Below are 132374 nucleotides of genomic sequence, written 5' to 3'. Positions count from 1 at the left end.
TCTGGGAGAGTCGGAACAGGTCATGTATGTCTCCTTTAAGAGCCAGGGCTCCCTGTCTCCAGGGCTGAGGGAAGGAGCCACTTAATCACCAGCTCCTCTTCCTGCAGCACCTGGGGCTCCCCTCCCTCCATCCCCCACTGCCTCCCCTTGGGCTTCCCAGGCCAATTACTGCCAGGCAACAGCCCTCAGCTCAGGAAGCTGACAGGTCAGAGACTGGCCTGGCAGGGCCGCAGGGAGTAGAGCTGACCCAGCTTGGAGACAGCCCGGGGCAGGGGGTCCCCAAGGGTGGCGACTGCGTTCAGTTGATCTATTCATCCTCTCTCTAAGTGTCTGGGTCACAGTAGGCTGGAAAACCTGGCGGCCACTGGGTGTGAGTTGCAGCTTAGGAAGGAGATAGAGTGGGAGGGTTGCTCAGAGAGGTCTCCAAACCCCTCCAGGCTCAGCCCAGACCTCGGAGGCCTTTGCACCTTGTTTAGCAATGGGAGCTGACTCCTTCAGACGGGGGCCTGCAGGGAACCCCAGGAAGGAGGCGGAGTTTCCAGGAGGGAGGTGCACCACTGACCCGGGAACCCCCTTCCCCTGGGGAGATCCCTTCTGAAGAGCACTCCTTGGAGAACTAACTCGGACTAAGTCTGTTGAGGCGCAGATATATCCAGAAATCCTCCAGGAACCTTGGGTCCAGGCCCTGCCACCCCCAGTCCAAACAGAGGTCTGGGCAGGACCAAGAGAAGATCTCTGCTTTGTTCCCCATCATCAGGGGAACACGAGCCCAAGACAAACAGGGACAAGAGCCTGCAAGGGCCAGGCGAGCTGTTAGATAGGCTGGATCCAGGGCGAGCATCCCTAGGGAGACTTGGCATTCACTGACTTAGAAAAACAAAAGACTGTAGACCCTTTAAAATGGAATGAAATTCCGCATGAATGCACGCCGAGACGCCCACATTCCCTAAGGAATAGTCTCCAAGGCACTGAACCACTAATCCAAGAGGAAAGGTTTCGGATTCCCTCCTGCTCTGTCCTCTGTATGAGACCTGAAATCCTCTCCCTCCAGCGGTCCTGTCCCGAGCACAGGCTCTGATCTGTCCATGGCTCTGATTGATAATGGATTCCACTTGGGGGCAAGGACTAGAGTTTCCCATTCATTTTTTTTTTTTAAATATCTTTAGCTGTAGATGGACACAATACCTTTATTTTATTTATTTTTACATGGTGCTGAGGACCGAACCCAGTGCCTCACCTTGCTAAGCAAGTGTCCTACCACTGAGCCACAACCCCAGCCTCTCCCGTTCATTCTTAACAATTAACATTTATTGAGCACTTACTGTGTGCCAGGGACTGTGACATACTCCTGACATGCAGCCCCTTTTACTTATGTACATCAGACACAGCAGAAAAGAGCACAGATCATCAATGTATAACTCAAGGAATTTCAAACGGTGAATACTTTCACGTGACCACCACAAAGACTAAGAAGCAGAACGTTGTCAGCACCCTCAGTGCCCCCTGTACCTTATCAGAGACGGTCAGCCGTGACCCATCTTGACACCACAGATTAGTCTTTGTTTTTTATTTTGGGTTCTATACAAATGGATCATGCAAGCCATCTCCTCTTTTGTGTCTGACTTCTACAGTCCAACATCATATTTGTGAGGTTGGTTCCTGTTGTTCCAAACCGTTCAGTTGTTTGTCTGCTTGCTTTTGGTACTGGGGAATGAGTGAGGGCCCTCTACCACAGAGCCATATGCCTGACCCTTTTTATTTTTCATTTTGACACAGGGTCTCACTAAGTTGCTGAGACTGGTCCTCCTTTCTCTTTCTCCTCATTGACCGAGTTCTGGGCTCCTTTCTATTTCTCAAACACACCTAGTTTTTTTCCAACTCCGGGGTATTTGCACATGCTGTGTTCTCTGTCTGGGATGTTCTTACCCTACGTCTTTGCATGACTGGCACCCTCTGATCATTCAGTTTTAACCCTGCATGATACCTCTCCAGAGGTCCCTTCTCTTAATTCTCTGGAAAAGCAGCCCCCTCTCCCAGTCAATCCCTGTCAACTTTCCTGCCTTTATGTTCTGATAGCATTCTCTGGATTTCTGTGTGTGTGTGTGTGTGTGTGTGTGTGTGTTGCTGGGAATGGAACTCAGTACCTCAAATGCTTAGCAATGCCACTTCCCAGTCCTCTCCAGGTTTTTTATTTGTGGTTTATTATCTGTCTTTACTGGTTTGGTTTTTAGAACCTGAAGAACAGGAATATTGACAGTCTTGTTCACACTGTGTCCCAGCACCTGCGAGCGCTTGGTATTCCCTAGGTGTTCAGGAGGTATTCATGGCTCTGGAGGTCAGAAGTATGAAATCAAGGGGTTGGCAGGGGTAGGCCACCGCCAAAGGCCCTGAGGAAGAAGGCTTCCTTACCTCTTCAGCCTCCGGTGGCTCGAGGTGTTCCTTGTCTTGGGGCTGCAGCTCTGATCTCTGCCTCCATCTTTGTGTGGTCCTCTCCTCCTCTTATGGCTGACACCCCCTCTTATTGAATGTTGGATTTAGGGTCCACCAGGTATCCAGGATGATTTCTTGACATCCTTAGTTTGAGCTGCAAAGATCCTTTTTCCAAATAAGATCACATTCTTAGGTACATATCTTTTTAGGAGCCACCATCAAACCCATCACTGAGGTAAATGCCAGAAAAAGAATTCGCTTAGTTTCAATCGGGTTTCAACTTTAGTCCTCAATGAGCGACTGCTTTTCAAGGCATAAAGATCCACTTCTGGGAATGCAGTCATGTGTCACTTAAAGATGGGGACACATTCTGAAGAACGCATTGTTAATGCAATCTTGTCACTGTGTGAAACTCAGTATTTACACACACTAAGACGGTCATGATGTTACCAGGTGGTGTGATCTTAGGGGACCACCACCAGGTCTGTCACCATCATTGACTGAACTGTCAAACTTGTAGAAGCAGAGATTACCATAGCTACTGGCAGGGGCCTGGGGGAGGGGAAATGGGAAGTTCAATGGGTATAAAGTCCCAGTTACGCAAGATGAGTAAGATCTAGAGATCTGTTGTACAATACAGCTCCCATAATTAACCACAGGATTGAAGAGTGTAGATCTCATGTAAAGTGTCCCTACCACCCCATGAAAGGACACAGGACGTGCTGGGAGATGTTGGATATGTCTGTACCCTGATCGTGGTTATGGTGTCACAGTTTCATATGTCCAAAGTCATCAGATTGAGCACATTAAATATGTGCAGTTCTTTTTTTTTTTTTTTTTTTTTTTTTTCGGTACTGGAGATTGAACCCAGGGGTGCTTAACCACTGAGCCACATCCCCAGCCCTTTCTTTATGAATTTTTTTTAGATGTTGATAGACCTTTATTTCATTCATTTATTTATATGTGAGAATTGAACCGAACCCAGTGCCCACACATGGTAGGCAAGCCTCTACCACTGAGCTGCAACCCCAGCCCCCCAGCCCTTTTTATATTTTATTTAGAGATAAGATCTCACTGAGGACTTAGGGCCTAGCTACGTTGCTGAGGCTGGCTCTGAACTTTTGATCCTCCTGTCTGAGCCTCCTGAGCCACTGGGATTACAGATGCACACCACCGCATCCAGCTAACGTGCAGTTTTTTTATATGTCAATTATTCCTCAATAAAGACTCGTGGAGCCAGGAGCAGTAACACAAGCCTGTAATCTCAGTGACTCAGGCAGCTGAGGCAGGAGGATTGCAAGCTCAAGGCCAGCCTGAGAAACTTAGTTAGGCCCTGTCTCAAAATAGAATAAAAAGGGCTGAGGGGTATAGCTCAGTGACAGAGTGACCCTGGGTCCAATCCCCAGAATCACAGTAAATAAACAGATAGATAACTACCCTCAGCCTGCAAGTACTTAAAATTCCGGTGCCTGTCCAGTATCACTTCGAAGGGCGTCTGAGGAAGGAGCACCAACACCGTCCTTGCTGCCAAGCCATCTCCTCTTTTGTGTCTGACTTCTACAGTCCAACATCATGTTTGTGAGGTTGGTTCCTGTTGTTCCAAACCGTTCAGTTGTTTGTCTGCTTGCTTTTGGTACTGGGGAATGAGTGAGGGCCCTCTACCACAGAGCCATATGCCTGACCCTTTTTATTTTTCATTTTGACACAGAGTCTGTCTCCAGCTCCGTGCTGGGCTGTGGCCTAAAACCCCACAGGTCTCTTCTGCTCACTGCTGGGGTCTTGGCACCATTGTAAAAGGATCCAAACTGTCACCTTCTGAAAAATGACCTCTCCAAAGAAAGTCATCAACTTTTGCTGGTGATGGAAGGAAAAAGTAGGGATCCAAGAGAGGGCTGCTGCTTCCCCAGTGGAACGTCAGCTTCCAGGACCCCTCGCTGAGGCTGACTCCAGTTTTTATACCCTCCCTGGTGGCCTGTACCTGAGACTGATAGAATATGGCAAAAATGACAGATGGTCTTTGGGGTTTTTTGTTGTCGTTGTTTTTTTTTTGGTACTGGAGATTGAACCCCACCTTTTTTAATATTTTATTTGGAGACAGATTCTCACTGAGTTGCTTAGGGTCTTGCTAAGTTGCTGAGGCTGGCTCTGAACTCTCAATCCTCTGCCTCAGCCTCCTGAGCCCCTGGGATTACAGGCATGCGCCACCCACCCCGGCTCAAGGATGACCTTTCTGAAACTGCAGGAAGACCATCCTTGGGCTGGGAATGCAGCTAAGGATAGGGCACCTGCAAGCACCAGTGCTAAAATAACATTAATTAATTAAGAAGACTGTGCCTTCCATATTCCCCCTGTTGCTCATCTTTTCTCGCTCTCTCACTTGCTTCTCTGAGGGAAAGCAGCTGCCAGGTCGAGGTGTCCTACGAAGACGCCAGCATAGTGAGGTACTGATTTCTCCAACCAACAACCTGTAGCCATCAATGAATGACAAGCCTGGAGGTGGGCTGCTAGCCAGCTGTCTTGCTGCTGTGACTAAAAGACCTGAGCTGAACAACTGTAACGGAGGAGAGGTTTATGTGGGGGCTCACGGTTTCAGAGGTATCGGTCCTTAAGAGGCTGGCTCCATTCCTCTGGGCTCAAGGCGAGGCAGGACATCATGGCGGAAGAATGTCACAAGGGAAGCAGCTCACATGAGGATCAGGCAGCAAAGAGGGCTCCACTTGCCAAATACAAATATCCACCCAGAGCAATGCCCCATGCCCCGCCTCCTCCAGTACCCCTCACCCGCCTCCAGTTGCCACTCAGTTAATCCCATCAGGGTTGACTCCACTGGTTGGGTTAAGGTCCTCACAACCCAATCATCTCTCCTCCGAACTTTCTCGCATCACCTGATGAGCTTCTGGGGGACACCTCACACCCAAACCACGACGCAGGCCTTCCAGGGTCTGCAGAACCCCCCGGGCAGCTCAGAAGCAGACCGTTCCCACGTGGAGCCTCGAGGTAACTGTTGAAGCCCCTGGGGAGACCCTGAGCCAGTAGCACAGGCTGTGCCATGCGCGGACTCCCGACCCACGGAAACTGCCAAAATGAAGGCTGATTACTCCACCAGGTTTGGGAGTGATTTGTTATGCAGCAACCCATCACCAGCACACCCCCCACAGAGTTGTAGGGCATAGCCTCGCCGCTTCTGTGCTCCTGCGCTCCTTCGCTCCTGCACTCTGTGTTTACAGATTTGGGAATTCACAGATACAGCACTTATCGCTCTCAAAAGTCTACAACATCTCCTCCCACTCCTTTTATTCTGTTTGTGTTTGGGAGTGAGCATAACATCAAACTATAGTGACAGTTCCATTCCTGTATTCCATTTTTCCTGCGTAATATGTTGCATTTGCTTATCTCAAATAATCTTTTGAGGATTCTTTATTCTGGGCAGCTCTGCGTGGTCCCCTGATGAGCGTACTAACATTAGTTAAGGCACTCCCCTCTTCTGTTTTGAGTTACAGTTGGGTTTTGCCCCCCTGGACCACACCCTTGAGCATGTGCTGGCCCCTCTGTTGAGGATCTGCAACAAAGTACACGGAAGACCCAACGTGGTGGTGCATGCCTGTAATCCCAGCGACTCGGGAGGCTGAGGCAGGAGGATCGCAAGTTCAAAGTCAGCCTCAGCAACATAGGGAGGCCCTAAGCAACTTAGTGAGACCCCGTCTCTAAATAAAAAGTAAAAAGGACTGGAATGTGGCTCAGTGGTTAAGCATCCCTGGGTTCAATCCCTGGTACGAAAAAAAAAAAAAAAAAAAAAAAAAAAGAAGGAAGGTCAAAGGCAAGATCTCCTGAGGCTAACTGCTCCTGATCATTGAGCCAAATCATACCATTTCCTAGCTGTGTGTTCTTGGTCTTGTTACTTAACTCTCCTGAGCCTCGGTTTACCTTTCTGAACTGCAGAGACGTTAGCCACATTTTCTTCACAGAGTAATTAAAGGCACCATGAGTTAGCACAAGTAAAACACAGCACACTGCCTGACACATTTCAGGGTGTTTAGACACCAGCCAGGCCACCGAACCCTCACCCCATCAAGCCCTGGTCCACAGTGCCTAATTGCCTAATGCTCCAATCAACAGCATCTTGGCTTCCCTCCTGCCCATTTGTCCTCCCTGAACCTGCTCTGCTAACCCCAGCTCAGCTCCCTCCACCACCCTACCACCCACCTTTGCTACATGACCCTGGTGTGATAATTTTGTATCATCTTGGTTGGGCCACGGTGCCCAGAAATGTGCTCAAATATTATTCTATGCATTTCTATTGAGTGTGTGTTTGGATGAGATTGACATTATTTTCAGTAAAGCAGATTACCTGCTTGATGTGGATGGGCCTCAATCAGTCAAAGACCTGAATAGAACAAAATGACTGTCCAAACGAGTGAATTCTGCAGCATATGACCCTTGAACTTGAACCACAACACCAGCTCTTTCTTGTGTCTCCAGCCTGTCAGCCCACCCTGCAGATTTGAATACCCCCCCACACACATGTACATGCTCAGCCTGTCTGTCTGTTCTGCTCCAAAACACCAATAGGCTTGAGCAAGTCCATCTCATCTCTGGGCTTGTGCTTCCTCGCCTGCAGTATGAGAGTGAGGTCAGAGCCCGTGGTTCACGAGGGATTTCCCACCTCTAAGACTCTAGACCATTCCCTCTGCTTCCAAAGACCCTTTAACCTCGACAGTGTAGACCACGAGAGCCTTAAACAACCAGCCCAAGTGAAAAGGAGTGGACAACACTTTATTTGCCATCATATGTGCCACGACTGGTGCCCAGCACCGGAGTGTGAGTCTGACAGGTGTCTCAGCTGCATGCGAGAGTGTCTGCGTGAAGAGCGCCTTGGGGCGCTCGCCCTGGAGCGTGGATGGCGCCATCACCTGATCTAACCTCCCCTCTGAGGGCAGACACGCCCCCGAGCCCCGCTGGGTCCCAGGCCCTGTTCTTCGGCCCCACCAGCCCCTGCCCGAGAGCCAGGAGGGAGCTGCTTCAGGGGCTCTGAGGTAATGGGGGCCTGGGGATGTGCAGGGTGCTGGTGCTGCCAGAGAGGACGCTGGCACCGGTACCTCCCTCAGTCTCTCCTCCTGCCTTTGGTGTGTGGGATGAATGGATCGCCGAGGTCCACCGGCCAGGCCTTGAGGAAGGGGAGGTGGAAGCTACCTGGGACTAGCCGGGAGGGCTGATCCTGCAGAATCTGCCCCAGGCCTTGGAATGGTTATGGGTACCAGCCTCGAAGTCCAAGAGGGGCCTGCCCCAGGCCTCCTTGACTCCGATTCAGTGGTTTCTCGGCACTGGACACACTACTGGGAAAAAGCAAGTCTTCTCCTGGGCTTCTGCCTGACTTCTCACCCAGTATGAATTTTGGATTGTCCCCAGCCAGGGCAGTATTTCTGGGACAGCCAGACTCTTGCCCTGGGAATCGGAAAACAGAGGGGAGAGCCCTCTCTGCTCCCAGCAGTAAACCCTCCTTATACCAGGCCTGTTTTGAGGACTTCAGACCCTCGGCCCAGGGCCCTGGGCCAGGAGTTCACTAGGACAGCAGATGCTAGTATTTCAAGTCCCAAGAAAGGCTGTGTAAAAAACTAAAAAAAAAAAAAAAAAAAAATTAAGGCTGTGTGATATTCAACATGTCACTTGATTTCTCTGAGTCTCTGTTTCCTTATTTGAAAAAGTGGAATGGTAAATTCTGATTCATAGGGTGACTGTGGGGTTGGAGTAAGACATTGGTGGTGACGGGCTGCCACAATGGTGGGCACTCAGCAATGGCTTCCTTTTCCCCAGGGAAATCCTGGCCCGACTGGTCAACTGACAAGGACAGCCTCCAGCAGCAGCAGAGGAGGAACTGAGGCTGCTTCCTGAGCCCAAGGAAGGGGCAGCTGTGCTCCGGGAGCAGGTTAGAAGTGGACTTGAGCAGAGGAGAGCAGTGGGAAGGCCAGGAGAGGGTGAGGGCTGGGCTCCACAGCGGGCGCCGGCCAGTCTGCTGCCCAGCGAACAGGCTTCTGCTCCCTCCTCTGCAGAAACGCAGGCCCTGGAGCAGCTGAAGCGTGGTGGGAAGAGGACCCCAGGTCCCCCCTGGTGGGGTGCTCCAGCCCAAGGGGCTGTGGAGGGGCAGGTTGGGCTGGAGGGCTGGGCAGGATGGCACTGAGCTTGGAGAAAGTCTCCAGCAGGCCAGAGCCAGTGGGCGAGGCAGAGAGGTCAGGCCTAGGGGACGGCTGGGCAGGAGGTACGGTCACCACAGCAGGGCCAAGGGGCAGCACAGGCAGAAGGGGTGGGAGAAGGCCCGGGGAATCCTGAGGGTGTGGACCTGGATCGAGCGTGTGAGCTGGAGGAGAGGCGGCGGGGCTCTGGAGCAGGCCCTGCTGCTTCCGGCAGCCATGTTGTCCACGGGCCGCAGGCTGTCCGGGGGGCTGCTCGGCTTGGCCCCAGCAGCCAGCAGGCCCCGGCGCTGGGTGGGAGGCACAGTCCAGGCGGCACAGGCGCTGGTGCAGCTGCAGGGTCCGAGTCCACCGCTCTAACTCAGCCTGCAGGGCCTGGATCTCCTTCTGCAGGGTGCGGTTGTGTTTCTCCAGGGACTCGTGCTGCTGGGGGAGAAGCAGGTGGGCCGGGAGGGGATGTCAGCCCGGTCCCCCTCCAGGCTCCTCATGCCAAAGGAGGCTACCATGTCTGCACACCAGGCTGGAGCCAGCCCTCCACGGCCACCCACCAAGCCCCCGTGCTACGCCCTGCTCTCTGCCCACTGCGAGTCCCCTGAGCAGGTGCCCTCTTACCTGGCCCTCCACTGGCTTCCTAATTGGTGTGCCCCCCAAACCACCCAATTCCCTTAGCCCCAAGGAGGCCCTGTCATTAACTAGGCCGAAACCCTCCGCAGGCCCGAGACTCCCAGGATCCAAACGCCGGTGCTGGGCCTAGACACCAGCATGGCAGCCCCAGCTCAGACCGCCAGCTCCGTCTGCCCTGCCTTCTCTCCTGCTCCTTCTCCTCCTGCCCGTCCAGTGGAATTTACTTCCTCAACATGTTTCCTGCCTCCTCCGCATGGACGCACCTCGGCACCCCACCCTGTGCGAGTCCTGATGTGGCCTTCAGGTGGCACCTTCCCTGTCGTTGTGTCCTAGGCAGCTCAGGTGACTTGGTCTGCGGGGCTCATATCTGCACTCCAGAGTGTGGACTGCACAGGAGACACACAGTAGGTGTCTCCACAAGTAACACAAGAGGCGCGCATCTTGCATGCAGCATCCTGTGCACGGTGCTCACAGGTGCTGCAGGGGGCCTCGCCCCACCCTGGCCAGCACTGCTGTATCTGCCCCTGGCACGTACTCCACTGGGAAGCTCCTATGGACCCTCAGGTCCGGCTCACTCTTCATCTCCTTGTTACACCCCATGTGCTGTGGACTGAACGGCATCCCTCCAAAATTAGGATGAGGTCAAAACACCAAGTGTGACTGTAGTTAGAGAGGGCTTTTAGGTGGCACACACCTGTAATCCCAGCAGCTTGGGGGCTGAGGCAGGAGGATGGAAAGTTCAAAGCCAGCCTCAGCAACTTAGCAGAGTGAGACCCTGTCTCGGTGACACCCTGTCTCTAAATAAAATACAAAAAAGGGCTGGGGATGTGGCTCAGTGTTTTAGCAACCCTGGGTTCAATCCCTGGTACCCACTAAAAAAAAAAGAGATAGGGCTTTTTGGAGGTAATTTAGATTAAGTGAGGTCATAAGGGAGCTTGCAGGATTGGTGGCCTTATAAGAAGAGGAAGAAGGGCTGGGGATATGGCCCAGTGGTAGAGTGTTCCCCTGGCATGCGAGAGGCTCGGGGTGTGAACCCCAGCACCACCAAAAAAAAAAAAAAAAGAGGAAGGGAGAGCGATAACTCCTCTCACACCCATGGACGAAAGGCCACAAGCACCCAGGAAGAGAGCCCTCAGCAGAGAGCAACTCAACATGCACCTTGGTCTTGGACTTGGATATAAATCTCTGCTGTTCTCTGGCAGGCCCGCAGATGGAGAAGTCGCCCTACCCATGCGTCCCCATCATTTGCTGTGGTGACCTGAACCCAGGGCCTCTCACCCGCTAGGCAGGTTCTCTACCAGCTGAGCTGTGTCCTGTTCTAGGTGATGGGAAGGGGCGCTGAGGACGGGGACAAGTCCCGCGGTGGGGATGTGGAGCAGAGGCCACTGCAAGGTGGAGTAATTAATTATCGTGTCATAGGTTATGGTGAGAGCGGTTTTGCTATAAAAGTGAGCTGTCTCACTCTGCTCCATCTTGCTCTGGGATGCCCCCCGCCATGCCATGCTTGACCCAGACGGTAGGCCTTCAACACAAACTGGCGCCATGCTCTTGGGTGCCCCAGTCTCTAGAAGAATGCCTAAACCGACCTCTTCTTTTTTTTTTTTTTTTTTTTTTTTTTTTTTCAGTACTGGGGATTGAACCCAGAGGCACTCTCCCACTGAGCTACATCCCCAGCCTGTCCCTCCCTCCTTCCTTCCTTCCTTCCCTCCTCTTCTCTTGAGACAGGGTTTGGCTGGCTTTAAACTTGCAATTCTCCTGCTGCAGCCTTCCAAACTGCTGGGATTCCTGGTGTGCACCACCATGCACAGCACAAACTTTTTTTTCTTTATAAATGACCCAGTCTGTGGTATTCACTTATAGTAACAAAAAATTGTCTAAGAGGGAGGGTGTCCCCACCTGGTGCAGGGCATCTGCCTTGTCTGTGTGCTTCTGCCGGCTGCGTTGGGCAGCCACCCGGTTTTTCTGTTTCTTCTTCAGCTGCTTCTGACAATCTGGTGGGTCCTGCTGGGAATGAGACAGAGGGCTCAGGGGTTCCAGCAAGGGCTGTGCCCTCTGCCCTGGCCAGCCTTTGTAAGGCCAAGTTGTTTCCTTGGGGACTTGACCTGTTCTCCCAGAAGCCCCTCTTGCTCTCTCGGCACCCATGCATCCTTGCAGGCCCTGCCACCTGCTCACAGAATACATGGGGAGGGCAAGCAGGAGGCCGGGGAGCCTGGGGCTGAAACCCAGACAGAACCAACTTCGAGTGGCGCATTCTCACAAGCCAGGTCTCTCTGGGCTGGTCACTCACTCCTCTGAGCCCAGTCACCTCCTCTGCCCAAGGGAGGCATTTTGGTACCTTCCTCAGAGGCCACTGCAAGGTGTGGAGACAAGCCCACAGAGCAGGCAGCCCAGAGCCAGGCCAGGAGAGGTCAGCCCTGTTTCCTCCACGGGGAAGGTGTCGCCGTTCCCAGGAAGCTCCCCGAGGCCAAGGCCAGGGCTGATTTGGTTCCATTTGTCTGTGTCCTGCTCACACGCAAAGCTGATATCTACTCCACAAATAGTTATCAACTCTCTACTGTGTGCCGGTCACTCAGCTAGGAGGACGCAGTGGTGAACGACACAGGAAACTCCCTGCCATCACGTCCAGCAGAGAGTCGTCTAGAACCAATGAATGGAGAGTCCCTGTGACAGAACGATGGACCCCAGGTTGTCAGCCGTGACCACCTCCAACCCTGGGCACCTTGGAACTTAGATGGAATAGTGAATCCACGTGCCCAGAGCTCTGGCAGGGCAGGGCAAGAGGGGCTGTCGGAGACCCCGCGGCCCAAAGGCCCCCGTCATCTTTGGGGGTGCATTTTGTGGGGAAGGACCTCAGGCGAGACCCTGGACACCTTGGCCGAGGACGAGACAGCCCCGCCCAGACCACAGCCTCCTGTGCCTTCAGGGCCCAGGCTGCGGTCATTCCAGAGCCTAGAGCCAGGCAAGGGCCCAGTGAGAGCAGGGCGAGGCCTCAAGGGAATCCGCGGCTGCAGGGGTCCTGGGAGGGGAGAGGAAGCTTCTGGGGGCAACGGAGATGCAGGTGGGTCCAGAGAGAGCAGGAGTGTGAAGGCCAGGCCTCCCCGAGGCTGGGGATGCAGCACGAGATCTGGGGCGGCCACATTCCAGACGCCCCTGTTCAGGGGAGGAGATTCGGACCCAGAGAGGGGCTGCGAGGAGGCTGCCAGGGTGCCACCGCCCAGGAGCACGGCGCTGGCACTAGGGCAACCCTCATGGCCTGGGCCTGGGACCCTCGTCATCCCAGCCTGGGGCCCTGTACTCACCGGCCCGGTCAGCAGCGCATCTCCCTGGCAGAGGTGCATGGCGTAGGCAGGGAGCAGAGGCTCACAGAGGTCCTGGATGTCCCTCAGCGGCTGTGACCTCCCGGTGCCCTCTGAGGGCCCAAGGAAGTGGCGGCTTTTTAAATCTCTAGTGACCACTCCGCCCCCAGAGAGCCCAGTTTCAGTTTCTCCTAAAGCCACCGGCTGCTCAGAATCCCTGGCTCAGGGCTGCTCACGTGGCTGGAAGTTCCTGACATGAACTGGCCTTCCGGTTGGGCCCCTTTTCTGGGAGGAGGCCTGTGGAGGGTGGAGATGAGGGAGAAGGAAGGCCAGGTGTGGGGAGGGTGTCCTGAGGAGGAAGGGCAGGCTGCCAGGGACAGAGCCAAGGAAGCAGCCAGTGGGGTCCCAGAATCAGGGAGGACCATGAACTGGGAGCAGCTGAGTCACCCTCTCTGAGCCTCAGTTTCCTCATCTGTAAAGGGTGTGGGTGGGATGGTACAAAGTCCTAGACCTGATGTAGGAACTATGGGGGAGTCTGACTCAGCCGAACCCTCTGAGGTGGATGTCTGTAAAATCAAGCGATGGCCCTTACTGTTTCCACAGAACAGAGCAGGCAGAGTGAGAGCCGTCTAGGGCTGAGGAGGCCAGGGTCCCAGCTATGTTGGCAAACCTGTAAAGTGAGGATGACGATTTTGTTGTGAAGATTAAATGAGTTAAGTCAGGTAGGTTGCCTGAACCCACGCGTGGTGCAGACAGGGTAAGGTTACATTTGCATTCATGAGACCCTGGGAGATTCGGAACTGTGTTGACCACCAGACCTAAAATCCAAGGCATCCAGTTCTGGGAAAATAGCAAACCACCACAGGATCAGAACAATGGGATGAAACCGCTATAAGGGTCAATAATACGGATACGTAAACAGGTCACAAAAGTATAAAATAAGCACCAGAATGAGAAACAAAAATCAGAGTGGTGGCAGGGGAGAGGAGAGGGGACAGAAGAGGACAGGGGACTTCAGTTGTCTGAGGTGTTTAATTGCTAGTTTAGTGGGAGCACAGTTGAGGGTGGATTATCATCTATATTTGGGGGAATATTTTAAATGTTTCCTAAGGAAAACCTCTTTGAAAGGCCCAGGCAAACCTGCATGGTGGTGTCTCCCTGAGAGAGCCCACACTTGGGTGGGACATGTGTTAGGGGCACAGAGGAGCCAGGCAACCCCTGTTCAGAACCAGCACACAGCTGTAGGGTTGGATGGTTGGGAAGCTAGCGCATCTTGGGGTTGTGTCTGAGTCATGAGGGCTCCAGGCCGATGATGGGGGACCACCGGGGTGGGAAGCACTGCAGACAGCATCTTCTGAGGGGCGAGGGGGTGTTGGGTGAGAGTCCACAGCTGCTGCGAGCTCATTAGAAGAGAACACTCCCCTTGATTAGCCATGTGCCATGCTCTGATTGATTCGTGATGTCTGTCACCACGGCCATCCTCTGCCCTCCCTGGACCAGGCCTAAAGCTGCCTGGGCTCTGGAGCTGGAGGAACTCAGCCTGGCCCTCTCTGCTCACGGCTTTACTGCCTGGAGCCTCTGTCTTCTCATATATAAGCTTGGGATAGCAAAGAAGTCACACCGAGTCACAGCGTTGTGAAGAGGGAGAGAACGACAGGAAGGCTCTTCGTACTGTAAGGTAGGATCCAGCCAGGACGGATTCCCCTGCTGAGATCTGTGGTGACACATTCTAGATTGTGGCTCATAATTAGGACCTCCTGGGTGGGAGGGCTGGTGCATCACCGCTGGGCCTTGCCTCCTGGCTTCCGAGGGGCCGGAGGCAGAGGCCGAGGTGGGACACCCCCGCACAATGAGGCTGCCGGGTTTCTCAGAATTATTTTTGTTTCCCAGACACTGGGAGAGCTGGGGTTCCTGCCTGAGCGGGCACCTGAGGGGCTCATTAAGCCGGCCCGGGGCTCCGCAGGGAGCGAACTGCAGGAGGCTGTGCGTGATGTAACCCAAAACAGCTGTGGGGGAGGGCTCAGGCCAAGGGCCCCCTCCCCCAAACCTGGACCCCAGGCCCAGGCTTCAGGTAGGAGGGCAGGTGTCCTCAGCCCTGGAGGGGCAGCAAAGCAGGCAGGGTTTATGGCTTCTTCTCCCCAGAAGGTGGCTGGGAGGAAGGGCTGGTTAATATTTAACCTCAAACGGCCTTGTGAGGCTTCTGCCAGAGGTGGACTCCCCTGCTGGCTGGCAGGGCCCTCCAGTCCCAGCCCTCACTCGGGTGGCGTCTGGTCTGCTCTGGATGCCCTAACACCACCATAGGCAGGTGGCTTCAACAGCAGACACTTATTTCTCAGTTCTGGAGTCTGGGAAGGGCAAGATCAAGGTGTGGGCAGATTTGGTTCCTGGCAATGGCCTCTGGCTAGCAGATGGCTGCCTTCTTGCTGTGTCCTCACATGGTAGAAAAAGTTCTCGTCACTCTTTGTCATCTTACAGGGACATGAATCCCACCCTCAGGACCCATCTGGACCTCATCACCTCCTACAGGCCCTGCGCCCTGCCTCCAAACACCGTCACATTGAAGACTGAGGGCTGCACTTGAACATGTGAATTTGGGTGTACAAAAACATTCAGTCCACAAGAGAGTGAGAGGAAACTAAAACTCAGAGAGTCAAGGCCACACCACAGGGCACCAGAGCTGGAGGGAGAACACCTTTGTCTAAGCCCTCAGTTCTCTCCATGTCCTGCTTGGAGAAGCCTGTCCATGAGTCCAGCAGCCCTGGCTGGAGGCCAGGAGGCTTGGAGGCCTCCTGAATACCAGAACTACACAGTGAGCTCCGGGTGGCAGGATCTTTGCCTGCTTTGCTCTCTGAAGTTTCCCCGTGCCTCAAACACTCCCTTCACATAGTAGTTGCTCAGTTAGTGAATAAATGAATTAAAGCCCAGGCAGTTTGTCGTACTGGGACCTCAAAACCTTCCTGAGTAAAGACACCTCTGCTTTACTCATTCCCAGAGGATCTGCCTTGGGTGCCTGGGGGATTCTCCCTAGCCCAGCTCCTCATTTTACCAACAAGGAAACTGAGGCAGGAGGGGACCAATTGGCAGAAGGTACAATACATAGAAGGCCTTGTCCCAAGTCCTTCCCATACCTCCTGGGGTTGGGTAGAAGCTTGGCCAGTCTCCAGCTGCCCAGGGATGCAGACCTCTGTGTGGGTCCTCCCACCCCATGCATCCCTAGTTTTAGGCCTGGCCTTCTCAGAGCACCTGAGGGAGCTACAGATGATGAATAAGAGATAAAGGACTTAGGTAGCTGCTGTTGGGCTGAGGCTGGCACCGACTTTCCATCCAGAACTGTGAATGAGCCTCCTGGGAGGTCTCAGCAGGGTGTGGAACATACCTGGAGGGGAGGTCACTTCCTTTTGAGGAGGTCACTTCCTGTCAGGGGAGCTCAAAGAGTTTCCAGAGGTGTGGCTCTTTGGGAGGGACATTGAAAGATAGGTAGGCTCTATCACAGGGCCTGGAACTTGTTCTGGAGCAAGTGACTTAACCTCTTTGAACTTCCTCTGTATAATGGGGATAATAATACAAGGATTTGATGAAGTAATAAATGTAAGAGGCTTAGAACAATAAGTCACATAAATTTGTGTTGAACTTTTAACGAGGTTAGTCAGTAGATATCTGATGAATTTTTTGTTCACATAGTACAGGCCTGTATTGTGTTTCATTATTAAGAAGAAAAATTGTGGGGTGCAAGAACAGAAATGAGATTAGGTGTCCCAGTGAAATGCTTTAATGGAAGAAAACTCCAAAGTGCCTGGGATCTGGCTACAGCCTCCGGCTGGCTCATGGTGGGATGGCCCCTAAGAGGTCAGCTTAGCTTAACAGGAGAGGGGCATCCCTCCCCTCCCGCCACGCCCCTAGTAGTTCCCACAAAGGTCCCAGGCCTGGCTCTCCTTGGTGTGACTTGGGTCATGTCTATTCTGACACTAGTCCCTGTGGTCACGGGAAGAGAGGAGATCGGCAGAGCTGGGGTCCCAGGCTCCTGCTGCAGTGGGGATGGGGTCAGCCCCATCTAGGCCAGGGGTGAGAAGGGGCACCTTCCTAAGGGCATGGGGTGCCAGGCGGATGCCCCTCGGGCTCAGATTCATGAGGAGCCTAACCCTCGGCAGGACACTCTGCCCTGAGGCCCCTTCCCGGTTGAGATGGGCTCTCATCCCCACGTGACAACAAGCCTGGTCAAGGACTTCAGGCAGGAAAGCACTGACTTGCTCGGGGATGATCCAGAGGACCTGAATGCTGGGCTGGGACCGAGGCGGCCACATCCTGGCGACTCCCCTAGGAACAGCGCAGGCAGAACTGCCTTTCGCTTTCAGCACAGCGCATGGTGGGCGCCCCGTAGAGCCGGAGTCTGCCAAGAGATGGGCCTCCCAGGAACTGGGCCGCTTCGCCTGGGGTTCTCTGAAGTCACCGCCGTCTTCCCCAGCCGAGCGCAAATGGGAGCTGGCACCCACCCCAAGGCTCAGTGCCACCCCTGCCCTGCACGCCCTGAGCCGCCTTCAAAGTGCCGCCTGCCCCTGGCAGCTCTTCAACACGTGCATCTCCCCGGGGAAACATGCCGCTGCTGGAGATGCGCTCTGAAGAGCCAGGGCCACCCTGATTGTGTGCCACGTGGCAGCCGTGACCACAGCTCCTGCAGTTTCCCAGGGAGTCCAGTCCCAGAGAGACCTGGGGTCAACCCCTGTGCCACCTCTGCTAACTGTGTGACCTGGACAAGGCCTTGTTCTCTAGGCCCCAGTTTCCCTGTGCAAACGATAATACCCTTGCTTTTCCAAGGCTGTCATGAACGGAGAGTCACACATGGAAAGTGGTCACTAATGGTCACTAATGAGCTTGCAAAGGGTGAGTCCCCCCTCTTGTTCCAGTGACCTTTAGTGACAGGAGGGCCTCATGCGGAGGCTGGTGTGAGGGAGTGGCCAGGCAGAGTCATGTAGCAAGGACCTGCAGGAGGGCTAAGTTGCAGCAAGGTGAAGAAAGCCCCGCCCAGCGTGGCCAGTGACTCGCAAGACTGGGATGGGACAGCGCTGCTGTTAAGCAGAGTCTTCTCTTTTTTTTCCTCTTGGTTCCAGAATAAAAATTCTTGTTATACTTCCATATGATTATAAAGGTGATAGATGGAGTAAAACAGTAGACTAAAATGATAAAACCTTTTAAATTACTTATTTATATTTCTGAGACAGAGTCTTGCTATGTTGCCTAGGCTGACCTCGACCTCCTGGCCTCGAGTGATCCTCTTGCTTCAGCCTCCTAAGTAGGTGAGACCACAAGTAGAGGCCACTGTGCCCAATAAAATTAAAACTATAAAGCCACATAGTTTACATTGGGTGAATATGCCTCTTCACAGGGCATCTTGAACTCTACCAAGTTTCAATCCACTAGGTCCTAAGAAGTCCTCCCTTCAAAAGCAGGGTTCAAGAGAGGCTGAGGGGGGAGGATCACAATTTCAAGGCTAAACTGGGCAACTTTGAGAGACTCTGTCTCAAAATAAAAAACAGAAAGGATTGGGGGTGTAACTCTGAGGTAGAGCACTTGCCTAGCAGTGCCAGGCCAAGGTTCAATCCCCAGTTGCTGGGATTGTTGGTGGCGGTGGGGTGGGGGGGTGGGGGGGGGTGGCACACCCCTGTAATCCCAGAGACTCAGGAGGCTGAGGCAGGAGGATCTTAAGCCCAAGGCCACTTCAGCAATTTAGCAAGACCCTAAAAATTAAAAATAAAAAAGGTTTGTTACTATAGCTCAGTGGTCAAGGGACCTTGGGTTCCCCAGCATGGGGTTGGGGGGTGTAGGATTTGAGCATTTTAATTTCATGGTCATTCTTGTGGGGAAGATAATTATATTTTTTCTTCCCCCTCCCCAAACTGGCAATCAAGGGAGCCTAAGGGAATCTTGCACTGAGCTACATTCTCATCCTTTGTATTTTAAACTTTGAAATAATCTCACTAAATTGCCCCAGGCTGGCCTCAAACTTGAGATCCGCCTGCCTCAGCCTCCAGCTAAACTGGGATTACAGGTATTTTGGGGTGGTTACATATAACTACAGCTCTACCTCTTCTTCCCAGTTCTCTTCTAAAGGTATTTCCCAGGGGCTTTGAACGCTCTCTTTCTTTCCACAAGGCAAATAAAAATAGCCTGAATAGGCCCCTGCCCTTATCTGAAAGCCCCTCAGCCCTCTCAGTTTCTGGCTCAGGAAATTATCCAAAAGTTAAACACAGTTGCTCCCTGGTCACCTCCTCTTCAAAGATGCGAGGTGGTTTGTTTGGCTGACGTTAATCGAAATCCTACCATTTGGCCCCCGGGAAGTGGGACAGCTCGGAAAGGCAGGACTTGCGAGCATGACATTTAAGTAAGCATTTCAATGCAAGGGCAGTAGGAAAGTAGAACAATCCAGAAGTATTGAAGGTGTAAATTTAAGTTCCCCAGAACGTAGTCCTAGAGTTAAGAGCTGAATTGCAGGGGTTTTTACTACACACATCCAAATGGCTCTCTGCTCTACCCAGCTCTACCCAGCACTACCCCGATGAAGGAGTTTTCTCTTCTGCTCCTTGTGTTTCATTGCTATTAATGCTGCTAGTGTGAACTGTGTGAAACAGATATCTTTGTAGTCAAAATGGTCAGGAATGGCAATTCGAACGATTCAATCCATTCGTGACACTAATTTCATAATCCACTTTACGGGCTGCATCCCTTTCTTTAAAAACAGTTTAACTAAGAATATCCAACAATGGTAATGATATAGAGCAAAGTGGGCACGGACCCTACCCCAACCCTGACCTTACCCGCCTTGCTCCTGTTAGGAATGTAAACCAGGAAAGCATTTTGGACAGTAATTCAGCAGATCTGTCAGTTTTTAATGTGTATTCATTTGACACAGTACTCTCATGTCAAAGAATCTATCCTTCAGATTTATTTGTATGTTTGCAAAGATCTAAGATATTACTAATGCAAAACTCATAGTAATATTACAAAACATATATTTTGTCTTCATCGTCTGAGGTTCTGTCTTCCAAGTGGTCTAGTCTTTTGGTGATGCTTTCCATTGAGTTTTTTATTTGGTTTATTGTTTCCTTCATTTCAAGGATTTCCGTTTTTTTTTTTTTTTTTTTTTTTTTTGAGAATCTCTATCTCTTTGTTGAAATGATATTTTGCTTCCTGCAGTTGCTCTTTCAGCTTATTGGTATTATCATTCATTGCCTGCATTTGCTCTCTTACCTCATCCTTTGCTTCACAAATCACCTTAATCATGTATAATCTGAAGTCCTTTTCTGACATTTCTTCTAACATACTGTCATTGGATTCTATTAGTATAGAATCTAGATATGTTTGGATCATTTTCTTCCCTTGTTTTTTCATGTTGTTCATGTATCTTCCCCTCTATCCGTGCAGATCTGGGGTATTGCAGATTTCCCCCTATAGGCTTATAGTGACCCTATAGGTTTTCAAAACCCTTTCTTTAAGGGGAGATCAATATTAGCAGTGCCCAATTCAGACACTATGCAATCCTAGACCAAATAGCCCCTATAAGGACAATAACAAAATTGTCATAATAAACAGTGAGTTCAAATATTATCTTCAGTAAAACAAACAGATTTGCAATAAGGTCTGCAGTTTCTAATAGAGGACAAAGAGGATGCAGAGGGATGTAGATTGTGGCTGTTAATGGGATAAGAAAAGAATATACAGAAGTTGTAGATAATAGTAAGGGTGAAAGTGTAATCAAAAGAAATTGGATGTTAGCATGCAAAAAAGGGAGAAAGAGACTCTGAGAGAACAGGTAAACAAAAGGAAAAGAGAGCAAGAAAAGTAAAGAAATAAAAACTTAAAATTTTCAATAAGAAGAAAATCTACAGTATAACAGTCATATACTAATGAAACCTCCCAGTCTTCAGTAGCCTGATGCATGATAGGTACCTGACAATGAGCTTCAAGTCTCCAGTAGGCGGCTCAGGATGGGATTTTCCCCACCTAAAGATCGGAGCCAGGGCTTCCAGGATTATCCAAGATGGCTGCTCTAGCTTTGAAATGTGTTGGCAAATGGGGAGCTGCAGCTCAGGGTGTGGACGTGGTCAGCTGGAGGTCCTGGAGGTGGGATGCGGTTGGTCAGGCAGGGGTCCTGGAGGTCGGGTGTGTTTGGTGTGGTTGTGGGATCCTGGAGGCCGGGTGCGATCAGTCAGTCTGGGGTCCCGGTGATAGGGCACAGTCAGTTGGTCTGGGGGTCCTGGTGGCAGGGAGCAGTCAGTCGATGTGAGGGTCCCAGAGGCAGGGAGTGATTGGTCGGGCTGAGGGTTCCTGGAGACGGGGCTCAGTCAGTCCGGCCAGGGGTCCTACTGGGCCTGGCTGTTGTCTCAAAATGGCGGCAGCCATGTGTAATCAAACCTGCAGGTACTGTAACAGTGAACTTGCAGGCAACAGCAGGCAGCTGGTGCTCCACTGGTGGTCGGCAATCAGTTTCCTGATGGTGAACCTTGTGCGTTGGGTGATGGATAGGTGTAAGGCAGGTGATGGACAGGCGAGAGGCAGGCAAACGGCAGATGATAGGTGCCTGACAGTGAGCAATCTGCACTCAAAAAAGGCGTTGATATGCTGGCAGACTGTAGGTGATCACAGTAGACAAATGGGGTAAACACCAGGGGATCGATAAGCAGCAAAAACTGCCTCACCAAGAAACAGATATCCTCTGCTTGAAACCGGAGTTACGGAGCGACAAGGAATGCAGCCTCCCTCTAGTCTGCCATCTTGGATCTCAACAAAACATATATCAGAAAAATTGTTATGTCCATATTATGAAATATGAAGTCCTTAAAAGACTAAGATTTATACATATTTACACAGAAAGATGTCCAAGATAAACAGTATTTATAGTGTACTGAAGAACAAAGAAAAAATTGTTCAGTGGGTATGCTTCCAGGTGTGTTATTTCTAAAATCAACATGGATTGAAGTTCACCTTTTCACTTGTTGTAGCATGGCACCCATCCACACTGGTATTACGGCTCCGCCTCACTCTTCTTAAGGATTTGATGGAATCTATCACAGGCACGCACCCTGGTCTAGTTAACTTGCCCTTACTGAGGGCACTTAGGCTTTTTCCAGTTTCTTTCTTTTTTGGGACAGTGCTTGGGATTGAACCCAGGGCCTCAGCAAGCTAGGCAAACATTCTACCCACTGAGCTTCACCCCCAGCCCTCAAGTTTCTTCTTGTTCCAAACCATAATATAATGAATTTCCAGGACACTGATGTTCACAAACAGGGCTAGAATTTCTGTAGACGATTCCTTGAGGCACTATGGCAGGCTCCTCTGGTCTGGGCATTTCCCATTTTGGTCTTAGTTGTGTGTCAAAGCCTTTGAGTAGGAGTTATGCTCGTTTTCTTCTCTGTGTGTGCTTGACAGAGGGTAACTAGTGTCCACCCGAAGGGCTCATTCAGGCACCCTGTCTGTCCAGCTCTCCCTTCCCACAGCCTCCTTCTGCAAGATGGGAAACTCCAGCTCCTTCTGGTACCTCTTCAGGCAAACTCCGGGGAAGCACCTGGGAAGACTGTTGGCCAGACCTGAGTTTGAATCTTACCCGAGCTCCTTAAACTCTCTAGACTCTACTATCACATCCACAAAAAGCAAAGAAACTTCTCAGGGTCAGAGGGCAATGAAGGAGAACCACCAGAGTGGGTTGTAAATGGTCACCCAGGAATCAGCCATTATCTTCAGCAGCTGCTGACATTCTTTCACAAGCATTAGACAGGGGCTACTCCATATTAACTACTCACATTTACCTCCTCATGGGCTGGGGAAAAGGTTAAAAATAAGACAAGGCTCTCTCACTTCTGAGTTTACAATCTGCTTGGTCCCTAGTCTCAGTTTCCTTACTTTCTCTGAACCTGTTGAGCACTAAGGTAGAGAAGGAAACATTAGGCCCGGCGCTGTGGTGCAAGCCTGTAATCCCAGAGGCTGGGGAAGCTGAGGCAGGAGGATCACAAGTTCAAAGCCAGCCTCTCCAACTTAGAGAGGCCCTACGCAACTTAGTGAGACCCTGTCTCCCCTGTCTCCCGTCTCAAAATAAAATATTGGGGGGGCGGGGAAGGGCTGGGGATGTGGCTCAGTGGTTGAGCATACCTGGGTTTGGTCCCCGGTACAAAGAAAAGAAAAAAGGAAAGGAAAGAAACTCTAAACAAAGCCATTCTTTAAACAACAAATATTTATTGAGCACCTACTACATGCTGGTCACTGTGCTCAGTAGCATATGGGCCTCAGTTTTCTTAACACGAAGCATCTTAGGTGAGACAATTCTTTGTAAGGATCTGTTCCCCGCATTGCGGAGCGCTTACTCCTCTAAACGACAGGAACTCTACGGTCATTGGAACAACTCCAAGATGCCCTTGTACACTTTGAAATGGCCCCTAGGGGGCAGTACAACCCTCGATTGAGAAACCCCGGCCCACTTCCTACAGGAGCCTGAGACAGGGGGAGGCCCATTCTCTACTGGCACTAGCAAATTCAGGATGATGCCAAGGCCCAAGACGAGCAGGATGTGGCCCCCGTATCCGGGGAGCAGGGTCACACACTAGCTCCCGGATGAGCTCGTCATCAGCCTTCCGGCTCTTGGTTCTGACTCCTGGGTCAGGACCTCTTCGCAAGTACTCCCCACCGTGTCAAGATACAACTCAGCAACGTCACGTTCCGTTCCCGGGCGAGTGCTCGAGTCCTGGGGAGAAAGGAATGGGGTTTTGCCCCTGTCCCCAAATGCGCAGTCTTCGGGAGGTGCAGGGTTAATGCAGGGAGCCGCGCAGACGCTTGAGCGCCACTAGAGGGACCACTGCAGCTGCTCAGGCAGGCAACCTCGCGGTCACGTGGTGCGAGGGCCGGACCAAACAAGGGGCCTGGCCAATAGGCGGTGCTGTCGGTGGGCGTGACAGCCAATAGGAACAGGGAGCGGGGTCCCGGACTAGAAGAAACGGCGACTGGGAGGGGGCTAGGGGACCATGGGGCTTCTGACCATTCTGAAGAAGATGAAGCAGAAGGAGCGGGAGCTGCGGCTGCTCATGCTGTATCCTCCCTGACGCCGCGGCCGCGAGGGTAGCGGGGGCCCCGCCGGGTGGGCGCTGCCAGGCGCCCCCTGCCGGGCGCGGGTGCGCGGCCGCCGGCACCAACAGCTGCCCATTGTGCGTCACGCACGTGGGCCCTACCAATCGCCGGCGGCGGGGGCCGGGAGGAGGCCGTACCACCGGCTCGGGCGAGGGGGGGCAGCTCCGTTTCAACGCCGAAGGTGTGGGCCTAGGGGCGCAGCGCAGGGCCGGATGTCCGTATTGTAAGGAGGAGGTGGCGCTTGGAGGTGACTCGGACGTCACCGTCCGTCTCCGGCTGGCCTGAGCGTGGACCCGTCCTCTCCGGCCCTGACCTCCTCCCCCCTGTCCAAGGGTGCCGGGTCCTGGCCCCGCCCCCGAGGCCGGAATCCCGGGGGCGCGTGGGATCCTGGGCTCTGCGCCCGCGGGTGTGGACTCCCTGGACCGCGGTCCAACCGTCACCGCTCCTGCCACGCTGCGCGTCAGTGTCCCCGCGGCCGGCGGCTTGTAGGTCCGAGGGCCCAGCCGGCCTTCCGAGCCCCGTTAGCGGGCGTTTGCACTCTCGGCCCTGCCTGCCGGGCCGTGGGGAATCGGCCGTCCCGAGCTAAGCCCGGCAGGGGAGTACTTTGAGCTTGTAGCTCAGTGAGATTCACGTCGCATTTCATTTAAGGAGCTCTGAGACGGGCACAGGGAACCCACGCATTCAATAAATATTTATTGAGCGCCTACTATGTGCTAGGTACTGGCCTAGGGGCTGGGGTAAAACAACCAAACAAAATCCTGCCCTCACGAAGATTCTGTAACGGGGGAGAGAAATACGAGACAGCCAATAAGTGAAATATGTAGTATGAATGGAGAAGAAAGTAGTTCAGGGAGGCCAAGGAAGGCCACAGCAAAAAAGTGACCGCTGGATAGACATGGAGATGAGGAATGAGCCATATCTCGGGGGAAGCGGCTTAAAGCAGAGGAGCAGCCAGCCAGTGCAAAGCCCTGACACACAACTGATGTGTTCAGGGGATGCTGAGGAGGGTGGCTGGCTGGAGAGGGTGAGGACTTGCAGCACATCACTTAGGATCTTAAGTTCTTGGCTCTGCCTTTAAGTGAGTACCAGACGCGAGGCCATGAACTGAGCCCGGTTAGGCAGCCTTACTAATGCAGGTGATATAGAATGGTGGCTTGGACTAGGATGGAAGTAGTGAGGTCATGGAAGTAAGGGGAAACTGACAGTAGGGCCAGCGAAAATTAAGCCTGACGCCTGCGTTTCTGGACTGAGCCATTAGAAGAGACGAGCCACTGGCTGAAATGGGGAAGACCAGACTAGGGGAGGAGCAGGTTCCCAGGGAGATGATAGCTTTGAGCTCTGTTGGCCACATGTGCCTCTGAGATGCCTTGGAGTGCCAGGTAGGTTGCTGGATACAGGGATTACTAGAGGGCCCTGGGTGGGGGGCATCAGCATAGAGATGGTATTGGAAGCCATGACCCTGGAGGGACTCACCTAGGGAACACGTGTGCACAGAGAACTGAGCTGTATAAATACAGATAAGGGATGAGGGAGGGTAAGCCAAGGAGGAGGAGGAGATGCAGGTGAGCTGGTTGCCAGGTGCTGCAGAAGAGGCCACTATCCACTAGAGAGCAGTGGGAGAGGCCTTGAGGACCACCGACCTTAGCAAGAGCAGGTCTGGGAAGCGGTGGGAGCCACAGCCTGCTGGGTGGTGTTTAAGAAAGAGCAGGGCAACAGAAATAGGCTTGGTGAGAGTGAACAACTGCTTTGAGGAGGCATGCTGTAAAAGGAAAGGTAGGAATGAATCACTGGGCAGGCCAGAGGGATCCAGGGAGTTTTGTTTGCTACATCTGAGGGGGAGAAACAATAGCGTATTTGTCAGCTGGCAGAGATGATGTCAGGGAGAAGATGGATGATAGCATTAGGGGGATGGGGAGAATCTGCAGCCAGTTTTTCGGGGCCAAGGCCTCCTGGAGGTATTCTTGCCCCGGTTTTACAGGTTGAAGTCACTGGTCCAGGTCCTTTAAGCAGAAAGGGGCAGTAAGCCCAGGACTTTCCCCCCAACTCCACCCCAGCTGTAAGTGCCTTGAGTGTTGTTAGAAGAGGCTGGTTCTGTCCCACTGGTGAGCTCACCCATTCTGCTTTCTGTACCAGAGGTTGTGGAACATTCCAGAAACAGAGATAGAGGTTTCTAACTCTAAATATTTGCTCTTCCTTAAACCTTTCAAAAAAGCTGACTCCCTATATTTCAGGCCTCTGCTCAAGATGCTTCTGGGAGCCTTTCCTGGCACAGGAGCTGAAAGGCCTCCTCCGACAGGTGCCCCTCAAGGAGTCTCCCCGGGGCTTGCCACACTCATTTGTTTGCACTTTATCACAGTCTCCCCACTAAGACTGTAAGCTTCATAATGGCAGGGACTTTGTCCCTTAGCACCCAGAGAGGGCCTGGCACATAGTAGGTGTTCAACCAATATTTATTGTATGAATTAAGGAGCTTTTGGTTGGCAGAGATGATAAAATTATACCTTTTTGGTTTTTTTTTTTTTTTTTTTTTTGGTACTGAGAAATGAACCCAGGGTGCTTAACCACCGAGCCACATACCCAGCCCTTTCAACTTTTTATTTTAAGACTAAGTTGCCTAGAGCCTCGCTAAGTTGCAGAGGCTGGCCTCAAAATTGTGATCCTCCTGCCTTTGGAGTCTCTGCGCCTAGCTAAAATCATATCTTGATAGTTCCTTGTTTTTCCCAGGCCAGTGATGGGCCAGGCATGTGCTCAGTTCTTTTTGAGACATGATGGGAAATTGTCAGTCCCTAAGGGAGTCACATCACCCTGGCCGAGCACAGGGCTTCTCCTTAACCTGTGTGCCCCAGCGGCCTGGACAATGCCGGCAAGACAACCATCCTCAAGAAGTTCAACGGGGAAGATGTGGACACCATCTCCCCGACTCTGGGCTTCAACATCAAGACACTGGAACACCGGGGGTGAGCGGGTCCCTGTGGGCCCGTCCTGGGAGGGGTGGGCAGGATGGGGAGGGCCAGCTGACCGCCAGCCGTTGCTCTGTGCCCAGATTCAAGCTGAACGTCTGGGATGTCGGTGGCCAGAAGTCCCTACGCTCCTACTGGCGCAACTACTTTGAAAGCACTGATGGCCTCATCTGGGTGGTGGACAGCGCCGACCGCCAGCGCATGCAGGACTGTCAGCGTGAGCTCCAGAGCCTGCTGGTGGAGGAGGTGGGCTGGGGGGACAGGGCCAGTGTGCTCCCAGGGGGGCACCTCGGGGCCTGCACTGCCACGGGCAGAAAGCATGCTGCGGATGGAGACCGGGGTTTATATAAAATTGGTCTTACTGTGTCACTTGCTGAGCCTCAGGTTCCATACCTTGAAATGGGAATGACAACACTCCCACCACAGGGCCTTCAGGCGTCCTCAAGGTCAGGCTGTGCCTCTGGGAGGCAGGGAAGCCTGGCTCAGGAGTCTGCCTCTGCTGTGTGACTTCAGGAAGGCACTGAACCCCTCGGAGCCTCCCCTTCCACATCCCTAAAATGGGATTACAGTCAGGCTGGTCTTGTAACTTATCATGTGGGCCCAAATACTTCTTTAAGTAAGATCTTAGGTTTATTGAAGAGTTGCAAACAGTACAGAGGTGCCCCCAGCCTTCACCCCACTCCCCAGGGCCAGCCTCTCGTTCAACGGTGGTGCGCCTGCTGAGACCAGGGGACCAGCGCTGGGAGGTCCTGCTGCCTTCACTGTGGGTCTTATGGATCTCACTTTTCCACTCGTGCTTCGTCTGTCCTGGGATTTGATTCGGGTCACCACTCTGCACTTAGAAGCCAGAGCACTCTGGAGAGTGATAGAGAAGGGGTTAATAACTGCAGGAACCGCAGCGACACGTGGTCTTGGGCGTAACAGTAGCCCCTCCTGGGGCTGTCGGGCAGATCTATGAGGTCATGGCTGTCAAATGCTGAGCCCAGGCCTGGCAGGTCGAGGCCCAGAGGGTCTTGTCCACCATCCTACACGGAGGGGCTTCCGGTTTAAACACGTGGAAATGACAGAGGGACAGTGAACCCTTTTGGGAATAGGACAATCAAGGCTACGAACACTTGGAATAGGGAAGGTGGCCACCTGTAGCAGACTCCCCAGGACCCGGATGCTCATGTTCTGTGTGCACACCAGGTCACAGTTGTGAGCAGTCCAGGACTGTGGAGGGCCCAGGGCTGTCTTGATACCCTCTCCTGGCTTGTAAAGGAGGAAACAGGCATGAAGGAGCGAACACCCCTCGGGGTGGTTGACTGGAACCAGAACCCAGCCCCAGCCCAGGGCCCCTCCTCAGTGGCCCTGTCCACTCTGCCCCCTATCCTGGGCCTCTCCTGAAACCCACAGGCCTGGTCTGATCGTCCAGGTTGGTCTCTGACCCTGGCTGCTCTGGCCGGTGGAGGGGGGTCAGGCCATCGTCTGAGCCCCCCACCCTCCCTCTCTCCCCAGCGCCTGGCCGGAGCAACCCTTCTCATCTTCGCCAACAAGCAGGACCTGCCCGGAGCACTGTCCTCCAATGCCATTCGGGAGGTGAGTCCAGGCCCCAGGGCAGTCTCTAGAAGAACAGGGGCACACATTTCTATGTTAATTTACTTAAAAAGCACTTTGGACCCCTGCTGTGGCAGGACCTCCCGGGCACCAGAGGCTCAGTGGTTCATGAGGTTCGATGGTGGCCTGTGGCCTTGGGCAGAACAGATCTACAGGGACGATTCTGCAGCACACAGTAGCCGACACACGGTGGGTGCGTCCACTGCAGTGCTGTGCGTTCTCATAACCACCTCAGCAGGTAGCACTATCACTGTCATTTTGGAGATGGTGATGCAGACTTAGGTCCGAGAGCTCGCCTGGTATCGCACGGCTAGAAGGTGGACAAGCGGGCTTTGCAAGCAGGCCCATGTGACCCTGGTAACTCGGTCTTGACTCTAGTGCTCAAGCACCGGAACGAGAAAGAGCCAGGTGAGCAGGTTGGTCCTGCCACTTACTAGCTGTGTGATCTTAGGCAGGTTACATAGCTGAGCTTTGGCTTCCTCCTTGGAAAATGATAAACAATCCCAGGTTCATGAGGCCTTGGGAGGGGCCAATGCAACGTCCTGTGTAGGGTCCCTGGCACGGTGGCTGGCACAGGGGCTCCTGTTGGTCTTTTCACCATTTCACTTTAGAGAGCCTGCATGCCCGAAGGGGTGACAAACCTTCATAAGGACAGAGGAGGCTGCCCAGACAGGGCCCTGAGGGACATGGCTCTCCCCTGGGCCAGGAGAGGGAGGGGGCCGGGTTCTCTGGCCGCCAACCCACCAGCACCTCCCGCTCGCAGGCCCTGGAGCTGGACTCCATCCGCAGCCACCACTGGTGCATCCAGGGCTGCAGTGCCGTCACTGGGGAGAACCTGCTGCCGGGCATTGACTGGCTCCTGGATGACATCTCCAGTCGCATCTTCACAGCTGACTGAACCACTTGGCTGTCCCCACTCTCAGTCCAGGCCCCCAGCTCTCCCAGACACCACCGTGGGGAGTGGGAGTCAGCCCACCAGACTAACATGCCCGCCCTGCCGTAACCTGCTGCTGCTACTGCTGCCCGCTGCTGCTGTCCCATGGCAGGAGGGCTGTACCTGGCTGTCACCCTGGCTCCTGACCCAGCCTGCAGCTGCCACACCAAGAAGAGGGGGCTGGGCTGGAAGGGGCAGCCTCTGCTGCTCTGGAGGCCCTGGGCCTCATTTTCCACTCAGCTGTGAGAATAAAGCACTCCTGTCCAACTGCTGGCTGAGCCACTTGTGATTCGCCCACTTTAGAGACCACCTGGGGACGTCCAGCAGGGCACGTACAGGAGCAGAGGGTCTTCTTTGTAAGGGATGTGCAGAGTTGCCAAAGCTCAAGTTGGGGCTGCACCTGATTCCATCTGGAAGAGTCCAGGTGAGCTTCTCAGAGGAGGCGGCATTAGAGTTGGGAATGGAGGAGGAGGAAGGGTCCTAGGTAGAGAGAGTGGGCAGTTCACGAGGGCAACTGCATCCCTACTAGGTGGGAATCAGAAGAAGGCACAGCCAAAGACCAGGGCTCACAGCATACAGGTCATTGAATAGAATGTGGGCTGAAAATCGGCTCCCAACTTGCTGTTGCAGCTGGAACCCCTTGTGCAGTGGACATCCTGCACAGCCACACATGGCAGTGCTGCTCAGGCAGACTCAAAGCAGAGGCAGGAAGAGCAAAGGCTCTTGGGAATGGAGAGGGCATGGACTTGGGCACAAGTGGGCATGAGGGAGAGGGGGAGGGAGGGGGCTGCATGGGCCAGGGGTAGTTAGGGACTTCCCTGAAGGCACTTTGAAGCAGGGCCCTAGGACCTCAGTCCAGGCAGCAGGGCTGGCAGATGTCTTCACGGCTCCTGCCAACAGCCACCACTTGCTCCTCAGGGTCAGGGTGCTGTTCTACTCAGGGATGAAGGCAGCTAAAGACAAGCCTAGGGGCACAGACCATCAGTGTCCCCTTTGATACTGGAAGCTGAGCCCCCAGGAGGTGGGGGGAGTCGTGAGCTGACGCTGCACCCTCACCACTACGCCTGCTGCCTCCTGCGAAAGCGCAGGTCTATCTTCACCTCTTTGCTCTAAATTCAAATGCCAAGGGCAATAAATGAGCTCTTGCCCACCTCTTAATGAGGACCTGCTGCCCCCAAGCTCGTGGGTTTGTCCAAGGGAGGAAAGGCGTTTTCATGAGAGTCGGGTGCTACTAGTAAAGGCGAGGAAGAGACCCGGGGTTTCCACTGAACTGGCACTAGGATCCCTTCCCCGAGGGGTAGAGTTCTACCAGTGCCACATCAGGCTACTTTAGGATGGACAGAAGGAAGCAGATTTTGTGTGGCCAATCTTAGAACATCCTCAAAATTAGGAGCCCCTGCCCTGTCCTTCCTGAGGGACAGATGCTGAGGGCTACACGGTCTAAATCCTGTGGCCAGCAAACACTGAGTCCCCACAGCCAAACCCAGCTCTGCCACTTGCTCGTTAATGCTGAGCAAGTTGTTTAACCTATCTGTGCCTCAGTTTCCCCATTTGGGGAAAGATACTGGCACCTACCTCCTGCGGTCGGGATGAGGACCAAACGTGTTGGCGTCTTGTGTGTCATTAGCACCAGGCGTCAGCTACGATTATGAACAGTGTGCACTTAAGCAAATTCAAGCACTATGACTCAGTTTTCCCCATAGGAGTGAGTCATCCCCTGTTCAATCCTCCTGGGGCCCTTGGTAAGCAACACCCTTGATGGAAAAGGTGAATTACATACAGTGAGGGACAAGCAAGAAAATGGCAAAGTTCTGGGCGGAGAGTACCTGCGCTGCCGAGGCAGGAAGGACCTGCAGCCCTGCTGTCTTCAGCCTGAGGAAAGGGCCCAGGGAGTGGGGGGAGGGGGAGGCCAGGAGCCACGCGCTGTCCAGCAAGCTTCAAAGCAGGAGCCTGGTTGTGCTGTGCCAGGGGACAGCACCCCATCCCCAGCCTCCTGAACGCTGCCCGGATGAACTACTCACTTTCAGAGCCTCCAGAGTCCAATTCTGGAGTCAGTTACTTCCTGGAGCCTGCAGTTCAGGGTTCATACCTCTGAGTTCCAATAAGAAAAGTCCCTGTCCTGCCAGCGCTTCACCCACGCCTTGGACTCAAAACTATGGAGCATTTCAAGATTTTGACTTCAGTTGTAACACTGACCAGAGCAGAGGTGAGCACGGTGCCAGGTTTGAGAACACGGTTCTCCACGTGGCCCCCAAGGGCAACAGTACCAATATACATCATCGACTTGACCTCTGGGAAGGGCGACCGGAGAGCCTGTCAGAGCATCAGGCCTTGTGGCTCCTGCGGCACTGCCGCCTTTACTGGTGACTTTTCATCCCTTGAACCAAGGCATGGCAGCCACTGCTTCCTATGGTGGCACCTTTCTGACCTGAAACTTGCACCGATGCTCCAGTGTCGGGGTTGTAGGGTAATTTTCCCAATATAGGCACTGACTTCTGTGAGAGCCCCTCTCGCCTCTGTAGGGTGGCTCAGTGGAAGCCACTGTATTAACACTGACGATCAGTTGTTTCACACCTAGTGCATAAGAGACCAGTTTCAAATTCAATTCCTGCAGCCATAATCGGGAGAGGGCAGTCAGCTTGGGGTCTTAATTTTATATATATATATATATATATATATATATATATATTTATATATATTTATATTTATATATATACATAAATTTAAATTTAAATTTATATATATATATATATATATATATTTAGGGGGGTGCTAGAAACGGAACCCAGTCCCTCCAAATGCTAACCACAAGTTCTACCACTGAGCTACACCCAGGGCCCCACCCCCATGGGGGTTTTTGATAAAGTCTCTGTATTCTGGCCTTTCCATAATGGTCATGAAATATTTGCTGGTCTCAAATTTTCACAGGGGCATATCAACGATACCAGGCTCACACTCAGGTTTCAGTTTCTCCAGGACCCAGGAACACTTGAAGGAGCCTTTTCCCATCTCACCAACCTCCTTCTCAAAGTTTTCCATGATTATTTGTCTCCCAAATTTGTAGAAGGGGTTGCTGGTAGTGGTGGAGTTGCCCAAACCTACATGTTCACTGAGGACAGTAAGTCTTTTCCTTTCCTACTTTGATGTGGTGATGGTTTCCACCATATCTCTTTCTGGCTGCAAACCCATAACCAAAAACAACCTTCATTGCAGCAGATTCTATTCTAAATATCGCCCCCCCCCTTTTTTCTAGATATGAGAAATTGGGTCTCAAGCAGTTAAAAGAAATTCAAACCGTCGGAGTTGTGACTTTAGGTTTAGGGTCCCCAAAGAGCGTCCTGCTTCTCTGGCATTCTTTTTGCTCCCCCCATGCTTAAAGAAAACATGAGCTAGCCAATCCTGCAGAGGGATACAGGAATTTGGCTATGTCTGGCACAATTTGGACACAATGAAAATTGGGTGGATGAGCTGGGCGCAGCGGTGCCTGTAGTCCCATCTCCTTGGAGGCCGAGGCGGGAGTTCAAGATCAGCTTGGGCAACAGAGCGAGATCCCCAACTCAAAACATTAAGATAAAATACAAATAAAAGTTGGGTGGCTGGATGAAAGAAGGGAAGCAGGGAAGACGTCGTTTGGAGGTCTGAGAGGAGGTTTTCCGCCCTGATAGGATGCGCTTGGTTCCCCAGATAAGACCAGAAGAGCCTGGAACCTCCCCAACCAATCCTTACTCTCAAATTACCAAGGTTTGCGCTTTACCAATAACAGGGAACTTTTCAGACGCTCCCTTAGCCGCTCGAAACGGCCAAGAACAGCGTTGTCACTTGCGACCAGCTCCCTGGGCCGGAAGGAGAAGAGCGCAGGCCCGGGCTAGGCGGCAGCAGGCGGAGGCAGAGCGCGAGGGGCGGGGGTGGCGTGGAGGGGGCGCCGGCCGGCGGTCAGCCCCGCTCTAGCCGGGTTGTCATGTCTCGCCAGGCGAAGGATGACTTCCTACGGCACTACACGGTCTCCGACCCCAGGACCCATCCCAAGGGCTACACCGAATACAAAGTGACCGCGCAGGTGAGGTGGGACCCTGCGGGGATGTTTCCCTTTTAAGTAGCCAGGGGGTTGTGTTTTACCTTAAGGGAAGGCGCTGCAGGAAGCTCCCTTTTTAGACGACAGAAATGGATATCCCCTTTAAGGGGAACCTGTGGTAGGCGCCTTCGTTGATTTCTTACACCAGGGGGCGGGGCCATGGGAGGGCGTGGTCCTTTTTAAAAGGGCGTGGACTACAGTTCCCGGACCTGCTAGGTGCGTGTACCCAATACCGACGCGTGCCGTCTGGGCATCAGTCTGTGAAATCCTCAGACCTGAAAACTCGCGTAACCCAAACATTAATTGGTTTCCCAATTTGGAGTAAGTTTTGTTTATTGGCTTTTTGGATACCTAAAAGCCTCCTTGAAGAGTTTATTTTTAAAAAATACAGGTCTGTGGTTTAAAAAATTCACAGTTCAAAAGGACTTGAATATTCACGGTCATCGCAGGAAGTCAATAGGTAAAGGCTATAGTTGATGTTTGAAACAATAATATAAGCACATTTAATTTTTTTTTAAGTTGGCAATAGACCTTCATTTTATTTATATTCGGTGCTGAGAATCGAACCCAGTGCCTAGCATGCTACTGAGCCACAACTCCAGCCCTATAAGCACATTTTATAGAAAGACATGGAGAAAACCCTGAAAAGAATTTAAAACATTGAAAAGGTTGTCTGGGGACAGGGGTTGGGGGGAGGACTTTTTAGTGTCTTTTTATCTTTTTCTTTTTCTTTCTTTGTTTTTTTTTTTTTTTTTTTTTTTTTTTTTTTTTGGTGCTGAGGATTGAACCCAGGGACGCTCTACCACTGAGCTACATCTCCAGCCCTCTTCATTTTTTATTTTGAGAGAGGGCCTTGCTAAATTGCTGAGGCTGGCCTTGAACTTGTGATCCACCTGCCTCAGCCTCCCCAAGAGCTGGGATTACAAGTGCACACCACCACGTCTGGTTTAGTGTACATATTTTATATTTTTTGAATTTGGGGGTAAGCAATAAGCAACTATTGGTGCCATAGTAATTATTAAAGTGAATAAAAAACAAAGTCACATATGAAGTGATCAAAGTACAGAATCCTAGATGCTTTCGAAATGTCTTTTCCCAACTCTTTTATAGTGCCATCCCCATGCCAAAAAATTACAAATAAAAATATTGCCCCTGGGAGATGGGCAGGAGGGTAGGAAGGATGCGGCCTTCTTCTGTAACCTTTTCCTACATGTCTTCCTGCTGACTTTTTAAACCAAGTAGCATCCATTATTTTGGTGATAGATGGGTAGATAGTTATTGTTGTTTGGGGTTTTTTTGTTTTCAAGTTTGTGCTTTGCACTATTGCAGATTGACCCCAGGGCCTTGTGCGTGCTAGGCAAGCCCTCTATCACTGAACTACATCCCCAGCCCTACTTTGACATATTTCTATAAATTATAAAGATAAATTTTGCCCACTTGCCATCCCCATTCCTCTTCTTAGGAACTGTCGCTGCCAGTTTGTTGATCCTTGCAAATAAAGCACATATACAAGCAAATATAGTATCCACTTTGGTATAATTATCTGCACACGGTGACATTGTGCTTATTTTTTTCACTTACTGGTCTTCCTAAGTGAGTTTCAGGGTTTTATTTCACTTTACATTTTTTTTTTTTGATTGAGATACAATTTGTATAAATATGCTCAGGTCTTAAACTTACAGCCTAAGAAAATTTCACATAAAGTATTGTGTGTGCAAACACCACTCAGATCAAGAAAGATATTTTCATCACCTCAAAAAATTTCTTTTCATCTTTCCAATCACTGGTCACCCTCCACCCCAGAGTCTACTACTCCTCGGATTTCGGTCACCATAGATAAATTTGGTTTGTTCTTGAACCTCATAAGAATGAAGCAATACAACAAATACTCTTTTATGTTTGACTTTTTAACTCAATATTTTTGGAATTCGTCCAAGGCTTTGCACATGCTGATCAAGTGCTCTACCAAGCTAAATCCCCAACCCTTTTTTTCTTTTTTGGTACCTGGGGATGAACCCAGGGGCACTTGACCACTGAGCCACATCCCCAGCCCTTTTTATTTTTTTATTTTGAGACATAGCTGGCCTTGAGCTTATGATCCTTCTGCCTCAGCCTCCCGAGTCACTGGAATTACAGGCATATGCCACAACACCTGGCCCCAGCTATTTTTATATTTTATTTTGAGACAGTGTCTCCCAAAATTGCTGAGGCTGACTTCAAATTTTCCTCAGGGTTTTAGTCTCATTACTCCCTTCCTTAGGGTGCCCAGGCCTACCTATCTGTTTGTCTTTTAAATGGCATGTTAATCTGCCTCACTGCCATCTAGGACAAGTGCTGCAAACTGTAGGACATTATTTTTAAATGATTATGAATATAACTTAATGAAAACTGAATCTTTTCAGCTCAGACCCAACTCTGCACTTCCAGGGTTTCCAGCCCCAGAGGGGGCTTCTTCTGTGACCAGGGGTGTTTGAACACAGGGCTTCCTCCCCTAAGGAAGGCCTGGCTTGGCACTCTGGGGATCGAACCCAGGCTCTCATGCTCGCTAGGCAGGCGCTCTTACCACTGACCTACATACCCAGCCCTTTTTAAGATTTTTGTATTTCAGAGGCAGGGTCTCACTAGGTTGCCCAGGCTGGCCTTGAACTTGCGATCTTCCTGTTTCCGCTGCCCCAGTAGCCGGGATTATAGGAACAGGCCACCACACTCAACACAACCTCGTTTCTTCAGAGGTTTGGGGTTCTTTGGTTTCAGGAGATGTAAAGACTTGGCCCTCTGAAGGGACAGTTTAAGAGCTGAACAGAGAACACAGCAGTCTGGAGGGGCCTTTAAGTATCCCCCCATTTGACAGATGAAGAAACTAAGGCATACGGTAGAAAAATTGCTCAGAGTTACACCTGAAACCTTAACTTCAGGATGCCTTGGTGGCTAAAGGGCACCATCCCTGGGAGGGGGACCGAGAGGTCCCTGGGGCTGCCTTGCTGTTAGAGTTGGTGGCATCAGGTGTCTTTCTCTGACCTCACCTGGCTCTTGCCTTTTCTTTCTCAGTTCATCTCCAAGAAGGACCCAGAGGATGTCAAAGAGGTAAGAATTAGGGGTGGCCGGGGGACCATTCCCCAATTCCCCAACTCCAATTCCCCAACTGGAAGCAGCAAGGATGATAGTGGGCCCCTTCCTCCCTGGCCCTCTGGGGTCTTCTCCTCACAGACCCTGGGGCAGACCGGGTGTGGGGAGGGCCGCGCCCACCCTTGCCGGCCCAGATCATCTGGTGCCCCTCGTAGGTGGTGGTCTGGAAGCGGTACAGTGACTTCCGCAAGCTGCACGGGGACCTGGCCTACACCCACCGCAACCTCTTCCGCCGCCTGGAGGAGTTCCCGGCCTTCCCCCGTGCTCAGGTGTTTGGTGAGTGTCCCATCCGAGCTCTCAGGCCCAAGACGGAGGAGAGTGGACAAAGGGGGCCTTTGGCCCTTGGCTGGGCAATGGGCTAGAGAGAGGGGGCCCGGAACCACAGGCAAAGCGATCCTCAGAGATGATGGCCTCACTTGACTCCTGGGGAAACAGGCTCAGGGAGGTGGGAGGCCTATCCTTATTGTGCTTCGGGCCCTTTAACATTCCCATCTTATTTATTTATTTATTTTTTGGTACTGGGTATTAAACCCCAGGGAGCCTTACCATGGAGCCACATCCCCAGCCCTTTGTACTTTTTATTTTGAGACAGAGTCTCTCTAAGTTGCCAAGACTGTCCTCAAATTTGTGATCCTCCTGCCTCAGCCTCCCATATCACTAGGATTGAAGGTGTGTGCCACCATGCCAGCACATTCCCATCCTTATTAGCCCTATTTTCAAGATGAGGAAACTGAGGTTCAGTGAGGCAAAGTGTCTTTGTTTGTTTTCTGTTGCTAATAGACACAATACCACAGATGGGTAAGTTATTAAGAGAAGAGGTTTATGTGTCAGGTGTGGTGGGCAGTGCCTATAATACAGCAACTCAGTAGGCTGAGGCAGGAGGATCACAAGTTCAAGGCAGCCTGGGCAACTCAGGGAGACCCTAAGCAACTTAGCAAGACCCTGTCTCAAAATTAAAAAAAAAAAATTTGAAAGGGCTGGGGATGTAGCTCAGTGGTAAAGCACCCCAGGTTCAATTGCCAGCACAAAAATGGAAGGGAAAAAAGAAAAGAAAAGAAGTTTACTTTGGCTCATGGTTATGGTGTAAGGTTTAGAGGCCACATCCAGTGTTGGACTTCTTGCTGGCAGAGTCCCCAGGAAGCACGGGGCATCACATGGCAAGAGACAGGGATCATTCAGCTACTAGCCAAACTGGCTTTTATAGCAGACCAACTCTTCTGGTTTTTTTTTTTTGTTGTTGTGCTGGGGATTGAACCCAGGGCCTTGTGCTTGCGAGGCAGGCACTCTACCAGCTGAGCTATATCCTCAGCCCACAGACCAACTCTTGAGATGACCATTTACCCATTAGTCCAGGAATCACACGAATCCCTGACTCACGTGAGGTATTCTTTCGCAGCAAGGTGAAGGATGCTGTTACTTGCAGGTTCTGGCAGGCCAGTGCGGAGTACATCAGGCTGTCCCGCCCCCCGTGACATAACACTTAAGGCAGAGTTAGATGAATTTTAATGATATCTGTATCCGCAGCGGAGCTGTGCTTGCTATGTGACCTTGGGCGTATCACTTCTCTCGTCCGAGCCTCGCTTTCCTCTTTATTACATCAAACCCATCTGGAATGACTGTTTCTTGTTGATGTCCTCCCATCTACAATGTCACATCCTTGAGAGCAGAGACCTTTTTTCTCTCATTCATCTCTGAACCCAGCACATAGCAGGTGTTTAGTTAACATCTGGGGCGTGGTGGTGCACACCTGTGATGCCGGCTACTTGGCGCCTGAGGCAGGAGAGATGGCACGTTTGAAGACTCGTTGGTGGTGGTGGACAAGCGCTTTACCACTGAGCTGCATCCCCAGCCCAGGATCGCAAGTTTGTGGCCAACCTGGGCAACTCAGCAAGACCATCTCTCAAAGTGAAATTTTTTTAAAAGGCCTGGGATGGGGCTGGGGTTGAGCTCAGTGGTGAAGCACTTGCCTCGCACGTGCGAGGCACTGGGTTCGATCCTCAGCACCACCTCAGCTCTGTGGGTTCAATTCCTGGTACCAATAATAATTAATAATAATAATAATAAATAAAGAATGAGTAGGGAGATTGATCTCTGCAGGAGGCATCTGGGAAGGTTGGGGAGGAGGCCAGCAGGCTGCCCAGAGCCTCACAGACAGAACCAGGAAAAGGGGGCCTTGGTGCTAGAAGCCCCTGTGGTCACTGCTCTCCCTGCTGCCTTGTCCTGGGGTCTCAGGCCGGTTTGAAGCACCACGTAAAAATAAAGAAATAAAACAAAGGTATCGTGTCCATCTACAACTAAAAATAAATAAGTAAATAAATAAAAAGGGCTGGGATGTAGCTCAGTGGTAGAGCTCCTACCCAGAATGCACAGGTCTCTGGAATAGATCCCCAGTACTGACAGAAAAAAAGAAAGAACGCTTAGGGCTGGGTGTGGTTGCACACGCCTGTAATCCCAGCAGCTCAGGAGGCTGAGGCAGGAGGATCGAGATTCAAAGCCAGCCTCAGCAACTTAGGGAGGCCCTAAGCAACTCAGGGAGACCCTGTCTCTAATAAAATATAAAAACGGTCTGAGGATGTGGCTCTGTGGGTTCAATTCCTGGTACCAATAATAATTAATAATAATAATAATAAATAAAGAATGAGTAGGGAGTTTGATCCCTGTGGGAGGCATCTGGGAAGGTTGGGGAGGAGGCCAGCAGGCTGCCCAGAGCCTCACAGACAGAACCAGGAAAAGGGGGCCTTGGTGCTAGAAGCCCCTGTGGTCACTGCTCTCCCTGCTGCCTTTTCCTGGGGTCTCAGGCCGGTTTGAAGCCTCTGTGATCGAGGAGCGGAGAAAGGGGGCGGAAGACCTGCTTCGATTCACGGTGCACATCCCTGCGCTCAACAACAGCCCCCAGCTCAAGGGGTTCTTCCGGGTATGTGCCCCTGCCTCCTACCACCCCAGCTCCTGGGACGCTTACCTGCCCACCAGGCTGCACTCCCTCTGCTGGTCTTTCTCTCCTGCAGGGTGGGGAGGTGACACGGCCCTCCGAGGTGCCCAGAGATCTGCACATCCTGCCACCCCCTCTGATCCCTACACCACCCCCTGACGAGCCCCGGTTGCCCCAGCCACTTCCTGCAGAAAGGAGGGGCCTAGAGGAGTTGGAGGTGTCAGGTACATGAAGAATGGGGGGAGGAAGCCAGAATTGGGGGGTGCAGGTGGGGAGGCAGGGCTCCACACCCCTCCCCACCCTGTGATCTTAGTGACAAACCTGCCATGTCCCAGGTACCTGCTGAGATCTTTGGATAGGTCATTTCCTGTCTTTGGTTTCAGTTTCTCCATCTGTAAAATGGGCACAAACCCCAACAATAGGCTCATCTATGCCTATTCCTGCAAGGATTTATTGAGCCGATCACTCTGTTTTGAACTCTGGCGAGCGGTTTAAGTGCAGGTGTTAATATCCCCAATGGTCTGTCCTCAGCGGACCCCCTGCCATCCAGCCCTGCCCAGGAGGCCCTGGATCTTCTCTTTAACTGCGACAGCATGGAGGCATCCAGCTCCCCCGCCCAAGGCCCTCTCTCTGAGGCTGAGCTTGCCCTCTTCGACCCCTTCTCCAAGGAAGGTAAGGAACAGGGACAGGCACAGCAGGGGCTGCAGTAGCAGGTCCTTAGGGGTGAAGAAGGAGGCGGGTCCAGCCAGCCTGTTGGCAATCGCGTAAATCTGGGCAGGTTGTCCTTGACCAAGCAGTAGCCTCCGGGAGCATTAGCAGCAGGGGCTGGTGGCTTAGTGAACCAGATGCCCCTGTATAGTGAGTAACCGTGGGGGAAGGAGATGAGCCATCTCCCACCATGGTCTCCTTGAGAAGGAACTCAGGGCAGAGTCACATTTCTCTGGGAGGTTTTGGCTTATCCCACTGGAAGTCCAAGGAGGGGCTTCCTGGCTGGCTCGGGGTCCCCTGCACATCCTGAAAGCTTGAGAAGCCTGTCAGTCTGGGCTCAAAGAGCAGCAGCCAAGGGCAGCTCTTCTGGGTCTGGAGCTGCTGCCGCCTGCAGGCCACCAGAGGCAGATGAGCCCCACAGAGGACAGGGTCCTGAGCACCTTCCTGCTCTGAGACAGGAAACGGTATTCCCCACAGGAGACGCTGGGTTTGCCATTCAGAAATTCTCAAGCTGATGCTATAACTGCAACCTAGGTGTTGAAGTGGTCAGTCTCACTTTGGATGACCAGGAAGCAGTTCCTCTTCTTAAACCTTAAGTGTTTTTAAGTGTTCTTAAGGGTTTTTAAGCCAGTTTCGTTGGCCCTGCTTGTTTGCCCTTTGGTGGCCTCGAGGCCTAGCCCTTCACCTCCTGGTCAGTTTCAGGCGTCTGAGGTGCACCCTCGGAGATGGAGGGCCGAGGCCAGCCTGTGTCCGTCTCCCAGCTGGTCGTCAGCCTCACCTTCACCTGGCTCAGGCCAGCCCACGGCCATGCCAGCGTGGTGACAAGGGTGTGAAGAGCTTCCTTTTACTTTTCTTGTTCTGCTCCCACCCCGCCAAGGTTGGGGAGAGGGAAGAGTGCATCAGAAGGGCAGAAGAGGTGGTGTCGCCAGTGCTGCTGACCAGCCTCTGAGCGGCAGGCACCCAGACACTCTGGCCCAGCTGAGCTCCCTGGGGTCCCCTGGCTAGGACAGCCACTGACAGTTGCTTTATTTATTTATTTATTTATTTATTTTTTGTTACCAGGGATTGAACCAGAGGTGCTTAACCACAGAGCCATCTCCCCAGCCCTTTTTAGTTTTTATTTAGAGACAGGTCTCATGGGTTGCTTAGGGCTTCACTAAGTTGCTGAGGCTGGACTCGAACTTGCTATCCTCTGAGATGCTGGGATTACAGGCCCAGCTTGGCAGTTGCTTTGAAAGGCCCTTCACAGGCAGCACCCGTGAGACATTTACTCTGTCCATAGGAAAACCCCCAAATCTTTGTCCCCCTGCTGCTGACATGCAGTGTGCTCAGGAGCTTCCTTCCCTCCCTGCCTGCCATCCTGGGCAGCTCCTCCAGCCTCCTGTCAGTTCTGCAGGCCAGGAGCCAGCGCCCCTGTCCCTCCCTCGCACACAAAGCTCCTGAGCTCAAGTACCTGCGTGCCCCGCTACCTCTTTCACTCCCCACTTCCTGAGTAACACAGGGAGGGCTTTAGGCCCAGCTGGAAGGGGAGACATCTCCTGCCTTCCTGCAGGAGCCCCCCACCTGTCTCTTCATGGGATCTCCTGGGACTCCCCACTTGGATGGGGCTGGAGAGATGCCCACTCTTTCCCTGTCCAGGACAGGGATGCCATGGTGCTCGCTGCTCCTGCACCTTCTTGTCAAAGGCCTCTTCTCCAAAGACTTGCTGAATCTCTCGCCACCTCATGTGAAAGCTACAGGGAGGACCTCTGACCACCTCTGGGGCTGTAATGAACCCTTCACCCTGGAACACAAAGATGTCTGTTGCCCACTGCCTTCGCATTTGGGGTCCTAGACTGAGATTTCATGATCTTGAGAAAGCCCTGGAGCGTGTAGCTTGCCTAGCATGTGCAACACCCTGGGTTCAATCCCCAGCTCTACAAAAAAAAAAAAAAAAAAGGAAGAAGGAAGGGGGAAGGGGGAGGAAAGCAGCATTTCTACCTTTAGCCTGTGTGGTTGGTCTACCACCTATAATTGAACTTGGTGGAGGAAATTCTTGCATTTCTAGGCCAACTGCAGTCAGGAAGGAAATAGGACCAGTGACCCAGAGCTCAAAAATGAAAATTAGTGCATATCTAAAGAATTAGGAAGGTAAGACTCTTTTTGCTATACTCAGTGGCTTCTAGACTATCCAGGCACTGCACCCCTCACTTAGGACAGACGGGTACCCAGATGGATCAGAGAGGTCAGGGGGTGGTCAAGAGGCCCTGGGAAATGAAGGGCCAGGATGGCTTGAATGCTCTTTGTCTGATTGCAGAAGTTGCCGGCCCCAGCCCCACCCACCTAGGTGAGCTGGCAGCCATGGAAGTAGAGTCCACACGGCTGGACCAGGAGCCCTGGGAGCCGGGAGGGCAGGAGGAAGGAGAGGATGAAGGCGGGCCTCGCCCTGCCTATCTCAGCCAGGCCACAGAGCTCATCACCCAGGCCCTGCGGGACGAGCAGGCAGGCGCCTACCCTGCTGCACTCCAGGGCTACCGAGACGGTGTGCACATCCTGCTCCAGGGGGTGCCCAGTGAGTAGGGGCTGGAGGGTGGAGGGTCGGGCCTGGGTCCCGGAGGGGACAGTAAGGAGGGAAAGTGGAAGGCAAGCCAGCAAGGACCACGAGTCCTTCTCCTCACTGACTGACCATGTCACCCGGGGCACATTCTTTTTCTTCCTCTTATGGCTTCAGTTTTTTTTTTTTTTTTTTTTTTTTTTTTTGTAAACTGGGGAGAAGAGACACTGAGGCCCAGGGAAAGGAGAAGGGCATATGATGCTGCTGTGTGAACCATAAGGGGCTAGACCAGGGGTTCCGAAGGGAGCTGGGCTCAAGTACCTCAGCTGAGCCAGTCTCTCCACAGGTGACCCATCCCCTGCCCGCCGGGAAGGTGTGAAGAAGAAGGCAGCCGAGTACCTAAAGCGGGCTGAAGAGATCCTACACCTGCACCTGCCTCAGCTGCCACCCTGAAAGGGAGTGGACCCTTCCCTAGGACTCCAGCTCCAGCACTGCCAGCCTCCCCCTCCCCCTCTGCCCCGGAACCCCAGGGGCCATTTCTGTATGTAACTGGACCAAGAACAAGGAACACAATGGCTCCCTGCCTGCCTGCCTGCCTTCTTGGAATCAGGACTCTGTAACTGCCAGCATCTATCACTATGCGGCAGCAGAGGTCTCATCATTAAGTTGTCAGTTTACCCTTCTGGAACCAGGGTCTGTACACTGCAGTCTACAGCCAGATCTGGCCTGTCATCTTTTTTTGTAAGACCCATAAGCTCAAATGGTTTCTACATCTTTTTAATGGTTGTGGGGGGAGGAGGGAATCAAATGAGTAAGATTCTGTGACCAATGAAAATTAAATCAGGGCTGGGTTGTAGCTCAGTAGTGGAGCACTTGCCTGGCACGCATGAGGTACTGGGTTGGCTCCTCAGCACCACATAAAAATAAATAAAATAAAGGTATTGTTTCCATCTACAACTAAAAAATTAGGAAGAAAAAAGAAAATTAAATGAAAGTTAAGTGTCTGTGAATAAAAATTGTTGGGACACGACCAGGCTCAACCACATCTATGGCTGCAACCAGCAGTGTTGAGTAATTGCGACCAGTAAATCGCAAGCACTCTACCAACTGAGCTATCTCCCCAGCCCCATTTTTCTTTTTTTTCCCCCCATCATTCTGGGGATTGAATCCTGGGTTTCGGGTTTGCTAGGCAAATCCACCGTCTCCAGCTCTTTTTTAAATGTTGTTTTGCGACAGGGTCTGGCTAAGTCGCCCAGGTTGGCCTGGAACTGGTGGTCCTCTTGCCTCAGGCTCCCTCCACAGGATTACAGCCATGGACCACTGCACCTGTGCCAAAACATTTTCTACCTGACTTTTTGCAAAAAAAAATAGTTCGCAGACTCCTGATATGTAGAGTATCTCCCGGGAAACAGTGGAGAAACACCGGTCGGTAGAGCCAGTTTGCTGGGTGAAAGGGATGAGAGACAGGAACCCAAAACCAGGACGCTGATTTTGGGACCGCCCAAAGCCACACGGTAACGAGTTAGAGGGCAGAAATCCCGAAAGACTGAAGAGGCGTGGCCCCGCGCTGCCCCGCCCCTGCCGCTCGGCGATTGGTTGCGGAGAGGACTACAAACCGGTGCATTATGGGAGTGCCCGGTCTACAATTTTAAGGCAGAGGAGGCCGAGCGCGGCGCATTGGGAAGGGACTCAGTGCAGCCCGAGTTCGCGGAATAGTGCTGGTATCACCGGACTACAAAGCAGTGCATCTCGGGAGGGCGACTCAAGGGATCCGGTGAGGGCGGCGGTGACCAGGCGGGAGGGCGGGGAGGCGGGCCTAGCGAGGTTCGGCCCCGCCCCGCCTCCTCTGAGCCTCACCCTAGCCTCCGCGGGCCCCGGCTTGCCGTCCCGCAGAATGGGGAGACTAACCGTCGCGGACCCTGTTCCCGCAGCCCACCCATGTCCGGCAGCAAGCTGCCTGTGGGCGTTTGCCCAGACATGTGCCCGGCAGCCGAGCGCGCCCAGCGCGAAAGGGAGCGCCGCCTTCATCGCTTCGAGGTGGCGAAGGGGTGGCCCGGGGACCCGCCCCGCGCGGACCCGCAGCGCACGGTAAAGGAGTACAATCGGCCGGCCGCAGGCAAGCCCCGCCCGCCGCCGAGCCAGCTGCGTCCGCCCTCGGTGCTGCTGGCCACCGTGCGCTACCTGGCCAGCGAGGTGGCCGAGAGCCCCGACGCACCCCTCGCGGAAGTGGCCAGCTTCGTGGCTGATCGCTTGCGCGCGGTGCGGCTGGATCTGGTCCTACAGAGCGCGGGCGACGCCGAGGCGGCAGTGGTACTAGAGGCTGCGCTGGCCACGCTGTTGGCGGTGGTGGCTCGGCTCCCGCCGGTGGAGGCGCAAGGGCCGGTGGACCCCGTGCTGCTGCAGACCCAGGTACAGGAGAGCTTCGGCTCGCTGCGGCGCTGCTACGCGAAGAGCACAGGGCTGCACCCCCGACAGGCCGCCTTCCAGGGACTCTTTCTGCTCTATAACTTGGGTGAGTTGGAGTCCCGGTCCGGTAGGGCGTAGGGACGGGGCGCCCTCCTTGAGGACAGTGGAGTTCGAGGAAAGAAGTTTTAAAATCTCACCATTGGGGGCTGGGGTCGTGTGCTTAGCATACTTGAGGCCCTAGATTCCATTCCCAACAGTAGCAAAGAAAGAAACATTAGTTTCAACATTAGTTTCCACCCAAAAAAGTCAGTGTACAGGTCCCAACGAGAGACCCCAGACCCGGCTTTCTTATTTTGGGTCTCAGTTTTCTCAATGATAAAATCGAGCAGGGAGCCGTGGCACACGCGTGTAATCCCAGCGACTCAGAGGGCTGAGGCAGGAGGATCGCAAATTCGAGACCAGCCTCAGCAACTTAGCGAGGCCCCAAGCAACTTGATGAAACTCTGCCTCTAAATAAGAAATAAAAAGGGCTGAGGCTGTGACTTAGTGGTTAAACGCCCCTGGGTTCAATGTCCAGTACCAATAAATAAATATAATAAACTAAAATGGAAGGCCCGGAGTTGGGAGCTTTGGCCTAGATAGTGATTCTGAAACCTTTTTTAATCTGCGTGCCTCCCCAGTGTTGCAAAGATTACACGTGCCCAGGAACATATCTGACAGATGTTTCAAGGTTGGATCCTTTATATGGGTAGTGCATTTTAGCAAAGTCAATTGTAATGAGACGCTGTTGACTTAACAGCTCACTAATGGGTCAGAGGCCTCAGTTTACCAAAGTGGCCCAAGTTTCCAGTGTCCCGTGATTTCCTGAAAGGGAAGCAAGAGCAGGGGCTCCTCCGAGAAATTGCCTTCCCAGGCAGATGAGGATGGTGTAGTAGATCAGGCTCCCAAAATTGTGGGTTCAGGGCAGCCAGGGCAGTGGGAAAACCCAGTCACAAAACTTCAATTTGGATCAGGCCCTACCACATACTAGCTCTAAGACTCTCAGGCAAGCCATTAATTTATTTGGTTCATTGTTCCTCATCCGTAAACACTGCCCACTTCCTCTCTGTAAGTACCTCAGCTGACATTGGCATGTTTTTTAATATTATTTTAGATGTTGATAGACCTTTATTTATTCATTTATTTATATGTGGTGCTGAGAATCAAACCCAGTGCCTCACGCATGCTAGGCAAGCACTCTATCACAACCCCAGCCCCTAACATTGGCATTTGACCTTTGGATCAGGGAAAGGCCTGACTGCAGGATCTTATTTGGGAAGCAGGGGAAGATGGGCTCAGCCAAAGGAAAGGTCAAGGTGGGGTGAGCGGGACCAAGAACGTGAGAGGGCCAGCCCTGTCTGGCCAGAGGAGTGAGCGTAGCTGAGTCCTGGAGCTGGTGGAGAGGAGATAGGGAGGGCCTAAGCGGATGGGATGGGAGGTGGCCTGCTGCTCCAAGACCAGGCCACCTCATCCTGGCCTCCTGACCTCTCAGGCTCTGTGGAGGCACTGCACGAAGTCCTGCAGTTGCCCGCTGCCCTTCGTGCCTGCCCACCCCTGCGCACGGCCTTGGCCATTGACTCCGCCTTCCGGGAGGGCAACGCAGCCCGCCTTTTCCGCCTGCTTCGGACCCTGCCCTACCTGCAGAGCTGTGCGGTGCAGGGCCACGTGGGCTACGCCCGTCGTGCAGCCCTGGCCCGCCTGGCTCGTGCCCTGAGTACCCCCAAGGGACAGACTTTGCCTTTGGACTTCATGGTTCATCTGCTGGCCTTGGATGGACCCCACGAAGCACGGGACCTGTGCCAGGCCCACGGGCTGCCCTTGGATGGAGAGGAGAGAGTCGTGTTCCTGAGGGGTTGCTATACTGAGAAAGGGCTGCCACCTGCTGGTTCCTGCAATGTGTTAGTGGGGAGTAAGCTCCAAGGGCGCACCCTGGAGGAGGTGGTCATGGCAGAGGAGGAAGAAGCTGTGCTCGAACCTTCCTAGTCCTTCATCAGGACCCAGCATTAGGGGAAATGCCATCTCCAGAACCTCAGGACCGGGTCAGAGCACGTAGGTGACTTTTCTCATGATTCCCGAACAATAAAAGGAACTTTCTTTTCGGGACCAATTACTGGACTTCATTTATTTGGGGTTGCATAGAGAGGATACTTCAAGGGTGTGACAGAAAGGAAAACAGATTGGGCATGGCCCTGTCTACCTGGACCTGTGTGTGCCTACAAGTCCCTGAGGGGTGGCCTTGCTGATCTGAATTGGCCTCTAAGATTGACACTATGCGCCCCGCACTCACCAACCCACCAAAGCCAATAGTTGGTGATTTTTCATCCCCCGTCAGCACTGCTGGCCATTCTGCTGACCAGATCCAGGAAGGAGATTGTCATTGGGACTCACCACTCCTCTCAAGCGACCACACTGGAGGAACCCCCAACTGTTGCCTCAAGCTTGAGAGGGTTCTGTTTTTATACCTACTCCTGACCGTGGGGAAGACTGAGACACCCCCCAGGAAGACAGGTGGGAGAGGGTTAGGAGAAGGGAGAGCAGAGGAGTACAGGCTGGGGTTAGAGGTCAGCCACAGGCCTCAGGGTGGCTGCTGCGCCCTCCAAAGCTGCCACCACGATGCTGAGCTGTCTCTGCACCTCAGCCCAAGCCTCAGATCCGGCGTTTGCGTCGTTGGCCTGGTAGCAGGCATTGGCCAGGCCAGGGAATGTGGCAACAGAGCTGGAGCGGGGGGCCCAGAGCACATGGCTGGTGGAAAATGGGCAGGCTCGGGGTCAGCAGAGGGCTCAGCCTGGAGCTCACTCATTGCTCTACACAGCCAGCACAGAGCCTCCGCCCTACTCCTGTCTGAAACCTGGAATGTACAGCTATCGTGGTGGGAAGACAGGTAGGTTCAAGTCCCTGGTGAGACTGATTTGCCTCCCCTCCCTAAGACTCACTTCCCCCCTGCCTTGGACTGAATTGTGCTCCAAAGCAGCAAAGCTGTCATTCTCCTCTGGCAGGTGGCCTCTGCCTGGCACGTGCCAGGAGCTTTGGAACCAGCTCACCTGTAGTAGCGTTCCTCTGGGAAGGCTCTGGAGTTCAGGAAGGCCCGCTCCAAAAGCATCAGCTGGTCGTTGAACATCCGGACCTGCAGGGGGCTGGTAGAGGCAGCACCTGTGGCTCCAGCCTGGCTGCCAGCTGGGCAGCCTGCCCTGGGCACACCTTTCCAGACACCTGCCCTCTCCCTTGCTCACTCAGGGCTGCCTTTTTTCAGTTCTGATATACGTTGGTCCAAGGCTAAAGCTGCTGCCTCAAACTTCTCCACTGCTGCCACCAGTGGCCCTGTGGGAAACACCCAGTGGCTTAGCCTGGGGGGTGCAGAGCTCCCCATGTCTCAGTGTCAGGGGTTGTCCATACCCAGGCTGATGCTGTGCTGCTGCAACAGGTCCCCAAGTTCCCACTGGGCAGCCTGCAGGAAGCTCTGGAGGACTTCACTGTAGTCACTGACATTGAGGGGCAGGAATAAGCTGTCGCTGAGCCGAAGAAGCACGTTCCCAGCTGACCGGGCCACAGCTTGGTGGCTGTTGAAGCCTACAGGGAGAACAAGACCAGGCTATCTTCAGCCTATCCGGAGAGCCTGTGGGTGGTCTCGGGATGCTCCTTGCCCCACTCCTCACCAGGGTCCAGAAACTTTTCCACATAATCAAAGGTGTCAAAGGCTGTGTGGTAGGCAGGGTAGATCCGGGCTGAGGTCTTGCTCTGGGGGGACAAGGCAGAGGCGATGGGCTTGGGATGGAAGTGGAAGGTACACCTACAGCAAGCCCCAGTGTGTGGACATGGTCACAGTTGAATCCTTGGCACCTCCGTGAGATGGATTCTACAATTCCCTCTTTACAGAGGAGGAAACAGGCTTCGTAATGACCGTGCCATACGTCCCATGGCTAATAAGAGGCCCAGTTGGCTGGTGCCAAATTCTGGTTTCACATGAAGGAGAAGAGCCTGGGGCTCCACAGTCAGATAAGGAGACTTGAATCCCAGCTCCACTGCCCAGTACCCAGTACCAGGGTAGCCATGAGATGGAAAGGCCTTTATGGGACATCAAACAGGAAGACAGGCTGGGCACTCTGCAACCACACGCAAGGCTGTGAATCCTCCCTCTTTCATAACATGTAATCGATGTTGAGATAAACTCCCCCCACGCACATTTTAAGATTTCAGTGCTTTCTGTAACTAATGTTATTCTACAACCGATCGACTTCTTCCCCCTTCTGAATAATGCATAACACAAGGCTGCATCTTATAATCCGTAGTATCTCATATTTGACAAAGTAACATGAGTGTAAACAGATGTTCAGAGAGGTTAAGAAACTTAGCGTTAAGTAGCACAGCTACTAAGTGAAGGCGCCAGATACAGTCTGCACTAGAGTAGCCCGCAGACTTAGAGCAGGGCTTGGGCTGCCTGCTTACCGTGTCGTAGGTGTAGGTCATGTCCATGGAGGAGATGCCCAGGAAGTGGATGAAGGGGGCGTAGTCGCTGCCAGCACCCAGAGAGCCCAGACTGTGGGAAAGAATGGTTGGCTGGAGGGCGCCGGGCCGACCTTCTGCGCTCGGTCCCCACGTCCGGTCCCTGGTCTCACCTGGGGACCGTGCCGTATACCGGGCTGCTGCGGTTGAAGTGCCGTTTCCAGTTGTCGTAGATACTGAGGCCGCTGGCGCCTGGCGAGTCGATCTGGCCCAAAAGGGAATCTAGTCCGGGGGCGGGCCCCCTCCCCAGCCCCAACAACAAGGATGGCCCTCAGCTGGGGACCCTGGTCTCCAGACCACCTGCGGTCCCCCAGGTCTTAACTAGACCCGTCCCGCCCCGCCCCCTCCCACGTGGCCCCGCGCTGCTCGCCTTACGCCCCGCCCCAGCCCGGGCACCTCCTTGGTTGCAGAGAAGACCACACCCTGGACAGGGGGTGTTCCCAGCACCCTAAGGGTAGCGTTGGCTGTGGGAGGAACAGAAAGACCACTCAGACCAACCCCTTCATTACCTAGCCACCCCGTCAGGCCCGCGCCCCGCAGCCCGGCGCGTACCCATCACCGAGATGTCCACGTTGATGTAGGCCACCGCGCGCTCCTGCAGCTTGCTGAAGAACTCCTGCCGCGGCGGGGAAGACTGGGTCAGGGCCATCCCGTCCCAGGAGCCCCTTTCTATCCCCTCCCCTGTGGGGCTCACCTCTGTGAATTCCGTGGAGCCAATGAGCGCGAACTCCTCTGCCCCCCAACTGGCAAACACGATTGATCTGCGGGGACGCCAGGTGCCTGAGGATGGGGGTTTAAAGGGTTGGAGGGCAGCCAGCCCTGATCTGGAGGTGGCTTAGGGGAAAGGTGACAGAACGCCTGACACCTTCAGCCAGACCTTCCAGGAGGCTCTGTCCTTCTTCCAGTCTTTTCCTCTGTGACAACCCACCCCTGTAGGTCTACTACAGAGGAACTGGGGGGAGGCCTCTCGCCTCCACCCTCCAGCCTCACCTCCGGGCATCCCATGCAACAGTTGCTGATAATGAAGGTCCCTCAGGGGCTTTCTTCGCACTGAATCAGGTCTCGCAATAGTATTTTGCAGGAGGTACTAGTTTTATTTCATATTGAAGAAACTGAGCCACAGAGAAGTTAAATCACTTGCCTAGGGTCACACAACTGGTAGGCAGCACAGCAGGGTTCAGATCCAGGAGGGTGACTGCAGGGACCCGGGGTTTACCCACTGCCCCACGCTGTCTCCCAGGTACCCCACAGCCTGACTCCCATCTGCAGTCTGTGCCCACCACGCTCTTGCCAGTTTCCATCCACCTGCCCCAAGACCATGGTGGGTCTCACTTGCCTTTCCAGTTTGACTTCCCCTGCTTGCCTGGTGCCATCTGCTCCCAGTTTTGCTCCCACCTCTGGCTGCAACCAGTCCCTTTGATCACTCACCTTCTTGTTTTAAAATAAAGCTTTTTTTTTTTTTTTTGGTACAGGGAATTGAACCCAGGGGCACTTAACCCCTGAGCCACATCCTCAGCCCTTTTTATATTTTATTTTGAAGCAGGGTCTCACTAAGTTGCTCAGAGCCTCTCTAAATTGCTGAGGCTGGCTTTGAACTCAATCCTCCTGCCTCAGCCTGAGCCTGGGATTACTGGCATGCGCCACCATGCCCAACTTTAATAAAAACATTTAAAGTATATCACAATTTTATGCTTCCAAGTACAACTTCCCACACTTTTTCCTGCCAAAAACTCATAACCTGAATCGAATCAGACAACCCCAAATTGAGGGAAAGATGGCAAGCCCATGCCCAGTCGTGAAAGATGAAGTGTGAGGAGCTAGTACAGATGAAGGGAGTCTGCGAGACCCAATTCCCCAGCTGGATCTTGAGCCAGAAAATTCTTTTGCCGTAAAGGTCATTATAGGGAAAAGTGACAAAACTGTTAATTTCCTGATTCCAATCTTCATACTGTGGTTATGAAAGACAATGTCCTGGGCTAGCAATGCAGCCCACTAATAGACTCTGTCTCAAAAAAAAAAAAAAAAAAAAAAAAAAAAGAAAGAAAAGGGGCTGGGGAGATAGCTCAGCTGGTAGAGTGCTTGCCTTGAAAGCACAAGGCCCTGAGTTTGATCCCCAGTACCGCAAAAAAAAAAAAAAAAAAAAAAAAAAAGGCTGGGGATGTAGCTCAATGGTAAAGCACCCCTGGGTTCAATCCCCAGCATTTAAAAAATAAAGAAGAAATCCTGAAACAACCACGTGTGAAGAACAGTGCTCACCTTTCCGGCTTGGTGCTTCCCAAGAGGCGCCCCCAGCTCAGGGCGAGCCTCCCCTGTGCCCTCCCCCTCCCTCCAGGCCAGCAGACCGCCGTGCCCCACCCTGGGCCAGCCTTGGTCTCTGCCCCACAGTGGGACGCCAAGTGCTGCTCCCCTGATTAAACTCATGCCCCAGCTTCCCATGACCCGCAGACCAAACCACTGCCCAGCCGTGACCTGGCACTGCCCACTCAGCCGCCTGGTCCAGCCCCAGCGATCTCCTCCCCGGGTGCTGTGCCCTTGCCCTGTCCCTGGTCTGCCTCTCCTGCTCTGAAGGGCTCAAGCGCCCCCCGCAGACAGGCCCCTTGCACTCCTCATGGTGGCAGGAGGCCCAGCTCCATCCAGGCCACCAAGGCTCTCGGTGAGAGCCAATCAACGCACGCTTCGGTGAACCTCACCGGGCTCCTGGAGGCCAAGCCCGTGCCCAGGTGCCTCTGCACCAGGGCCCTAGTCCTGGCACAAGTGGGCATGGAACGTGGGGGAGAGGAGGTGGGACGGACGTCACTCGCTCAGGAAGGAGTGGGCTGAGGGTCCCGCCGGTGGAGAGTCCCTGACTGGGGGAGGAGGACCACCTCACCCTTCTTCAGCAGGGTCCCCAGGACACGAGAGATCTCCAGGAGGACAGCGGTGCCACTGCTGGGGTCCACAGCCCCGTGGACCCAGCTGTCCCGGTGGTTTCCATACAGCACGTAGCGGTCTGGTGGAGGAAGAGTGTCAGAGAAGTGGAGAAGAGGGAGCGGCGGGCGGGGATGGCCAGGCTGGGCTGAGGCCAGGTCAGCGCCCAGTAAGGCTGGAGTGGAGGGGCAGGGCCCCGGGGCAGGGCGGGGTCCTGGCACACGGTGACGCAGGGGCTCACCAGGCTCCACCGCCCCGCGGATGATCCCCAGGACGTTGGAGGAGTTCCTCAGTTCCAGGCGATTGTGGACACTCACTTTCACCTGGCTGGGGAGGTGACGGGTGTGACAAGGGTCTCCACCCAGTCCACCACCATGTGCCCTGACCCAGTGCAGGAGAAACAGGTCCAGAGAGGGAAGGGGACATGGCCACATGGGATGTGTCCCGAAGGGCCGAAAGAGGCCAGAGGGGCCCTTCTTGCTGACGGCTCCTCTGGGTTCTTCGTTCCCTCAGCGAGTACTTGTTGGGCCCTTGGTTGTGCCTGGCACCTTACTAGGCTCTGCACGATGACCCAGAAGAGGGTCCTGGCTCTCGTGGGGCGCCCTCTTCTGAGTGAGACAGAACCAAGGACGTGAGCAGCTGACCGTAGGAGGGGAGGGTCTGGGAGAGGGAGTCCGGGAGCCCTTACTTGGGGCCCATCTTGGCATGTTCGAGGCAGGAAGAGGAGAGGTGGGGAGAGAGGAAGCCAGGGAAGGGCCCCCTTACCTGCCATCAGAGAAGCTTCCATCAGGCCGGAAGCCCGGCCCCAATCTGTACGCACAGCCCAGAGCTCCCTGCCAGGCGGATGGGGCCAAGGTGCCACTGAGGTTACTTGGAAGAGAGAGAGGCCCTCGGAGTGACTGTGGGTGTGAACGGAAGGTCGCCCAGCCCTGGGGTGGGCAGGGGACCCGGGGCACAGGCTCACCAGAGCAGGTCTTTGGCATCCTGGAAACCGATGGGCTGTGCGGGAATTGGGGGGAAGCCGGAGGCATTATCACGGTCCACGCGGAAGGAGGAGTGGTGGGCTGGCAGGTAGGGAGTCAGAGGATCCCCAAAATACTTAAAGTAGGATCCTCTTTCCACACCTGAGGGAGGCAGGCCCCAGGAGTTTGGGAAGGTCTGGCTTGGCAAACTCTGCCCATCATTGATGTCCATGGGGTCTGTATATACCAGCACCCCGGACACCCCGTACTTGGCCGCGTTCACAGCCTGCAGGAGGCAGAGGAAGCTGTGCGTCAGGGAAGGATGAGGACAGGCACATATTGCTCTTCTTTCTCTCTACCATGGCAGATGGGATGGATCTATCTTCCCACAGGCAAGATGATGCTTGCACAAGACATTTAAGGTGGCACTGCCTGCAGCAGCGAAAGACTGTTGGCCGGGCATAGCCAAGTCAATGTCCATCAGTGGGATTAGTTAAATAAATGGGGACATCCTGTGACGGAATACTGTGCAACTGTATAAAAGAACGAGATGCACTTCTACAAACATGTTCATAGCGGCATTATTCTCAATAGCCAAAAGGTGGAAGCAACCCGTGTCCATCAGGGGATGAATGGATAGATTAAATATGGTCTGTAATGTGCAATGGATGGAATATTATTCCTATTTAAAAAGGAGGCACACACAGTAGTGCACACCTATAATTCCAGCTACTTGGGAGGTTGAGGCCAGAGGATTGTAAGTTCAAAACCAACCTGAGCAATTTAGTAAGATGCTGTCACAGAGTAAAATTTTTAAAAAGGGCTGGGGATGTAGTTCAGTGGTCGAGTATTTGCCTAGCATGTGTGAGACCCTGTGTTCAATCCCGAGTACTACAAAAAAATTTTTTTAAATAATAAGAAAAAGAATAAAGTGCTGAGACCACATCAACAAACCTTGAAGAGATTATGCTAAGTGAAATAAATGAGACCAAAGGATAAATATTGCATGAGTCCCCTTAAATGAGATGCCTAGAGGAAGCAAGTTCACCAAGGCTGAAAATAGAATTCAAGTTACCAGGGGCCGAGGGCTTGGGGGAAGGGGGTATTGTTAAATGCAATTTCTATTTGAAATAATGGTAAGGCTCTGGAAATGGATAGCAGTGATCATTAATAGTGTAGTGTTCTTTGGGTACTGTGGGGAGGTACTGCAGATGGAGCCCAGGCCCTTGCACATACCAGGAAACTCTATGACTGAGCTACATCTTCAGCCCTTTCATTTGTTTGTTTGTTTGTTTATTTGTTTTTATTTGAGACAGGATCTTGCTAAGTTGCTGAGATGTAGCTGGATGTAGTTGGATCAAGATCCAACTCTTGATCCTCCTGCCTCAGCCTCCCAAGTTGCAGGGATGACAGGCATATGCCACCTTGCCTGGCTCTTTTTCTTTACCCTCCTGTTCCCTTTTTCTTCCCTCCCTCTTTTTCTCTCCCCCTTTTTCCTTTCATTCCCTTTTTTCAGATCTTATCATAGGCGCTATTCAAAAAATTGTAATAAAATACACATGTAATAAAATTTACCATCTTAACTCTAAGTACAGTGGTGTTAAATGTGTTTGTTGTGCATCTGCTATCACTATGCCCCTCTGGAAGTCTCAACACCCTGCCAGTCCGAAAATCTACGCCCTTTAAACCCTGACTCCCATTATCCCCATATCCCTCTCGTTCTATGCCTTTTTATATTAAAAAAAAAATTAAACCATAGACACACAATATCTAATCTAAATATTTTTGGAGGGAAGCAAAAGGGAAGGACCATGAACCGAATTCTATTTCTGTGCATATACGAGTTTGTCAGGATGAACCCAACTACTGTGGATATCTAGAAAGTTCTCATTAATTTTTTTCTTTTTTTGCAGTGCTGGGGATCAAACCCAAGGCCTTGCACATCCTGTCACTGAGCTACATCCCCAGCCCCAAATCAAAAATTTTGATTGAAAAGAAATGACAGGGCCAGGAGCGTAATCCTGGCCACTTGGGGAGGCTGAGGCAGGAGGATTGTGAGTTCAAAACCAGCCTCAGCAATTTAGACAGGCCCTAAGCAACTCAGCGAGGCCCTGACGCTAAATAAAACACAAAAAAGGTCTGGGGGTGTAGCTCAGTGGTTAAGTACCCCTGGGTTCAATTGTGGGTACAAAAAAAGGAAAGAGAGAGAGAGAGAGAAAGAGAGAGGAAGGGAGGGAGGGAGGACAGGACCGGGGGCAGCCCAGTGGCAGAGTGTGTGCTTAACATGCTCAACATGAGGCCTAGGTTCCATCCCAGCCTCAAAAGAAGAAAGCAAATGGCTGTGGGGGCAACAGGGAACCCGAATTCAGCATTCAGAACTATCCCAGGGAGACCTGAACTCCTGGAAGGCCCGGCCTGAGTGTCTTACCTGCCCCTTTGCTTCCTAAGGCTCAGGAGGTTGAAGAAGGCACCTGAGGCCACAACTGGTCAGCGGCACCTGAACACCTCTCACCTTCCTGCCCCAAGCCCAGGCCCCACCGCCCGCTTTCCCCGCCGCCCACCTTCCCCCTCCGCCCACCTTCCCCCTCCATCCACCTTCCCCCTCCGTCCACCCACCCCCGCTGGCACCCTGGCGCAGCTGCTCTCACCTTGGCCCCACGCCCTGCGCCCCCGTAGCGGGTCAGGGCAATGGTGCCCTGGAGGTTGATGCCCTGCTCCTGCAGCTCCTTGAAGTCCTCCTCCCTGCCCTGGTAAGCGTAGACCAGGAGGCCCTGTCCCCAGAGGAGGTGAGCCTTAGAGCAGCTCAGCCAGGGCAGGTGGGGAAGGGCAGGGGCGGGGAAGCTGGAGGAAGGGTTTAGACCGTCTCCTGCCTCTCCAGAAACGTGAGCACCCAGGGATGGTGCCCTGCAGTGGGCCTGGCCTTGAGCAGGGGCCACTGGGGTTTGTTGACTGACTAAGTGACAGAACAACAAGTGTGAATTCAATGGAGGGGGATGCTGGGTCCCTGGATCAGAGTCCTGAGGAGAAGCCAGGCTGGGAACCAGGGGGAGCTGGGCAGCGGGGGTCCCAGTCCCACCTGCGGGGCTCCGGGGGGAGCATAGGCTGCATAGGGTTGCACCACATCAGGTGCCCCCTGCTCCCCGGTCACGTTCTCCTCGTTGGGACGGAAGGAGTGGAGGACGTCCCCAGTGGGGCCCACTGCGGAGGGGAGCAGAGTCAGGCCGACAGTTCCCCTGGCCCAGCCCACAGCCCCATGCCAGGCAGGACCTCACCGACTTCCACGAGGTTGGGCTGCTCCTGGCTGGGGAAGGACAGCAGCACCTCGTACTCGGTGCTCTCTGCAGAGTCCAGGCCGGACGCCGAGTCCCTCCAGCGGCTCAGCAGCAGCTGCACCAGCGCCTCATCGCGGGGGCTGGAGGCCACGTGCGGCTGCCTGGAGAGTTCCCTGCAGGTGGGAGAGGAAGGGCCGTCAGGGAGGGGCTGCGACCGAAGAGGGACCGGCAGACCTGCCTCTCACCGGAGGTTCTCGCGGATCCTGCTGGCATCCAGCTGCCCCATGACAGTCTTGAGGGTCTCCAGGTCCAGGTCCTGCAGGACTGAGGTGCTGGGGGCTGGAGGGTCAGCATCTTTGGGGATGGCAAAGTGGCCTAGAATGATCCCCAGCCCCAAGAGGGCAGCGGCCCCCACCCCCAGCGCTAGTGCCTTCACCCACTGCATCCTGTGGGACCTCAGCCAGCTGGGGTGGCCCTGGTGAGGGCCTCCTTATAGATGGTGTGTTGGGCCTAGTTAACCATTACCCCATGGGTGGCATTGCCCTTTTGACCCCAGATGGCCAGGGAGTGAGGGTACGTCTCCTGGTGAGAACCAGAAGATGTCACATAGACCACATTCTGCATTGTTCATCTGGAGGGCACCTCTGAGGGCACCAAGGCAACATAGGGACACTGGGGGCCCTCTAAAACAGACACTGACCGGGACCGGAACTCAGAGCCCCTGTACCCAGAGCAGGTTCCTGCTTGCTGCCACAATCGCTGCCTGTCTTCCTTGGTGTCCCTGGGTCTCTGGCACAGCCTGTCCTGCACCTTGAGATTACCTGACTTAAAATTTCATCTTTGATCAACATAGACTGTGTGAGATTGGGCCAGTCACTAAGCCTCTCTGAGCCATTTTCTTAGCTGTAAAATGGGGGCCATTAGGACCTACTTCACAAGGCTGTGGTGCTGTCTTCATTAAGCAAGACCAAATCCGTAGAAATATCCAGTCCAACAGGGTCTGGCGGCGCACACCTGTAATCCCAGCAACTTGGGAGGTTGAGGCAAGAGGATTGCAAACTCAAGGCCAGCCTCAGCAATTTAGTGAGGCCCTAAGCAGTAGGAAGATCTAGCCCAGCGTCTGGCATGCAGTGGGAGCTCAGGAGATTTGAGTCACTCCTCCCTAAAACATAAAGCCTAGAGCTAAAGGAAGAAGGGGACCTGGAAGACATTCTGAATCTATCCAGGAGGCCTAGCTGTGGAAGAAGGTGCGGCTCTTGGAAAGGGAGGCAGTTCTGGAGGGATAGCAGAAGCCCCGCCTCCTTGGCAAGTGTCTCCCTCCTCTACCTCTCGATCCATCCGTCCCCCTCCTCCACTCCTCCTTGACCTGGGCCTCCGCTGGCAGGTGCAGACATTGCTCATCCCTTCAGTTGGAAACTAGGCCCATCCTGGGCCCTGGGGAAGCAAAGTCCAGACAGACAGCCTTGATCTTATCACCAGCCCATCAGTGTGAGGAGTACACACCTTCCTTACGAGGACACGGGGATGGACACCACCAGGCAGCCACCCAGCGGCCCAGGTCAGCTGATCAGGCTGAGGACCAGACACGGCCGCCGCGCCCGCTCCTGGAAGGGTTCAGTCCTTTGACCAGGTGAAGTCATAGACGGACACCTGGACGAGAGCTCGTGACATCGGGTGTGTGACGGCAGCGCGTGTGGTTGACTTTGGGAGCGCCGCTCCGGCTGCGGAGTCAGGGCTGGGCTGCGTTTTCTTCCCATATCTCGGACTAGACTGCGGGCGGACAGGCGCCGCTTCAGGTCCTCGAGCCTGGCCAGCAGCTCTGCCCCCACCCTCCGCCCTCCGGGGAGGTCGCCCGCCGCTGCGTCCTTTCCACCCTCGCCTCCCTCCTTGTCCAGTCCCAGGCCCTTGGACGCTCTCAACCCCACGGGTCCTCTCAGCATCGGTCATGTTCACTGGAAAAGCCCGCCCTGCGGCCCAGGCTGCCCTGTCCCTCGCCCTTGAATGTGCCCGCAGTGCCGCCTGACCTGCCGGGCCCTGAACTCTCCTGTGCGCCTAGATGGCGATTTCTGAAGTCTCCTCTCTTCTCAAGTCCCAGCACCTCCTCCACCTGTCTCAGCTGATGGCCGCGCTTGCTAGGTCACCCAGAAAACTAGAGGCAGTCTGAGCGCAGATCTGCCACTTCACTCCCGCCTTCCTGGCTCCGACCGAGGGCCGTGGCTCTGGCAGTCTCTGGCCCTGCCCGCTCATGTGTCCTAAGGCTCACGCTGCCTTAGGACACATCTCCGTCCACCTCTCCACCCACTCGTGGGCTTTCACACCTCTTTTGAATAAAGCCTCTGACCCTTGCCGTCCAGGAACTGTCTGATCTTTCTGACCCGCTTTATAGCCTGAAGTCCAGGCTGGGCTTCAGTCCCTCCTTCCCCATGTTGTCTCCAAGCCGCTCCACTCAGACTGCTCTGCGGAAGTTCAGCTGTCCTTCAAGTTGCTGAATCCACGGCTAGATTCTGCAGCCCTCCTCCCTCTCCTCTTCCTCTCCTCCTCCTCCTCCTAATCCTTCATACTAAGGATTGGCCAGGGGGCTCTGTCACTGAACTACCCCTCCAGCCCCTTTTATCTTTATTTTGAGACAGGATCTCACTGCGTTACACGAGCTGTCCTGGGACTTGCAACGCTGGGCCTCCTGAGTTCTGGGGTGGTGGCATGTACCACTGTGCCCGTCTTCTCCTTGACTGACCTGGAAGCAGCAGGTCACAACCTGTCAGCCTGACTTCCTTAGACACTTCAGTTAGCCAGGCGTGGTGGCGCACGCCTCCAGCAGCTCAGGAGGCTGAGGCAGGAGGATCTCGAGTTCAAAGCCAGCCTCAGCAACTTAGGGAGGCCCTAAGCAACCCAGTGAGACCCTGTCTCCAAATAAAATATAAAGAAGAGCTGGGATGTGGCTCAGTGGTTAAGAGCCTCTGGGTTCAGTCCCCCATACCCCCCCAAAAAACAAAAACAATACCTTAGACACTTCAATCTTTTGGCTTCCAGGATCTAGCAGTGGGCCTGCTGTCTCTCCCTCGTGTGTGGTTGCTATTTTGTCCCCTTTGTTGGGAATTCTTCATGTCCTGGCCTCTTTCTGTCACAGAGACCCAGGACTCAAGCTGTCTTCTCTCTATACCCATTTCCTAGGCAATCTCGCCCAAGCTCATGGCTTTACATACTGCGGTGGCCGGCCTCCAAGCTGGCCTTGAAGGACAAACAGAAACTGCACTGTATACGCCAAGGTAAGGTTCTAAAAGACATTGTGGCTCTTGCCAGGTGAGGTGGCACACACCTGAAATTCTAGTGACTCAGAAGGTTGAGGTGGGAGGATCACAAGTTCAAAGCCAGTCTCAACAAATTAGTGAGGCCCCAAGCAACCTAGTAGGACCCTGTCTCAAAATAAAAAAATTAAAAGGCCGAGGATATAACTCAGTGGTAAAGCTCCCCTGGGTTCAATCCCCAATACAAAAGAAAAAGAAAAAAAAAAAAGAAAGAAAAAACCCATCGTGGTTTCTGCCTGGCTGTCCCTTGGATCCTTTGCCAGCTGCCATGTTATGAGCACACTCAAGCAGCCCTATGGACGGGCCACAGGCTGAGGAGCCATCTGGGAAGGGGGTCCGCCAGGGCCCGCCAGGCCTTCCGAAGACTGCAGCCTCACTGACATCTCAATTGCAACTTTGCAGGAGACCCTGAGCTTGGACCACCCCATGAAGCCACTTCAAAATTCCTGGTCTTCGGAACTGCGTGAGATACTCAATGCTCATGAGTTTAACCTGCTAGGTCCGTAGTGACAATGGCCAATACATATGACCAAGTGGAGGTTGAAAACCCCCAAGTTTATGTCTCCAACCTGAGCCTGTCCCCTGAACTCCACAACTGCTTCCAGTTGCCTACTTACATCCACACTGGGGTGGTCAAGAGGCAACTCTGAGGTCCACCTGGCTCCTCCTCTTCCTCCTCTTCCTCCTCCCCCACGTTGAGGCTGCACTTTAACAGCGACTCCATCTTCCAGTCACTCTTTTTATTCCTCTTTCTCTCATACTCTACCTCTAGGCGGTCAGGACAGTGCGTTGGCTGTACCTTCAGAACAAATCCAGAATCCACCCTGGTCCAGACTCCTCCATCTTTCCCCTGGATTGCAGCAACAGTCTCTCACCTGGTCTCTGATTTCTTTCTTGTCCCTGTCCCAGTTCATTTTCTGTTCCTCTAATAGAACACGGCCCACCCAGTGAAGTTTATTTGGCTCACAATCTGGAGGCTGGGGAGTCCAACACTAGCCAGCAGTTCTCAGGTCGCATTATCTCATGGTGGAAAAGGCCTCTGGGCATGGCGAGGGGACAAAGCACAGGGGCACACTTGCTGTTAACAACTGGCTCTCAAGATTACGAGCCCCACAGGAGGGTGGGGTCCTGGCGACCTACCCATCTCCCAACACTGCCATGCTGGGAATTAAGTTTCCAACACATGAAACTTCCGGGGGACATGTTTAGACCCCAGCATCCCCCTGGGTCCCTTCTCCACACAGCAGTGACCTTTCAAACGCAGCCTCCGAGGCTCACTGGGCTGCCGTGGCCCTGGAGCCCTTCACGTGGACAACCTCCCTTCCTCCTCCTGCCCGCATTCACTCTGCCCTTCCACTGTCCACTGACCCTGCCAGGCACCTCCTAGCTCAGCACTGTCAATGTGGCCACCTACTTTGGGGAAACAGCAGAACAATCTGGTGGGGCAGGAAGCCTGCGGGAGCAAAGGAAGGAGAACCCACACCCCTGAAGCCTGGCTGGGGCCTAGGCAGACCACCAGAAAGTGCAAAATAACCAACACTCACTGAGCACTAGCACCGAGTCACCTCACGCTCCAGACGCCACCAGTCAAGTGCGTCACCAGCCGTTTTGCTTGGGAATAATTCCTAGGAGCCTAAGTCAATCCAGGGCAGAGAGGTCAGAGGAGGAGCCACAAACCTGAATTTCTGTCCTCTTGGCTGGTATCTCCTTGCAGTGTGCTCTAAGCAGAGATCATCCCTGCCTGCCCAAGTCACACCAGAGAGAGTTCTACTTGACTGGCCTTTTACCATTGTCAGAGCTGAGGCTCTGTGAAGTTAGAGGTTCAGACGCCCCCGGGGTTGGGGATGTGACTCCGTGGTAGAGTGCATGCGGGAGGCCCAGAGTTTGATTCCCAGCACTGAAAACTGAAAACAAAGAATGTGTTTGTGTGTGTGTGTGTGTGTGTGTGTGTGTGTGTGTGTTTCTCTACAGGTCTGGGGCTGGGGTGAAGCACCTGCCTAGAGTGCTGAGGCCTGGGTTCAATCCCCAGCACAGAAGAAAAAGACCTATAGAATATTCTCCTAATTTGTATCTAATTTAGCAATCTGATTTCAGGATTTCCTCTTTTTTTCCCTCTTGACTACATGTTAGATCTTTCTTCCTTTCTTTCTAAGGATTGAACCCAGGGGTGCTTAGCCACTGAGCCACATTCCCAGCCTTATTTTGTATTTTATTTACAGACAGGGTCTCACTGCGTTGCTTAGGACCTTGCTAAGCTGCTGAGGCTGGCCTTGAATTCTCAATCCCCTGCCTCAGCCTCCCGAGCTGCTGGGATTACAGGTGTGTGCCACCACACCTGGTTGCATTCTTCTTTAAACTGGCTTTGCCATCTCACTGTCTCTCTTGTTAAATAGTTAAAAGGAAAAAAAAAATAGCATGCACCAAAAACCTGAAGTAGGCTCATTGTCTAATTGTATAAAAATTCTTTTTCTTTCCTTCCTTTTTTCTTTCCCTGTACAGGGATTTAACCCATGAATGATTTACCACTAGGCTCTATTCCCCAGTCCTTTTAATTTTTTTTTTTAGCTGTAGATGGACACAATATTTTTATTTTATTTATTTTATGTAGTGCCGAGGATCAAACTCTGTGCCTCACACATTGTTAGGCAAGCACTCTACCACTGAGCTACAACCCCAGCCCCTTAAACTTTTTATTTAGACTCAGGATCACTAAGAGGTCCAGGCCGACCTCAAATTTGCAATCCTCCTGCCTCAGTCTCTCAAATCATGGGAATTATAGGTGTGTGCCACTAGGCCCAGTTCAGAATTGTTCATAAATTTCTGAAAATTAAATCTTAACTATACTTATCCACACACACATTCATATCCCCGCTTACCTAAGAATCACGAGACACTAGACAGAATCCCCAGAGCTGAACACCTATGGAGGGCAGCAAAGTCCTAGGAGTAAATGCAAAAGGCCAGAAGCAGACCTCAACGGATTCAGAGAAGCCTTTTATTCATTTATGGACTCAGGCACCGGTGGGGCTCATTTTCCAGATGCAAAAATGGCCCCCGTTACAAAGGGGATTTTGGGTTTATAAAGTACCATGAGGATGGTTTAATCATTGGAAGCCGCACACATGCAGTTTGGGCAATTAGGGGCTAATTGTACAGGTTACAAGGGTGAAGGCTGAAACTCATTGCCTGGGGAGATAGGAATCTGGATCCCGAGGGACTAGTACCTAAGAGAGACAGCATGTCCCTCTTGGTGGTCGGTAGGAGAATGTCTTTTAAAGCCTGGAGTTTTTCTGGGGATGGTGTGGGAGCTGGGGGTTAATGGGATGCCTAAACATGGTACCCCAGGGGAGCAGAGCTGGGCCTTAGATTGAGAAACCCAGTAGCCCCAGGAGGCCAGGGAGTTAAGCAGGATGCTAGTGTGACGCGTGGAATGTTTGGAGGAAGGGCTACAGAGCAGGAGGTCATCCACATACTGTGTAAGGTGGCTAGGGGATAAGTTTAGGGTGGCCAGGTCGCACTGGAGAGCCTGGCCGAAGTAGTGGGGGCTAACCAGGAAGTCCTGCGGAACAAGGGTCCAGGTGAGCTGCTGCGAGAAGTTAGTGTTGGGGTCTGTCCAGGTAAAGGTGAAAGGTGTCTGAGGCAGGACGGAGGGGATAGTGAAGAAGGCGTCCTTCAGGTCTCACACTGAGAACTGTGTGGTGGAGGCCAGGATAGGAGGTGAAGCGGGTAAGGGTTGGACACCACGGGAGCAACTGCCTCCTTGATTTTTCTGAGGTCCTGGACTAGTCGGACTGGCCATTGGGTCTCCTTACTCTGAGGATGGAAGTCATGAGGCAAGTAGGTTGGCACGAGGAGTTTGGCCTGTGACAAACGGGAGATGGCAGCTTCAAACCTTTGAGGGTTGAGGGGGTTAAAGGATATTGGGGGAGGGTTACATAACGGGCAGGGCCTCTCAGTTGGATGTGAACTGGGGAATGGTGTTTTGCTATTTTAGGTTGAGAAGTATCCCAGACTGTGGGGTTAATTGTAGCAAGTAAAGGACAACCGGGAGGCTTAGGGGGTGTAGGGACCGGTCCTGGTCAGTGTGTATTAAAAAGATGGTAGTGGGGCTGGGGAGATAGCTCAGTCGGTAGAGTGCTTGTCTTGCAAGCACAAGGCCCTGGGTTCGATCCCCAGCACCGCCAAAAAAAAGAAAAAAGAAAAAAGATGGTAGTGGACTTTAAAGGGGGGATGATAATGGAGGTTTTTAATTTGTGAAGGAGATCTTGACCCAATAGGGGGACAGGGCAATGTGGCATAATTTTAAAGGAATGGGATAACGAAAGGGATCCAAATGCTCAAAAAGGGTGGGTTGTTTGCAGTGGACATGCAGGGGTCCCTGGGCCCCCCATATCTGGGGTGTCTGATTTAAAAGTATATCCATACCATTCATTCAAGAGCAAAAGGCTTGCCCCACTATGGACCGCAAATGAAGCTGCATGGCTGTTCACTGTCCCTGTGACCCGGGGCTCCTCCGATGGGCCATCAGAGGTGGCAGGGGCAATGGAGCCCGGGCCCCTCATTCCAACAACTCAGTGAATGGGACTTGGAATCGGGTGGCTGAGCTGGGGGAAGGGTGTCCTTCCCTGAGGACAATCGCCTTCCCATGTCCCCGTTGTCCACACTTGGGACAGGGTTTGGAGGGGTTCTCGGGCTAGGGCAGGCTTTTGCCCAGCATCCCTGTTGCCCGGATCGGGCAGGGTCCGGGAGGTAGATGGGTGGGGCCACGAGCCGTGGCCACGGGGCTTTCCTCGGGCTCTGGACAGATTCAGCTTTAAGATGTCGCCCTTCCTCCTTTTTGGTCGCTTCTTCCTGACTGGTAAAAACTTTGAAAGCAGTATCTAAGAGTAACTGCTGAGGAGACTCAGGACCCTTCTCTAACTGAGTTCCTGGCGATGTCAGGTGCAGACCCGCTGATAAAGTCAAAATGAAGAGAGAGCTGCCACCAGGATTGTGTATACTCGGTGACAGCCTCAGCAAGCCGGGCCATAGGGTGGGGTTTTCATCAGGTCCCTGAGTAATTTCCTTTATCTTTCCCAATTAACTCGAGTGTGAGAATTTTTTGTCATTCCTTCAAGGAGGCAAGTGACCATGTGTTGGAGTCTGAGGACCCTGGGCTCTTCAGGCCGACGATAAGTCCCATTAGGTCAACTGCAGGGATAGCAGCGCCTGTGGCCGGATGGACATTAGGGTTTGGCCACGTAGGAGGTCCGCACGATCTTCAGCAGCCTGCCAAATGCGTGTGCATTTGGGGTCAGGTGTGCATCAGGGGTCAGGTGGGTGTTATATGGACACACCTGCGCACATAGGGTGGTAGGCCCGAGCCAAGCGGGTGAACGCCTTCCTATATTTAGCAGGGTTTTCGGAAAAAGATCCCAATCTATCCTCTATTGGGGACATATCTGTCATGGAGAAGGGAACATGGACCCGGACCATACCTTCAGCTCCTGCCACCTCCCGGAGAGGGAGCATGTGTTTTGCTGGGAGATTTTTAGGCCTTGTGCAGGGAGGGGAAGAAAAAGGGAGGGGGAACTAGTGTTTGGGGTCTGGGGAGGTGGATCTGATGGCAGGGCAGCTGCACTTTGTGGGGAGGAGTCAGCTATGGGGGACTTTGCTGAGGAGTACTTGATGGGGTAGCAGTGGGACCTGATGGGGGGAGGTCCTGATGGGGGGCCATGGGACCCTGGTATCTGTAAGAAGGAGGTTCATCTGCTATTTCTGGGGCTGTAAATGAGGGAGAGAGTTGTGAGTCTGTAAGAATTAATTGCAAAGAAGGACAAGTTTTGTATAATAAGGGGTTTGAGCAAAGGACAAGAAAGGCTTTGAGGTACGGGACCTTGCTCCAGTTGCCATTTTGCAATGAATGATTTTTTAAGTTTTGGAGAATTTCTTGATTAAAGGTTCCATATTTGGGCCATTGGTGCAGATATCTAATTTGTAATGTGGCCAAGTTGGAGTGCTGAGCTTAATGAGGCGTTTGATTTTGAGGTCAGTTTGGGACTAAAGGGTCTTAAAATTGCTAATGAAACAACCAAAGGGGAGCCCTGTGGAATTGACTGACATTCCCATGTCAGGGGGTGATCAGGGTGTCAGACTGAAACCAAAGCGTCCCCTGGATTCATTTCAACACCAAGCTGGACAGTGCCATCAGAAACGGGGGAACATTTTCACCCCAATTTCAATGGTGGGGGACCCCTGGGGTTCCATGGGTCAAAAGACGTGGGTCTCAGGGCAGTTGTCTATCTGCTTGAGACCAGACGGTTGGACAGTTTTACCTCTCTGGAAAATTTAAAGGCTAGTGTTGGATGCAGGAACAAAATGGCAAGAGGTCTCTGACCCTGAGGTCTGCAGGGTATCTAGAAGGAGGGAGTGGGGAGAGGATACCAAGGGTTAGGGGAGGGGGTCAGAAAGAGGACGCCTCCAGCAGCACTAAAGGACTCCATACAAGTCCTTGCACCATCCACGTAGCATAGGCCGTGAAAACCTAGCCCAGGGTTGGGGTCGGTTTCAGGGAAGGTGTGGAGGGTCTCTTTCTGCAGGGTGGGGTGTGCATAGTCAGTTTGGGGATTCAGCTCTAGTGTAAGTGGTGGTTGGAGGGACCCCTGACTTCAGAGGACATAGGGGTGCTGGACTCTCAATGGTCACTCCCTAAGTCTCATCAGCCGTTTAACTTAACTATGGGGAGAAGGAATGGGTTTCATGGGACGGGAAAGGCACACGTTGCCTCACACCCATTTCCAGTTCAGGAGGATGGCTGCAGACCTCCACGGATGCAGAGAAGACTTTATTCACTCGGGGACTTGGGCGCCACCAGGGCTCATTTTCCGGATGGGAAAATGGCCCTCAGTTACAGAGGGGCTTTTAGTTTCATAGGGTACAATGAGGATGGTTTAATCATTGGAAGTCACACACGTGCAGTTTGGGCAATTAGGGGCTAGTTGTACAGATTACGAGGGTGAAGGCTGAAACTCATTGTTGTCTGGAGAGATAGGAATCGGGATCCGAAGGATGAGTGCTCAGATCTTGCCCATTGTTTTACTTTCTCTGGGATCCATTGTTTCCCAGGTTTTCAATATTTGCTGTGCCTCCAATCAGAACTAATTTGCCATGGGGGAAGGTCAAAGTCCAGGGCCCAGCATTCAGTATTCGTCCCTTTCCCTCAGGGCCCACGGTTATTAGGAAAGGATTTATTATTAGGAAAGGATTTACCAGGAGGTCAATCCCTGGCTAGTTTCCCCTCCCTCCTCCTGGGCTGCATTATCCCCCCGGGGGTTTTCTTGCAGGAATATTATTTCCATAACCCTTCACTAGGCACAAGCCCTCAAGCTCTGAGAGCCAAAATCCAGATGCACCTCCAGTCCTAAAGAGTGTGGGGCCCTAGGGGAGTTCCCTCTACCTCTCTTCTCCCCATCGCATAATCTACCAAGGGGAGGTGGCTTATCCAAGGCCACAAGATGGGTAGTGGCTCTTCCCACCCCTCCCTGGTATCTTTCTGCACTTTGGAGTTAGAGCAGGTACCTGGATCTCCTGGGGGAAGGAATGGGAGGAGGGAACTCAGTCCCCTTTCTTGTCCCACCCCAATGCTTACCTTGGGAACATCACCTCTGAGTGAGTCTAAGGGCAGGGCCATGAGTGTAGGGGGCCAATCAGGGAACAGAAGGAGGTTGAGGAAGTCAGGAGGTGGTCCAGAGACTGGCTCACTTCAGAGCTGGTGGCTGCTTGCCCCCCACCCAAGTCCCAGGCCCACAGACACAAGGTGGAGTTGCATTGCAGCTGGGAAGTTTATTGCTGGGACCTAGAGAGTTGCTGGCCGATTACGTGGCTTCTGACAAAGTGCCCAGTCTTTGGCCCTCCCAGGTCTGACTTTGGTTACTGTATATGTGGCGGGGAGGTGGGACGGCAGGCCCAGCAGCACTGCCTTCTGGGGGAGGGGAGGCTGTAGAAAAAGGTGTGCTTGTGGGAGGGCTCGGCCTGCCACTGGTGATGGGCGGGAACGGTGGAGCCTGCAGGGTGGGGCTCCCTCCTGCCAGGCCTGTTTCCCTCCGCAGGGTCTGGTACAGCAAGGTGGGCTGGAACACAGGGGTGCAGGGCCGCAGTGGGTAGTGAGCAGCAGGAGCTGGGCTGGGAGGCAAGGAGGAGGCAAGCAGGGGGGCTGGGCTGAGGGTCTCACCAGGTTTTGTAGCTTCTCCCCCAAGGTCAGGTTGTCCGCTTGGGTAGTGATGAGTGCCTCCCGAAGCCTAGGGTTGAAAAAGGGAGCCCCTCAGCGCCCAGGCTGTGGTCCCAGGAGCCCCGACCCCGGCCTCCTGTATTAGCTCTGTGACCTGGCGCATCTCCCTGAGACCCGGGTTTCCTGCAGGCCCTGTCTTCTCAGCACCACTGTTGGGAAAAGGCCCGTGCTCCCCATAAGACTCGGCAGGGCCCCAGAGGGACTGATCTTGCTTTTCCCCCACTTTAGCAAGAGGAGGACAGGCGGCTTCATTTCGTGGGCTAGGCTGCAAATTCTGAGGTTCCCTTGGAAGGGGATCAGTGGCAGAGGGTGGCCACCCCTGTGGGCTGTGACAGAAGTCTATGTGGCTCCAGGTCACTGAGGGTCAACGTGGAGTGCCCAAGCACTCCAGGCCAGCTGTGGATGGCAGCATCATCACTCAGATCCACGGTCAGGGGAGCCCGTGGGTAGTGCTGGGGGAGAGCTGTCAGGCCCTCTGCCACCAGGTGGGGCCATGACCCTGGCCTTACCACGGAGGGGCACGCAGCCACGGGATTGTGCAGACAAGATCCCAAGCCCAACATCTGGAGAACAGTCTGTCTCCCCGAAAGTCTAGCCCCCCGCCAGTTCCTGGACAATTAAAGGCAGGGGATGGTTGCTGATGGGCAGCTCCTAGACTGCCTACCAGTCCTGCTGTGTGGATGTGACAGACTGAAACTGAAGAGCTGTGGCCAAATGTGGCCCACACTTGTGCAGCCCGTCCTGCTCGTGTAGAGGGTAGGGAGGAGGGAGGGGTGAGCAATGACTTGAGCCTTCTGCCATCAGCCACAGTCCTGGCCTTGTGGTCTGCCTGCCGGGCTCACCTCCTGCAATCATTCTGCAGATTCCTCATCTCCTTTGAGGTCCGGTGGGGGCCCCAGTCTTCCTGATCAAGGAACAGGTTCTCCTGGATCTCCGAGTCCCTGGGGCAGGTGGGCAGTGAGTTGGACCAGAGGATCTGGAAGCTGGGCAAGGGCCAGAGTAGGGGTGCCCAGCCCCAGGCCCAGGCTCCTGGTGTCCTGGCTGCACAGCCCAGGGCGGAGTCCTACCCAGGTCTGGATGTTCCTGTGGGGAGGACACACCCTCTGCCCTCCGCTTGATTCTCATATACACACACACACACACACACACACACACACACACACACACACACACACGGCCTTACGATTCAGAGCCTCCGGGTGCGTTCAGAAGTGTAAACAGGAACGTGAAGGCAGGTTCTGGCTGCAGGTCTAGCTTTTGCTCTGAAAAAGGTGGCTTTGCCGAGAAGGTGCTGCGATGACTCCAGTGACTTGAGGCTGCTGCGCGTGCCACAGCCCTGCGCGGTCCCAGCCCGGGGAGGAAGGTTGTGGTGGGAGGGGTGGATGAGAGCTGTCCAGGACGGTCTCCCGTTCGCTGGGCCCAGACTCCCCAGTGGCTGAGGCCACAGCAAGAGGTCAGGTTTTCACCTGGGCCCAGGAAGAACCTCTCCAGTCCTCCTGCTTCCCCTGCCCTCTGCCTTGGGAGGCCCAGTGTTTGCTATCACCTCAGTGTTCGACTCCCTGGAGACCTGAGGTTTAGGCTTTTCCTCTTCACCAGCCTGCACTGCTGGATTCAAGACCTGCTTGGAGTGGGTTCCTTGCCTGCCCCTGAGAGACTGAGGGAGACACAGGCCTGGTTGGTGATCCACACCCACCATGCCACCAGCCTGCCTTCCCTGGGGCAGCGTTCATGCCTCCCTGTCCAGCAATCTAGAGCCTGCAGCGTTGTCAGAGTCAGCAAATACTACACAGCGTGCCTAATTAGTTTTTTATATCTTAAAAACGCAGGCTTTGTGTATGTGTGTGTGCACGGTGCTGGGGATCTAACCCAGGAATTTGCACACAGGCATCAAGTGCTCTCTCACTGAGTTTGACCCTCAGCCCAAGACCCTTGCTTTCTAACCCACCTAACTGTCCACTACCATCAAACAAGTTTCTACTCAGACTGACCATAGACTTCACTTCCTGACACCATCCCATACTTGTCCCTGAGACCATGTTCTTAGTCATGGTCACTCCCACCTCACTGTCCTCTCCACTCTGCCAGTGAGTCCTGTCCACTTTTCTCTGCTGAGGAAGTGCCCCTCCCCCAGCACCCGAGAATGGGTCCATGGGGGTGCCATGGATGAGGCTGAGCCTGAGGACGTTTCATTTCCACCTCTAGAGGTGGTGTGAGTCTACCAATGGGACTAGAAATAGCAATTTCGTCCCAGGTCACAAGTCTGAAGCTGTGGGTAATTCAATGCTTGCCCCTCCTGTTCTCCCACCTTCTTTCCATGCCGCCATCATGATACCCATGAATGTTCTGGCTGATGCTCTCAAGAGCAGCAAGAGAGAGGCAAACACCAGCCTCTCATCAGATTGTGTTCCAAAGTCAGTGGTTGCTAGCTGTGATGATAAAGCATGGGGACACTGGCAAGTTTGAAATCACTGATGATCACAGAGCTGGGGAAATTGTGACCCTCACAGGCAGGTTAAATGAGAATGGAGGGATTAGCCCAGATTCGATGTACAACTCAAGGATCTAGAAAATGGTGGGATCATCTACCCCCATTCCGTCAGTCTGGTTTCCTGAGACCGATGATCTCAGCTGGCATTACAGACCACAAGGAAGCAAGACAAAAGCACAGGAGGGAAAATCCCAGGGTCCTTTTTCTAGGAACCTAATACATCTATTACACATGCAACTATAAAACAATACTATATTTTTATAAAATATTATTAAATGTATATACTATTTATTTATAATATGTATAAAATAACTTGATGGGAAAAAAAGTCATGTCAATAGACAAGATTGTCACCATTTTCACCCTCAGATTTTTCAGAACCCTGTGTATCTGTTGGCCATGTGACTAAGGACAAGCTGTGACCTTAAATGTAGGCCATCTTTGCCCTGAATTCTGTCTGGGCCTGAGGGACCTGTGGGCTTCTATGCATGTGCTCTGTGTCGTATGGAAACTTTCCAGACAGTCACAGTCCTGTGCACGTGGTGTAAACAGATCCCTTTGTAGAGTGTCTTGTCGCCCATCACTCCAGGGACTTGCCGAGCTTCAGGGCAGCTGCTCAGAAGCACACATCTGTCATCAGGGAACCTGGCAGAGTATAATGAGGTCCACTGGCAAGATTCTTGCCTCTGATCACTTTGCTTTGGAAACTAGGTTTAACAAAACAACTTTAAAGAAGATAAAAATAGTTCCCAGCCCACTGTCTGTGGCATGGGACTCAGGCCAGGTCCTGAGTGTACAAACCCCGAGTTGTCTGAAGTTTCTGGGGAACTGACACACCCAGGTACGCAGATGGCTACGGTGCAGGGAGAAGGGGCCTGTGCAGAAAGCCCGGGTGCCAGCAGAGCCACGATCCACTGCAGCTCCAGAAAGACTGCCCAGAGGGGGTGCAGCCCGATCCCAGTGAGGCGGGATGCGAAGGCAGAGGGTGCAGGAAAAGCAGGATGGTTGAGGGCACATGTGCACAGGCGTGGGACACTCCACTGGTGTGAGCAGGTAAGGGGCTATGGCAGGGCCTTGGCCGTGGTCCACGGTGAGGAGAATGCAGGGAGGTCTTGGTGTTGGTCTACGGAGTTGTCTGGGTCATAGTTTGGGGGGTGGGGGAAAGAGGTGCACTGCGGGCAGGAAGCCAAGAGCCTCAGGAGTGAAGGAGAGGCAAAAGCAACTGCTGCGACCACACTGCTGTCTCAACTGCTAACGCCGAGGAGGATGTGCATGGGACCATGGAAGCCGGCCCCGGGATGGCAGGCACCCATTGGGTACTAGCAACCCCATGTAGAGTGGCCAGTGAAATACAGGATATCCAGTGAAATTTAAATTTGGGATAAAGGACATTCATTTTTGCTTTGTATAGCATGTCCCAAATATTGCTTAAGACATACTTGTATTATCAAATAATTTATCTAATTTTGGATATCATTATCCTAAAAACAAGAAAAAACATAAGCCTCAAAGAAGCCGAGCGAGCCAGGTGCAGCAGTACACACCTATGACGCCTGCACCGCCAGAGGCTGAGGCAGGAGGATCACAAGTTTGAGACCAGCCTCAGCAACTCAGTGAGATCCTGTCTTAAAATAAAAAGTGAAAAGGGCTGGGGATGTGGTTCAATGGTAAAGCGCCCCAGGTTCAATCCTGGGTACGAAAAAGAAAAAGAAAGTCCAAAGAGGCCAAGTGACTTGCCTATGACCTCAGAGGAGTCAAAGGGTCAGGTGGATCAGCAAGGGATACTGTTGGAGAGCTTGCCATCTTGTCAGTCACAGTGGCAGTGCAGGGGAGAAGTCCATCTGGTCTAGACCAGATGTGGGAGGAGAGGGCCTTGGGCCAGAGCCTCAAGCAAGGGCTGGCAGCACCCAGGGCTGAGTCGGGGTGAGAAGGCAGGAGGCTATGTGGCCCTGAGGTCACTGGTTACTTCTGTCAGGGCAGTGACTTGAGTGAGCCAGGGCACAGGGAATAAAAGGGAAGGAAGCAGGTCTCTCGAGCTCAGACTCAGGAGGGAGCAGGGGCTGCGGCCCCGAGATGCTGTCGAGACTGCTGGATGGCATCTGTCACAATAAAATGAGAACCAACTGGTCAGAACTTGGAGGAGAGAGAACAAAGTTCCGGAGATGACAGAACTCAACTCCAGGGTGGAAAGCTGGCCTTGAAGAGGGACCTGTCTCCCCTGGGTAGGGGAAGTGGATGGTTCTGGGGAGAATTTCCCGACCTCTTCTTTGGAAGGCCAGAAGGCAAGAACAAAATAAGGGTTGGTGGCACCTACATTACCGTTCCTGAGCCTTACCACAGAGCAACTGGGAGAATTCCTAGGAATTGGCCTGTCTGACCCTTTCTCCAGGGGCTCCTGCATCACGTACTGCTGAGCGGAGTCCAGGCTGGGCCACCGGGTGAGGGCCACAGGCTCCTTCAAAGGAAAGGGAACAAGGCTGCACTCAGGAGGGTATGTGTTCCCAGGTACCTCACCCAGACCTGCTTTCTTCCCCTGAGGACAGGGATGAAAGAAACAAGACCAGGGTGTGGGGGCAGGGATCTACCACAGGGCCAATGAAGAGAGGCAAGGCTGGCAGCCTGTACAGAGGGATGATACTTGTGAATATCCCAGGCTTGGCATCCTGGGTCTCATGTCCTGGGTTCTGCCTCTGACATAATAAAAGCACACTCTGTGAACAGGCAGAAACTCTTTAATCAGGTCTGTTTTATTTTAAAACAAAATCCCAGCTTTTCCTTACACTGCACACAGTTTCTGGGACAGAGAAAGGTTTGCTGTGACAAGATCAACCCAACATCATGAGGCTCCTCCTGATTCTGCAGGACTGAGACTTCCCAAAGGTTCTGCCCCGCTGGCCAGCTGAGCAAAGAGTTCTGCAGGTGCGGTCCAGTCAGACACCTGGGTTGGTCCCAGCAAGGGGGCCTGCTCACAGCCTCCCACAGGGCACAAGGTGCTGGAGAGACAGCCTGGGCCTCCCAGGGGTTTCACACGTGCCCACCAGGCCCACACGGCTGCACCCAGTCCCCTGACCAAGTGCTCCTCTTCCCTGGTGGTCCACCAGCCTTTCCACATGCCTCTCAGCTTCTACCTCCACAAGTTTTAAGCATTAAAAGTGCACCAGCCTGGGGCACAGTGGGCCTTACAGTGGGAGGGTGGTCTTTGAAACCACATCCTCTACCAATATAGAAAAAGGAACAGTGGGGAAAAATCCCAAGACAGTGAGATGGACTCCCAGCCATCTCAACTCCCAGCAGCGTTCTCACGTGAAGGCCTAAGGAGACGAAAAGTGAAGCTGCCACCAACCCCAGCAGTGTTCTGGCACACAAGAAAAGCTTCCTAAAGCTTTGTAAGTATATCTGCAAAATGCTAGTGGGACTGGGACCTTCCAACTATTTTTGTCTTCTAGGGTTGAGGAGACTACACAACTCATTTTGTAAGCAACAGGTGTGGGCGAGAAAAGGGGTCACCTCCTGACCCCTGTGTAGGCTGCCTGTTCAGAGACGATAAGCCCCAGGTTGCAGGGGATTTGGAGTCCATGGCCCCTGGAAGCCACAACCTGAAATGCACTCTGCCCCAAGCAATAGCACCCCATCAGCCTGGCATTCACCAAGAATCTCGGCAGTAGTACAACATACACAGCTCCGGCATAGTCAATACTGGTGGTCTGAGACTCAACTAAGGCTCCCCCACGCCTCTAAAACCTGTCACCATAGGTTGAACATCCAGCTTCTTCCTTGAGGATAGAAGTGTCCTCCAGCCCACGATTTCTCTCCTGAACTACCCACAGAATCTAACTCAAATCCTCTTTACATAGATGTACCTGTGGCTGGGAACCAAGACATCAAGAGGGCAACTCCAGAGGGACAGCCTAAGGCTGGCCACACACTACGCGTCCTGCTTAGAGCAACCCCAATTCCCAAGAAAAGCAGAGATAGCCACTGACCCCTAATATTTTGGAAAGACAGGAAGGAGGGGATGACCAGTCAAGACCTCAATGAGTGGCCAGGCCAGGTGGGCCCCATTTCCTGAACCTGAGGCTGCTGTTGGGGCTGCCCAAGCCTCACGTGCAGCAATAGCACCTGCACAGGTAACAAGGCCAGCAGAGGGACCCCCCAGTGTCTTCTCCATTGAGAGGGACTATGTACAGGGAGAGGAGGGGAGTCTGGCCAGGGGCACCCCCACTTCATTTCATTCAATCAGGAGGTCAAACTGCTCAGCAGCTTCAAACTCAGCATTCATGGCCGCGGCCCACTCATCCAGCTCGGATTTCTGGGGAAGAGAAATGGGGGCAGGTGAGTGGTGAGGTGGCCGTACTGGCTAGAGCACATCACCCACACCCTGGAGGTGCTGCCTTCCCCCAAGTCAGCTGAGCCTGGCCCTGCATGTCTCCTGTGTGTGTGGCCAGACGGCAGAAATGGCCACGCCCCTCACTCACCAGGATCTCCGGCAGCTTTTTCTTCTTTCGTTTCTCTTTCAGGACAGGGGGAGAGATTCCAGGGAGCGTTGTGTCTGGGGCCCAGGGCTTTGCAGGGGCCCTGGTTACATTTGAACACACCACAGGTGAGACTCCGGACAAATCTTCAGGACCCCCAAACCCAAAGTAGGAGCGTCGGCCTGGAGTAGAGGTTGAGGCAGAGGGGGAGGCAGAGCCGAGGGCCTCCAGCCGGCTGTAGGACCGCCTGACCTTCTTAGACATTTCCAAGTCTCTGGCATCCAGTTCTCCTTCCTTGAAGCTGGCCTCACCATTCAGGGCACATGACATAGGAGTGGTGGTGGGTGTGACAGGGATACTAGGTGTCTTGAAGCGGTCCTCTTTAGTGGGCTCCCTGTTAGGAGGGTTGTTTTCTTTCTCCAAGAAAAAAGCAATCTGTACCAGAACAGGAGAGAAAACACCTCTCTGGACCACTAACTTCCAGAAAGGCCCAGGAGACTGGATGGGAAGGCAGGTACTTTTAAAAGAAACCAGTTACTGCTTCCGAGGAGCCTGCTTTTGTGACTTAAGAAGACTTGCCCCATCTGTTGGTGCTGTCACTGTTTCCAAGTGTGCCCAGCATCCAGTTACCTCTCACTGTCACCCAAGCTTCCATTAAATGAGCTCGACGACCTCCTAACCCCTGCCTGTCTCCAGCCTTGCCTTCTGTGGTGCATTTGCTGCAGAGCTGCTTAAGTTTTCCCTAAAAGGTCCACTCAGTCAGTAAGTACCTATTTGATCACCTGTCCTGTGCTGGGCACTGATCTAGGCACTGGGAACACAACAAGGAAGAAAACGACAAAACCTCTACTGCCACGGGGCTTTGGTTCTAGTGGGGGAAAGCGTGACAAGAACCCATGTGTTATGTTAGGGATGTTAAATGCTACAGAAAAACAGAACCCCCCAAAACCCCAACTGAACAGGATAGAGCTATGGGAGTGGGCTGGAACTGCAGGTCTCACTGAGGAGACATGTGAGCTACAACTTGACACTGGTGAGGGAGCGGGTCGTGTGGACATCCAAAGGAAGTGATCTCAGCAGCAGGAACAGAGATGCAAACGTCCTGAGGCAAGAGTGTGCCAGTCAGGATGAAGAAACAAGGTGGCCACTGCAGCTGCCGTGCGTGACCCACGGGGAGAGGAGCTGAAGATGAGGTTTGAGAGGTAACGGGTAGGGGTGTTTCACAGGGTCCTCTGTAAGCCACTGTAGAGCTTCTGCAGAGACCAATGAGCCACGGCAAGGGTGTGAACGGCAAAGGCAACAGACGTCTATTTTAGAGGTTCATGTGTTGGCTCCTCATAATACACTCAGCTCCAGTGCTTACTCAGAGAGGCTGTCCCTCACCATGGAATCCACATCAGCCCATCTCACCTCTGCTAGCTATTCTGTCACAATGACCTCTTTTATTTCCTGTCTAGCAATACTGCTATCTGATGTTGGCTTACTGAATGGTTGATTCAGTCACCCAATCAGAATGGGAGCTTCCAGAGAGCAGGGGTCTTTGTCTTCCTGGCTGACCTGCCTACACCTGGCACTTCCAGCAGAGCCTGCATGTTGTAGTGCTCATAAGTACTCACTGAATTCATGCCCATGAATCTGGCACTAAGTTTTCTGGAGGTCAAGACAAGGGCAGGCAGGACAAATTTAATGACTCTTGTGGTCCAGAACCAAGGAAGTAGATGTTATCAAGAGAAGCTTTTCCTTGCTTCAAGCTTTGGGGAATCAGCCCAATAGGTCTTGGTAAAAGAGGCGATGAACAGAATTGGAATCACCCTTGACTACTTCTTTCTCATTTCCTATGGCCAGCTGCCCAGTCCTAGCAACTTTATCCTGCTCAGTGTCTCATGAATCTATCAGTTAACAAGTAAGAATGAGTGGCTACCACTGGGGAGACGGAAGGCCCTGCTCTCAGGTGTCTGTGTTCATAGAGGGAGAGAAAGACATTAAACATGCAAGCAAGTACACTCATGCTGATAAGGTCTAAGGAGAATTACACAGAGAAAGATCTTTATGTAATACTCAAGCTTGACTCAGTCACTACCTTGCTTAAAACTTTTCAAAGGTTGGCTGGAGGTATCTCAGTGGCACAGTACTTGCTTGGCAAGCATAAGGCCCTGGATTTGATCTGCAGCACCACCACCACCACCACCACCACCACCACCACCACCAACAACAACAACAAAACATTTCCAAAGGCTGCTCACAGAACAAGGATGAAGGTCAAGCCCCAGAATATGGTTTTCATGTCTCATCAGGATCTGCCCTGACTTAGCAAGCTCTCTCCCCTACCCTGACCAGGTCTGTTGCAGACACAAACTGCCATTTCCCACACCTCCTAATTTTCTTTGGACTTTAGATCTCTGCAAACATGGCTTACTTTGCCCAGAGTACCCCTACTTTAAAAATTTGGTTTAAGTCATAAAGAAGAATAAAATTATGGCATTTGCTGATAAATGGATGGAACTGGAGAACATCATGCTAAGTGAAATAAGCTAGACCTAGAAAGTCAAGGGCAGAATGTTTTCTCTCATATGTGGAAACCAAGCCAAAATAAGGAAAAAAAGAAAAGAAAAAAAATAAGAAGGGGAGAATCCCAGGAAAAGAAGAGAGAGATCCGTGGAACAGAGGAAGAGGATTGAGGGAGAAATAGGGAAGAACAGTGGAATGATTTTGATGTTCAAACATCCCTATGTACATGAATATTACAGTGAATTTCACCTTTATGTATATCCACAATACACTAATTAAGAAAACTATACATAAACAGAAGAAAGATGAATGTAGTAAAGGGAAGATGGATAGGAAGAAGGGAGGGAAAGGGGACATACTGAGGATTGAATTGGAGCAAATTATGTTCCAAGCTGTATAATTACGTCAAAATGGACCCCAATATCAATACACATATTAATAAACTAATATAAAATAAATAATAAACAAGTTAATAAGTAAAATACATATTAATAAACTAATTTTTAAAATTCTAAAAATTTTGGTTTAAGTATTTCTTTGTAAAACACTCCCTGAGACACTGGGTTGGATCTCATCATAGAACCTGGTTTTCCTTATTGTAGCCCTGGGCATACGATATTGTACTCACTTGGTTACTTGTCTTTCTCCCCATTTGTAAGTCCCACAAACGCTTCAAAGGCAATTAGCATTTCTCATTGACTATTTCTTCAGATTTCCTCTTAATGAAATATTCTCAGTAACAATTTCTGCTAAAACTGTAAAAGCACCATGATACATAACTCATAACAACCACAAAGAAAAACTGAAGACGCAATGGATTTGAAAGAAGACAGCAGACTGGATAGGACACAGCTCAGCATTCTAAGGAAAATGGTATAAATATGTTGGTCATAAAGAGCTGAAAATGAAAAAAGTCTGCAGAGAGTAATCAAGATTGGCAACGCAATGCACGATGGTATCCAAAAGCAAATTGTTCCAGAATACTACAAAAGAGCTCCCTGGGTAGATGTGAGAGGACAATATGCCACCCCCAGCTCTAGAGTGACCTGGATCCCACTCAACTAAGCAGGTGGAAATGAACTCACCCTAGAGCTCCTGCGAGGCGAATGGACGGATGGGATCTGTGGGGAACAACACCAACTGGTCAAATAACCAGATCCCAGTATTGGCCTCCCACTCAAAACCCCGTCTCTTAGCCCTCACCTCTACAGCATGAGCCACGATCTTCTTCAAAACGATGGGCTTTCTGACTGGAGCCGCATGGGGTGCCTAGAGAAGAGGAGTGATCATGAGCTCCACATCAGTGCTGGGGCCTCTCGGGCAGTAACTGAGAAACCCAGGGCTCACCTTCCCACTGAGTACAGGAAGGATGCTCGGAAGATCCGAGCCTGATTTCCGCTGGGACCTCCGCAGAGGCGTAGTTGGAGATGGGGTCCTGGGCCCTACGAAAAGAAAAATGATCAGAAGTTGGGAAAGACTCCAGGTCATAGAGTCTAGAGACAGGTGCGGGAGTGGGCAAGAGAAGGTTCCCAAACGAACCCTTTGGGGGCGCCTTCCTGGGGGAGAAAAGCATCCTTCGGCGTGGTGGGGAAGGGCCTGCGTTCCCCAAACGGCTTGGTCCCACCTCTCCCGCGTGCCCTCCGCTCACCCGAGAGCCGAGCGGCCCCTCCGGACCGCGTTCGCCTCTCAGACATATTGAGTCCTGGCCTCGACGTCCTCTGCCGCCACAGCCGGGGGCTCGCGCTAACTGGGAGAGCCGTCTGCTGCGGGAAGTGTTCGAATTACCCGCCCGGCCAGAGAGGAAGCAGAAGTGACGTAAGGCGGGAGGGCCGCTACGCTCGGATTTCCGCCTTCTTCGCCCGCCTTCACTTTTTGCCTCTGCAGGGGTGTGGCCGGTGGCTCGGTGTCGTCATCAGCGCGCGCCGCACCCGGAAGAGACGTGGCAGCGGAGGGATAATCGGAGCGGCTGGCGCTGAAGAGGGCAGAGCGGGAGCTACGAAGAGCGCAGTCCCGGTCCTTCCGCGCCTCGAATCACCGCTCGCTCACGTCGAGACCGGTGCCGCGGCGGATCAGTAACATCGAGAGTGGGGGGGTCTGTAAAGAGAGGGGCGGGGCTAGTAAGGGGTGGGGCCCAAAGGGACTTTGGGGGCGGGGCCACTGGTATCAGGGGTTAGCCGATGGAGAGGCCTGACTGGGGGCGGGCTACAGAAAGAATGAGGGGTCGCTGGAGGCGGGACTTATGTAGGGGGCGTGACCGACACCAGCCAGATGGGGAATTTGGGTTTGTGTGGATGCGAGATGTGTCGGCGGAGTTGAGTGGAAACGGACCCGGCTGGTGAGAACCAGGTGGCGGCTTAGTACGACCTGGCTTCTTCCCCAGGGTCGGTCATGGGACTTTGCAAGTGCCCCAAGAGGAAGGTGACCAACCTGTTCTGCTTCGAACACCGAGTCAACGTCTGCGAGCACTGCTTGGTAGCCAATCACGCCAAGGTGGGGTATTGAGAGCAGCGCCTGAGCAGGTCTCTGGGTGGGCTGTGGATATTGGCTTCCTCCAGACCCTTGAGGAATATGGCTCCAGAATGTAAGCTCCATAAGGGCAAGGACTTGGTTTATTGTGCTCACTCCTATAGCCCCATCCCCTAAGAGAGTCAGGCACACAGTAGGCTCTCAATAAATGTTTACTAGTTGAACAAACATAAGGATGTGTCTCTGTGGTGAGAGAAAAGAGGCAGCTGGACTTTGGAGTGGTTGGTCTTGGTGCCCAGGCTCCAACTGTGACTTCTCTTTCCCACTCCATCCAGTGCATCGTCCAGTCCTACCTGCAGTGGCTCCAAGATAGTGACTACAATCCCAATTGCCGCCTGTGCAGCACACCCTTGGCCAGCCGGGAGACAACCCGCCTCGTTTGCTATGGTGAGGCCTGGTCATCCTGGAGGGATCAGGGTAGCCCCAGAATCCATCTTGGTAACTGGTTTACATGCCCTCCTCCAGAAAGAATACAATGAATTACCCAAACCTGGGAGGCCAGAGCCCCAGATTCCTGTCCTTTTAGGTTACTTCCCTGCTGTGTAAGCTCAGGCAAGTCATTTTCCCTTTCTAGGCCCCTATGTCTTTTCCTAATTCTGAAGCTCCTGCTTCCTGCCCTACCAGTCTTGGAATGTTGTGCAAGAGCCCGTCAAACTTATGGGGGTGGCAGTCTGTAGCCACACCAGCATGGAACTTGCAGATATTTTGGATCTGTTACTAAACAGAGGAAGAGTTTCCCACATTAAAGTTAGCTAGAGGGAGCCAGCAGTCATATGTGTTATGACTTTGGTCTGGTGTAAGAGCCTCAGCTTCAATTTTTGAAGGAGCTGATGCCAAAAGGATAGTTGTGTTTGTGTGTTTCTCAATGTGACAGTGTGTGTAGCTTGCGAGACTTTAATGTACATTGTCTTTGCATGGATGTTCATTAGTACTTGTGGATGATCACAGGTGGGTTGTGGACATACAAGGAGAACACATGGCTGAGGGACTTGAGTGTTAACAACCACATGAGCATGCAGGAGCTAGTGTACATGTAAGGAATGGCACTTGTGTTGGTGTTACAAGTTCATAAGCACAGGCATATTTGTGTCCATAGATGTGTATGTGCATCCATGTGCCTATGTGTGTATTTAGGAATCCTTGTTGCAACTATTCTTGATTCACTGTTAGCTCAAGGGGTATGATGAGTGCAGGCCCGGAAGGGACTCCTTGAAAGGGTAGGTGGCATTTTCTTCCCACCCATCCCACCTCTTTGTGGGCCAGGCAGTTTTGTAGCATCTGCCTTGACTTAGTGGGTGGTATCCAAGAAGGCCAAAGAAGGCCAAATGGACCCGGAGAGAGGAGGGGAAAGAGAGGCTTTAGTCATACATAAAGGTATCCATTCATCCCTGCAGTGGGCTGGGGGCTCTTGCTGGGCTAAGAACCCAAAGAGTCTTGTTCCTGTGTCTCTCCTCCCTTACTTCATGGGCCCTCAGATCTCTTCCACTGGGCCTGCCTCAATGAACGTGCCGCCCAGCTACCCCGAAACACAGCACCTGCTGGCTATCAGTGCCCCAGCTGCAATGGCCCCATCTTCCCTCCAACCAACCTGGCTGGCCCTGTGGCCTCTGCACTGAGAGAGAAGCTAGCCACAGTCAACTGGGCCCGGGCAGGACTGGGCCTCCCTCTGGTGAGTTTCTTTGTCTTACCATTTGTTTGCCCTGAGCCTTACCTTAGCCATATGGGAGGGTGGGGACAGCACTGGGCAGGCTGGTGACCCAAATTCCTTCCTACAGATTGATGAGGTGATGAGCCCAGAGCCGGAGCCCCTCAATTCCTCCGACTTCTCTGACTGGTCCAGCTTTAATGGTAAGTGGTGGCCTTCACCTTCTTTTGGGCCTTTGCCTCCCTGCATTACTGACAGCTCTCTCCCTACCCACAGCCACCAGTGCCCCCGGACAGGAGGACATAGACAGTGCTTCCGCTGCCCCAGCCTTCTACAGCCAGGCCCCCCGGCCCCCTGCCTCTCCCAGCCGACCTGAGCAGCATACAGTCATCCACATGGGCAGTACTGAGCCCTTGACTCATGGTGAGCCACAGGATTGTCCCAGCCAGAGGACAGAAAGGGCATGGGTAGTGTGGGTGGAGGGAACTTAGGAACCCAGAGCCTCCCCCAAAGTGGCACTTCACACCCCAAGCACAGACATGGCCTCCCCACACTTCTAAGGTGCTCTGTCAGGCTGGGAAGGGTAGGAGACCCTCTTGTACAGGGCCGGTTTCCCTGAGCCTGTTGATGCTGGTGGCTTCATCCCTGCAGCCCCAAGGAAGGTGTACGACACACGGGATGATGACCGGGTACCTGGCCTCCATGGGGATTGTGACGATGACAAGTATCGCCGCCGACCAGCCCTGGGCTGGCTGGCCCAGTTGCTCAGGTACATGGGGTTGGTTGGGGCAGGATGACAGGAAGGGAGGAGAGAAGTAAGCCGGGAGAGGAAGAGATGGATGACAAAGGGGCTCGTTCTGGGCAGTGGTGGTCTCTAGTGCAGGGGCTGTGCAGAGAGGCCTCAGCTGGACAGCAGCTACCTTGGTGTGCCCCTCCCTGGGGCTGTCCTTGCCTCTTAGGAGGTCTGGACTTGGGTTCTTTGTGGCCCCTTCTTGCTCCAGCAGCACCCAATCTTTTAACTCTCCCCCATGCCCGACACCCCAGTTTCCAGAACATAGTCGTGCGCCTCAGCTGCTGTGAGCTGCACAGTGACTCCATTTGGTGGCAGGTACAGGGGCGATCATCCCTGTGGCACAGATGAGGAAACCAAGGCTCAAGAATGGTGACCAAGGCTCTTCTCTGTGCCATGGGGGCCGCCAGGGACCAAGGGCCTGACCTGACTCTCCCCTCATTCCCCCCAGGAGCCGGGCTGGGTCTCGTAAGCGGCCGCTGACCCTGCTCCAGCGGGCAGGGCTGCTGCTACTGTTGGGGCTTCTGGGTTTCCTGGCCCTCCTCGCCCTCATGTCTCGCCTGGGCCGGGCTGCGGCTGACAGCGATCCCAATCTCGACCCACTCATGAACCCTCATATCCGTGTGGGTCCCTCCTGAGCCCTTGCTTGTGGCTGGGCCAGTCTAGGACCTGGGATCCTGAGGAGGGAAGGCAGGGAGGCCAGGGGTCTCTTTTCTGCTCCTCTTCCTCAAGCCTGAGACACTGAGCTCCCTGACCCAAAGCCAAGGCCACCGGAGTGGCTACAGGCTGGGCCGGGAGTCCTGTAGGTCAAGCATTGATCTTAACCTACTTCCCCCTGGGTTTCCAGCTTCCCACCCTCACCCCTTGAAGGAGCTGACAGGTGCAAATAAACAGCAGACTTTATTAAAACACCCAAAGTAGCCTTTTCCTTCTCCCTCCTCAGCCCCATCCCTAGTCCCCAGGCCTCAGTGGTTCTCTTCCCGGTATTGGATGGCCAGAAACTCCAGGGACAGGCGGTTGAAGAACATGGCTTCATTGAGCACTGGCAGAAGAGAGAGCCCTCATCAGCCCCACACCCCTGCCCTCTCCTTGTCACATCTTAGGGTTCCGAAGCACCCCCTCCTCTTAGCACACCTCCTCCCACTCACTCAGGATGGTCAGGGCAAAGCACCGCAGAAACTTGTCATCTGTCATCTCCGCGTAGAGTGACCCCATGGCAGCCCAGCAGATGCTGATCACCTGGGAGAACTGTAGGCCCATCCAGTGGGAGAGTGGTCCCCTTACACATCAGCAGGTCTCCCTCAGCCCCTCAGCCCCGAGCCCCTACCCCAGGCCTACCATCAGGACGATCGTGTATTGGAAGCTCATGTGGTCGTAGTGGTGGGTGATGCAGAAGTTATGCACGTCGTTGGCAAAGACGGCCAGGTGTATAAAGAAGAGCATCAGTGCGGTCATGGTGAGCATCAAGCCTGGCGGAAAGAAGAACACAGCTATGCGGTCGCGCCACCGCATCCTGGCCGCTGTGTGGACTCAAGTCCGACGTGAGAGCCTGACAGCAGCACCCCGAGAAGAGCGGCAGAATCCTGAGGACCTCAGGCTCTCCACATGGAATGGCAGTGGGATTCCAGAACCAGAAGGACACTGAAGGGGACAGGATTCTAGAACACAGGCTGCTTCCAGCAAACACAAGAGCGCTTCCTGGATGGCTGGGGTTGCTCTGAGTTGGGAGGAGTGGGCACAAGGTGCAGGGCAGCAGGGTCAGCACCCACCGTGGTTCCACCCTGACTGCTGTGTGCATCCCCACAGTGCGAGCACGTTCCACAGACGAGTGACTGGGACGGTCAAGTTGAAGGGCACGTCCCAGGTCCACGGCAAGTCTTAGGCAGATGAGAATAGGACCCTGGGGTGGCTGGAAAGCATCCGAGGTGAGGGTGCCAGGCTGGATCCCAGTTCCAAGTGTTTGCCCCACTCCCTGCTGGGGTGGAACTAAGGGAAGAGAAGGGACGACATGTCCTCTGTTGCTGTCCAGGGACCTCCCCAAGCCCTCCCAGGTGTAGCTCGGAGCAGCTGGCTCTCCACCTTCCCTCCTGTTCCTCAGCTCCCATGCCGGCCAGCTTCCCCGTCTTCAGATGCTCAGAGCGTCTTCACGCCCAGCACCTCTGCGTTCCGGAGTCCCAGGGGAGTGCCGGGACTGGCCACATCAGTCCTCCTTTGTTCTCCAATCTGAGTCACAGGGGTCTTTTTCCTCAGACTTGCGCAGCCATTGAGCCACACTGAGTCTGTTCTGAAACACAGATCCCATCCTTCTTGAGGCTGTGACAGCAGGGGCAGACGAGCGCAGAAGAGCCAATTCCTCCATGCAGGTGAGGGGAGAACTCCAGGGCTGCCACAGAACAAACCAGAGAAAGAGCAGGAAATGGTGTCAGGGCACAAAACCTCCCAGGGACTGAAGCAGGAGAGGGCACCGGCGTCCGGCCACGCCAGCCTGCTGTCGCCCGCCCAGCTGCCTGCCCAGGAAGTTAGGCTCTAGATCAGGCCAAGACCTGAGGTCTCCCACCTCCAGCAGTAGGACTAGACCCACAGCCATCATCACGCTTGCTCCCCGCTCCCATCTGTCATCAATCACAGCAGTTCCTCAGACCCCCTCCCTAACCATGTGGCTCTGTCATTTTGCTTTTTGCAATGCTGGGGAGGAAGCCCAGGACCTTAAGCATGATAAACAAGTGCCACACCCCCAGCCCACTAGAGTTTGAATATATGGTTTGTCCCTCTTGAACTTATGCAAGAGTTTAATCCCCTAAACCTCATATTTATGGTATTAAAAGGGCAGAAGCTTTAGCAGATTTTGGTGTTCAGAGGTGAGGCTTTGGGGTAGGTCATTAGGGTAGAACCCCTTTGACAATTCTCATGGCTTTACATTGAAGAGGAGAGACCACACAGACAGATACACACATGATGTGATGCAGTCAAGGGGAAGGGGGCTTGCCAGAAGCTCTGTCATGTGTGGACTTCCAGCATCCAAAATAAACCTCTTTTTATAAAGTAGCCTGCTTCAGGCATTTCATTATAGTAATGAAATTACTATAGGACATGAACCTATGTCCTATAGTAAAAAGGTGATGGCCCAACACATGTCCATGGTCCCATTGTTCAGACAGATATTGCACATGAGTTTTCATTTGAGTATAAGTGGAATTTGAAGTTTCTAGTTCAATGCTATTTTAGAAGGAGCCCAAACAATGTATGAATATGTTCTTATAAAAGATTAGCATAATCTACAGGCATACAGAGGATGATAACAATTTCCCTCCTGAACCCTGATCCCACAGAGGTAACCTCTTCAGTTTGAAGAGGCAGCACCTTTTGGAACTTTGTACATCTAAATGTACACATATATGCATGATTTCGTTTATTTGCTGATACCAAATATTGAACCACTTAACCACTGAGCCACATGCTCAGCCCTTTTTATTTTTTAATTTTAGACAGAGACTTGCTAAATTGCTTAGGGCCTCACTGAGTTGCTGGGGCCAGCTTTGATCTTGCTATCCCTGACTCAGCCTTCCAGGTCACTGGGATTATGGGAATGTGCCACCGTGCTCAGCTGTCATGCATAATTAAAAAAAAAAAAATTAACATGCCTCCAGTCCCAACTACTCAAAAGGCTGAAGCAGCAGGATCACTTCAACACGAGTTCAAGACAAGCCTGGGCATCACAGCAAGATGAAAAAAAAATTTTTAAATCATACCATGAGGCTGGGGAGATAGCTCAGTTGGTAGAGTGCTTGCCTCACAAGCACAAGACCCGGGGTTCAATCCCCAGTACCGCAAAAAAAAAAAAAATAAATTATACCATATGTACTAACAAAGTATGATTTTCGAAGAGATAAAAACATTACATCTAAACATAGGATGAATATGTATCCAAGATCTTTTATGAACTCATCAATTAGGGGAGTCCTCCTTATTAAGATGGTAATCCACCTTGATGACCTGGATGTGGACAGGTATTTAAAGAGGAATGTCAAAATATGATTACTGGAGCCATGTACTGTGGTGCATACCTGTAATCCCAGCAACTTGGGAGGCTGAGGCAGGAGGATCACATGTTCTGAGGCCAGTTTCAGCAACTTAGACCATCTCAAAATTTTAAAATATGATGGGGATTTAGCTCAGTAGTAGAGTGCGTCGGGGTTCAATCACCAGCACCAAAAAATAAAACAAAATATGATTACTGAGTTAGATACAAAACTGGTTCATGACCTACAGGACAATAAAAGTTATTAGCTTTTATTTTTCTACTGGATATACATATTTTCCATCTCTCCTGGGCAATATCTAGTTTTCACTTCAGAGTCTGAACTCCATAGTAAATACTAAAAACAAGTGTACATTCCCATGAGTAATTGCATAATCCTCAGATGGGCTTGTGAAATAGTGCCCCACTATGACATCAAAAGCAAATGCTGTACTCTTCCAATTTTGGGGTAGTGTTGCCTGACATTATTCTGCAGTTTTTAAAAAAAGTTTATAAACTTCTTGGAATAGATCTAAACTTGTGTGTAGCAGGGTGCTGGGACAGAGCTCAATATTTATACTCTTTATTGATAAGATTATAGATATAGCTTCATAAGCTGAAACCTAATGTATTTATTTATGCTTAATTTAAAAAAAAAATTCAGTACCAGGAATTGAACCCAGGAACCACTGAGCCACATCTCCAGCCCTATTTGTTTTCTCTTGAGACAGGGTCTCACTGAGTTGCTTAGGGCCTTACTCAGTTGCTGCAGCTGGCCTCAAACTTACAATCCTCCTGCCTCAGCCTCCCAAGTCACTGGGATTACAGGTGTGCACCACCACACCTGGCTTAATGTGTTTTTTAAAAGAGTCTCTGAACATCCCATTGATTCAGAGGTCAACAAACTTTTTTTTTCTGTCAAAGATCAGATAGTAAATGTTTTAGGTTTTGTGGGCTCTAAGGTCTCTGGGGCAAGTGTTTGAGTCTGCTATTGTAACTCAAAAGAAGTCACAGATAATAAACAAATGATCATGGCTGTGTTCCCGTAAAACTGTACTTATGGACACTTAAGTATGAATTTTGTGTAATTTTCAAAAGTTATGAAATGTTATTTTTTTTCAACCATTAATTTTTTTTTTTTTTTTTTTTTTGCGGTGCTGAGGATTAGAACCCAGGGCCTTAGTGCTTGCAAGGCAAGCACTCTACCTACGGAGCTACATCCCCAGCCCAACAACCATTTAAAAAATTTTTAAAAAACAAGTGGGTGTGGTGGCATATGCTTGTAATTCCAGTGACTCTGGGGGGCTGAGGCAGGAGGATCACAAGTTCGAAGCCAGCCTCAGCAATCAGCGAGGCCCTAAGCAACTTGGCAAGACCCTGCCTCAAAATTAAATAAATAAATAAATAAATAAATAAATAAATAAATAAATAAATAAATAAAAGGGCCGGGATGTGGCCCAGTGGTTAAGAGCCCCTGGGTTCAATCCCCTGGTACAAAAAAAAAAAAAAAAAAAAAAAAGTAAAAACATTGTAGTTCATAGGACCTATGAAAACAGGTGGTGTGCTGCATTTGGTCTGCAGGACCCCTGGCAAAGAATAATTAAATGAATAGGTTTTTTTCCATTCCATTCCATCCCCACTCCCAGCCCATGGTAAGTAATGTTTCAAGGGCTACGCTGATGAAGAGTCTTTCTTTCCTTCCATTCTGACTCAGTATGTTCAGAACTTCAAGTCATTCCCCACTCCTGTGCTTCTGCTGCCATTAGCTGCACCCTTTTTCAAGGCAGAAACCTGGGAATCATCCTTCATGCCTTACCCAACCCTCCAGTCGCACATCCCCTCAATCATTTACGGTCTGCAGGGTCTGTTCTAAGCATGAGGGAATAGAGGTTCTCAAATGTGCACGCCAGAACTTCTTGGGGACTTTAAAAAGAATGTTTGGAAAAGGCTTTTTCTTTTCTTTCTTTCTTTTTCTTTTTCTTTTTCTTTTTTTTTTTTTAACGCGTCACAGGTACTTCTAAACAGTTCTGATGCATAACAGGACTGGGTCCCAGAAACACTGCGCTAGCTGCACCGTGTGGGTTACCGTTCAGGCATTAATCCCCGCAGTCCCCTAGGGAGTATTTAGGTAAACAGATTTCAGCGCTTGTCCAATCCATCTGTGCACATATTCCGTGTGCCTCTTTCCTGCAGGGATGAAGGATTGGGGAGCCACGACCTGGCCCTCTTCCGAGAGAGCAGCAACCCAAGGCAGTTCCAAACTGGGGGAACTCAGGGCTCTCCCGGAACCGTCGTCACTCGGGAGGACCGGATGTGAGGGAACTCTACTCTCGAAGGACCTAGAGCTGCAGGGGGACATTTCACCTGAAGGACTGCCTCGTTTCAACAACAACTTTATGGGCCCCGGAAGTGCTGCTCCGTTCTCCCTTTTCATCCTCACGCCCGTGGGCTGCAGTTGGAGCGATGGCGGCGACAGCCGCCGGGCCAGGCCCAGCATCTGGACCTGGAGACTCCCCGGAAGGGCCCGAGGCGGAGGCTTCGGAGCGGCGGCGGAAGGCGCACGGAATGCTGAAGCTTTACTACGGACTCTCGGAAGGGGAGGCGGCTGGCCGCTCCGCGGGGCTGGACCCCCTGGACCCGACTGATCTCAATGGGGCACACTTCGACCCGGAAGTGTATCTGGACAAGGTGTGTGTGGAGTCGGGGGTCCAGGCTCCCGATGTCTCCGACCCCCAGAACGTGCCTCCGACATTGTCGTGGGGGTGAAGGGAGCGGGGGTCATAAGAGGAGAACGACCCCTGGCCAGGGTCGAGGTTCGGCCGGAGCCCCAGAGCGTGGGCAGGTTGGGACTGGCTCAGGTGGTGCTGGGGTCTGAGGTCCCCCGGCTGCGGTTCCGGTAGGGCCCGGGTAGGGGGCGTGGCCCAGGCCCTGACCACCGGGCTGCGCATAGGCTGAGCCTGAAGGTTACAAGTGCTGACAAACCCCAAACCGGGTCTAACAAGTCATCTCTGAGGCATGCCACTTGTAGGCTCCATACCTGGGATTCGTGCAGGGGCGGGATCAGGTTTTCTTGCACGGAAATCCTACCGTTTGGGGCCCAGGTTGGGAGACATGAGTGCCCTCTGACCTGAACACTAACCACCCTACTTCTCTAGTTGCGTAGAGAGTGCCCCCTGGCTCAGCTGATGGACAGTGAGACCGACATGGTGCGGCAGATCCGGGCTCTAGACAGCGACATGCAGACCCTGGTCTATGAAAACTACAACAAGTTCATCTCAGCCACAGGTGATCCCCGCGAGGACACGAGTCTAGCATCTCTCATTCCTCCTGTACTGGGCGAATCAGGGGTTTAGAGGGAGGAGACCCAGTTTCCAGTCCTGCCCTGACATTAGTACTCTATCGCCTCCCTCCCTCTGGGGCTTCAAGAGGGTTGTTTTAATACCAAAGAGGAGAAATGATGAAATGAAATTTTAAAATGAATTTATATAAAGCATTTAAAAGAATTCCTAACACTAAGGAAGCCTCAGTAGAATTTTTTGTTTGCTTTTAATTAGTGGTAGTTTTTGTCTCTATTTCAGACCTGCTTCAAGGTGGATGGCCTTGTTCTTCTGTTCCTTACTTCTTACTCTCCTTCCTCTTTCCCTAATTAAGCAAAGAGAGAAAACTGATGACATTAGAGACAGAAGATCACATAAAGGCTTCTTTATTCTCTAGCACTAGAGTGTGTTCAGCTATCATCCTCACTACCTTCTGTCCTGTTTTGAGGAGCTGTGCCTCAGACTTGGGTAATAATTTTGGACCCTCACATACTTAAGTCCAGGAGACAAGATCCCAAGGGTTTGACTGCAGTCTAGAATGTTCTGGGAGTCTCTGTGGGTGTTGTTCTCACAATATGGTATTGTTGTACCATAGGTACCCTGCCAGTGTCACAGTGCTGGGTGTAATAACACATACTCATGGTTTTTTGTTTTTTTTTAATCTGATTTGAAGCAGGTCCATCAATGAATAGGCACCTCTCTGTTTACTAATGCCAGCATAAAAAAAAAAAAAAACCCACAAGAAAATAATTTATGTACTGAGAAATTTCTCAGGCATTTCATAAACATTACATTTTTACACTTATTAGAATATGCACAATATTTTGACCCTTAGCTCTTGCTTAATAGCAATGGTTTGGCTTATTTAAACTTTTTTTTTTTTCCTAAGAAGAAGGGGAAAAAAATCGGAGTAGAATTAGGAATATTAGGTGTGTTAATTTATAAACACAATGAAGTCTTATATTCATTCAGGAAATATACACTAAATGCCTTTTTTAAGGTTTTTTAAAATTTATTTTGCACATTGGGGTTCAGAGACTGGCCTCAAACTTGCAATCCTCCTGCCTCAGCCTCCCAAGTTGCTTTGTCAGTGAACCAACCTGACAAAGCTCCTGCCTTTTGGAGCCCATATTCTAGTTGAAAAGAGAGACAATAAGTAAACACAGAGGTAAAGGTGGTAGTAAGTGCTTCAAGAAAAAATTGAGTAAGAGGAAAAAGTATGTTGGAGGTCCTCCTTTAGTGAGGGTCAGTATGAGAAGGCCACTCTGAGGTGTGACCTTTGAGCAGGGCTTTGAGAAATAGAGCCAGCCAGGGGAGGGGGCACTGGGGCAGGAGAGACAGGCCTGAAAGAGAAAGCACATCTGGAGCATCCAAGTGCAGCAGTGGAGTGTGGTGAGCTTAGTGGGCTAGAGGGTTGGTAGGGATCAGGTTACAGAAGAACTTGGGTGTTTTTAAGGAGCCTGCTTTTTACAGTGAGATGGAAGAGTGGAAGAACTGTTGATCTGGCTTATGTCTTAAAAGGGCCCTTCTGTCCACTTTATTAAAAATAGGGCTGGGATCATAGCTCAGTGGTAGAGCGCTTGCCTAGCTTGTGTGAGACACTGGGTTCATTTCTCAGCACAGCATATGAATAAATGAACAAAATAAAGTTCCAAACCAAACATTAAAAAAAAAAGGGGACTAGAGCCAGACACATTGACACACACACCTTTAATCTCAGCTTGGAACATTGAGGCAGATGATCACAGGTTCAAGGCCAGTCTCAGTAACTTAGTGAGACCCTGTTTCAAAATAAAAATTTAAACGATCTGGGGATGTGGCTCAGTGGTGAAGCACACCTAAGTTCAATCCACAGTACGGAAAAAAAAAAAAAGGACTATAGAGTTGGGCATGATGGCACATTCCTATAATTCCAGCAACTTGGGAGGCTGAGGCAGGAGGATTGCAAGTTTGAGGCCAGTCTCAGCAACTTAGCGAGACTGTCTCAAAAAATAAAGGCGGATGGAGGAAGTGAGCAGTTGGAGAGGTTTGAACAGCCAGAAGCATGACTGTCTTGGAAGCTGAGTGAAGAAAACATTCCCAGAAATGGTGGAACTGACAAACGTGATCAAGCACCCAGGAGAGCAGGGCAGCATGGAGTCCTTGTGAACTCGGCAGGGGTGTGCAGGGGGAGAGCTTGGAGCCACTGGAGCAGTGCCGGTGGAAGGGCTGCCCGTGGCCAAGCACGAGCTGGGTGTAGCTCCGGGGCAGCAGGTCCCTAGCACTGCCAAGGGGAGGACGGGCGGGCCAGTGCTTACCTCCTGCAGCAGAAGGGGAAGAAGAATGTGGGCAGGGCCAGGCAGGTGGTAGGTGTAGAGCTGAACTAGAGGCCTTCCAGAACATACCAGGGGTTTTCCCCTTTATCCACAGAGTGCTGAGGCAATGTGTTTAGACAGAGCGTCATGTGGTCAGAGTTGTGATCTGAAAAGATCCCTCCAAGATGGGTGGGGTGTTGCATGCTTAGGCCTGTAGTCCCAGCCGCTCGGGAGGCTGAGGCAGGAGGATGGCGAGTTCAAAGCCAGCCTCAGCAAAAAGCAAGGTGTTGAGCAACTCAGTGAGACCCTGACTCTAAATAAAAGACAAAATAGGGCTGGGGATGTGGCTCAGTGGTGGAGGGCCCCTGGGTTCAATCCTTGGTCGTCCCCCCCCCCCCCCCCGCCAAAAAAAAAAAAATCCCTCCAGCTGCACTGGGAGGAGTAGATGGAGAGGAGGCAGGAGTGCAGCCATAGCTGTAGTCCAGGCTAGAAACCCTGGGAACCTGCGCCAGGGTGACGGGGATGGGCAACTGACAGGCACTGGGGCAACATTGACAACCCAGGAGCTTTGAATGTAAAGATCGCCTCTGGTTTCAGCGTAAGTGGATGTAGCAGCAAACAAGGTGATCCCGAGCTCTCACAGAACGTGCATTCCAGAGAGGCGGGTGGGAAATGAAGACGTTAAGAAAACAAAACAGGACAATTTATTAGAGTAGACAGGTTTAGAAATGGTGGTCGAGAAAGGCCTTCCTGAGATGGGGACAGTTGAGGCGAGTGGATCCCCCAGGAGGATGTCAGGGCAGGATGACTCCAGCCGAGGGAACAGCCTAGATGAAGGCCCTGGGAAGTCCTCCAGTGCACTGGGGACAGCAGGTTTGGCGGTGGAGGGAGCTGCGCTTGACTGGAGGAGGGGTGGCAAACCTTTTCTGAAAAGGACCACAGTATGTGGCTTTCTTGGCCATCTGGTCTGTTGTATCTATTCAGCTCCACCACCGTCACCTACAGCTTCCGTGGGTGGTGTGTGGAAGAACCAGTGTGGCTATGTTCCAGCACGACCTCGTTTACACAAGCAGGTGGCGAGATTCTGGAGTGACATGAGCAAAAATGCTGGAGTAAATGCATTTGATATCTCTGTCCTCCATGAAAGCAATGAAAATTGCCACAATAGCCTGAAACAACTTCTTTAGAACTGTAGAAATTAACCAAGGTTTGCAATAATCTAGGAAATAAGAAAAATGGCTGAATCTTGGTAAGAATAGTGAATGCTATGACTTTCCCCCCACCCCCAGTACTGGGGATTGAACCCAGGGCACTTAACCACTGAGCTATCTCCCCAGCCCTTTTTCATATTTTATTTAGAGACGGGGTCTCACTTAGTTACTTAGGGCCTCCCTATGTTGCTGAGGCTGGTTTTGAACTTGCGATCCTCCTGCCTCAGCCTCCTGAGCCACTGGGAATACAGGCGTGCACCACTCACCCAGCCCTGTGACATTTTAACTTGCCTTGGCCCCACTGCTTGCTCTCCGACTGAGCTATAGCCTTGAAAAATAATAGCCCATAGTTTTGGTCCTGGACGGAACACAACAGAGATGGAACCCTTTCCAGACCACATACTCAATGAATTGTCCTTATCTGATCTGTCTGGTGGTTTCTTCTTTTTCTTTCTTCTTTTCAAGATGGGGGTCTCACTGCATTCCCCAGGCTGGTCTTCAGCTCAGGAACTCAAGTGCTGCTTCTGCCTCACTCACCTCCCAAGTGCTGGGACTAAAATTGTTCCTGGTCCTGACTATCTGGGGGTTCCTTGAAAGACTTCACTCTGTAGGTCTATCATTATTTGACTTGACTTAGAGGTTGCTTAGTGCCAAAGGCCTCTCAAGGGGGAGCTTGTCAAAACAGTTATAGAGGGGCTGGGATTGGGACTTGGTGCAGAGTGCTCACCTAGCATTTGCAAGGCACTGGTTTCAGCCTCAGCACTGCGTGAAAATAAATTAATAAATAAAGGTATTATGTCCATCTACAATTAAAAAAACAAAACAATTATAGATAAGTGGTATGATTGCCTAAGTTCATGGATACTAGTTGGGTTAGCTAATAGTCTAACCAAAAAATCTAAAAGGAAAAGCTCCGAAATTAGATGTCCATATCTCAGGAAGGCCATGCATTTGCTGGGCTGTACGTGTGCTCAGGAAGGGCCTCAGGGTGCCCTATGCTCCCCTGTGGCTTATCTGGAGTCTCTGTACTAGCAGGAAGTAGAGGCCAAGGCCACCTGGCTGGCTGCATGTTTAAGGTGCCAACACATACACACACAACCAGGGAGAGTTATGGGCTCCAGGCATTTAAGGAATTTTTAGTCTAATTATTAGCTGACCATTAAGCCAACCAAGTGAAGATATCAGTGACCATACACAACAAAGAACACAGACTTTGTGGAACTTACTCAGAAACTAATTATATCAGGTTAGTAACTCAGAAAAATCACTAAACAAAAACAGCAACTACAACAAGCAGCAACAGTGAACCCTGAGGAGGGAGGGAAATCTGATTCACTGAGTTGTCATATTATTTTAAATGTCTCATTTTCAACAAAAATTTATGAGACATGCAGAGACAAGAAAATATGGCCCATTGCAGTAAAAACAATAATAAAAACTGTCTCCGATGAAGTCAAAACACTGGATTTACTACATAGACTTAAATCTGTTGTTTTAAGTATATTCAAAGAGCTAACGGAGCTGGGGATATGACTCAGTTGGTAGAGTGCCTGCCTTGCAAGCACAAGGCCCTGGGTTCAATCCCCAGCACCACAAAAAAAAAAAAAAAAAAAAAAAAAGACCTAAGGCAAATGTAAAGGAAGAGTGAGCTGATGCATGCCTCTATTCCCAGCAACTTGGGAGGCTGAGGCAGGAGGATCAAAAGTTAAAGGCCAGCCTTAGCAACTTGGTGAGAACCTGTCTCAAAATAAAAAATAAAAAGGGCTGGGGATGTGGCTCAGTGTAAAGTACCCCTGGGTTCATCCCTGGTACCAATAAATAAATAAATAAATTTTTAAAAGAACTAAAGGAAAATATGAAAATAATGTTTCACCAAACATAGAATATAAAAAAATAATAAACGTAAAAAAGAACCAAGTAGAAATGATGTAGTATAATAACTATAATGAAAATTTTGTATTAAAATGGCTCAGCAGGGCTGGGGAGATAGCTCCGTCGGTAGAGCACTTGCCTTATTGTAAGCACAAGGCCCTGGGTTCGATCCCCAGCACCCAAAAAAAAAAAAAAAAAAAAAAAAAAAAAAAGGCTCAACAGCAGATTTGAACAAGCAGAAGAATCAGCAAACTTGAATATATGTCAACTGAGATTATCCAACATGAAGAATAAAAAGAAGGACTGGGGCTGGGGCTCAGTGGCAGAGCACTTGCCTAGCACATGCAAGGCACTGGGTTCGATTCTCAGCACTGCAGAAAAACAAATAAAGGTCCATTTCCAACTAAAAAATATTTTTAAAAAAGTTTTTTAAAAGTGCAGTTTCTGTCTTCAAAAATTCTTTAAAGAAAAGAATAAAAAGTAAAGATGAGAAAATTGAGTAGAACCTCAGAGATCGGTGGGACACGATCTGGTGTGCCCACATGTACACGGAAGTGTCAGACGGAGAGGAGAGAGGAGAGAAAGAACATATGAAGAAATAATGGCCAAAATTTTTGATGAAAAACATTTATCTGTGTGTCCAAGAAACAAACTACAAGTAGAATAAATGTTACAAGGTTGACACCTGGACACATTATAGTCAAGACAGAGAAATTAGTAAGTGTGTCAAGGGAGAAGCACTCCCTCTTGCAGGAGGGATCATCGCCAACGTCATGGCGATGTAGTTCAGTGGTGAGGCCTGAGGCCTGAAATCAGTCCCCAGCTCTGCAAAAAACAAAACCAGAGATCAACAGCTGATTTCTTAGAAGCCATGGAAGTCGGAAGGCAGTGGAATGACGTTACGAAGTACTGGAAGGAAGACAAATGCCAACCAAGAATCCTGTACTCAGTAATAAAACTACCCTGAAAAAGAAGAGGAGAGGCTGAGTGGGATTGTGTGCTCCCAAAGTCCTGGCTATGCAGGAGGCTGAAGGACCCAGGAGTTTGAATCCAGCCTGGAAAGAGAGAAATGGGCAAGAGGATTATGAAAATTAATAAGGAAATGTGAGGGACCCAAGATAGCCCAAATGGTCTTGCAGAAGAACAAAATTTGCAGACTCACATTTACCAGTTTCAAAACTTACTTAAATCTAATTAAGATGATAAAATACTGGCATAGGATAGCCATCTAGATCAATTGAATAGAGTTGAGTCCAGAAACAAATGCATCTTTGATCAATGGATTTTTAACAAAGGTGCCAAGATCATTCAATGTGAAGAATAGGTTTTTTTTCAACACATGATGCTGGCGCAGCAAATGCCCACATGCAAAAGAATGAAGTTGGATCCCTATCCCACATCACAGATAAAAATTAATTCAGCATGGATCATAGACCTTAATATAAGAGCTAACAATGTAAAACTCTTAGAAGAAAAGTGTAAGTTTTCATGACCTTGGATTATGCAATGTTTTCTTAAATATGATACCAAAAGCACAAATAACCAAGGGAAAAAAAAGAGATATTGAACTTCTCAAAATTAACTTGTTTCAGATGACACTATTGAAAAAAATAAAAGGACAACCCAAAAATGGACGAAAATATTTACAAAGCGTATATCTAATAAAGGTGCAGTACTCAGAATATAAAAAGAACAGCCTGGTGTGGTGGCACATAGCTGTAACCCCAGCCTTCCAGGAGGCTGAGGCGGGAGGATTGTAAGTTCTAAGTTAGCCTGGGCAGCTTCATGAAACCCTATCTCAAAAATTAAAAGGGCAGCAGTGGCACATGCCTGTAATCCCAGAGGCTTGGGAGGCTGAGGCAGGAGGATTGAGAGTTCAAAGCCAGCCTCAGCAAAGTTGCACTAAGCAACTCAGTGAGACCCTGTCGCTAAATAAATACAAATTAGGGCTGGGGATGTGGCTCAGTGGTCGAGTGCCCCTGAGTTCAATCCCTGGTACCAAAAAAAAAAAAAAAAAACAAAAACAAAACAAGAACAAAAGCAAAAACTGTTTGAGCATCTTTTATCAGTTATTCTTTTAATAAGCTGCTGAATTCCGTTTGCTAATTTACCCCCACATCCACATCTCTATTTAATTCCTCTCTGCATCTCCATTCATAAGAAAGACAAATGTGTTTTCATTTTTTCTGTACTCTTTTGTGTTTTCATATCAGTGTTGGTCCTACCAAGTTCAGGTGGAAGCTTCTTTTCTGCTGGAGTGCTAGAATGAGCAGCACTCACCGTGTCCTCTGGGACTGGGTCCTACATATGGAGGGTAGGGACGCCTTTCCTTAGCAACTTCTCTGGAAACCATTTTGGTAAATTCTATTTTGTAGCAAATTACCAGTTTCATCCTTAGAATACAGTCCTTATTAATTCAGTGTTTTCATTATGTTATCTTTTACATATATTGCAACTTCAGTTGACTTGCTGATGGAGCGAATGTGAGGTGAAGGAAAGACAGGAATGAGAAAGAGCCAGGAGCCAAGATGGAACAGTGGAGAGGCAGGTTTAAGAAGCATGAGTTTTGTTTTGGACACGAGGTGCTCGTGTATCCACGCTGATGTGAGGTGGTCCTTAGGCAGGGCTGTGGTCAGAACCTGGGCAGTGCTGCTTCAGTCACACAGCTGCAGCCAAGAGACTGCATAAGATGCTCAGGGTGGGAGAGCAGAGGGCACGGTCTGTGCACATGTGGCTGTTCATTCTGCAGATTTGAAGGGAGCTGATGTTTGCTTTGTTTTCTCCATGAGGTATGAAGCAGGGTCTCCGGTAGAGAGTTACCGAGCATAAGCTGGGTGCAGTGGCACACACCTCTGGAGGCTGAGGCAGGAGGATGGCAAGTTCAAGGCCAGCTGCAGCAACTTAGCAAGGCCCTAAGCAACTGAACAAAACCCTGTCTCAAAATAAAAAAAAAGAACTGGGGAATGTGGCTCAGTGGCAGAAGTATCCCTGAGTTCAATCCCCAGTAGGGCGAGGGAGAGAAGGAGAGAGGGCATTGGAGGCTTGAGAACTGAAGAGAAAATATTATTTTGGAAAATGGTAAAGCAGACCGACTCTGACTTGGGAGGATGGCGGGGCAGTCTGGAGTGCTACTTTGTGACGTGAGGTGATGCCATTTCAAGGGAGAACAGTTCGGGTGATTTTGTGACCCCTCTTGCCTGTTCAGGTTACAAGATTACATAAGTGACTGGTTGGGCTTAACCTGCACTAGTCATGGAAGGAGGGGGCAAGAGAGGCCAGGGGCTGGCAAACACTGATGCCGATGGAGGATTCAGGTGGTCAGAGGGGCACTATGAATAGTGATCAAGTGCCAGGGTCCTCGTGTCCAAGGCTCCAGGGAGACCACAGGATTGTCTGGTGGGTGGACAGGTTGGTGGTAGAATTATAGCTGAGATTTTTGGAGAGGCAGTTCCTGGTGATGGCAAGGAGGTGTGGACCAGATGAGGCAGAGGGAGGAAGAGGTGGTTGAGGAGGTCAGTGAACAGTCAGTGTTCAGGGGCTTGTCCTTGTCACCAATGTCCACCAAGAGGTAACAGGAGGGAATCCAGAGGGGAAACTGATCCGGAACTGAGAGAGTGGCAGTGGGTAGCACCAAGGGTGAGTATTACACATGGTCTTAAATGCAGTGCGGTTCTGAAGAGAGGTGGGGTAGAAACGATCTAGAAGCATTAAGGGGCCAGGCCCTGAGGTGGCTTAGATGTAAAAGGTGCAGCTTCCTTAGGCAGGTTTCTTTCAGGCAAAATGGAAAGGACCCTTCAAATAATAAAATAGACCATGTTCCAGAAGATGAGTGAAAGGGTTGGGGGGCGGGCAGCCTAGGAAGGAGGAGAACGGAGGGAACAACTATTTCTTATTTCTCCCACACGGGCATAGAGGAAGCCGCTGGGAGCGAGCAGACAGGTCCCTGCCTTTGCAGAGCTATGTTCTAATGCCACTTCAACCAGTGCTTGTCTTGAGTTCTCCTTGAGATCTAGACACTTTCTGAAGGCAGAGAGTCAAGGGTACAGAGTAGGTACGTGTGTGCAAATGGCGGTGCACTAACATAATGACCCCCAATTTGTGCTGTGAGTGTGAATCATGAGTGTGTGCGAGAGCCTTAGATCCAGATCGCAAGCTGGGGGCTGCACCCGCCCGCCCCCAGGTCATCTCCTTTTCCCTCTTCTGGGCCCTTGCTCTGCCAGACACCATCCGGAAGATGAAGAACGATTTCCGGAAGATGGAGGACGAGATGGACCGGCTGGCCACCAACATGGCGGTGATCACCGACTTCAGTGCGCGCATCAGCGCCACACTACAGGACCGCCACGAGCGCATCACCAAGCTGGCAGGTGGGCTCCATCCCGAGCAGGTCCTGCAGCAGGCAGCCCTCTGCTGCGGAGCTAACATGCCCTCCTGGCCCCCCAGGGGTACATGCGCTGCTGCGGAAGCTGCAGTTCCTCTTCGAGCTGCCCTCGCGCCTCACCAAATGCGTGGAGCTGGGCGCCTACGGGCAGGCGGTGCGCTACCAGGGCCGCGCTCGGGCCGTGCTGCAGCAGTACCAGCACCTGCCCTCCTTCCGTGCCATCCAGGACGACTGTCAGGTCATCACGGCCCGCCTGGCTCAGCAGCTGCGGCAGCGCTTCAGGTGCGGTCCCTGGCCCTAGCCCCTGCCCACCGGCCAGCGCGGAGTGCACACCTCCTGGGCCCTCGCGGGCTGTGACCCTGCCTAGTGCCTCCCCTGACTCCTGCCCACCCTGCCAGCCGCCCTAGACCTGCCTCTCACTGCCATTCCCTCCCTGCAGGGAGGGTGGCTCGGGCGCCCCGGAGCAGGCCGAGTGCGTGGAGCTGTTGCTGGCCCTGGGCGAGCCCGCTGAGGAGCTGTGCGAGGAGTTCCTGGCGCATGCGCGCGGGAGACTTGAAGAGGAGCTGAGCAGCCTGGAGGCTGAGCTGGGGCCCTCTCCTCCTGCGCCTGATGTGTTAGAGTTCACTGACCGTGGTGGCAGTGGCTTCGTGGGCGGCCTCTGCCAGGTGGCGGCAGCCTTTCAGGAGCTGTTTGCGGCCCAGGGCCCCGCGGGTGCCGAGAAGCTGGCAGCCTTCGCCCGGGAGCTGGGTGGCCGATACTTCGCACTGGTGGAGCGGCGACTGGCCCAGGAGCAGGGTGGTGGTGACAACTCGCTGCTGGTGCGGGCGCTGGATCGCTTCCACCGGCGCCTGCGGGCTCCTGGGGCCCTGCTGGCTGCTGCAGGGCTCGCTGAGGCTGCCACTGAGATAGTGGAGCGAGTGGCCCGCGAGCGCCTGGGCCATCATCTACAGAGCCTGCGGGCAGCCTTCCTGGGCTGCTTGACCGATGTACGACAGGCGCTTGCTGCTCCTCGCCTGGCTGGGAAGGAAGGCCCCAGCCTCGCTGACTTGCTGGCCAATGTGGCCAGCTCCATCTTGAGCCACATCAAGGCCTCTCTGGCGGCTGTGCACCTCTTCACTGCCAAGGAGGTGTCCTTCTCCAACAAGCCCTACTTCCGGGTACGGCCTGCCCAGGGGCCTTTAGTTATTCCTTCTGCTAATTGGCTCTCCAGTGCCCTTTTACTAGTACACATTCACAGGTGATTGGGGAGCTGGGGACTAGTTACCATGGCTCATACAGTCCTTGCCCCTAGGGGGCACTCTAGATGCCCTGCCCCCTTCTCCAGGGTGGGGACGACTCAGCACCTGGAGCTAAGCTACAGCAGAGGAGAGTGCCAGGGTGCCTAGTTCTGCCATTGCCACACACACACACACACACACACACACACACACACACCACAGAGAGAAGCTGCTCCTGGGCACTTGAGGTGCAGGATGAAATTGTCCCTCAGAGAGGGGCCAGGGTAGAGGGTGGAACAGCCCCGGCCTAGAAGAATGGAAGTCTATCTGGGTCCTTCTTTCTCATAGGGTGAGTTCTGCAGCCAGGGTGTCCGAGAGGGTCTCATCGTGGGCTTCATCCGCTCCATGTGCCAGACTGCTCAGAGTTTCTGCGACAGCCCAGGAGAGAAGGGAGGGGCCACGCCCCCTGCCCTGCTCCTGCTGCTTTCCCGCCTCTGCCTGGACTATGAGACAGCCACCATCTCCTACATCCTCACTCTCACGGACGAGCAGTTTCTGGTGCAGGTTAACTTTTGGCCCATGGGAAGAGAGAGGGTGGTGGTTCTGGAAACACAGGAGACTGGGCAGTCCCTTGTGGCCAGGCCCAACCTCCACCCTGTGTTGGCTGTGCCTAACTCTTGACTGGCAGTGACCCCTGAACTGTCCCTAGTACCCACTGCCTCTGTCCTCTGCCTCTCTGGCTCAGGACCAGTCTCCAGTGACACCTGTCAGTACACTGTGTGCAGAGGCCAGGGAGACAGCACGGCGACTGCTGACCCACTATGTGAAGGTGCAGGGCCTGGTCATATCACAGATGCTACGCAAAAGCGTCGAGACGCGGGACTGGCTGAGTACCCTGGAGCCCCGGAACGTGCGTGCTGTCATGAAGCGGGTTGTGGAGGACACCACGGCTATCGACGTGCAGGTGCTGCCCCAGGCTGGCTGCCATATCCCTGGCAGGCTGGGGGCATGAGGAACAACACTGCCAGGATCGAGACAAAGGGGGCCAGCAATGCCTGTAGCCATGTCTTATTCCTCAGCCCCATTTCACCTACAGGGAAGCAGAGGGCTAGGGTCACCCAGGAAGTTGGGGCAGGGCTAATGCTGAAGATTGGGTCCCACACTGACTCTTAAGTCCTGCTTTGCCCCATTCCACTGATTCTGTAAATGGTGACATTTACCCTGTGATTCTTGAAACAAGTGAGTAGGCAATGGGGCATCCTCTGCTGAGGCTCCAGGGCACCTGGACTCCTTGTGGTATCTCTTTCACCCCCAGGTGGGGCTCCTGTATGAAGAGGGTGTTCGCAAGGCCCAGAGCAGCGACTCCAGCAAGAGGACTTTCTCAGTGTACAGCAGCTCTCGGCAGCAGGGCCGCTATGCACCCAGCTACACACCCAGGTCTGGCTGGTAGGGATGCTTCAGGGAAGTACAAAAAAGAGGACGGAGAACGGTGTGTGGGGCGGACTCTTGACTCCATGTCTGATTCCTCATGCAGTGCTCCAATGGACACCAACCTCCTGAGCAACATCCAGAAGCTCTTCTCTGAACGGATCGATGTGTTCAGCCCTGTGGAGTTCAACAAGGTCTGAAGTCCCAGGGAAGCCTGGCTGGAGCAGCTCTGCACCAGCCCAGGAAGCCCGAGGACCCTGTCTGTGCCCATCTGGGAGTGACCTTGATCCTCCAGTCTCTATTTCTAGGACTGTTTCTAGGTAGTTCAGAGTACTACCACATCACTTCATGGCCCCAGCCTGGATGCTGGCCTCGAGGTCTCTGCCTTTGTCTCCACAGTAGTTCTGGGTCCTTAGGGATTCGTGGTCACACCTTGGTCTTTGCCCAACCCCAGACCAAGCTCAGGGATCTATTTTTTCCCTCATTTCATAAATGGCTTTCCTACTGGCCCCATCTCTGCCTCTGACTGCCGGATCCTACTTGTCCCCTCCCCTTCAGATGATGGTGCTAACAATGTCCCTGGGACTTTCTGCCTGGGACCTTCTGTCACCCTGGCCCCTGCTCAGCAGTTGGATGCTCCTCCTCTTAACACCTAGTTACTCAGGTGCCTTCCTTTGTCCCTGCCTCCAGGTGTCAGTGTTGACGGGCATCATTAAGATCAGTCTGAAGACGCTGCTGGAATGTGTAAGGCTGCGCACCTTTGGGCGCTTCGGGCTGCAGCAGGTGCAGGTGGACTGCCACTTCCTGCAGCTCTATTTGTGGCGCTTTGTGGCGGATGAGGAGCTTGTGCACCTACTGCTCGATGAAGTGGTGGCCTCGGCTGCCCTACGCTGTCCGGACCCTGTGCCCATGGAGCCCAGTGTTGTGGAGGTCATTTGCGAGCGCGGCTAGGCCCATCCGATGGGCCGCTGCGGTGACCGTCGGGTCGACACCATGCTCTGGCCTTGCGTTGCGACAGACCTTCACCGTAGGCAGGGGTCAGGACCAGCTTAATAAACCTGTTTACGAATCTGTCTAGCGTGCGCGTCAGAACCTGCGAGGGGTGGGGTTTTGGGGTTGAGCCTTCTGAGAAGCCCATGCGAGGCCCGCCCCCGAGCGCCGATTGGCTGGTGTGCTGGGCCCAGGATGGGTAGGGGGCGTGTCCATTTAAAGACCTAGGGACGCAGCACCGCAGCCCCAGCTTTGTGTGCTGACAGGTGCCGGCGCAGCGGGCTGGGTCCTCCATAGCCGAGCCCTTCTCGGGGATGGGGCGGGCCACGTTTCCTTGACCGACTTTTGTGAGCCCCCACCCCGGGTGGATCGGAAACCATGGCTCCTCGTCAGGGTCCCCAAGCCCCGCTGGAATTCGGGGGGCCCCTGGGTAATGAGGCAGAGACAGGGACCTTGGGGGCGGAATCTGAGCGGGGGAGGGTTGGAGGGGCGAACTAGGAACTGGACGAGGCAGGATCTGAGGGGGGCACTCGGAGGAAAGAGGGATGGAATTGGCAGGGGAAACGTCTCGAGAAGGAGACGGCACTTTGGGGGGGTTGCAGCGCTGGCGATTTGTGGACTGGGAGTTGTGGGAAGGAGGGTCTTCTAGGGAAAGGGATCGAGAGGCGGCGGGGAGCTCGGGGGCTGACCACCGGATTCGGAGGCGGACGATGACAGCCTGTGGGGTCAGGAGAGATGGGGGGCGGACGTCCGATGCTGTGGCGCCCTTCGCAGGCGCTGCGGCGCTGATGCTGCTGCTACCGGCCACCATGTTCCACCTGCTGCTGGTGGTCCGCTCAGGCCCGGCGCGCCTACTGGGCCCACCCCCGTACCTGCCAGGGCTGGAGGTGCTGTGGAGCCCGCAAGCGCTGCTGCTGTTACTCACCTGGCTCGGCCTGCAGGCGGCGCTGTACCTGCTGCCGGCGCGCAAGGTGTGAGCTCTGCTCCAATGCTCGGGGGAGGCGGGAGGAAGGAGGGCGAAAAGGCGCCCATAACCCTTATCAGATCGCCCTGTACCCGCAGGTGGCCGAGGGGCAAGAATTGAAGGACAAGAGTCGTCTGCGTTACCCCATTAACGGTGCCTGGAGGACCGGCCTTTGCGCTGGACTTGCACGGGTGGGGGTGGGGTTCGAGGTCTAGCCAGACGGTCCATGGAGATTAGCTCCCGACCCCAAGCTCCCTTATGTACCTCTTTTATGCCTAGGAGACTCCAGGGAGTCTCCCAACGCCCCTTTATCCCCACGCCCTTACTTCATTTGCTGCTACTCTATGCACCGGGGCAGCGGCTGGGTGGTTCTCCCAAGGCTAAGGTGGTAGCCTAATGGTTTAGAGCAAGGTCTGGGACCTCCCTAAGTTTGCTTCGGGGTGTGCCTGTGTTGGGAGGGCAGTGGAGGTGGCCAACACCAAGGCTTACTCTGCTGTGGTTCAGGCTTCCAGGCCCTGGTGGTGACAGCCCTGCTGGTGGGGCTGGGGTTGTCAGCTGGGCTGCCCCTGGGGGCACTCCCGGAAATGCTCCTGCCTTTGGCATTTGCAGCCACCATCACCACTTTCATCTTCAGCCTCCTTCTCTATATGAAGGCTCAGGTGGCCCCTGCCTCAGCCCTGGCACCTGGGGGAAACTCAGGTGAGAGGGGTCCCAGTGGGGTGGAAATTCGGTAGATGGGTCACTTGCCTGCACCTTCACTCTCCATTATTCTCTAGGCAATCTCATCTATGACTTTTTCCTGGGACGGGAGCTCAACCCTCGAATTTGTTCGTTTGACTTCAAGTATTTCTGTGAACTGCGACCTGGCCTCATCGGCTGGGTATGCTGGGCTTGATGGGGCTGGCCTCAGGCCAGGGGAGGGCAGGGCCACACAGTGCAGACAGAAATCACTGTCACTCTTTCGTCCTCGTTGATCCACTGTGTCCTCTACATTGCGCTGGTACCAGGAGACAAAAGAAAGTCACAGGAGAGGAAAGAAAAGAAAAAAATCTGAGCCACAAAGCCTTCATTCTAGTGGAAAAGACAACCAAAATCAGTAAAATATATATAGTGAGCTGGGGGGTGTAGTGCAGTAGTGTAGCACTTGCCAGGCATGTGCCACTCCCTGGATTCCATCCCCAGCATCACAAAACACACAAGCTATGGAGGAAAGCCAAGCAGGGAGGGAGTTAGGAAGGGGCATGCAGTTCTAAAAGCAGTAATCAAGTGTAAAATCTATTTTGAGGACAGTGATGATCACATGCTGTTTGATGATCAAGGTAGTACAGAACCTAGAACTGATCACTGGGCTTAGCAACCTGTCAGTCACTGTTGACCTTGACAAGGTTCCATTTCTTTTCTTTTTTTTTTTTTTTTAAGATGTTGATAGATCTTTATTTTATTCATTTATTTATATGTGGTACTGAGAATCGAACCCAGTGCCTCACACATGCCAGGCAAGCGCTGTTCCACTGAGCCACGACCCCAGCCCCACAATGTTCCATTTCTGTCCTAGGGTTTTGATCACCCAAGATGGCCATGGCCAAGAATACCAAAGGAACTCTTGAACCAGGTTCCTCATGTCACTTTAGAAATGACCTCACCCTGAGGACAGGAGTGTGATGTGTTCACCATGAATGTGTTCCCCCGCCGCCAGTCTTTTATTTTTTGATATGGGTTCTGACTATGTTGCCCTAGCTGGCCTCAAACTCAAGATCCTCCTGCATCACCTTCTAAGTAGCAGGACAACAGGCATGCACCACCCTACCGGGCCCCTCTGTGGATCTGGATCCTGTCCTGCTCACAGACACTTCAGGCTCTAAGGCTATTTGCTCACTTGTGAAATTAGATCAAATTAAAGCTTTCTCCCAAGATTAGTGTGAGAATTAGAAAGGTAACCTTCATGCTAGCACTGAGCTCAGCACTGCTCAAATGAGGGTGCTCAGCACGGATTGGATCCCTGCTAACTACTAGTGCTGCACATATTATGTCAAGTCCTCAAACAGCACCCCAAGGCAGGTCCTCATCTCTGTATCCCACATGGTGGTGGGAAAGTGGGCTTTGAAAAGGGCAGCAACCTGCCCAAGAAGCAAAGCTCGAATTCAAAAGGAGGAGTTTTAACTCTGGACTCAGAGTCGCAGTCTGTCTACAAGGGGCTGAAGAGTGACTGACCACAGCTGAAAAAAGTGGAGAGGCTGGCACTGCCCCACCCAGGTGCTGCCACCCGGGTGGAGACAATGGCCTTGTTCCCCACTATCCCAGGTCTTCATCAACCTGGCCCTGCTGGTGCAGGAGGCAGAGCTGCGAGGGAGTCCTTCTCTTGCCATGTGGCTGGTCAATGGCTTCCAGCTACTATACGTGGGTGATGCCCTCTGGCATGAGGTGAGGCTGGACTCGGCAGGGGAGGCTGGGGAGGGTCCCTGAGGATACCACTAAGCCAGTATACCTGGGTCCTGTCCCTGCAGGAGGCTGTCCTCACCACTATGGACATCATGCACGATGGCTTTGGCTTCATGCTGGCCTTTGGGGACCTGGCCTGGGTACCTTTCACCTACAGCCTGCAGGCCCAGTTCCTGTTGTACCACCCACAGCCCCTGGGATTGCCTATGGCTGCAGTCATCTGCCTCATCAGTGGTCAGTCAGGAAGGGCAGTAAGCTGGGCCCGTCATTTCCCCTTCCCTCTTTCATTCATTCACACTTTGTTCGGTATCCAGTAGGTAGGTGCTAAGCTCAGGGGATTATCTAAAGCTGGGGCTGAGTCCTGGGTATCTGGGCAATCAGCTGTGGACAGGCTGGTAGACAGTCAAAATCAGGCAGAAGACTATGGCCCTCAACCCTGACTACCTGCTTATGCTCTCCCCCAGCTATTGGTTACTACATATTCCGTGGAGCCAATTCCCAGAAAAACACTTTCCGAAAGAATCCTTCAGATCCCAGTGTGGCTGGTAAGTTGGGTCCCTTGGGCACCAGAGGTGAGATGGGGCAGGAGTGCTTTCTGGGGTTTTCCATCTCACTCTCTCTTTCCCAGGCCTTGAGACCATCCCCACTGCCACTGGGCGGCAGCTGCTGGTATCTGGGTGGTGGGGTATGGTCCGCCATCCCAACTACCTTGGAGACCTCATCATGGCTCTGGCCTGGTCCTTGCCTTGTGGTGAGTGGCCTGGGTGGGTATGAGTAGCAGTAGCATGGTGACCATAGGATGCCCAGACAAGTCAGCTACTAGGGAGGAACCCAGTGTGTGTGCTGGGGCAAACCCCAGTGCTGGGCTGGGTTCCTTCCCTGCTGAGCCCTGACACTCTGAGCCACTAGGCATGGAATCCTTTGTGAACTGCTGTCTGGATGGTCACAGAGCACTTCTGTACAGGGGTGTCCCACCTGCTACCCTACTTCTATGTCCTCTACTTCACTGCACTGTTGGTGCACCGAGAGGCCCGGGACGAACGGCAGTGCCTGCAGAAGTACGGTCGGGCCTGGCACGAGTACTGCCGGCGGGTACCTTACCGCATCCTGCCCTACATCTACTGAAGCAGCTCCCCTGGCCACCAGCCCACCATGATCAGGAACCTGGACACAACTGGGCCCGGAGCTCACACAGGAAGGGATAAACAACCTCTGAGAAGGGGTTATTTGGAGCAAGATGAAGCCAGTGCTCCCAAATGGAGACATTTTTCCCCTTTTACATAAATGTCTGGAACCCTTGGTGCGTTTTTCTTCCATTCTGGGACCAGTGTGTTTATGACCCAGAGCTGGGTCAGTTCTGACCAGGAGGAAGCTGAAAGGCGGTTTGAGGACCCGAGTCTGGGCGAGGTAGGAGAAGAGCTATCACTCAGAAATGGGAACTGCCAACAGTTTGGGCAGACCAGTCATAGTTTTATTAAAACAAGGGTCCCCAGATCAGCCAGGAAGCTCCTCAATGAGAGTCCTCGAGGCAGGTGGCACAGGTCCTCCCCAAAGGCGCTCCAGCTCCCCAGTGAGTGCTGCCACCTCCTCCGCTGCCACCGTATGGGCTCGGTGGGCCCTGGTGCAGTCTAAAGCCAAAGGTGTCAGGGCAGCCTCGTTTTCATTGGTCCAGGCCAGCAGAAACTGGCACTTCTTCCGAGCCCGGAAGAGGCGATCTCGCTCTTCCCTAGCATTGACCTGTTTCCTGGCCCTGCCCAGGGTCTGCGCCAGATGCCCCAATGCTGCCAGCGTGTAGCCTTTCTGGTTGGCAGGACCCTCGCCCAGCAGGATGCGGGCGGCCTCTTGCATAGCACCCCGTGTACCCAGGGGCCCTGGTGGGTGCTCGCCGGTTTCCAGCACGTTGGCTGCGGCCAGCAGGGCTTCCTCCGCAGAAGCGAAGACTTGCTGGGCGCCCAGGGCTCCAGAAACACCCAGCAGCGTGGCACAGAAGTCGGAGAGCAGCTCATCGTCCCCGCCATGATAAAGGACCAGAGTGTGCGCATAAGCGAAGAGCACGTTGGGAAGCTGGAAGCGCACGAGCGGTGAGGCCGGGCAGCGGCTCAGGCTGGCCAGGGCGGGGATGCGGGGCGGCACAGCGGGCTTGTAGGCCCTGGGGGCGTCTCCAGGAACCGGCTCCGCGGGGGCGGCGGGTTCACTACTGGGGGCACCATCCAACTCCTCCAGAAGCCGCGGCCCGGCCCCGCGGTCCCACCACCACGGTCGCCACGGGGGTAGCAGCTTCCCGGCCTCGCCGCGGCTCAGCAACCGCTCGAAGGCCGCCTTCTCCGCCGGCGCCAACCCTTCCCAGAGTCTTGAAAGGCAGCCGGGTGCGGGGCCAGTGCTCAGGCCTGCCTCCTCGGGCTCGTCCTCGGTCTCGCGTTGCTCACGCAGCCGGCGTAGGGCGCCTGCCAGGCGGCTGGGCGAGGCGCTGCGGCCACGGAGCTCTCTGAGCACCTGGTCACGGTAGAAGTCTTCGGCGCAGGCACCATGGGCGCGGTAGCAGCGCAGCGAACAGTAGGGCACATTACAGCGTGGACAGGTGTAGCGCGCTGGCTGGGCCTCACCGGCCGGGCAGAAACCACAGAGCCCGGCCGGCTCCATGGCAACTTGCTAGTATCGAACACACACCGGCCGAAGCGCAGCCACTTCCGGCGCCTTTTCAGTTACTTCCGTCGCTTTGCCAGGCCGAGGGAGCTTTAGGTTCGGCAAAGCTCCGAGGCTTCTCGTCAATTTCCGCCCACACTCAGCAGTCAAGCCCCACCCCTCTCTCAAGCGGCGTTTTAGGCAGGCGCAGAAACTGCCGCAACGTACGAGCCCCGCCCACCACGGTGACGCCGGAAATCGGAAAAATGCGTAGGCAAGCGCTTCGGTGGTCCCAGCTCGCCCCCTAGTGGTTGTACCAGACCCTGCTCCCCACCGCCCAGTTGTCTAATAAAAGTGAAAAACTACCTTTCTAGGAGAGCTGGGGGCAGAAATCCATCTTTGCTAAGCGCCTACTTTGGACCACTAATTGTGCCAGTCCTATGGGGGATGAGATACGTCTCTATGCTGAAGGAACAGACATTCTGCTAGGGGAGACAGACAAATTAAGGGGCAGTTAGAGTGGAAGAAAGGCCAAGATGAGGACACCTAGCCTAGCTCTGGGTGTTGAGGGCATTGCTTTAGCAGAAAGCAATGTTTAACAAATATCTGAGCTCCTGTTCGATTTGCTAATCTAAGCCTGCCTCTTCTTTAAATACCTTCTTCGTAAATACCCCATAGTAGCCAGGCACTGTGAGGCCTATAATCCCAACTACTTGGGAGGTCAAAGCAGGAAGATAGCAAGTTAGAGACCACCCTGGACTATTTAGCCCACCCAAAGTAAACAATAAGTGATGGGGATGTAGTTCAGTGTGTATATGTACACACAAACTATTTTATATACACATAAAAATCATCATTCATCTGTTAAATGCAGACTCCATATTGAGGACCAGCAACACAATGAGGATCAAAGAGATGAGATTCCTGTCCTAAAGCTATCTTGTGGTATAACAGAGATGATGAACCACAAACAAGCCTGTCAAGAACAATAAGGTGTTTGTGTGTGTGCTGGGGAGTGAAACTAGGGGCACTGCATCACTGAATTACATCCCCAGCACCCACCTCCCCACACCACACACACCTTTTCTTTGATTTTGAAAACAGTCTCAAGTTGCTGAGGCCGGCCTCGAACTTGCCATCCTCCTGCCTTAACCTCCTCAGTTGCTGGGATTACAGGTGTGTATCACCATGTCTAGCTGAAAAATGAGGCCTGTGACGTATACCCTGGTTCTTTGGTCTCATCTCACATTCAATCCCATATCCTATCACTTCTGCCTCTAAAATACCTTACATCTATCTTGATATGTTTATTTCCTACAAAGACTTGGAAGGACCACCACTGATGGGCTAAGCTACCTGCCTCCTGATCTGGATGACAGTGTCAATAACTGTTTTCCTAACTTACTTGCCAACCCTCTAGAAAAAAGTCTGACAGATAGATTATAAGGTTGGGGAAATAACTCAGTGGTAGAGCACTTGTTTTGACTAGTACAAGGCCTGCGTTTGATCTCCAGCAATGAAAAGCAAAAAATCCACAAGAATTTAGATCACAAATCAGGGTTCATCAGTCCCTTGCTTAAATCCCCTTCAGCACCCTCTGTTACATTTAGATTCAACCCCAGCTATGGTTTGAATGTCCCAATCAAAACATGTTGAGTCCAGTGACCCACACCTGTAATTCCAGCAGCTCAGAAAGCTGAGGCAGGAGTGTGAGTTCAAAGCCAGCCTCAGCAACTTAAGAGATGCCCTAAGCAACTTGTATTTCTAAATAAATATAAAAACTGAGGCTGTTGCTCAGTGGCTAACTACCCCAGGGTTCACTCCCAGGTACAAAAACAAAACAAACAAACAAAAAACAAAACAAAACCAAACCTCCACAAAGCCCAAAACAAACTCATGTTGAAACTTAATCCCTATTGTGAAGCATTAAGAGGCAAAACCTTTTACAGGTGGTTAAATCAAGGGCTCCACCTTAATGGATTGAGCCATTCATGGATTAATGCAGTGCGGATAAAATAAACCTTTTCTTTCCCATGGCTAACAAGGTCCTGCAGGATCTGAACTCACTCTAGACATCACTTCTGCTTCTGCCTTTGGAATTCTCTTGGTTGGAACTCTCCCCAGTTCAACACTGGTAACTCTGGTCTCATCCTCAGTGGTCTTCCTTAGGGATGCTCTTAAGCATGTCCACAATTCCCCCACACCACGCCCACATTGCAGCACCCTTTGTATGAGGTCGTTAACATTTGTAATAAGTTTCCTCATATTTCCCCACAAAAAATTTAAACTGTGGGCTAGGGAATGTCATTCAATGAGCAAGGACTTGAAGACTTGAAATCAATTGCCTAGCAACCACACACACAAAAAAAACTGCTAAGAACTCGGACTGTCTTTTTTTTTTGGTCAGTGCTGGGGATCAAACCCAGGACCTGGAGCATATTAGGCAAGCTCCCTACCACAAAACTACATTTCCAGTCCTAGCTGTGTCTTTCTTAAAAAACACTACAATATTGGCTGTTTTTTATACAGCCAATATTTATATACCGACAATAAGCCAGGAGCTACCTGAGCACTTTATATCCTTTAATCTTCACAGCAACTCTCAGATGATGCAGAGACTAAATTAGTAGTTCAAGATCTGCCAGCCAGTAAGAACAGGTTAAAAAAACAAAAATCCAGCAGTCTAAGCCCAAGGGCTTTCCCCTATGGCATGTTATATTAAGAACCAGCAAGTTCAAAAACAGATGAATGGATAAATGGGTTTCAGATGTGCTGGAAGCCTCAGTTGCTGGGAGGGAGCCTTAAATCAGCTCGAGAACTGTTTTTGGGAACATTTAATCCAATCATAGCCTGATTAGGTTTGCAGGGCTAGTGGAGCAATCAGAAGCAAACAAGGTCACCTATCACCATGGTGCCAATGTAATCAAGCAATACTGATTTCTGGCACTGAGGCACAGCAGCTTTCTTGTGCCCTGGACTTTAGTAAGGCCACAGCTAGTTCTAAGTTCAATGAAGGACTAGATTGGCATTTCCTGATTTATCTTCTACCCAAACTCCTTCCTTCCTAGCCCATTGCTGCCTCCATTTTTTATGCTACTTTCTCTTACTAGAAGATGAAAAAGGACTGTGGGAGGAATTGTCAAAATTATTCGGGATGGGTAATTTTCCAACTCTGTATCTTAAGGGCTGGCATCTGTGGTTACTGATGCTCACAGCAAGTCTCTTCTGTAGTTTATCATTTCCTTCTGCCAGATTTAAGGCCTATGCCTTTACTGCCTCTCAGTTCTGGAGGACAGATGACCAGCCCTGAAAACCATACCTCTTCCTAATGCCCTGCAAATGAAGATGAAACGGTGAGCTGTCTGGATGAAGTGGCTTTATTAGAGAAAGCAAAGATTACACAGGACTTAAGAGTTGGCATTGGGGCCTTTCTTCTTGCCAAAGGTGGGCACAACATTGACAAAGCGCCGGTTGTACTGCATCCGCCTCTTGGCCCGGCCTGTCTTCTTCTTCTTCTTCTCCTGTTTGGCCACCTAGGAAATGGAAGGGCTGATCAGACCCTGATTGACCCTCTTACATGCCTGGCATCCTTCCCTCAGGCTCCTCTCCAGGAAGGAACAAGGCAAACAGACATCAAGGGTCTTGGCTTAGCCGTGACAGTAAAGAACAAAGTCCAAACACCACCAAGTCTCACTCACCTTGGGAGTTTGACCTCTCACTTTTCCAGCACGAGCCAGAGAACCATGGACTTTACCTGTGGTGAGAAAAGAGGACAGCAGCAGGTTGAGATGTTTGGCCCCAAAAGGGAATGAAACAAAGCCAGAGTTTTGACCTGTTTTAATTCAGGATTTTCCAGCTCCCGACTTTCACCTTGGGGATCTGATCTGACCTTGATTTTAGTGGGGAAACTGAAAACCAGTCAAAAGTCTGCTGAAAGACTTAGAACTACATACATTCTGGCTCATTCTCTCACACCTCTTGACTCCATTTAGAGGTAAACAGAAAAAACTAACCTGAAATGAAGATTCTGGAAAACACTAAGTGTCTTGTCAGAGAAACAATACTAAGCTGCCAGGACTAGGTACCCCATACCCACTGGCTTATGACAGTTCAAAGCGCCCTCCTCCCCGACTTACCTCCAAGCATGCGGCCGGCTACTTCCAAAGTGGTCAGGGCCTCCACCCCACACTGGCCTAGAGTAGCCTCATCCTCCAGCGGCGTGCCTGCCAAGAGCACGACTTGATCTTCCGGGGCGATGCCCTCCAGTGAGGCTACATGAGCCTACAAGGGGAACACAAGTTTCGTACGCATTCCCGCGGGGCACGAGGGCTAAGAGCACTGGAGGATGGGAGGAGTGCAAGAAGCACCGCGCAGATTTACCTTAATCTGGGCGACCGTCTCCTGGCCGGTTACTTCGAGGGTGTGTAGCTCTTGGGCGCGGACAAAGAGCTGCATGTCGGCGACTGAGGAAAGAAAGGCTTGAGTGAGAAGAGGAAAAGCGTCCCTGGATTAAGGGAGTCAGGGGATGGGAAACGGAGCAGGGCGATCGCGTCGGGATGAAGACAGGCGCGGTGTCTCAACGTGAGGAAGGTCGGGCCTGCTAGGAAGCTCAGGTGGGACTGGAGTCCCGGTCGCCGCAGAGCAGCCCCTGCGCCTTGTCCCCGTGCCTTCAGACCCCGCGGCCGGCCTGCTACCAAGCCGTCTTCCAAGTCTTACCTGAGCCGCGGCCCGAGCTGCCGCTACCGTGAAGATGGAGTCGAGAAAGAGGAAGAAGCGAAGACGCACACGTCCTCACCGCCTGCTTCGTGCCACGTCACTACTAAGCGACCGCACGGGCTTCTGATAGTTGTACCGCCCACCGCCGTCCTGGCTCCGCCCCCTTACGCTAGGCGCAGGCGTCCTTTCGGCCTGGACTGTGCGCGCGGGCGGGGCGGCGGGACCAGGCCGGTTGCGCGCGCAGAGGCTAAGCAAGGGGGCAGGCCAAGATGGCGGCGGCCGCGATCCGGGCGTCGCTGCGGGGCTGGAGCTCTGGAGTCCAGCGGGGCATGGGGCTGCGGCACCAGGTGAGAGCGCCGAGCTTGGAACTGAGGAAGAGGGCTGGGTGCGCGGCTCACTGTTGTTTATTGTAACTCTGCAATTCACATCCCAACTTGTGGCCTTAGTTTTCCAGCCTAATCGGCGGCACTTGTTCGAAGGTAAATACAAGATTGAGTGGGAAACTGGCAGATCCCGGGGTGCGCTTGGGGAATATGGGGGTTGGGATGTGGATGGAAGAGAGCGCGGGTTAGTCACGACTGAGGGTTCCTGCCCACGACAGTCGCTGCCTGGGTCCTGTTCTGAATGAGAGAGAGCGGGGGATTGCCATTACTTAAAATGCCGAATCTGGGACTACACTGTCTCAACAGAATGTTCAGAGACAACTTTTAAATACTGAAAAATGCCATAGTGGTCAGTCTTACTGTTAATTTCCTGTTCAGAAAGGAAAAGTGTCATTTGAGTCCTGACAGAGGCATGCTGTTCAGAGTGCCAGAACTTCTTTTCCTGCCCCACTTACACCCTGCACACTGGAAAACTGAAGCTTGGTGCTTTCCCACCTCACACCTTTAATTTATGCTATTCTCTGCTTGAAATGTTTCCCTTTCTTAATAGGTTATCTTTTGTTGGGTGAGCCAATGCACAGATTGTTTTTTTGTTTTGCCTCAGAGTCAGACCCAGGGGCCTCCTGATTATCCCAGCTTCGTGGAATCTGTGGATGAGTATCGCTTTGTGGAGCGCCTGTTACCTCCCACCAGCATCCCAAAGCCCCCAAAGCATGAACATTATCCCACCCCTAGTGGCTGGCAGCCTCCCAGAGGTGAGGTGGGTGGCAGGGTGGGTTGAAGGTTGCAGGGGAGCATCCCCCTCCCCAGTGGGTTCAGGACTTATGTTGAAATTCTGCAGGATTAGCATTGTTTAGTGCCCAAGTAAAGGCTCAGGAGTGGAGCCCTCTGTTCACTAGTACCCATCCATCCACATTTTTGGGATGGAGTCTTTCCACATGGGGAAAAAAGGAAGCATAGAGAGAAGACCCAAGTGCTTGGACCTCTGTTCTCCCTCAGCAGACCATGTACCATATTTGAGAACACATTCTGGGAATCAGGCAGTTTGGATTTGAATTTGATTCTGCTATTCACTGCTGTTATGGACTTGGGTTAATCACTTAAATTCTCCCAACCTCAGTTTCAGCAAAATAGAGATAATTTTCTCAGCACATAAAAACACTTAGTGGAAAGCCCAGCATATGGTAGGTGTTCAGTGCTTGTAAGTCCTTTGTTCCAGGGATTGTTTTTGGCCTCCTTGACCCAGTGGAAAAGGGCACAGATTGACCTGAGAGGGGACCCAAAGATCCAGGAAGGCATGACCCTGACTTCATTTTTTTCTTGAGCACTTACATGATACCAGGCCCAGTGCAAGGCCTTGGGATACCAGGGTGAACAATTTGGTCCTGACTATAAACTGAAGGAAAGAGAAGCCCTGATATCAAGTGGATGTAGCTTGGTCCAATTGGTTACCATAACCCTCTGCTGATTTTGTGAGGGGAAGGATCTTGACTGAGGTTGGGTGAGGCCTTCGATGACTTGGCTTATTATCCATCACTGACACAGATCCCCGCCCCAACCTGCCTTACTTTGTGCGGCGCTCTCGAATGCACAACATCCCTGTCTACAAGGACATCACACATGGCAATCGCCAGATGACTGTGATCCGGAAAGTGGAAGGGGATATCTGGGTAAGTGTGTGGGGAAGGTGTGGTAGCAGGGTCTGGTTCGGGACAGGAGTCCTCTGGAGAGGAAGGACTATTGATCAGACCCAATTTGTCATCTTTCCTCAGGCCCTACAGAAGGATGTGGAAGATTTTCTGAGCCCACTGCTGGGGAAGACACCTGTCACCCAGGTTAATGAGGTGACAGGTACCCTACGAGTCAAGGGCTACTTTGATGAGCAGCTAAAAGCCTGGCTCCTTGAGAAGGGCTTCTGAGGCCTGCCGAGCAGCCTGCATGGCATAGTCCCCCATAGTTCAGGGGATCTTGGGAATTGAGAAGTATGTTGGAACCCCTGGGACAGGAAACAGATATCAGGGCTAAGGACTTGGGCAGGGCAGAGTACAAGGGTTAAGACTATGAGCCCAGGCCTTTCTTACATCAAGAGGAAAACAGGTATCCACTAGGGGAGAGTTGTCAAGCATGAGAGACCCACCTTGAATAGCCAAGGGAGGAGAGGACATTATCTGCTGTCCCTCCCCCTCATTGTGGCCTGTTACTTGGGGCTGGAAGCGACAGCCCAACCACCTTTGGGGAAGGGTTCACAGGGCAGAGCCATTGGACACATCTTTCCTTGGCCCTCGGAACTCACTGCCGGGATCATTCCTGAGCCTTTGCTGTAGGTCAGACCTGGCTCCGTCCTAGAGACTGTGTGAAACAGTTGACTCCGGCATAGGGTCCCAGGAGCCTTAAGCTCCAAGTGCTGTGTTGGGCATCAGGGCAGAGTGCCATGAAGTCCAGGGGGAGGTGGGAAGCCTAGTCCTGGTCCCTGCTCTATTCCAAACCCCTTAGGTTTATCTGGGTTTCCATCTCTAAGAAGTCAAGTGATCAGCTTTTGCTGTCCAGGCCAGGCCATAAGATGGTGCTTGGGAGCTCCTCACAGGCCAGTCCAAGATCATCCTCCCAGCATGTTGACCTGCATGCAGGAAGTTCCTCTCCCTGGAGTCACAAGGGCCAAAGGCCTGAGGGTCCTGTCCCGCCCTCAGACTGGCTAAGACAGTGTTTGGATCTGGCTTCTATAATTGGTCTCTGACCTAAGACAGGGTATTGATTCTGTAAAATGGGTATGTCTTTGTAGTTAATAATCAAGTGTCTACTCCTGGAAAATACAGACCATTACCAAGTCTACAGCCTCAGCAAGGAAAGGGAGCCCAACCCCGACCCTGACACAAGCCCCACCAGTCGTTAATGCAAGTTTTTATTTGGCCGTATATACAATTTAAGCTATTAAAATTTGTACAATATTTACAAATTAAATAATCATCTGAAACTGTCTCCAGCAACTCTTGTAACACAAACCAAGGGGAAGAAAGACAGGGACAGGCAGGCCTTGGCTCTTGTGGTCCCTGCCTGGTCCAGAGCCTGTTCTAAACTGGAAAGGAGGAGCTGCACTCCTGGCTCCTCTTTCCTGGGGTCAAGCATTCAAATTCAAAAGATAAAATTTAAGCAGAAAGCCACTGGGTAAGGAAGTAGTTCCAATCCTTCTGAACTCAAGAATCTCGAGTCCCACAATGAGAAGCGGCCTTCCTTGGATTCTGGGTGCAGTGGTTAAGGAGCAGCACGCTGGCCTCAGCCTGGCTGTGGCTGGGCAGTGGCTGCAGGGTGAGATTGACAGCCTCACCTGAGAGAAGCTGCAGGGGAAGGGACCTGGGGGAGGGGCGGGGCAGGGTCCCTCAGTGCTGCCCGCCTGCCCCCCACCCCCAGGCACTCCTTTCCCTGAGTTGTGTGGTTGCCAGTAAGACGTGGAAATGCCACAGGGCATAGGGGGCACAGCCACCACCACAAAGGGGCTTCCGGGGGAGAGCAGGATAAGAAAAGGAAATTGGTACCAGTCTTGGCAGGAGGGCCAGGGCAAGTGCCTGGCCTGCCTCCAGCCCCTTTGGGGTCCACACTTGGGAATGGGAACTAATACTGTTCGGCACTGCAGTGTGACCCCGCACACAAGTAGGGCTTAGAGGGGCTGCCCCTTTTCCCAGAAATGGGTGGGAAAGAAGGGTTTCTCAGAGGCTGAGCCTTTTGCCTTCACAGCTCCAGCTATGCCCCAGCAGAACACAGGGCTGAAGAGGTGGCAAGGAATGCTGCAGCTGACCCAGCATCCCCATGCCTGCCTGGGCCTCAGGGCTGGAGTCCTGGACTGGGAACTCAGCCTCTTTTCACTTGGCCTCAGGGATGCCTCCTCCTCTTTCTCAGAGCTGGGGTTACTACTCCCTGGTGCAGAGAGGGAGCTGGCACTTGGTGGCAGGACATGTTCCAGCGAGGGCTGCTCAAGAGAGCAGGGGCAGGGTGAGGATAGGGGCAGTGTCAGTGGGCAACAGGGGACTCCAACTTTTGTAGGCGGCGGCGGCGGAGCTCTGCAGCATCAGGCTCTCCATCCTCAGGCAGCTCCTCAGCACCCACTGACTCGGGAGCTAAGGACAGAGGGGTCAGAAGTGGAAGAGGGGTCAGAAGCCCTAGCCCCACCCCAAAAGGCTGATCAAACCTACCTGGCGGCTTTTCAGTTTCAGGGGCTGGTGGGGAGGCTCCTGGAGATGGGGTGGTGGCTTCAGAACTGGGGATGCTGGTGGAGGAGGCAGCAGCGACCACTGGAGAGGCAGTCTCTTCAGCAGGGTTCACAGAAGTGGCAGGCCGGGGGGGCCTGGGGAGAGGGGAAAGAAAGCAGGTCCAGCCTTGGTAACCTAGCTTAGGCTATTGTCCTGCTCTTGTCAACCTTGCACAACACAGTTTAGGACAGACTGCCCCTGCAGCCCCAGTGACTAGTAGGCACAAGGTAGCACACGTGGAATAGACTCTCCAACGGAATGACTCAACTTAACAGCCAAGTGGTTATTTCCTATGGATTGTGAAGCAGCCATTCCCTGTTACCCTGCAGTCTCTGTGCAGGGTACTCACTGAATAAATCACAAAGTGCTCAAATCTTAACTGGCTACCCTCCAAGCCTGTACTGTCACTGCTAGGTGTAAGGCCCTTGGTACATGTCACCCCCTCTAAACAAGAATTAGAACTCCTCTATTCTTATAAAACAAAGGAGGTCACAAAGCAAGTGAATGGGATAACATTTGAACTCAGGTCAGGCTGGCTCCAAGTGACTTTTTTTTTTTTCTTTTTCTATTTTTGATGGAACCAGGACTTGGTACATACTAGGCAGGTTAGGCAGGTGCTCTACCACTCAACCATGGCCCCAATATCCCCCCACCTCCAAGTACATCTCTCTTAACTGCTCCCTCAATTCAGGGGTGATTCCCAATGTCAGGAGGGTGTTGGCTGATGAGCTAAAGCTAGGAATAATGAGTTTAGAAAAACAAAGTAAGATTCAAGGTCAGCTCACTAGTAAACATCATTCTTCCTTAGCTCCAGATGTGGCTCTGGAGTGGGAGGAGAAAGGTACTGGGAATAACTTCCAGAGACTCTGAGTAGGTCTGAAGATAAGTGACCTGAATAAGCAGGTGTTATGGGATATCAGGAGACAAATGCCAAGAACAACTGTGAGGGACCTTTTGGCAACTGTATAGCTCCCCACTCCTTGTGAACATTCCATGGCCCCCATCCCCCCATGCAGACGTACCCCAAGGAGGCCAGCACAGTGAGGTACTGGTTGATTTGCAGCATGGCGGCGTCCAGCAGAGTGTGGATGTTGCGCAGGCTCTGTAGCCGGGCCTCCAGGTGCTGCCTCTCATGGCCCTCCAGAGCCCGCAGCTCCTCTGGGGTCAGCCCAGCAAAGCCCGCAGGGGGCACGGGCATCGGGGGGAAGGCTAGAGGGATGTGGAGGCTCAGTCTGGCCGCCTGAACCTGACACCCCGCTACATACACCTTCCAGAACATCCCAGAGAGTGGTCCAACTTACCAAAGGGTGGTGGCAGGGGCATACCCATCCAGGGGGGAGGGAAGGGAAAGCCTGGGGCAGGGCCAGCCTCTGGGGCAGGGGTAGAGCCAGGTGTTGGGGCAGAGGCACCCGTGCCAGCAGCTGTGGTTGTGGCTGCTCCACTGGGCCGAGAAAGGGCTGCTGAAGTGCAGAATGGAAATCAGTGCTGTCGGGTCTTTGGATCCATCCCTGCCACCCTCCAGCTGCTGCAGTACCCAAAAGGCTCACCTGCACTGGTGGATGGAGGGGCTGCAGCCTCTCCTGAGCTTGGGGGAGGTGGAACAGGTGGAAAGGGACCCATGGGGGGCCACAGTGGGAACATGCCTGGAGGAAAAGGAGGCAGGAGGCCCTGGGGGACTGCAGAGAGAGGACAGCATGGTAAGAAGAGTGCTGAACTGAGACTGACCCCTCCCACTCCCAGACAGGGAGCTTGACTACTGAGAGCTGTGTCCTCTGCTCCCAGGGACCCGAGCTCAGCACTGGTCACAGTGATTGTAATTGCCTATTTCTTTTCATCCTCTGACCCGGAGGGCAGAGACTTGGAATCCGCAGCATCTCCCATTCCCAACTCTGGGAAAGTACCCAACACATGGTGGATGGCCAAATGAAGGAATACTCACAGTTAGGGGGCTGAGGCAGGAGTGGTGGGGGATGAGGGGCAGGGGGTGGCCCCTGATCCGCAGGCTCAGGAGGTGGTGGTGACTGGGCTGGCAGAGATGCCCGCAGGACATCCATTCGGCAGGTAGGGCAGGTCTGCTGTCGCTGGAACCAGGAGCGCAGACAGCTGAGGAGCAAGACCAGGTAATGGTCAGTAGGTATCCAGGGGCCTGTGATCTGATGTGCAGGCTCCCCAGAGCCCCTCCCACCTGGTGTGGAAGATGTGGTTGCAGGGCAGCCTCTTGGCACCAGTCACCATCTCTTCTCGGCAGATGATACAGACATTGTCCATTGCCTGAAGTTCCTCGGGAGTGGCATCTGGATACCTGGTTAGGATGGCAGAACACATGTCAGACCAGAACTGAAAGCAAGGTGACCTGGGACAGAGTTGGGAGAGAAGCTGGGACCAGCCCACTTACAGGGTGTTCATGTTGCGAATTGCTCGGCGAGACATGATGGCGTCTGTCACAGCTTTCTTGAACTGCCTGAAAGAACAGTCAGTAAATGCAGGGAGAGGGATGGGAGGGATCAGGTTAGGAGAGTGAAGGGACAGGGCTGGGCTCACCTCATGGCCAGGTACATGGGTCGAATGGCAAAGAGTGGGAAGGTGTGCACCTTGATCATGATGGTCATGAAGGCCATGTACAACAGAACCTTGATGAAGCCTGCGGGGAGGGATGCAGAAGACTGGTCACTGGGTCTGGCAGGTAGAACAGGGGATGCTGGTCTGGGTCAGGAGAGCTCCAGGCTGTCCTCACCTGTAAACAGCTCTGTGTAGAGCATGTACACAGCTTTGTTGTCCCAGGGGTTCTCGCTCTGGAGGTCCACAGAGTGTAGCACATACTTGATGAAGATGGTGAGCACCATAGTCATCAGGATGGCATACTGAAGGGAGAGGGGGATGTAAGCACCAGCTCCCCTTGCTCCAGCCACGCTCTGCAGTGCCCGGGCCTCAGCACGGCACGGGGCAGTGGTACCAGCACAGGATCTGAACACAGCTGGTCCTCCCAGCTCCCCAACTCACTATGACTTCAGGCAGCTCACTCAACCTCAATTTACTCATCTGTAAAATGTAGAATTAACTATTTATTCATAGCAGCATTGTCTTGCTGATTAAAAAATGCAGGTCAGGAACTCAGCACAAGACTGGCATACAGTGGACACTCGGCAAATGCGAGCTGACACACCTCCCCAGTGGCCCAGCCAGCTAATTCTTCCCTGTCCATCCACCTATGCAGAGCCAACTCTAGCATCAGTCTCCAGGTAACCTTCCCTGAGCCCCAGGTCAGGCCGTCTCTGCAACAACCTCTTTTGTGCCCTTCTGCTACCAACTAGGAGTGTGTGACGGGGTACCATGTCTGACTGATCACTGTTCCCTGGTGGCCACACAGCAGGTGCTCAGTAAGGGTCTGTTCAGTTACTCAAGGCACATACAGTGTCACCTTAGACTTGTCTCCCCAAACTCCCAAGCCAGTTTTACCTCAAAGCCAAACACCAGCTGCACAGAGGCCCCACGGGTCAGGATGCTGTGATAAGCGTGGCTGACGAAGAGGAAGTCCAGGATACCCAGGAGGAACATAAGGGCTGTGGGGACCCCCAAATGGGGTAGGGTAGGATCAGCCCAGGGCCTGATAGCCACTTTTGCTCTAGGACAGCCCCACCTTCAAGCCCACCATGGCCCCAGCCATCTAGTCAGGTGGGCACACTCCACTGGTCTCAGCCCTCTGGGAACTCAAAGCTTTGCCAGGGGAGTGGGTTGTTGGGGAACCCTCCAAGTGAGAAGGCAGAAAGCTAGGGCCCAGGCAGTTGAGAAGCCCTGGAGTGGAACAGGGCAGAGACGATGCAAATTAACTTCCTAAATTATCTTTCCTGTACAGTTGTGGGAGGAGGGGTGGCTTGTGCTCTGGGGTGCAGGTCCACAGTAAGTGACTTTTCACCTTCCATTCCTCCATGGTGCCTCTCCTCCCTCCAGCTCCCTCCCTTCCCTTCCATAGATCCCACTTACAGACAATGCGGCAGTGAAAGAGCCAGGAGATATTGGGACTGCGTTCCATCTAAAGCAGAGCAGAGTGGGCCCATCAGGAAGGCTGGAGTCCTCCCAACCCCCAACCCAGTCCTCACTGCTCTACAAGCCTGCCCACTGGCCACTCTCAACTCACAAAATCCACACGGTCCTCAGCCAGCCAGTGGAAACACTTGAGGAAGAGGAGGAGAGTGAAGAGTGCAACAAATCGAGGGCTGAAGTCATCCCGAAAAACGGTGAAGGCCAGACAAGTCTCAGTAACAGCATACCAGGAACGCTCCAGAAGGTGCTAGGGGTTGGGCAGAGGATGATGTGGAACCCAGACATTCTGCTTGCCCCGCACCCTGCCCTTTGATTTCTGATTTCGGGCCAACAACATCTTACCTCCATCTCCGCTGCTCTCAGCTGCCCAAAGAACACCTTGCCCATTACCTTGCCCAAGAGGAAGACAAGGACGAAGGCCTGGATGTACAGGACCTAGGAGTGGGGAAAGTCTATGGTTTAGGGTCACTTTCTGCAGTCCTCTGCCTGGAGCTCATCATTCAGGAACCTCCCCAAGTCTTTATCAGTTTATTTAAACTTAAGCAGCTAGTGACTACTTCTCCCCTACTGACCTGTAGCCCCGCCTCTGCCCCAAGCAGGCTCCTCCTTCCCTCCCAGAGAGTTCCGCCCTCCCTGAGCCCCGAACTCACTGCCATGCTGGGGCTGGACTTGGTCAAGTACACCACAGTGGGGTAGAACTGGTGTTTGAGGTAGTAGGCATGAGCCACCACGGCCCCGGTCAGCGCCAGGCTGGCCGCCATCATCACTGCGGTGCGGAACATTGCCCTGGCCCGCAGACCTGCGTGGGGAAAGACAATAACGTGTGTGTTGCCCATAGTATGCAAATCTAGCAAAGTGCCTGGCACAGCGTCAACAGGAGAAGGGGTAAATCTCACTTCACTCTCGCAACCATTAGATAAAGGGGAGCATATGTTTCCCTGTTTCACAAATGAGAAGCTGAGCCTCAAAGGGGTTAAACGATCACACCGATGCAAGGCCTGAAACCTAGGTCAGTCTAGTTTCAGATCTAGGGCTCTTTCCACGCCGCCTGCCAAGCCGCCGCCTCCTCTGGGGGGCAATGAGGAAAAGCAGCATTGTTGGAGGACCGGTGGGGGGTGGGGGCGACTGCCACCGCTGACCCTAGGGTGAAGGTGCTGGGGTTTAAGGCAAAAGCAAAAATCTGCTCCAGAGGCGGGAACGCTCAGCATGGAATGGGCGAAGCAAAGGTGCAGAGGGGCACAGCCCGGGGAGGTGGCAGTACGGGTGACAGCTGTGCCAGGGTGGTCAGTGCGGACGCGCGCCCCGCGGGAGCGGGCGGGGTACGTCAGCCTGGAACCCTGGCGCCCCCCAACCCCCGGGGCTGTGTCAACTCGGGGCACCAAGAAACGGCCGACCAGCAGGGTGCAGTGCGGGGCAGAGGGACCCGGGTCGCCTTCGCAGCCGCGCACCTGTGAGCGCCAGGAGTTGTGAGCGTCGCAGGCGGGGCCCAGCCTCGGTGACCGCGCCGGCGCCTAAGGTCTACCACCAGCTGACAGGCCGAAAACAGGCGGCGGGACTGAGGGGGCGAGCCAATCCCGGTGACCTTAACAGGAAGGTCGAGGTCCCGACCCCAACCACAGCCTGGGGCCCACTTCGCTTCACTCACCAGGAGCCCAGCGCCGCGAGGCCGCTCAATCTCCGCGACTGCGGCAGCCGCTCGGGTTAACAACACTCCCCACCCCCTGCGAACCGGAACTTCGGGGGTAAGACACCTCACTTCCGGCGGCGCGGGGCGCGGCGTGGACCGTACCAAGTGTGCCCTTCGTTTGCTCGCACCCGGTGCGGGGAACAGTAGCCTTGCCGCGGTTTCGGGAGTTCGTGCTCACCGAGAAGGGCTAGGCAAAGGGCGAGAAAGGCGATCGGAAGGGAAGAGGGCAAGGGGAAGGGGTAGTCCCCCTACCCACTAGTCACAGATGGTACTGCCTCTGCCGCTGGGGGCACTCAACCCAGTCAGGACTCGGGCTCTCAGAGCTACGGGAAGGTGGGGCATTTTGCAGGCCGTGCCACTTGGAGGGGGGAGTGGCAAGGGACAGGCTTTACAGTAGCCCTAAGAGAAATGAAATGTTTAAGCGCCTCGTTCCAGCAGTATCCACAACAATCTGACAAATAAGGCGCTTTTTGGAAGAACTGGATGCAGAAAACAGAAATTCCTCTCCTCCCTGATCACCCCTCGAGTTGTGTGGGAGTGAGTTGGGTCCCGTGGCTGCCACTGATTGGTTACGAGAAAGTTACGCGGACCAATAAGAAAAAGAAAGGAAATTTATTGGCCTATAGAAAGGGAAAAGCGGGTGAGTGGTTGCTAAGGGCGGTAGGCAGCGTTGCCTAGGACTGGGTCCTACCCCAACTGCAGCGAGTGGGCCAAGCGCTGTTCTTGGGCAGGTGATCCCCATCCCACCTCGGGAAACGTTTGCGGCCCCACGAAGAGGAGGGGCGGTCAGCTGTGCGGAGACTGGGGAGAAGGCTGAGCCTTAATTCCCGCCAATCTTGGGACCGAGTATTCTGCGCAGATTGACTTTTAAGCGCCGCAAGCCGATGCCCCTTTCTGTCCCTACGGTTTTGCCGTCCTTACCTGAGGACACTGGTCCTAGGCTGCCCGCTATTTCATTCGGTGTCAGGGTCGCTGACAACTCAGTGCTCTCGTTAACAAAGCGGAGCTAAAGCACCCACTTTGTGTCTTACGTTTTCCTTCGTCATCTCTTTTAACCATCAGTCACCGAAGTTTTCCAGCTAGGTGGTGCTATCGCCATAGTAAAATGGGACAGTTGGGGTTCAGAGGCTGAGTAAGACCTGTCTTAGGATTCCTTAGGTCTGTCAGCCTATAAATGCCCACGTTGTTCTTCAGTTATCCTCCCCGCCTCCCACCTGTTGACTTTACAGGTTGAGCTTCTAACCAGTAACTGAGTTGTCTCCCCCATAAGCCATTTATGACTTTCTACTGACTACATCCAACCGTCAACTTTCGGTCCTTATTGACTCAGTCCCTCTCACCTTCTTGAAAGTCTCCTAAACTTCTGCCACCCATACACCCCTACTTTTTTCTTCCTGGCTATGCATCTGCCCCTTCCCTTTGCCCACCGTTTATAAAATATTGTGTCCACGTTTAGCCCCATTGCTACTTTTCTTGCATGATTTCTTCTGTGGATTCAACTCCACCACCACCAACCAGATGTTGATGATTTCCAACTGAGGTCTCCTTTGCTTTCAAAACAATTCAGTGTCCCTGGAGTCCACCCACACCCCAGCTCCAGAAATTTGGGCAGCATGCTGTGTTCCTCTCTCTGCCCCGACATCCAACCTGGTAATTATGCCATTTCACCTGTAGTCTACAAGTGTGTCTTCTCTTCTAGAAACAGTGAACAAAAGATCTCTGCCTTTGTGACATTTTCCCTAGTAAATGTGATAAACAACAAACAACATATATAATATGAACGAATTATGTAATATGTTGGAAGGTAGTAGGGCTAGAGGGGAAAAGAAGAGCAGAATAAAGGGGATCAGTACTGTGGGGGCACTTGAGGCAGGATGCAGTATTGGCAAGGACAGTCAGGTAAGCATCAATGAGAAGGTGACATCTGAACCAAGACTTGAAGGAGGTGAGGGCATGAGCCAAGTGGATTTCTGGGTAAAGAAATGAAGCTAAAGGTGGCTTGGTCCTGGTTTGTTGGAGGAGGTGAGTGCGGCTAGAGAAGACCTAGCAAAGGATGAGTAATAGGAGAGGGGTCAAGGGCCATATTGTGTTGCCCATCCCAGGCTTTTATTCTGAGTGACACAAGGACCTGTTGGAAGGTGTTGAGCAGAGGTGTGATATGACCTGACATAGATCTAAAGGATCACTGCATTTTCTCTGTTGGAATACACTGAATGGGGGTGGAGGGAGGTGAGAGGCAAGTGTGGAAGCACCCAGTTAGAAGGCTTTTTGCCTTCTTGCAATATCAGGCAAGGAAGGAAGTCCCATCGATTCTGCCTCCTGTCTGTAGAATTCATTCTTTCCTTGCCATCTCCACTGCCACATGCCTGTTGCAGACCACCATCATCCATGCGTACACAAATGGAACAGCCTCCTTTCCTATACTCTTCTCCTTATGTATTATTCATTTAGTGACTAGAAAGATCTGACATCTTAGCGAGGCATAGTGGCACACACCAGTAGTTTGGGAGGCTGAGACAAGAGGCTGAGGCCGGAGGATCACAAGTTCAAAGCCAGCCTTAGCAACATAGTGAGGCCCTAAGCAATTTAGTGAGACCCTGTCTTTAAATAAATAATTTTTTTAAATGGGCTGGGGATGTGACTCAGTGGTAAAACACCCCTGCGTTCAATTCCTGGTAGCAAAAAAAGAAAAGAAAGAAAGACCTGACATCTTAGTCGTAGCTTGTCTCATGACTCCCCTCCCCCACTCTGCCCTTTGACCATAAGGCCTTGTTTGTGGGCACCTCAGGTACACCACACTCCTTAGTTCATTTTCTGTTACCATAACAGAATACCAAAGACTGGGTAATTTATAAAGAATAAAAGTTTATTTGATTTATGGGGTTTTAAAAAATATTTTTAGTTGTAGATGGACACAATGCCTTTATTTTATTCATTTATTCTTATGTGGTGCTGAGGATTGAACCCAGTGCCTCACACGTGCTAGGCAAGCGCTCCACCACTGAGACCTGATTTATGCTTTTTGAATTGGGAAATCCAAGATCATGGTGCTGGCATCTGTGTGGCATCTGGTGGGGGTCTTCTTACTGCATTATTATATGATGGAGGGCATCATATGACAGGTCAGAGCAAGTGTGTGTCAGCTCAGGTCTCTCTTCCTCTTTCTAAAAGCTACCAGTCCCATCATGGGGTCCCACTCTGGTGATTTTAGCTAATCCAGCCAAAGGCCTTACCTCCAAATACCATCAGATACTTAATTTGGGAGTTAACTTTCCAGCACATGAAATTTGAGGTCCATGTTAGAAATCCTAGCATCTATCATGCCCCAGCCAGGTGTGTCATCTTTTGCATGGGACTTTCCTTCTCCCTGGAATGTCTTGCTCCTCAAGCATTGTCAGGTCGGGGCAGGGTTTCCCATCTCTGGGTTCCCCTGGTGCTCTGTGGACCTTCACTGCATTGGAATTGGCAGTGAACTTCGATCCAGCTTGCACAGACCCTGAGCTCAAGATTGGGACCTGAATCTTCTTTTTTTTTGGTACTGGAGATTGAACTCAGGGGCACTCGACCACTGAGCCGCATCCCTGGCCCTATTTTGTATTTTATTTAGAGATGGGGTCTCACTGAGTTGCTTAGGGCCTCGCTGTTGCTGAGGCTGGCTTTGAACTTGCCCTCCTGCTTCAGCCTCCCAAGCCTCTGGGATAACAGGTGTGCATCACTGTGCTTGGCGGGGCCTGAATCTTTTTTATCTCAACTGAGCAGGCAAGTAGATTTCTGAGCAAAGAATACTACCAGGATTTAAGAAGGTCATTTTATAATGGTCAATTAATTGAGCAGAAATAACAATCCAAATACTTAGGTACCCAATAACAGAGTTTCATATTACAAGAAGCAAAAACAAGGAAGGAAAGGAAAAACAAACAATTCACAATAGCAAATTCAAATTCTCAATGATTGATAGAAAAAGTAGACAGAAATCAGGAAGGAGAGAGGGTACCTGAGGAATACTAGCAACCATTCTGACCCAATAAACATTTGGAGAATACTTCACCCAATAGCAGCAAAATTGGTGTTTTTCTTAAGTACTTACAGAATGTTCCAGATGCAACATTCTAGAATATGACAACTCAATAAATTTAAAAGAATTTTAAAAGAAAATTTAAAAGAATTCAAGTTACATAAAGTATATTCTGTGACCACAAAATTTAGAAATACTAAGAGAAAGATCCCTGGAAAATTCCAAAATAACATACTTTTTTCTTGGGGGGGGTTTACTAGGGATAGAACCCAGGATGCTTTACTACTGAGTCGTATCTCCATTCCTTTTTTAAAAAATACCTTTGTTTTATTTATTTTTATGTGGTGCAGAGGATCAAACCCAGGCAAGTGCTCTACCACTGAGCTACAACCCCAGCCCCCCCAATTCCTTTTCTATTTTTTATTTTTATGTTGCTAAGTTGCCCAAACTGGCCTTGAACTTGTGACCCTACTGCCCTCTGAGTTGCTGCAATTACAGGTGTATGCCACCGTGCCCGGCAAAATAGCACTCTTCTGTATGACTCATGGGTCAAAGGAGAAATCAAAGAAGAAATGAGAAACTTTTATTTTTATTATTTTTTTTCTAGAAGCTGTTTTGAACTGAGTGAAAATAAAAACACAATATGTAAGAATTCCCAGGATGCGAATAAAGAAGTATTTAAGGGGATGTTTATAGCACTAAATTCTTATGTTAAAAAAGAAAAAAGAAAAAAAAAGAAAGAAAGAAAAAAGGTCTGGAATCTAGTATACCTCAGATTCCAACTTAAGGAATTAGAAAGAGGAGAGAAAATCAAAACCAAAGTAAGCAAACAAATAAACAAAAAGAAAGTAGTAAAGTCCAAAGAAGAAATTAATGGAGTAAAAAATAGAAAAGCAGCAGAGAAAATCAACAAGACCAAAACCTAGTTTTATGAGATGGATAAAATTGATAAACCCTGAACTGGATTGGTTGAGGGGTGGGTAAGACACAAATTACCAATATCAGAAATGACATCACCATGGATTCTGTAGGCTTTGTGTGGAGTGTGTTGTGTGTATACTGGGGATTTTACCCAGGGGCACTTAACCACTGAACTCCATCCCAGCCCTTTTTATTTTTTATTTTGAGACAGGGTCTCCCTAAGTTGCTTAGGGCCTCACTAAGTTGCTGATGCTGACTTTGAACTTATGATCCTCCTGCCTCAGCCTCCTCTGGGATTACAGGTGTATACCACCATGTCCGGTGGATTCTGTAGATATTAAAGGAATAAAAAGGGACAGTTGCAAAAGATTTTATGGCAGTAAACTAGATAACTCCTAAGATTAAGAGCAAGTTAGGAATGTCAGCCTTCCCCAATTGTATTTGATATTGTACTAAAAGTCCTGGCCAGGGTAGTAAAGCAAGAAAAATAAATGAGGTGGGCACAGTGGCACATACCTGTCATCCCAGCTGCCCGGGAGGCTGAGGAAGAGGATTGCTGCAACCAAGGAGTTCAAGGTCAGCCTGGGCAACATAGCAAGACAAGGAAGGAAAGGACAGAGGAAAAAAGGGAAGGAGAAAGGAAGAAAAAAATAAATAAAAGGCACACAAATTGTAAAAGAAGAAATAAACTTTATTCATAGCAATATGATTGTAGAAAATCCTAAGGAATCCACACGCACAAACACACACAAAGCTCCTAGACCAAATAGTGGATTAGATAGTGCTGCAGAATACAAAGGTCAACATGCAAAAAGCAATTGTATTTCTAATACTAATAATAAGTAACCAAGAATTTTTAAAATACCACTTACATAGTATCAAAAATAGCAAAAGTTAGTGATTTTTAGTAAAACACATTCAAGAACTATACACTGGAAAATACAAATTTTAAAGATCTACATAGGGCTGGGGAGATAGCTCAGTTGGTAGAGTGCTTGCCTCGTAAGCACAAGGCCCTGGGTTCAATCCCCAGCACCAAAAAAAAAAAAAAAAAAAAAAAAAAAAAAAAAAAAAAAAAATCTACATAGATGTGCATGGATCAGAATACTCAGTGCCCCTACAATGTCAGTTTGCACCAAACTGATCTGTAGCTTCAATGCAATGCCAACCAAAACCTCAGTGGGCATTTTTAGAAACTAACAACTGATTCTAAAGTGTATATGAAACTTAGATCTAAAAAAATAACTAAAACAATCCTGAAAAATATGAACGAAGTTGGAGAACTTGCATTACCTAAGTTCAAGTCTTATAATAAATCTACAGTGATCAAGAAAGTGTGGCATTTGGGTATAAGGACAGACATATGAAACGGTGAGCAGCCGAACAGAACATAGCCCAGAATAAGTCGACACATGTTGATTTCCTGATTTCCAGATTTCCAGTAGAGTACCAGGCAGTTTATTGTTCCTGTGTGTGTGTGTGTGTGTGTGTGTGTGTGTGTGTGTCACCATTGCTGGGATGGAACCCAGGAGCTCATGCATGCCAGGCAAGGGCTCTGCCACGGAGCCACACCCCAGGTTCCAAGGCAGTTTGATAATGAAAGATAATGATTATTACTATCAAAAAAGAAGGTCTGGAACAATTGGATAACTGTGTGAAAACAAAACCTCAGCCCTTACCTTGCATCATGTGTAAACTTTAACTTGAAAGGCATTATAGACCTAAGTGTAAAACCTACAACTACATTTTCTAGAAGAAAACAAAAGTGAAAAAGTTTAGGGAAAAAAAATTCCTAAACAGGACCCAAATAGCATAAACTTTCAAAGGAAAATTTGATAAATTAGGCAATCAAAATTGAACATTTTTTGCTGTTCAAAAGATACCATTAAACTGACAGCAGTGGCACATGCTTATAATCCCAGCAGCTCAGGAGGCTGAAGCAGGAGAATCATGAGTTCAAGCCAGTCTCAGCAACTTATGGAGGCCCTGAGAAACTCAGGGAGACCCTAAATTAAATATAAAAAGGGCAGGGATGTGGCTCAGTGGTTTAAGTGTCCCTGGGTTCAATCCCTAGTAGAGAAGGAGAAGGAGAAAGGAGAAAGGAGAAGAAAGACACCATTAAGAATATAAAAGGGCAAAACCAGTTTGGGAGAAATGTTTGCAAAAACATATATCGAACAAAGGACTTACATCCAGCAAACGAACAATTTTTATAATTCAATCATAAGAAAAATAAAAAACTAATACAAAATTGACAAATTTTTCGAGCAGATATTTTATCAAAGAAGGTTTTGAGATAACAATCAGATAGAAAGATGCTTGGTGGGGGCATTGGTATGCACGTTTAATCCCAGCAACTCTGGAGGCTGAGGCAGGAGGATCACAAGTTCTAGACTAGCCTCAGCAACTTAGCAAGACCCTGTCTCGAAATAAAAATAAAAGGCTGAGGATGTAGCTCAGTGGTAGAGCACCCCTGGGTTCAATCCCCAGTACAAAAACAAAACAAAACAAAACAAAACAAAACAAAAAAATGCAAAAGAACACTGATAGATAAATGCAAATGAAAACAAGGAGACAATTTTACCTGTAGAAAGGTTGAATGCAGATCTTACAGGGCTGGGGATATAGCTCAGTGGTGGAGCACTAGCCTAGCATGTGTGAGGCACTGGGTTCAATTCTCAACACCACATACAAGTAAATAAAATAAAGGCCCATTGACAACTTAAAAAAATTTTAAAAAGAGAGTCATTCAGATTTTTAAAAAATGAAACAAACTTTGGGGAAAAACTTCATAGTCATAAACATACATTTGCATTATGTCTCAGCAATTCCATTCTAAAGTTACCCATGAAAACATGTATCCAAGGGCTGGGGCTGTAGCTCAGTGGCAAAGTGCTAGTATGTGTGAGGCATAGGTTCAATCCTTAGCAATACATAAAAATAAATAAAATAATTATTAAAAAAAAGGGGGAGGGGGGCTGTGGCTGTGGCTCGGCGGTGGAGTGCTTGCCTTGCACGTGTGAGGCACTGGG

General features: G+C 52.0%; 15 protein-coding genes and 1 long non-coding RNA gene across 31 annotated transcripts; 7 read left to right on the top strand and 9 right to left on the bottom strand.

Moving 5' to 3' along the window:
- Window positions 1-7197: 7197 nt before the first annotated feature.
- Batf2 (basic leucine zipper ATF-like transcription factor 2) lies at window positions 7198-12714 on the bottom strand. 4 transcript variants are annotated; one of them, XM_047518219.1, is made up of 3 exons: window positions 12539-12714; window positions 11136-11243; window positions 7198-9041 (listed from the first exon to the last, which is right to left on the bottom strand). In XM_047518219.1, exons 1-3 carry the CDS (start codon window positions 12575-12577, stop codon window positions 8355-8357), a joined length of 834 nt encoding a protein of 277 aa, XP_047374175.1. In that variant the 5' UTR covers window positions 12578-12714; the 3' UTR covers window positions 7198-8354. The 4 variants fall into 4 exon arrangements, with proteins under 4 accessions (XP_047374175.1, XP_047374177.1, XP_047374176.1 ...); XM_047518221.1 differs by having other exon boundaries at window positions 7198-9038; XM_047518220.1 differs by having other exon boundaries at window positions 11136-11240.
- Window positions 12715-22734: 10020 nt separating this feature from the next.
- Window positions 22735-23949, bottom strand: LOC124958507 (uncharacterized). The gene is made up of 2 exons (XR_007103904.1): window positions 23553-23949; window positions 22735-23261 (listed from the first exon to the last, which is right to left on the bottom strand). It is a non-coding gene; the product is annotated as an uncharacterized LOC124958507 (long non-coding RNA).
- On the top strand, window positions 23053-29403 carry Arl2 (ADP ribosylation factor like GTPase 2). 2 transcript variants are annotated; one of them, XM_047516588.1, is made up of 5 exons: window positions 23053-23603; window positions 26488-26598; window positions 26685-26818; window positions 28099-28179; window positions 28961-29403. In XM_047516588.1, the coding sequence occupies exons 1-5, from the start codon at window positions 23539-23541 to the stop codon at window positions 29047-29049; spliced, it is 480 nt and encodes a 159-aa protein (XP_047372544.1). In that variant the 5' UTR covers window positions 23053-23538; the 3' UTR covers window positions 29050-29403. The 2 variants fall into 2 exon arrangements, with proteins under 2 accessions (XP_047372544.1, XP_047372543.1); XM_047516587.1 differs by having other exon boundaries at window positions 23445-23603; window positions 26685-26847.
- A 3580-nt stretch (window positions 29404-32983) lies between these two features.
- Window positions 32984-43171, top strand: Snx15 (sorting nexin 15). Its single transcript, XM_047516586.1, has 8 exons — window positions 32984-33188; window positions 36252-36287; window positions 36485-36605; window positions 39128-39243; window positions 39335-39482; window positions 39790-39930; window positions 42263-42517; window positions 42846-43171. Exons 1-8 carry the CDS (start codon window positions 33090-33092, stop codon window positions 42950-42952), a joined length of 1023 nt encoding a protein of 340 aa, XP_047372542.1. The 5' UTR covers window positions 32984-33089; the 3' UTR covers window positions 42953-43171.
- Window positions 43172-44142: 971 nt separating this feature from the next.
- Window positions 44143-47927, top strand: Sac3d1 (SAC3 domain containing 1). Of its 2 annotated transcripts, XM_047516584.1 has the most exons (3): window positions 44143-44273; window positions 44431-45011; window positions 46437-47927. In XM_047516584.1, the coding sequence occupies exons 2-3, from the start codon at window positions 44438-44440 to the stop codon at window positions 46925-46927; spliced, it is 1065 nt and encodes a 354-aa protein (XP_047372540.1). In that variant the 5' UTR covers window positions 44143-44273; window positions 44431-44437; the 3' UTR covers window positions 46928-47927. The 2 variants fall into 2 exon arrangements, with proteins under 2 accessions (XP_047372540.1, XP_047372541.1); XM_047516585.1 differs by lacking the exon at window positions 44143-44273 and having other exon boundaries at window positions 44283-45011.
- Window positions 47061-57030, bottom strand: Naaladl1 (N-acetylated alpha-linked acidic dipeptidase like 1). The gene is made up of 18 exons (XM_047516583.1): window positions 56831-57030; window positions 56586-56758; window positions 56390-56511; window positions 55962-56084; window positions 53316-53599; window positions 53117-53221; window positions 52593-52678; window positions 52314-52433; window positions 50139-50224; window positions 49997-50060; window positions 49841-49908; window positions 49558-49649; window positions 49388-49478; window positions 48598-48679; window positions 48338-48511; window positions 48175-48262; window positions 47986-48078; window positions 47061-47686 (listed from the first exon to the last, which is right to left on the bottom strand). The coding sequence occupies exons 1-18, from the start codon at window positions 57028-57030 to the stop codon at window positions 47500-47502; spliced, it is 2238 nt and encodes a 745-aa protein (XP_047372539.1). The 3' UTR covers window positions 47061-47499.
- Window positions 57031-67737: 10707 nt separating this feature from the next.
- Window positions 67738-70472, bottom strand: LOC124958436 (uncharacterized). Its single transcript, XM_047516468.1, has 5 exons — window positions 70462-70472; window positions 69340-69672; window positions 68999-69097; window positions 68100-68166; window positions 67738-67998 (listed from the first exon to the last, which is right to left on the bottom strand). Exons 1-5 carry the CDS (start codon window positions 70470-70472, stop codon window positions 67744-67746), a joined length of 765 nt encoding a protein of 254 aa, XP_047372424.1. The 3' UTR covers window positions 67738-67743.
- A 3468-nt stretch (window positions 70473-73940) lies between these two features.
- On the bottom strand, window positions 73941-79412 carry Cdca5 (cell division cycle associated 5). The gene is made up of 6 exons (XM_047517427.1): window positions 79273-79412; window positions 78972-79066; window positions 78828-78893; window positions 78710-78745; window positions 75120-75551; window positions 73941-74953 (listed from the first exon to the last, which is right to left on the bottom strand). The coding sequence occupies exons 1-6, from the start codon at window positions 79316-79318 to the stop codon at window positions 74873-74875; spliced, it is 756 nt and encodes a 251-aa protein (XP_047373383.1). The 5' UTR covers window positions 79319-79412; the 3' UTR covers window positions 73941-74872.
- Window positions 79413-79551: 139 nt separating this feature from the next.
- Window positions 79552-83496, top strand: Zfpl1 (zinc finger protein like 1). Of its 4 annotated transcripts, none has more exons than XM_047519498.1 (8): window positions 79552-79696; window positions 80005-80114; window positions 80426-80537; window positions 81626-81819; window positions 81926-81998; window positions 82072-82218; window positions 82447-82564; window positions 83037-83496. In XM_047519498.1, exons 2-8 carry the CDS (start codon window positions 80013-80015, stop codon window positions 83221-83223), a joined length of 933 nt encoding a protein of 310 aa, XP_047375454.1. In that variant the 5' UTR covers window positions 79552-79696; window positions 80005-80012; the 3' UTR covers window positions 83224-83496. The 4 variants fall into 4 exon arrangements, with proteins under 4 accessions (XP_047375454.1, XP_047375453.1, XP_047375456.1 ...); XM_047519497.1 differs by having other exon boundaries at window positions 79552-79716; XM_047519500.1 differs by lacking the exon at window positions 83037-83496 and adding an exon at window positions 82819-83024 and having other exon boundaries at window positions 79552-79716.
- On the bottom strand, window positions 83473-85190 carry Tmem262 (transmembrane protein 262). The gene is made up of 3 exons (XM_047519501.1): window positions 83924-85190; window positions 83734-83833; window positions 83473-83627 (listed from the first exon to the last, which is right to left on the bottom strand). Exons 1-3 carry the CDS (start codon window positions 84095-84097, stop codon window positions 83551-83553), a joined length of 351 nt encoding a protein of 116 aa, XP_047375457.1. The 5' UTR covers window positions 84098-85190; the 3' UTR covers window positions 83473-83550.
- A 3770-nt stretch (window positions 85191-88960) lies between these two features.
- Window positions 88961-103396, top strand: Vps51 (VPS51 subunit of GARP complex). Its single transcript, XM_047519443.1, has 10 exons — window positions 88961-89291; window positions 89759-89888; window positions 99518-99664; window positions 99741-99960; window positions 100118-100835; window positions 101244-101459; window positions 101641-101859; window positions 102211-102332; window positions 102430-102517; window positions 103014-103396. The coding sequence occupies exons 1-10, from the start codon at window positions 89067-89069 to the stop codon at window positions 103272-103274; spliced, it is 2346 nt and encodes a 781-aa protein (XP_047375399.1). The 5' UTR covers window positions 88961-89066; the 3' UTR covers window positions 103275-103396.
- Window positions 103397-103554: 158 nt separating this feature from the next.
- Window positions 103555-108015, top strand: Tm7sf2 (transmembrane 7 superfamily member 2). 4 transcript variants are annotated; one of them, XM_047517221.1, is made up of 10 exons: window positions 103555-103743; window positions 104088-104284; window positions 104376-104430; window positions 104782-104976; window positions 105054-105157; window positions 106579-106698; window positions 106782-106950; window positions 107181-107261; window positions 107345-107467; window positions 107681-108015. In XM_047517221.1, the coding sequence occupies exons 1-10, from the start codon at window positions 103692-103694 to the stop codon at window positions 107839-107841; spliced, it is 1257 nt and encodes a 418-aa protein (XP_047373177.1). In that variant the 5' UTR covers window positions 103555-103691; the 3' UTR covers window positions 107842-108015. The 4 variants fall into 4 exon arrangements, with proteins under 4 accessions (XP_047373177.1, XP_047373176.1, XP_047373175.1 ...); XM_047517219.1 differs by lacking the exon at window positions 103555-103743 and having other exon boundaries at window positions 103828-104284; window positions 104887-104976; XM_047517218.1 differs by lacking the exon at window positions 103555-103743 and having other exon boundaries at window positions 103833-104284.
- A 134-nt stretch (window positions 108016-108149) lies between these two features.
- On the bottom strand, window positions 108150-109420 carry Znhit2 (zinc finger HIT-type containing 2). Its single transcript, XM_047517674.1, has one exon. The coding sequence runs from the start codon at window positions 109354-109356 to the stop codon at window positions 108211-108213; it is 1146 nt and encodes a 381-aa protein (XP_047373630.1). The 5' UTR covers window positions 109357-109420; the 3' UTR covers window positions 108150-108210.
- A 3277-nt stretch (window positions 109421-112697) lies between these two features.
- Fau (FAU ubiquitin like and ribosomal protein S30 fusion) lies at window positions 112698-114190 on the bottom strand. The gene is made up of 5 exons (XM_047518330.1): window positions 114055-114190; window positions 113719-113801; window positions 113475-113619; window positions 113037-113092; window positions 112698-112871 (listed from the first exon to the last, which is right to left on the bottom strand). Exons 2-5 carry the CDS (start codon window positions 113791-113793, stop codon window positions 112746-112748), a joined length of 402 nt encoding a protein of 133 aa, XP_047374286.1. The 5' UTR covers window positions 113794-113801; window positions 114055-114190; the 3' UTR covers window positions 112698-112745.
- Window positions 114191-114248: 58 nt separating this feature from the next.
- Mrpl49 (mitochondrial ribosomal protein L49) lies at window positions 114249-117413 on the top strand. 2 transcript variants are annotated; one of them, XM_047518328.1, is made up of 5 exons: window positions 114289-114401; window positions 114501-114533; window positions 115042-115192; window positions 115983-116107; window positions 116210-117413. In XM_047518328.1, exons 1-5 carry the CDS (start codon window positions 114324-114326, stop codon window positions 116354-116356), a joined length of 534 nt encoding a protein of 177 aa, XP_047374284.1. In that variant the 5' UTR covers window positions 114289-114323; the 3' UTR covers window positions 116357-117413. The 2 variants fall into 2 exon arrangements, with proteins under 2 accessions (XP_047374285.1, XP_047374284.1); XM_047518329.1 differs by lacking the exon at window positions 114501-114533 and having other exon boundaries at window positions 114249-114401.
- Syvn1 (synoviolin 1) lies at window positions 117321-124496 on the bottom strand. Of its 4 annotated transcripts, none has more exons than XM_047518323.1 (16): window positions 124365-124496; window positions 123370-123518; window positions 123062-123154; window positions 122814-122966; window positions 122660-122708; window positions 122135-122238; window positions 121413-121539; window positions 121220-121319; window positions 121074-121139; window positions 120864-120980; window positions 120618-120781; window positions 120226-120354; window positions 119980-120138; window positions 119701-119887; window positions 118622-118773; window positions 117321-118546 (listed from the first exon to the last, which is right to left on the bottom strand). In XM_047518323.1, the coding sequence occupies exons 2-16, from the start codon at window positions 123499-123501 to the stop codon at window positions 118440-118442; spliced, it is 1839 nt and encodes a 612-aa protein (XP_047374279.1). In that variant the 5' UTR covers window positions 123502-123518; window positions 124365-124496; the 3' UTR covers window positions 117321-118439. The 4 variants fall into 4 exon arrangements, with proteins under 4 accessions (XP_047374279.1, XP_047374282.1, XP_047374280.1 ...); XM_047518326.1 differs by having other exon boundaries at window positions 119980-120135; XM_047518324.1 differs by lacking the exon at window positions 124365-124496 and adding an exon at window positions 124168-124311.
- Between the last annotated feature and the right edge of the window lie 7878 nt (window positions 124497-132374).

This window comes from Sciurus carolinensis, chromosome 11 (genome assembly GCF_902686445.1).
Source record: "Sciurus carolinensis chromosome 11, mSciCar1.2, whole genome shotgun sequence".
In the NCBI taxonomy this organism is placed as follows: domain Eukaryota; kingdom Metazoa; phylum Chordata; class Mammalia; order Rodentia; family Sciuridae; genus Sciurus; species Sciurus carolinensis.
The sequence above is the reverse complement of the archived record's forward strand: the minus strand, read 5'-3'. Positions and strand labels throughout refer to the sequence as shown.

Excerpts from the sequence above, each read along its gene's own strand:
- Batf2 (XM_047518219.1), bottom strand. The coding sequence starts at position 12,577 with ATGCACCTCTGCCAGGGAGATGCGCTGCTGACCGGGCCG. Across the intron at positions 11,244-12,538 it reads ATGCGCTGCTGACCGGGCCG|CAGGACCCACCAGATTGTCA; the intron begins GTGAGTACAGGG and ends TCTCATTCCCAG. Across the intron at positions 9,042-11,135 it reads AGGCAGATGCCCTGCACCAG|CAGCACGAGTCCCTGGAGAA; the intron begins GTGGGGACACCC and ends CTTCTCCCCCAG.
- Arl2 (XM_047516587.1), top strand. The coding sequence starts at position 23,539 with ATGGGGCTTCTGACCATTCTGAAGAAGATGAAGCAGAAGGAGCGGGAG. Across the intron at positions 23,604-26,487 it reads GAGCTGCGGCTGCTCATGCT|CGGCCTGGACAATGCCGGCA; the intron begins GTATCCTCCCTG and ends TGTGTGCCCCAG. Across the intron at positions 26,599-26,684 it reads AAGACACTGGAACACCGGGG|ATTCAAGCTGAACGTCTGGG; the intron begins GTGAGCGGGTCC and ends CTCTGTGCCCAG.
- Snx15 (XM_047516586.1), top strand. The coding sequence starts at position 33,090 with ATGTCTCGCCAGGCGAAGGATGACTTCCTACGGCACTACACGGTCTCC. Across the intron at positions 36,288-36,484 it reads ACCCAGAGGATGTCAAAGAG|GTGGTGGTCTGGAAGCGGTA; the intron begins GTAAGAATTAGG and ends TGCCCCTCGTAG. Across the intron at positions 42,518-42,845 it reads CCTGCTCCAGGGGGTGCCCA|GTGACCCATCCCCTGCCCGC; the intron begins GTGAGTAGGGGC and ends GTCTCTCCACAG.
- Sac3d1 (XM_047516584.1), top strand. The coding sequence starts at position 44,438 with ATGTCCGGCAGCAAGCTGCCTGTGGGCGTTTGCCCAGACATGTGCCCG. Across the intron at positions 45,012-46,436 it reads CTTTCTGCTCTATAACTTGG|GCTCTGTGGAGGCACTGCAC; the intron begins GTGAGTTGGAGT and ends CTGACCTCTCAG.
- Naaladl1 (XM_047516583.1), bottom strand. The coding sequence starts at position 57,030 with ATGCAGTGGGTGAAGGCACTAGCGCTGGGGGTGGGGGCCGCTGCCCTC. Across the intron at positions 50,061-50,138 it reads GCTCCACGGAATTCACAGAG|GAGTTCTTCAGCAAGCTGCA; the intron begins GTGAGCCCCACA and ends CCGCCGCGGCAG. Across the intron at positions 49,650-49,840 it reads TCTTCTCTGCAACCAAGGAG|ATCGACTCGCCAGGCGCCAG; the intron begins GTGCCCGGGCTG and ends CTTTTGGGCCAG.
- LOC124958436 (XM_047516468.1), bottom strand. Across the intron at positions 68,167-68,998 it reads CTGCAGAATGATTGCAGGAG|GCTTCGGGAGGCACTCATCA; the intron begins GTGAGCCCGGCA and ends TTTCAACCCTAG. Across the intron at positions 67,999-68,099 it reads GGGAGAAGCTACAAAACCTG|CCCACCTTGCTGTACCAGAC; the intron begins GTGAGACCCTCA and ends CCTGTGTTCCAG.
- Cdca5 (XM_047517427.1), bottom strand. The coding sequence starts at position 79,318 with ATGTCTGAGAGGCGAACGCGGTCCGGAGGGGCCGCTCGGCTCTCGG. Across the intron at positions 79,067-79,272 it reads AGGGGCCGCTCGGCTCTCGG|GGCCCAGGACCCCATCTCCA; the intron begins GTGAGCGGAGGG and ends TTCTTTTCGTAG. Across the intron at positions 75,552-78,709 it reads CGCCTCGCAGGAGCTCTAGG|ATTGCTTTTTTCTTGGAGAA; the intron begins GTGAGTTCATTT and ends GTTCTGGTACAG.
- Zfpl1 (XM_047519498.1), top strand. The coding sequence starts at position 80,013 with ATGGGACTTTGCAAGTGCCCCAAGAGGAAGGTGACCAACCTGTTCTGC. Across the intron at positions 80,115-80,425 it reads TGGTAGCCAATCACGCCAAG|TGCATCGTCCAGTCCTACCT; the intron begins GTGGGGTATTGA and ends CACTCCATCCAG. Across the intron at positions 81,999-82,071 it reads TGACTGGTCCAGCTTTAATG|CCACCAGTGCCCCCGGACAG; the intron begins GTAAGTGGTGGC and ends CCCTACCCACAG.
- Tmem262 (XM_047519501.1), bottom strand. The coding sequence starts at position 84,097 with ATGCGGTGGCGCGACCGCATAGCTGTGTTCTTCTTTCCGCCAGGCTTG. Across the intron at positions 83,834-83,923 it reads AATACACGATCGTCCTGATG|TTCTCCCAGGTGATCAGCAT; the intron begins GTAGGCCTGGGG and ends ATGGGCCTACAG. Across the intron at positions 83,628-83,733 it reads CTTTGCCCTGACCATCCTGA|TGCTCAATGAAGCCATGTTC; the intron begins GTGAGTGGGAGG and ends CTCTTCTGCCAG.
- Vps51 (XM_047519443.1), top strand. The coding sequence starts at position 89,067 with ATGGCGGCGACAGCCGCCGGGCCAGGCCCAGCATCTGGACCTGGAGAC. Across the intron at positions 89,292-89,758 it reads CGGAAGTGTATCTGGACAAG|TTGCGTAGAGAGTGCCCCCT; the intron begins GTGTGTGTGGAG and ends CTACTTCTCTAG. Across the intron at positions 100,836-101,243 it reads CCAACAAGCCCTACTTCCGG|GGTGAGTTCTGCAGCCAGGG; the intron begins GTACGGCCTGCC and ends TCTTTCTCATAG.
- Tm7sf2 (XM_047517218.1), top strand. The coding sequence starts at position 103,859 with ATGGAATTGGCAGGGGAAACGTCTCGAGAAGGAGACGGCACTTTGGGG. Across the intron at positions 105,158-106,578 it reads GACCTGGCCTCATCGGCTGG|GTCTTCATCAACCTGGCCCT; the intron begins GTATGCTGGGCT and ends CCACTATCCCAG. Across the intron at positions 106,699-106,781 it reads GTGATGCCCTCTGGCATGAG|GAGGCTGTCCTCACCACTAT; the intron begins GTGAGGCTGGAC and ends CTGTCCCTGCAG.
- Znhit2 (XM_047517674.1), bottom strand. The coding sequence starts at position 109,356 with ATGGAGCCGGCCGGGCTCTGTGGTTTCTGCCCGGCCGGTGAGGCCCAG.
- Fau (XM_047518330.1), bottom strand. The coding sequence starts at position 113,793 with ATGCAGCTCTTTGTCCGCGCCCAAGAGCTACACACCCTCGAAGTAACC. Across the intron at positions 113,620-113,718 it reads AGACGGTCGCCCAGATTAAG|GCTCATGTAGCCTCACTGGA; the intron begins GTAAATCTGCGC and ends TTCCCCTTGTAG. Across the intron at positions 113,093-113,474 it reads AGCCGGCCGCATGCTTGGAG|GTAAAGTCCATGGTTCTCTG; the intron begins GTAAGTCGGGGA and ends TTCTCACCACAG.
- Mrpl49 (XM_047518328.1), top strand. The coding sequence starts at position 114,324 with ATGGCGGCGGCCGCGATCCGGGCGTCGCTGCGGGGCTGGAGCTCTGGA. Across the intron at positions 114,402-114,500 it reads GCATGGGGCTGCGGCACCAG|TTTTCCAGCCTAATCGGCGG; the intron begins GTGAGAGCGCCG and ends TTGTGGCCTTAG. Across the intron at positions 116,108-116,209 it reads AAGTGGAAGGGGATATCTGG|GCCCTACAGAAGGATGTGGA; the intron begins GTAAGTGTGTGG and ends ATCTTTCCTCAG.
- Syvn1 (XM_047518323.1), bottom strand. The coding sequence starts at position 123,501 with ATGTTCCGCACCGCAGTGATGATGGCGGCCAGCCTGGCGCTGACCGGG. Across the intron at positions 121,540-122,134 it reads AGCTGGTGTTTGGCTTTGAG|TATGCCATCCTGATGACTAT; the intron begins GTAAAACTGGCT and ends CTCTCCCTTCAG. Across the intron at positions 121,320-121,412 it reads CTACACAGAGCTGTTTACAG|GCTTCATCAAGGTTCTGTTG; the intron begins GTGAGGACAGCC and ends CCCTCCCCGCAG.